We start from the raw sequence: 144179 nt of genomic DNA, 5'->3' as shown, positions 1-144179 counted from the left end.
ACCGTACTGTTAAAGGGGGTCGAAGTTACACTTTGGAATGAATTTCCTCATGATGCTCAACCCAAGCCTAATCCTACCAAAAGCCTGAAGTGAGGAATACGAGTGACATGAGAACTATCACAGTTGAGGGTTTCGACCGTTTCGATAGCCACAACAAGTCATTGGTCTTATCCACACCAGCGGTCATATTATTTAAGGGCATTAGTGTCAAATCATGTTGGGATGGTCCCAGGCTATAAATAGCCGCCCCCACAACCATTAGCTGGTTGGCTGCTTCGTTAGGAACTGACACTTGTCATAAGAGCAACCCAAATTCCTCAGAGTCTTCGATAGTAATTCATCAGTGAGGAAATACCCCATACACCGAAACCACAAACCAAACCTAGTGATTGAGCATCACTGAAGAAGTTGTTCCTGTGTGGGACTGAAGCCTTTTACCTTTGAGGACTGTGGATCCTCCAGACGGTTAGGCGTCATGGTCCTTTGTGAACTGCGTGTACCAATTCCCTCAGAGGAGGCTGTGAAGATTTATGGTGAGAGTGAGCTGCCCAATGGGATGATGGAAGTCCTCATGAAGCCTTTGGCTGAAGGAAAATCACCGAGAAAAATATTCCTCGTCCACGAGCTCAAGTATACACCAAGGTCTGTCTACAGAATCCTCTGTAGTGTGCTCGCGCCGATCAAAGGCCATGATGATGAAGAAGATGTCGTAGGCCTCATGAAGAATATCCTCTTCAACATCATTCATGGTATTCCTATCAACATCCATGATTTCTTCTTGAGGACTTTGGCCGACAATGCTATGTGTCCTTTTGATCACAAGATATATGCCCCATGGATCATGAGGTTCATCAGGACAAGGACATGCATCAACTTTCTCGCTGAGTGCCAAAACCATGTTGGTTATATGCCTCCTATCCGGGTCAACAAGAAGACTTTCGAGCCCATTGAAAGAAAAAGCAAATCAGTGATTGAAGAAGGCAGTAGGCCCCTTGATGGCCAGTTCAGAGAGACAGGAGCTTATTATTCATGGGATGATACTAAGACTCGTCCGGCAAGCCCCGTTCCTCCTCGCTTGATGAATACAAGAGAGCTCCTCCTCAGTCTTCACAAGTGATTGAAGAAGGTGGATCGAAATCACAAGTGGGTCAAACGCCAGTTTGGCGCCATTGTGAAAACCCTCACTGAAACACAGAATTCTGTGAAGCTCAACCACCACTATCTGCATGAGGCTTTTGATTGCACCTGTGCTACACTTTCACATCTGAAGACTCAGACTGAGCTTGAAGAAATGGACTTTGAGCGAGACTTTGACTGGTCGTGGCCTCCCAAGAAGAAGTTCAGGCCCATTCCAGTTCCAGACCTTGAAGACTGCTCCTTTTTTTCATTTCGCACTGCTGAAACTAATGAAGAACAACTCGACACTGCTACCGGTCCAAGGAAGAAGACTACTCCCAAGAAGCGTCGCGGCTCTTCCTCAACCGCCAAGAAGTGAAGTCTTCACGGGCGTTAGTCCTTAGTTTGTCCCTTTTTGTCACTTGATGACAAAGGTGAGAAACTTGAGAGTTAGCCTTCAAGCAGGATATTTTTGGGGCTTATGAACTATATCTAAGTTACAAACTCTTGGCTCTTCTGAAGTTTTTATGTAATGAGTTGTAACTTAAGCCTGATGGTACTCTGACGCTTTTGAACATTTTTCTTCGCATGCTTATTCCTCAAGTTTTAATACACGCATGCTGGAATTCGTGAGATACCATTTGTCATCATGCATTTTCATTTTCTTCATATGATATGTTACATGTATGCATGATTTACAAGACTCGGGGGGAGATCTCCATGATATAAATCATCAATGTGCATTTGCTGTGAAAAGCAAAATCCTCACGATATGCACACCTTCGGGGGGAGTCTCTCTGAATCTTGATTTCAAATTCCTCAAATGAGTATTTACACTTCATATTTTTTATCCCTATTGAAGACTTAACCTAATTGTCATCAACCACCAAAAAGGGGGAGATTGTAAGTGCATCTAGTGCCCCTTAGTGATTTTGGTGGTTTGAAGACTTATAGGTTAAATATCTAATGTGTTTGAGTGTACACAGGATCTATACATCATTGAGGAGTCTGAGATATTTGAAGAATATCGACCCCTAAAAATATATATCTTCGGTTGAAGAAATTGGTCTGAAGCTGAAGAAATGAATCGGGAGGAATCTGCGATGAAATTGATATTCCTCATGAAGATACTGAAATCGAGGAATTCGGTGTGTCCTGAAGAAAATCATTTTGAAGACTTTGAAGCATGAAGATTTACTCTTTCTGTTTTATATTCTTCGCATTTGAGTACTAGGAACACCGTACTGTTAAAGGGGGTCAAAGTTACACTTTGGAATGAATTTCCTCATGATGCTCAACCCAGGCCTAATCCGACCAAAAGCCTCAAGTGAGGAATACGAGTGACATGAGGACTCTCACAGTTGAGGGTTCCGACCGTTTCGATAGCCTCGCCAAGTCATTGGTCTTATCCACTCCAACGGTCATATTATTTAAGGGCATTAGTGTCAAATCATGTCGGGATGCTCCCAGGCTATAAATAGCCGCCCCCACAACCATTAGCTGGTTGGCTGCTCCGTTAGAAACTGACACTTGTCATAAGAGCAACCCAATTCCTCAGAGTTTTCGAGAGTAATTCATCAGTGAGGAAATACCCCATACACCAAAACCTCAAACCAAACCTAGTGATTGAGCATCACTGAAGAAGTTGTTCCTGTGTGGGACTGAAGCCTTTTACCTTTGGGGACTGTGCATCCTCCAGACGGTTAGGCATCATGGTCTAGAGCTTTCCAGCACTCAATTGTGGATCGCCGGGTGACCAAGTTTGTGAGGGTTTGGAAGTCTGCCCTGAAGACTTACCACGAGTGTTGGGCGAGGACTGTGTGTTCTTAGCCCAAGGAGAGCACGGTAGGGACTGTGTGTCCCGGGACTGTGTGTCCTTTGGTTTCAATACCAAGCCGCTCTAAACCAGACGTACGACTGTCACAGCAGTTGGAACTGGGTCATCAACAACTGTCTTCACTGAGAAACGGGTTCTTATTCCTCAACTCCTTACTTTCCTCGAATTATGTGTTGATGACTTTCACTGCCACTGTTTGAAGAAATTGCTGAAGACTTTCTCTGAATTTCCTCAACCCCAAATTCTTCACGTCAGTTAATCCTCATCTGTATTCTGCGTGCCTGCTCACAGTGCAATCTGTTTTCACATTCCTCACTCTGAAAAACTGCTGTTGTGAAACTTTGCACTTCTGATCCTTTACTATTTCCGCTGTAAGTTAGTTATCAGTGAGGAATTTCCTCAAAAGGAATTTCCTCAGTGATGAAATTCTAAAAATCTCCTATTCACCCCCCTCTAGTCGATATAACGCACTTTCAGGGTGCATATCACAATATACTACTGAAGAACCACAATTTTGAAGTACCTACTTTGCATGCAATGGGTGGAGAAGGTTGATCTATTGCAATAAAACCATAGGTAAATTATGATCAATGCGAACTTTCCCGGCGAGGTTGATGAAGAAAAATATCGCTCACAGAAAATAACTTCATAGAAATATTCATCACTCTTCGATGAAATCTATATAATCAAACATAGTATTCACATAAGCAATCATCCTAACAATCATTATAACAAACAACACATAAAATTGATGCAATAATCGATAATGAAAAATCAAATAAGAATTCAAAAGAAACTTCAAAGAAATACTATGCAGTCTTTTACGACAACAACACAAAATATTTTTTTGTCCTAATTAAACTTTACAAAAAATAAAACACTAAAATAGTAAAATATAGAAAACAAAAAAAATATAAAAGAAATAAACAACAGAAAGTGTTTTACCTAAAGTTTGTCTACACTAAAAGAATCAAGTAAAAAGGTTTTATAAAATAAAAGTTATGGCTTAATTAAAATAGATGTTGAATCTGTCCAGATCAAAATTTTGTAAAAACAAAAATTATTTTTATTAGTTCCCTGGAAAGGTATAATGAATAGAAATCAGCAGCAAAAAGAGTTACTCAAAACAAAATTTTAAATAAAAGTTGTACCGAAATTAGTGTTTAATACAAATCTGTTTGAACTAGAAATTTAAATGCTCAAAACTATTTTTTTGATGGCTCCACATGATAGAGGGTATTTTTATGAATCAATAACAAAAATAATAAACTGAATTGGAGTTATAAAACTAAAGATACAAAAAAACAGAGATCTAATCTAAGACGGGATTTTGCTGAAAATGTTAGGTTTCGGACACATGACAAGTGGCGCGATGTGAATGGTTGTTGAATGTTTGTTGCGGTGCTAAAAAGTGAATGACCGATACTTAACTAGTTCGGACATAGATGGCTAATAACACAAAACCGAACAATTTACTAGATCTAACTAAAAAAATGATCTAACCTAACATAACGGTTCGATAAAAAAAATCTAGCCAACACACAGAGCGCTCGTTCTTTCTTACAAAGAGGAACTCGGTCCTGGCAGAGAAGAAGTTGGCGATGGGGCGGTGGCTCCGGTGATGTTGGTCGGCGACTGTGATGTCCAACAGGTGCGGGGCGTCGGGGGCGACCAAATTTTGCTGAAGGTGGAAGTTGGTGGTGACGAGAGCGAGCAGGACGTCAAGGTGAACTCCGTGAACTACGACGGCATTGCGAGCTCGAGGTGGTCACTATAGGTTGATAAAAGATAGTAGATCTTGTCAAACAAGAACTAGGGATCGAAAGAAGTCAAACTACAGAAGATGGAGGCCCGGGATGGCTCACAGGCGTCGGAATCTGGCGATGAACTGCAGCTTCTGCGGCAAGATCCAAACGACTAGCGCGAGACGTATAGATGGTTTTGGCGTGGGATTTTTAGGGGAATCAGTCGAGGAAAACCCCGGGTATTTATAGGACATCTTCGTGCGTAAGGGGAAGGTATGGTACGCGATCCCGAGGAATCTGGGATCCGACGACGGCTCGTGCGCAAGCTGGGTTCCTTTGTTCGTGGGGAAGAAGAAGGTCTGTGGGTCCCAGGTGCCAGAGGGAGGGAGAGTCATGTGATTGGGAGAGAGATTGGAGGGCGGGTGAGCGAGGTCTGGCGGCGTTGGGACGAGCGCTCGCGCGTGAGGCTTCAGCCTCGTCCGTGCTTTAGGGCTGGCTGGCCTCTAGCGCTGGCCTGTCTCGGCCTCGAGGTGGGACTGGCCTGGCTCGGCCGCGCCTTCCTGGCCTGGCCAGCTGGGAGTGTTTTTTTAGAGAAATGAAAAGAAAAAGAAACTTTATATAGACATACTATATATCAAAATTTGCAGAAAAAGATTTCCTACAAGATGAACATATTTGCATGGCCACACAAAAATATCACAAATTCTAATAATCCAAATAGTGCTACTGTTTTGAAAATACCAAAATAGTCTCAAATTTATTTCTCTCCATTTTTATATTGAAGGAAATCATTTTATCCTATTTTCCATGTATTTTATTTTTGGGGAAAAATTAAGTTTAAAACCACTTCAAAAATTGCTTTTGAAACATAATATGAAATATTTTCAAAATAGTCTTGTGAGTTTTATAAGTTCAAATATAATTCAAATAGCTCTAGTTTGGAGTGTCATATTGCTCCTCTCAAGATTTTGAATTTGGGCAAGGGAACGTGAATTCATTTAAACTTTTAAATATGACCAATTATGAAATAGGTTCCAAAAAGGATTATTTTCAAAATCCACCCTTTTTCCAAATCCTTTATTTTGAAGAAGTCATGTCATCTCCACTCAACGGTTTGGATTGGATGAAATTGAATTCAAAATCAGAACGGAGAGTCATTTTATTCCCTCTCACTTTTAAAGTTTCAAAAACTTTCAAATTTTACTCAAATTCAATCAAACAATCAAACGTTCAATAATTAGTATAACATTCGAAAGTTTGGGATGTTACAAATTGGGTTTGGGTTCCTACCTCATGCTTCTAATGAACTGCAAGATTCAATATACTACTGGAGGAATTGTTGCAAAGTTGACACTAAATGTAATAAAAACATAGGTATGAAAAAGCATGGTCAAAGTGAACTTGTGTGGTATAGTTGACGAAGATTAAATCTCTCTCAAAAATAACTTGATAGAACTATTCATTAGTACGATGAAATCTATATTAAACAAACATGACATTCACATAAGCAAGCAGTCTAGCAAGAAATACTAACAATCAATATAACAATCATCCAATATAAATAATAAATAAATTAATAAGGAAAACAAATAAAATTCAAGGAAAACTTCAAAGAAAACAAAAATAATACTACTAAAAAACTCTAAAAGTTAACACACTAAGCAATATTTTTTGTCCTAAGTAAAACTTAACTATAAATAAAACAGTAAACTAATAGTTTAGCAGAAAAGAAAGTATAAATCAACTAAGTAAAAATAAAGAATTTGACTAGAGGTTTAAAATATAGGGTTTTCTAATCATGTGCCCTAGTTCCTTAGATGTACTCATTCACCCCCACGCTGTTAAATTTTGCTCACTTTTTCCCCACTCCCTTGTTGGAAACCCTAAGAAATGGTCACAATGGAGGATGTCGTAGGGTCAATGGTCTGACCATTAACTGCTGATGAATGGGGCCATGCTGGAGTGTGTCGCTCGTTGGACCTAATAGGTGAGTCTGGACCGCCCCATTTCCGGCCACACGAACGCTGAATGGACATGCTCGTGCTTTTTCCTCGTCCGCCTCGGGGATGCGTGGTGGCCTTCCAACTACCCCCACAACCCAAAGTAAATGCGCATGCATGGTGAGCCCTGGTCGTCAGCCACCCATGTGTGGTTCATCGTCCATATATAGGTGGAAACCTATGGACCGTCCAGTCCACAGTAGGTTCCACCCTTCCAAAGCCAAGCCTGCCCCTCCCCCTGCAGGATCTACAAACCCTAGCATGCTCATGAAAAACCGTAGCCAGTAGCCACCATGGGTATCTTCTCAGGGCCAACTCGAGCTCCACCAAGAACAAGGTCAAGGACCCCGCCGTCCCTTGGCACGCGCTACCCCTGCCATCGTCTTCCCATTCACCTCGGCAAGGGATTAGCGTCCGAGTGCACCACGCGAGGTGGCACTGGGAGGAACGCATCCCTCTCCCTACCCCGACGTGATCCTGCCACATGACTGGCACTTGGATCTAGAGAGGATCCCGGTGTCTGCGGTGCCACAGTCGTCACTGGCGCATGCAGAGAAGGTGAGGCGCCGACGACAACATCTCATGCGTGAGCAGCGGCTCTACCCGGCCTACAGTACAGACTCTCCCGATTGGGAGGTCTGATTTGCGTTTGAGCACAAGGAGCAGCGTGATACGTCTTCATTGTATCTATAATTCTTGATTAATCGATGCCAAAATTATACAACTTTCACATATTTTTGGCAACATTTTATATGATTTATTGGACTAACATATTGACCCAGTGCCAAGTGGAAGTTTGTGTTTGTTGCACATTTTTTGTTTCACAGAATATCCATATCAAACAAAGTCCAAACACGATCAAAATTTATGGAGAATTATTTTGGAATATATGTGATTTTTGGGAAGTGGAATCAACATAAACGGAGACCCACGACCTCCACGACCCACGAGGGCGCGACCCATACCCCGAGGAGCGCCATGCCCTCTAGTTGCCACATCGTGATTTTGTTGGGGCTCTTCTTTGGGGGCAAGAAACATAATCTATTGAAAAAAGTGTAAATATTTTAGCCCGATCGGAGTTATGGATCTCCGAAAATTTAAGAAACGGTGAAGGGCAATAAAACATGAACATGGAATAGAAGAGAACATAGAGGGAGAATCAATATCGAAGGGGCTCCTGCCCTTCAGCCACCATGGAAGCCATGGATCGGAGGGGGAATTCTCCTCCCATCTAGGGGCGAGGCCAAGGAAGAAGAATAAGGAGTGGGCTCTCTCCCCCTCTCTCCCGGTGGCGCCGGAGTGCTGCTGGGGCAAGGAGCGTGACGATGATCTACATCAACAATCTTGCTACCGTCATCACCAACTCTCCACCCTTTATGCAGTGGTATGACACTTCTTTTCCCGCTGTATCTCTCTACTTAAACATGGTGATCAACACTACATACTATTTCCCAATGATATGTGGTTATTTTATGTTGTTTGAGTAGATCTGTTTTGTCCTACGGCTTAATTGTGATATGATGTTATTGATATGTGTTGTGTGTTGATATGGCGATGTCCTAAGGTTCCTTCCGTGATGCGCACATGTGAAGGATACACGCTGGAGGGTTTGCAATATGTTCATGATTCTCTTATAGTGGATGGCGAGAGTGACAATAACTTACACCCGAGTAATTGAGTTATGCCCGTATGGGAGTAAAGAGGACTTGATGGAAAGTGCTATGGTTGGGTTTACCTTAATGATTTCTAGTAGTTGCGGACGCTTTCAGAGGCCCAATCATAAGTGCATATGATCCAAGTACAGAAAGTGTGTTAGCTCATGCCTCTCCCTCATTGCACATCATAATTATCTATCAAGTTATATTCAGTTACCTATGGAGAATCTTTCTCTTGCGTTACACAAAAACCTTTCTACTAAACATCCCCTAAGCTCTATTTACTTGACCTTTATTTTCTTGCAAAGTACTTCTAGTTTTATTCTTGTTTTAGGTAAGGCAAACATTAAGTGTGCGTAGAGTTGTATCAGTGGTCGATAGAACACTCCTACTTATCAAAAAAGGCTACAAATGATCCCCTACACTTGTGGGTTATCAAGACCTTTTTTGGTGCCGTTTCTAGGGAACAACAACGTGGGGTGAATATTCTCGTGTGTGCTTGTTTGCTTTATCACTAAGTAATTTTTATTTTCTATTATTAGATGTTTTATATCTTTAGTTATGGATATGGAACATGAAACACCAAAAAAATTAGTTGTACTTGCCACTCATGGAGATGGGGAACTTCCTAAAACCCTCGATGATGGTTATGTGGAAAACATTAACTACTACTTCAATAATCCTGCGAATTCCCCATTGAACTTGATGATGGGATACACGTTGGATCAATGAGCATATTTTAGGGATTATCGCTTCACTCAAAAGGGAAACACTTATGGGATCAAATTAAAATGTTGCGTTGGTATGCTTTGAATTTATGCTTGAGGTGTGATTATACTTGTTCCTCTAAGATGGAGACTTCACACCTTCCCTTTCAATGTGAATTTAATTATAATGAAACCTTGACCTCTTATGCTAAGGGTATATATGATTACTATGATGTGGAACACATAGAAGAATTTGTTGTTTTTAAGGGTGCATATGAAATTGCTTCTTTGATTGGAAAGTATGATGATATTCCTTACAAATCTGCAAATTTTGCCATACTTAAATATTGCTATGAGAATTATGAGTACAATTCTGGTATTGATGATTTTTTTGAAAGAATGGTCATTGCCTTAGAAGAGAATAATATTTCGCAGGAATTTATGGAAGAAGAAATCGCTGAAATTGTGAGCTCATTAGATGAAAAAGATGAGGAGGACAGCGAAGACCCAAAGGAGCGAAGACCAAAAAGATGAGGAAGATTAGCTATCCATGCCCACCTTCTAATGAGAGTAACTCTTCAACTCATACATTGTTTAATTTCCCTTCACACATCCGAAGGATGAATGCTATGATCCCTTGGATTCATTTGAAATATCCCTTTCTGATGAACTTGATACTTGCTATGCTTGTGGCCATGATCCCAATATGAATTATTCTTATGAAGATGAATTTGTTGTAGTTCCTTATGTTAAGTATGAAATTTTTGTTATTGCACCCACACATGATAGTCCTAATATATTTTTGAAATCTCCCAACTACACTATATTGGATAAGTTTGCACTTATTAAAGATTATATTGATGGGTTGCATTTTACCACTTCACATGATGATTTCGATGGATATAATATGCATGTGCTTGTTTCTCCTACTTGCAATTATTATGAGAGAGTAACCAAATCTTCACCTCTCTATGTTTCCAATACGATAAAATTGCAAGAAACTACTTATGTTATGTATTGGCCTTTACTTTGAGTGAATGAATTGTTCTTTTATGACATGCCAATGCATAGGAAAAGAGTTAGACTTAATTGTCACATGATATATATCACTTTGTGCTCACTACTTAATTACAATCATTGTTAATTAAAATTATCTTTGATATACCTTGGGATCTGGGTGGATCGATTGAGTCATATATTTCTATTGAGTTCTTTTAAAAAGTTCAAAAACAAAAAATATTGAGGGGAACTATTTTTTTCAAAAAGAGAAGTGTTTGGAAGGTTATGCATTGGAGTAGTGAGGGTCGACCTTGAACACTTGTGTTTATGTTCATGGAAACAATGTAGAATTTTTCATGAGTTTCTCACAAAAATAATTATCCCCTTGTACAAATCAATTGTATTACAAAAATAATGTGCCAAGATTTGCCTCTAGGATGGTTAGATTTCTTGCTGGTATGTGCGGTGCAAAAATAAAAACTTTGGTTGTAGTGCGGGAACTTACAGTTTTTACCAGAATGTCAAAAGTTTCTGAAATTTTTACACAGTAATGCCATGTAAACTGTTTATTTCTTCCTAACTTTTCAGAATTTGTAAATTTACAAAAGTATGGTCAATGTTCAGATTACTACAGATTGTCCTGTTTTTGACAGATTCTGTTTTGGATGCATTGTTTTGCTCGTTTTGATGAAACTATTAATGGTATTGATGATATAAGCCATGGATAAGTTATATTAAAATAGCTATAATGCAAAAAATATGAATGGGTTTGCAACAGTACTTAAGTTAGTAATTTGGATTATTATACTAACGGATCTCACGAGTTTTCTGTTAAGTTTTATGTGGATGAAGTGTTCGAAGTTCGAGGAGGTCTCGATATGAGGAGATGGAGGAGATGCAAGAGTTAAAGCTTGGGGATGCCCAAGGAACCCAAGTAAATATACAAGGAGTCTCAAGCATCTAAGCTTGGGGATGCCTCGGAAGGCATCCCATCTTTCTTCAACAAGTATCGGTATGTTTTCATCTTCGTTTCGTTCACGTGATATGCGTAAATCTTGGAGCGTCTTTCGTGTTTAGTTTTCACTTTTATTTTATGCACCATGCTGGTACGAGATAGTACATGGTTGATTTATAGAATGCTCATTGCACTTCACTTATTTCTTTTGAGTATGGCTTTTTAGAATGCTTCATGTGCTTCACTTATATCATTTGAAGTTTGGATTGCTTGTTTCTCTACATATAGAAAACCGTTATTTATGAATGCTCTTATGGTTCACTTAAATTTATTAGAGTGTGGTCTTTTGTAGAAAGAATTAAACTATCATGCTTCACTTATATCTTTATAGGGAGTCAAAAGGAATTGGTCATTTACATGGTTAGTCATAAAATCCTATATAAAACTTGTAGATAAGTGAGTATGATATGTTTGATTCCTTGCAATAGTTTTGTGACACTAAGATAGTAATATGTGGGTGCACTAGTTGCTGATTGGGATTAGTAACAATATTGATGTTAGGGTTTTTGATTCCCGAAGCACGCAAATATAGTCTCTGGTTATTCGATGAAGTTGGAGCATAATTTATCCTTGATTGAAATCCTTTGTGTTGTTATAATCGAAGCCGCACGATGGTTAAATCCTCCCAACCTTCTCCCTAGGGGCATGAGAGTAGTGCTTTGCTTCGAGAGAGCTAATAAAATCTTTCAATAAGTATATGAGTTCTTTATGATGAATGTGAGTCCATGGATATACGCACTCTTACCTTTCTGCAATTTTCTAGCCTCTACGGTACCATGCATTGCCCTTTCTCACCTCGATAGTTGATGCAAACTTCGCGGGTGCATCCAAACCCCGTGATATGATACACTCCATCACACATAAGCCTTATGATATCTTCCTCAAAACAACCACCATAGTTACCTATTATGGCATTTCCAGAGCCATTCTGAGATATATTGCCATGCAACTTCCACCACTTCCGTTTTGATGACTTGAGCATTCATTGTCATATTGATTTGCATGATTCTAAGATAGCTAGCATGATATTTCCATGGCTTTTCCATTTTTTGATGTTCGTGCTATGCTAGATCATTGCACATCCTAGTACACTGCCAGAGGCATACATATAGAGTCATACTTTGTTCTTGGTATCGAGTTCTAAGTAAATATAAGTGTGATGATCATCATTATTCATTATTAGAGCATTGTCCCACTGAGGAAAGGATGATGGAGACTATGATTTACCCACAAGTCGGGATGAGACTCCGGATAAAAATGAAAAATGGGGGAGGCCAAATGAGCCCATCACAAAAAAAAGAAAAAAAAGAGAAAGAAACAATAAATAAAAAAGACAAAAAAGAGAAAGAAAAAAAAGAGAAAGCAAAAAAAAAAAAAGAGAAAAGCGAGAAGGGAAATCCTAATTCCACACTTGTGCTTCACAGTAGCACCATGTTTTTCATATGTAGAGTCTCCTATGTAGTCACTTTCATATACTAGTGGGAATTTTTCATTATAGAGTTTGATGCATACCCACTTAGTTTTCATACTGAGCTTTCATACACTTATAGATCTTAGTGCATCCGTTGCATGGCAATCCCTACTCCTCGCATTGGTATCTATTGATGGGCATCTCCATAGCCCGTTGATACGCCGAGTTGATGCGAGACTTTATTCTTCACTTTTACCCCTTTGAAACCTACCACCATATTCTATTCCACCTTTTTGCTATATCCATGGTTCACACTCATGTACTACAGATTGTCGGATTTCGGGCTCCACAAAACCCTTAAGATTCGAACTCAGGGGCGTGTGCGAAGATCTCTCGTGGCCTATCCTCACCTAGCTCACTACTCGCTGGGAATGGCAAAGAACTCACCCGATGGTGAGGAAGACAACGAACACGGCTGTTTACCCAGGTTCGGGCCGCTAAGAAGTGATGATCCACAAGTATAGGGGATCAATCTTAGTCCTTTTGATAAGTAAGAGTGTCAAACCCAACGAGGAAGAGAAGGCTCTGATAAACGGTTTTCAGCAAGGTAATAACCGCAAGCAATGAAAGTAGCGGTAACAAGTGATGGTGTAATGAGGTGAAATGTAGCAAGCGAAAAGTAACAAGTAACAAGTTGTAGCAACGGTGCAGCAAGTGGCCCAATCCCTTTTGTAGCAAGGGACAAGCCTGAGCAAAGTCTTATAAGAGGAAAAACGCTCCCGAGGACACACGGGAATTTCTGTCATGCTAGTTTCATCATGTTCATATGATTTGTGTTCGTTACTTTGATAGTTTGATATGTGGGTGGACTGGCTCTTGGGTACTGCCCTCACTTGGACAAGCATCCCACTTATGATTAAGCCTTCTCGCAAGCATCCGCAACTATGAAAGAAGAATTAAGACAACGTCTAGCCATAACATTAAACTAGTGGATCCAAATCAGCTCCTTACGAAGCAACGCATAGGCTGGGGTTTAAGCTTCTGTCACTCCAGCAACACATCATCTACTTACTACTCCCCAATGCCTTCCTCTAGGCCCAAATATGGTGAAGTGTTATGAAGTCGACGTTCACATAACACCACTAGAGGAAAAACAACATACATCATATCAAAATACCGAACGAATACCAAATTCACATGACTATTATTAGCATGACTTATCCCATGTCCTCAGGAACAAAAGTAACTACTCACAAAGCATAATCATAACCATGATCAGAGGTGTAATGAATAGCATCAAGGATCTGAACATAAACTCTTCCACCAAGTAATCCAACTAGCATCAACTACAAAGAGTAATCAACACTACTAGCAACCTTACAAGTACCAATCGGAGTCGCGAGATGGAGATTGGTTACAAGAGATGAACTAGGGTTTGGAGAGGAGATGGTGCTGATGAAGATGTTGATGGAGATGCCTCCCCTTCGACGAGAGTAGTGTTGGTGATGATGATGGCGACGATTTCCCCCTCCGGGAGGGAAGTTTCCCCAGCAAGATCGTCCTGCCGGAGCTCTAGATTGGATCTGCTCAAGTTCCGCCTCGTGGTGGCGGCGAATCCACGAAAAAGCTCCACACTGATTTTTTTTCGGACGAAACCCTTCATATAGCAAAAGAGGGGGGCCAGTGGGCCACCAGGGTGCCCACAAGCCATGTTGCCGCGACCAGGGGGGTAGGCCACGGCAACCAGGCTTGTGGCCCCCTGGTTGCTCCCCTCTGACACTTCTTTCGCCCAGTATTTTTTATAAATTCCAAAAAAAATCCACGTTGATTTTCAGGGCATTTAGAGTTGCGCAGAATAGAGGACTCAGACTTGCTCCTTTTTTCAGTCCAGAATCTCAGCTGCCGGTATTCTCCCTCTTCAAATCAACCTTACAAAATAAGAGAGAAAAGGCATAAAGAAGGTTCCACAAAGTATAATAACAGTCCATAAAGCGATAAATATCAACATGAAAGCATGATGCAAAATGGACGTATCAACTCCCCCAAGCTTAGACCTCGCTTGTCCTCAAGCGAAAACCAAGACCCAAAACATGACCACATGTTTAGGGATGACGGTGTCGATAAAACATAATACAGACATGAGGGCATCATGATCACACATAGAACAACAATACATCATAGATATTCTTATGGGAAATTAAAAATTCCTTCACAAAGCAAAGTATGAGACAAAAACCTTACCGAGAAGTGGCCAACAACCGTCCAAAGTCATTGAAGCAATTGCAATTTATCATATTATCAGAAAGAGTCAAATAAGAGCTTGCAAAGCAAATCCACATACTCAATCATCTCTTTTGTTTTCCAGAATTGTTACAACTCACGTGGTACTCATGGTATCAAAGTTTCAGTAGGACACAAAGAAAGATAGGGGCTTATAGTTTGCCTCCCAACCATTTACCTCAAGGGTAAAGTCAACAATAATAAAACATAAGTACTCATCTCCAAGTTGATATATGAATATAGATCTTTCCCAAGCATATGACGTTCACCAAGAAAAAGGCTAAATAAGGAATTGGTGAAGATCACCATGACTCTTACAAGGGCAAAAAGTAAAGGTACAAGATAGGCCCTTCGCAGAGGGAAGGAGAGGTTGTCATGCGCTTTTGAGGTTTGGATGCGTGTCCTCTTAGTGCAGAGGAACGTCACTTTATATTGCCTCCTGTGATAAAGAATTTTATTATGCAGTCTGTCGCTTTTATGTCTTCCTCATCACAGGTTCGTACAAAGCTTATTTTCCACACACTAATAGATCATACATATTAGAGAGCAATTTTTATTGCTTGCACCGATGACAACTTACTTGAGGGATCGTATTCAATCCATAGGTAGGTATGGTGGACACTCATGGCAAAACTGGGTTGAAGGATTATGGATGCACAAGTAGTATCTCTACTTGGTGCGGGAGTTTTGGCTAATATGAGGAGGAAGCAATCGTCACATTCTAAGGGATCTCTAATCATATAACATTGTTTGGAACCAAGCAAACACAATTCATTATGTTGTCTTCCTTGTCCAACATCTACTTCTAAGAATGTAATAGTTTGGTGAGTGTTCACAATTATAGAAGGTGTCTAAGATGATATATTTATATGTGAACCTCTCTTTCCTTATTACTTCTTATTAATTGCAACAATGACTAAGGTCTATGTTGGTCTACTCTCAACAAGTTTCAATCATCATACTTGTTATATGTGAAGCTATCACTTTCCATAGGATCATCTCATACTTTTGATCACGGCACAAAACAAAGCCCTTGAGTAAGATACTCTTTATTATATAGCTCGCAAGCTCGAATACATCGGGGGAGACACAAGGAAAAAGACTCAAACTAAAACACTAAAGACTTACTCCACTAAGAGAAGAAATAAAACTGAAAAGGAAAGAACTAAAACAAAGGTAAAAGCAAAAGATAAAAAGGTGATACGATACCAGGGCAACTCCCCCAAGCTTGGCAAAAGCCAAGGGGATTGCCCATACCAATGCTTAGTTGTCTTCCTTTGGTGGTGATGGTGGTGGTGTTGTTGAAGTGGTCTTGAGCTTGTCTAATTTCCATTTGAGCATAAAGTTCTGCTCCCTCAGATCGTCATTTTCCTCCTCAAGCTTCAACACTCTATGGCAAAGTTCCTGCTTACTCTCCTGCAAGAAACGAGAAGGGATAAACAAGGTCTTAGGCTTCTTACTTTGGTCAGGGAGGCTTGACTTCTTGAACACCACATGAGTGCGTCCAGGTTGGGGTAGAGGAGCCTCCTCTTCATCGGAACTCGTTTGTTCCTTCCCTTGGGCTCATAGTCCTCTTCCTCGTCGGTGGTCCAGCCATAAGGTTCCAAGTCCCCATTAATCCCAGAGTTAGCACGATCATCGCCCACATAGATCTCTTCTTCTCAATCTTGAGAAGACATCTTGACCTAAATCTGCGGCAAACAACAGGCTCGAAACGAAAACAGAGAAAACTGCGTGATACGGAGATCAAAACCCTCGGGCAAATATATAATGATTTTTTTGTGGACCATAAGGAGTGATCCGCAAGAAAACGGAGTCCGGGAGGCACACGAGGTGCCCACCAGCCCTAGTGCCGCGGCCAGGGGGGTAGGCCGCGGCAACCAAGCTTGTGGCCGCCTCGTGCGCTCTCCGGACTGCTTTTTATTTTTCTAATTTTTCATAAATTGCAAAACAGAAAAAAATTCCTATTGGAAAAGTTTCGGAGTCCAATTAGTTACCGAAACAGATAGCTCTTGGTTTTCAGGGTCTGGAACAGGCTGATAAACATCCCTTATGTACTCCTCTGGAGTTATGATATTGATGATATTGGTCTCAACATTTATGGGAGTACCAGAGATGTAATGCTTGATTCTTTGCCCGTTTACCACTCTAGGAAAATTACCTTCCATGTTATTGATTTTGATGGCACCGGAACGATATACTTCCTCCACAACGTAGGGAACTTCCCATTTAGAGAGAAGCTTGCTTGCGAAGAATCTTAAACGAGAATTGTATAGCAGGACATGATCACCTACATTGAACTCTCGTTTTTGTATTCTTTTTATCGTGCCATCTCTTAACATTTTCCTTGAACAACTTGGCATTCTCATATGCCTGGGCCCTCCATTCATCTAATGAGCTGATATCAAACAACCGCTTCTCACCGGCAAGTTTGAAATCGAAGTTGAGCTCTTTGATTGCCCAATAAGCTTTGTGTTCCAGCTCAAGAGCTAAATGACATGCCTTACCGTAAACCATTTTATACGTCGACATGCCCATGGGATTCTTATAAGCCGTCCTATAAGCCCATAGTGCATCGTCAAGTTTGCTAGACCAATTCTTTCGAGATCTATTGACGGTCTTTTGTAAGATCAATTTGATCTCCCTATTACTCAACTCCACTTGACCACTAGACTGAGAATGATAAGGAGATGCAACTCTGTGGTTGACATCATACTTAGCGATCATCTTGCCGAAAACACCATGAATGAAGTGTGAACTGCCATCAGTCATCAGATATCTAGGAACTCCAAATCTTGGGAAAATGACTTCTGTAAGCATCTTAATAGAGGTGTGGTGATCAGCATTTCTAGTGGGGATAGCTTCTACCCACTTAGTGACGTAGTCCACAACAACTAAGATGTGAGTGTACCCATTGGAACTCGGGAAGGGTCCCATATAATCAAAGCCCCAAACATCAAATGGTTCAATGACAAGTGAATAGTTCATAGGCATTTCCTGACGCTTATTGATATTCCCTATTCTTTGGCATTCGTCACAAGACAAGACAAACTTACGGGAATCCTTGAAGAGAGTGGGCCAATAGAAACCTGATTGCAATACCTTATGAGCAGTTTTGTCTCCGGCATGGTGTCCTCCGTAGGCCTCGGAATGAAACTTCTGCAGGATCTGTCCCTGTTCATGTTCAGGCACACAACGTCTGATAACACCATCTACTCCTTCCTTATAAAGGTGAGGATCATCCCAAAAGTAGTGTCTCAAATCAAAGAAGAATTTCTTCTTTTGCTCGTAGGTGAAACTGGGTGGTATGTATTTGGCTACGATATAGTTTGCGAAATCAGCATACCACGGTGCACTATGTGAAATGCGGATGACATTCAATTGCTCATCAGGAAAGCTATCATCAATAGGTCGTGGGTCATCAAGGACATTCTCTAGCCTAGACAAGTTATCTGCTACAGGGTTATCAGCACCCTTTCGGTCAACAACGTGCAAATCAAATTCCTGTAGCAGGAGAATCCATCTGATTAGCCTAGGCTTAGCGTCCTTCTTCTCCATGAGGTACTTAATAGGAGCATGATCAGAGTGAATAGTGACTTTGGAGTCAACTATATAAGATCTGAACTTTTCACATGCAAACACGACTACTAAAAACTCCTTCTCCGTAGTGGCATAGTTTCTTTGGGCACTGTCTAGAGTTTTACTAGCGTAGTGAATGACATTCAACTTCTTGTCAACTCTTTGTCCTAGAACAACACGAACGGCATAATCACTAGCATCGCACATGATTTCAAAGGGCAAGTTCCAATCAGGTGGTTGAACAATATGTGCGGTTATTAAGGCCTTCTTAAGTATTGCGAAAGCTTCGTCACAATCCTCATAAAAAACAAAAGGAACATCCTTCTGCAAAAGGTTGGTAAGAGGCCTAGAAATCTTAGAGAAGTCTTTAATGAACCTTCTATAGAAACTAGCATGACCTAGGAAACTTCGAATACCTCTGATATCTGTGGGGCAAGGCATTTTCTCAATTGCATCAACCTTAGGCTTATCAACTTCAATGCCTTTCTCAGAGATTTTGTGTCCTAAGATGATGCCTTCATTAACCATGAAGTGGCACTTCTCCCAGTTCAAGACGAGGTTGGTATCTTTGCATCTCTGTAAGACTCGATCAAGGTTGCTGAGGCAATCATCAAAGGAAGAACCGTAGACGGAGAAATCATCCATGAAAACCTCAACAATCTTTTCACAAAAGTCAGGGAATATAGCCATCATACATCTTTGAAAGGTGGCAGGTGCATTGCACAAGCCAAAAGGCATACGTCTATAAGCAAACGTACCGAAGGGGCATGTGAAGGTGGTTTTCTCAGATTGTGCAACAGGTATTTGCGAGAAACCTGAATAACTGTCTAGAAAGCAGAAGTGTGTGAGTTTAGATAGCCTTTCTAGCATCTCGTCCATAAACGACAAAGGATAATGGTCTTTCCTGGTTTCCTTGTTCAGTTTCCGGAAGTCTATCACCATCCTATTGCCAGTAATAATCCTCTATGGGATTAGTTCATCCTTATCATTAGGAACGACGGTGATACCTCCCTTCTTAGGTACGCAATGTACTGGACTTACCCAATCACTATGAGCACCAGGATAAATGATTCCTGCTTCCAGAAGCTTTAATATTTCTTTTCTCACGACCTTTTTCATCCTCGGATTTAATCTCCTTTGGTGATCAGCAACTGACTTAGAATCAGGATCGGTTTTAATCTTGTGCTGACATAGAGTGGGACTAATACCCTTAAGATCATCAAGAGTATATCCAATAGCAGCACGGTGCTTCCTCAAAGTTTTATATAACTTCTTCTCTTCGTGATTCGAAAGGTGAACACTAATAATAACATGATATATTTCCTTCTCATCAAGATAGGCATACTTAAGAATATCTGGTAACTGTTTTAGCTCGAACACAGGATCACCCTTTGGTGGGGGAGGATCCCCAAGCAGTTCAACAGGCAGATTATTCTTGAGAATAGGATATTTTTCTAAGACAATTTTATCTATCTCATCTCTTTCATCCATATGCATATAATTTTCATGCTCAAGAAGATGTTGCTCTAAAGGATCTGTAGGAGGTATGGCAATAGAGGCAAGAGCAATGATTTCATCCCTACCAGACGACTCTTTTTCATGGGGTTGTCTTCCAAACTTGGAGAAGTTAAATTCATGAGACACACCCTCGAAACTAACAGTGATAGTCTGTTTAATGCAATCAATGTGAGCATTGACAGTGTTGAAAAAGGGTCTACCAAATATGATGGGACAAAAGCTATCTTGTGCAGTAGCAAGGACGAGGAAATCAGTAGGATACTTCGACTTACCACACAGGACTTCTACGTCTCTCACAATTCCCAGAGGGTAGATAGTGTATCTATTAGCTAGCGTAATAGTGACATCGATGGGTTCTAACTCAACAGGTGCAATCTCATCTTTGATTTCATCATATAGGGAACGGGGTATTGCACTAACACTAGCACCCATATCACATAAACCATGGTAAGAGTGATCTCCTATCTTGACAGAAACAACGGGCAGGCCAACTACCGGTCCGTATTTGTCTTTCTCATGAGGTTTAGCTATTCTAGCGGAGTCCTCACAGAATTTGATAACATGCCCATCTATGTCTTCGGCTAAGAGATCTTTGATAATAGCAACACTAGGTTCAACTCTAATTTCCTCATGGGGTGCAAGTGGTCTAATGTAACCCCTACGTATCACAGTTGGAGCTTTAGAATAATCCTTTTTCCTAGCAGGGTAAGGTGGTTTCTCAGCGTAGGCACAAGGAACAATAGGATCACTAAAGGCAATGAGTTTCTCTTCAACTAGATTGGGTTTAACTATGTTGATTTCTACAGGAGGATGATACTTAAACCACTTCTCTTTGGGAAGATCAACATGAGCAGCAAAAGATTCAAATAGAGAAGCTACTATCTCAGAGTCAAGTCCATACTTAGCGCTCAAATCTCAAGAAGTGTTTGTTTCAACAAAAGATTTAACGCAATCAAACTAGAAATTCATACCTGACTCCTTACCTTCTTCCAGTTCCCAATCTTTAGAGTTACATTTGATTCTTTCCAATAAATTCCACTTGTGATCAATATCCTTCTTCATAAAAGAACTGGTACAAGAAGTGTCAAGCATGGTACGATCATCATGAGAAAGCCGAGCATAAAAGTTTTGAGTGATAATTTCTCTCGAGAGCTCATGATTGGGGCATGAATATAGCATTGATTTAAGCCTCCCCCAAGCTTGAGCTATGCTTTCCCTGTCACAAGGCCAAAAGTTATAAATACAATTCCGATCACGATGTACTAAATGCGTAGGATAAAACTTTTGATGAAATTCCAATTTCAACCGATTGTAGTCCCATGATCCAGTATCATCACATAGCCTATACCATGTCAACGCCTTATCCTTCAAAGATAAAGGAAATACTTTCTTCTTTACCTCATCCTCGGGAAAACCTACAAGCTTAAATAAACCACAAACTTCATCTACATAGATCAGATGCAAGTCTGGATGTGAAGATCCATCTCCTTTAAAAGGATTAGCCAGTAGTTTCTCAAGCATACCCAAAGGAATTTCATAAAAGATATCTTCAGTAGGTACCTCAGGTTGAAAAACAACTCCTCGTGTTTCCATTCATGGTGAATATATCCCGAACAAACTCCTCAAAGGAACAGTTTCCATAGTGACAAGTGATAATAAATTTTAGCACAGTATATAAATGTTTCCTTACCAAATTCCACTTACCAAAGGCGCTTTACTCCCCGACAACGGCGCCAGAAAAGAGTCTTGATGACCCACAAGTATAGGGTATCAATCGTAGTCCTTTCGATAAGTAAGAGTGTCGAACCCAACGAGGAGGAGAAGGCTGTGATAAACGGTTTTCAACAAGGTAATAACTGCAAGCACTGAAAGTAGCGGTAACAAGTGATGGTGTAGTGAGGTGATACATAGCAAGCGAAAAGTAACAAGTAACAAGTAGTAGAAATGGTGCAGAAAGTGGCCCAATACCTTTTGTAGCAAGCGACAAGCCTGAACAAAGTCTTATAAGAGGAAAAACGGTCCCGAGGACACAAGGGAATTTCTGTCATGCTAGTTTCATCATGTTCATATGATTCGCGTTCGTTACTTTGATAGTTTGATATGTGGGTGGACCGGCGCTTGGGTACTGCCCTTACTTGGACAAGCATCCCACTTATGATTAACCCCTCTCGCAAGCATCCACAACTACGAAAGAAGAATTAAGACAACGTCTAACCATAGCATTAAACTAGTGGATCCAAATCAGCCCCTTACGAAGCAACGCATAGACTGGGGTTTAAGCTTTTGTCACTCCTGCAACCCATCATCTACTTACTACTCCCCAATGCCTTCCTCTAGGCCCAAATATGGTGAAGTGTTATGTAGTCGACGTTCAAATAACACCACTAGAGGAAAAACAACATACATCATATCAAAATAACGAACGAATACCAAATTCACATGACTATTATTAGCATGACTTATCCCATGTCCTCAGGAACAAAAGTAACTACTCACAAAGCATAATCATAATCATGATCAGAGGTGTAATGAATAGCATCAAGGATCTGAACATAAACTCTTCCACCAAGTAATCCAACTAGCATCAACTACAAAGAGTAATCAACACTACTAGCAACCTTACAAGTACCAATCGGAGTCGCGAGACGGAGATTGGTTACAAGAGATGAACTAGGGTTTGGAGAGGAGATGGTGCTGATGAAGATGTTGATGGAGATGCCTCCCGTCCGACGAGAGGAGTGTTGGTGATGACGACGACGACGATTTCCCCCTCCGGGAGGGAAGTTTTCCCGACAGGATCGTCCTGCCGGAGCTCTAGATTGGATCTGCTCAAGTTCCGCCTCGTGGCGGCGGCGAATACACGAAAAAGCTCCACCCTGATTTTTTTCGGACGAAACCCTTCATATAGAAAAAGAGGGGGGCCAGTGGGCCACTAGGGTGCCGACAAGCCCTGTTGTCGCGGCTAGGGGGTTAGGTCGCAACAACTAGGCTTGTGGGCCCCTGGTTGCTCCCCTCTGACACTTCTTTCGCCCAGTATTTTTTATAAATTCCAAAAAAATCCACGTTGATTTTCAGGGCATTTGGAGTCGCGGAGAATAGAGGACTCAGACTTGCTCCTTTTTTAGTCCAGAATTCCAGTTGCCGGTATTCTCCCTCTTCAAATAAACCTTGCAAAATAAGAGAGAAAAGGCATAAGTAAGGTTCCACAAAGTATAATAACAGTCCATAAAGCGATAAATATCAACATGAAAGCATGATGCAAAATGGACGTATCAAGGATCGTAATACCCTACTCATGCTTTGGTGGATTGCCTCTCGTGGAGGTTGGCGGATGAACTAGTACAGTGTTTTGGTGCCTCCGGAGGCCTACGGATACATTTTGGGTTCTCGGCGTCTTGGTGGTCTATGAGTGGTAAAAGTGAGCGGATGAATCGATCCCCCTCTATGAAGTAACCTCTCCTCTTTATATAGTGGCAGCTCTGGTCCTCTTCCCTTCTTGCAAGGGCGGGAAGGGATCCCACAATGGCCAATTTTTAAGGGGAACGGGAGAACATGCTCCCCCTGTCCAAAGGTGGTATTCACGTGCAAAGTGGCTATCGGCGGTGCAGGGATGGGTCTAGCAATGACGTGTGTCCTGCACGCGGGCGGTGGAGGCCTTGTTGTACTTGAACGGAAACCTTTGGAAGATGCCTTGGGAACCCGCGTACGTCCCTTCCCCCTTAGCACGAAAGGGGAATTTGTACCGTCCTACCATCCGCTGCTCGTCTGTCCTTTCCCCGCGTCATCCTTGGCTCCTGAGGCTGGGTCTTGCCTCGGAACCTCCGCTGCTCCGGAGTGGTCGTGAGGAGGCCCCCTGCGGGTCTTGGTGCTGCTCCTGCTCGCGAGGCTCGGGCCCGTGCGAGGGCCTTGCCCTGAGTGGTGTCGTGCCCGCTTGTGTTTGGTAGATGAAGCAGGCCAGCCCTGGGCCGCAGGCTGGCAGGTTTCGGTACTCCCGTTCCCAGAACGTCGACAGTAGCCCCCGGGCCTAAGGCGTGCTTGGGTTGGCTTCTGGGAAAAGCCTTGGGGGCGGTCCGAGGCATCGCGAGCCCTAATTGCCCGCGGGCCGGGCGGCACACGTGTCGAACCGCCATGCGGCAACGCCTCCATTCCCCGAGGAGTGCGAGACGCTACAAGCTACGTAGACACGATCTCCGAGTGCTGCGCCAGCCATCATTTCTTCTGATTGAATGGCGCAGATGTCCCCGTCCCACGCTCAACGACCTTCGTGGATGTGACTACTCAGCTATCACGTGAGGTGACATGGGCAGCGAAGTGTTTGCCGAGCCACCTCGCGGCGCCCGAGGGGCGCGCGACGCTTGCTCTCCCATGACGCTTGGTGGCCTTGGTTCACCTATAAATCTGCCCCGCCCCTCGCGGGGGGGAGGCATCATGATCCTGAAACTCGTCTTCGCTCCCTTTGCTCCACCGAGAGAAAACCCTCTCTCCCCATCATCCTTCGTCTTCCATGGTGTCCCCGAGAGGCGATGCCGGCAGGGGGATGAATAGTGCAAGGTACAACTCTGATTTGCAATGGTAAAGTGAGATGGGGTGAAGATGGAGATGGTGCTGGTGATGATGATCTGGATGATGCACGTGATGATGGTGATGACGATGGGTACAATCTCCCCTTCCGGGAGGGGTTCTCCTCGGCGGAATCTGCCCCAGAGCGGCGGCGGAACTTCGGAAAAACTTCTATTCCCGTAACTTTTAGGTCACGAGGGTCATATAGGCCAAAGGAGGGCACCGGAGGCGGGACCCACCACCCAGGCGGCTTCTGGGCGTGGCCTAGGGGTGACCCGCGCCACCAGGTCGCCTGGGTGATGGTGCCCCCCCTACGGCCCTTCTTCGGCATGAGTTCCTGATTCGTTCAGAAACTTCTTCCCCGTAAATTTTAGCGGAGTTGGAGATGTTCTGATATGGTAACTCTTCATGCTATTTTCTCCGCTGAATCCCACGTCTGTTGTTTCGGCACCTGAAAGTTGTAATCCGTGTAAAATAAGCCAAAACACTATAAGAACAACATCATATTGTGAAATATATCAATGAATAGAGACAAATTATGATACAAAATAGTGATGCATTTTGGACGTATCAACTCCCCAAGCTTAGACCTTGCTTGTCCCCTAGCAAATACTGAGCTCGGTAAACCTGTCCACAAGTTTAGAGAGTGAAGTGTCGGTAAATAAGAATACGAACAAGAAGCATCATAATTTCTCTACTACACTCAACCATCCTCAACATCAGTCACAACTCATAAGGCCCATATGAAAGAGTAATATCAATTACAATCAAAAGTAGGGCCACAGAAACTCATCAAACCATGGCAAACATGTCCTTGGTCAAAGAACAACTAATAAATTTTAACTTTTGCTCTTCCTCTTATATTTTGATGAGATCAATTGAAGCTTTATGAAAGAACATGTTATTAGTCAAGAAGTGGAAATGCTAACACAAAGGAAGATGTTTGCTTTAGATAGGCTTAACAAACAACTTACTCATCTTAATGACAATGTCAACAAAGTTGTGATATGGCAATTCTCAGTGAACATTATAAATGCATGCATCTTTGTCAACATAAGGTGTCTGCTCTTTTATAGGATAGAAAGAAGTAGGTTTACTGACTCAACATAAAAGTAAAAGATTAGCCCTTCGCAGAGGGAAGTAGGGAAAACTCATGTGCTAGAGCTTTTAGAGATTTTGAAATCAACAAGTTTGTAAAACAAGCTTTTGAGAAGTGCATAATTTGTCAATGAATGCTAGCAGATAACCCAATACTTCTCATGCTAGACAAGTTGTGAGGAACGACTCCCAAAGTGGGGACGATCACATCCCCTTAGTCTCCTTTGTTTATCATGGCCAAAGTTTTCTGATTTCTCATAAACAAAGCGTGAAGGAGGTTTTCTTTGTTGATATTGTCTTTTACGAGCTGGGCGCACTCATGCCTGTCCCTCCTTGTATTAGGGGTTCGCAGATTAGACATGCAAACCTAGGATAAAGCTTGTCCAGTATGAGAAGATCGTGAATTACCTACTACTTCCTCATGAGCTAAAACAGAGGCATGAAACAGGGGATAATATTTTGACGGTTTAAATATAGCAAATGAGTAATGTACTTTAGGAGTGGCAGTGAAATACCACATATAGGGAAGGTTTGGTGGACTCTTGGGAAGGTTGAGGTTTCAAGGTATGGATGCACAAGCAGTATTCCCGCATAGTACAAGGGTTGGCTAGCAAAGGATTTTGAAAGAAAACAAGTGATGTTAACTTGGATGCAAAACAATATAAAGTTTAACATAAAGAATTGGCATGAAACATCAAGTTGTCTTCCTTGTGAGCATAACACTTCAAGCATAAGAACATAAAGGTTTTGGCTATGTCGCTACTAGAAAAACTCATGCTTGTTGTTATGACCAATGCTATGTTTTCCAAGATTAAATAAAGTTTTCAAATCCATACCTGATATGTAAGATCAATACTCCCATAAGAATCAACATATAAGGTCGATTGCATGAAGAGAATAACAGGTGGAGGAAAGAAACCAATAGACTTCTCATTAATATTCCATCATAGACAACTTCACACTCACGGATACAAGACTCTCCACAAAGGAGTGATAGACCTCAATGCAAACACCTATTTCATAAGATAACTTCCCTAGACATGATACGACACTAAACTTGACCATAAAAGATAAAGGACAAAGATAAAAATAAAAATAAAGATACTGGGCATTCCCCCAAGTTTGGAACAAGCTAAGGGAATGCCATTACCCATGAAGATTTTACTCTTCATTCTACTTGTTGTTCCTCAACTCTGCTATTATGCATCAGAGGGTTTGGTTTTCAGCTTCCAATATAGCCACCTGTACTTTAAGCACACGAAAGTCTTCACAGAATTGGTTAGTGATTCTGTAAGCTTCGGATATAGCAGATGACACATGTGGAGCTTCCGGTGGAGGGACGGTTCCTGAAAGGTTCAGAGAAAGATCATGTTGAGAGGATGGGGTTGTTGGTGTTGGATCCTCGTGATGAAGGATCTCCTTTTGCTGGGTGGTGACCATCTTGACTTCCTCTCTCATGGAGCGCTCCATCTCTGCTTATCTTGCAGCAATTTCTTCATTAGTAGCCCCTCCAGTGAGCTTCCCTTGGTTGATATCTTGCTGGACACGACGGAGAAGACACCCCGTGTAGTCTTCCCCGCTTGAGTCGCAAGAAGACATCTGGAACAATAGTTTCTTAGCCTGGCAGAAAAAGATCGAAAGATAAAATGCACGGAATCGCAAGATACAAAGCCAGGACGATCTGGGAAAATATATAGCAAAAGTTTGTGCACCAAAAGGAAGGTAACAAGCCAAAGTGGGGTCGGATACAGACTCCATGTGGTCCAGGCGGCCTCCTGGCGCGGCCAGGAGGTAGCCCGCGCCACTAGGTCACCCGGAGCACCTGGAGCTCCTCTCCGGCTCTACTTCGGCTCGGAATTTTCCTAATTTTTCAAAAACACATAATACGGAACTTTTATTGATGTTCTCGAAGTTTCCTTACCGTATTTCATACCTATTCTTATTCTGCTTCTGCTGGTGTCTGACACAGTGTTGCAATATGTTCTTTATGCGTGGCTACCTGTATCACATCCACCTCTACATTGATGGGATCTCCACCCATGTAATTCCTGAGTCTTTGCCCATTCACAACATGTGGTTTTGTGCCTTCAAAATTATTAATCTTGATTGCGCCGGAGCGGTAGACTTCTTCGATATGGTACGGTCCTTCCCACTTGGAAAGTAATTTACCTGGAGAAAACCTGAAACAAGATCTATACATAAAAAACTTTATCACCAACATTAAATTCACGTTTCAAAATTCTCTTGTCATGCCACTTATTTACCTTTTCTTTGAACATTTTTGCGCTCTCGTAAGCTTCAGTTCTCCACTCGTCTAGAGAAGTCAAGTTCATGAGACGCTTTTCACCAGCAAGCTTTGGGTTAGCATTAAGCTCTCTAACAGCCCAGAAAGCTTTAAGCTCTAACTCTAAAGGTAGATGGCATGCCTTGCCATAGACCATCTTATACGGAGACATCCCCATGGGATTTTTCTAAGCAGTTCTATACGCCCACAAGTCATCTCCTAACTTTTTGGACCAGTCATTTCTAGAACTATTCACTATCTTTTGCAAGATCAACTTGATCTCTCCATTTGTGAGCTCAACTTGCCCACTTGTTTGAGGGTGGTAAGGTGAAGCAATTCTATGATTAACATCATATTTGGCTAGAGCTTTTCTAAAAGCACCATGTGTAAAATGTGATCCTCCGTCGGTCATAAGGTACTTAGGTACACCAAACCTAGGGAAGATTACATCCTTGAGCATTTTCAAAGATGTCTTGTCATCAACACTTTCAGTGGGGATTGCTTCAACCCACTTGGTCACATAATCAGTAGCCACTAAGATGTGAGTGTACTTGTGTGGAGGAGGAAAAGGACCCATAAAACAAAACCCCAGTAATCAAAAGGCTCAATGACTAGAGAATAATTCATAGGCATCTCATTTCTCCTACTAATATTACCCACTCTCTGGCACTTATCAGAAGATAAAACATAATTTCTAGCGTCTTTAAAGAGAGTAGGCCAATAAAAACCTGACTGGAGAACCTTGTGTGCAGTCATCTCGCCGGCATGATGTCCTCCATAAGGACTGTTATGACAATATCTCAAGATATCCTTCTGCTCATGATCTGGTATGCATCTCCTCGCGATCCCATCTGCACCTTCTCTAAAAAGATGTGGGTCATCCCAAAAGTAATACCTCAAGTTGTGGAAGAATTACTTCCTCTGCTGGAATGTTAAACCTGGAGGCAAAAACTTTGCAACAATAAAGTTAGCATAATCTGCATACCATGGATCAGAATTAGATTGTACTTTCAAAATAGCTAACTGTTCATTAGGAAAACTATCATTGACCGGAATAGGATCATGTGGTATGTCCTCCATCCTGGAAAGGTTGTCTGCGACAGGGTTGTCAGCTCCCTTCCTATCAACAATCTGCAAATCAAATTCTTGAAGAAGAAGGACCCATATGCTAATCCTTGGTTTGGCATCCTTATTTTCCATAAGATACTTAATAGTAGCATGATCAGTATGAATAATGACTTTGGAATCAACAATGTAAGGCCTAAAAGTATCACAAGCAAACACTACCGCTAAAAAATCTTTCTCAGTAGTAGCGTAATTCTTTTGAAGACTATCAAGGGTTTTGATAGCATAATGTATAACATTCAATTTCTTATCAACCCTTTGTCCTAACACATCTCCAACAGCAAAATCACTAGCATCACACATGATTTCAAAAGGAAAATTCCAATCAAGTGGTTGGACTATAGGGGCGGTTATCAAGGCTTTCTTAAGAACTTCGACCGTTTCCTTACAATCTTCATCAAACACAAAAGGAATCTCCTTCTGGAGAAGATTAGTGAGGGGTTTCAAAGTCTTAGAAAAGTCTTTAATAAATCTTCTATAGAAACCAGCATGACCGAGGAAACTACGAATATCTCTGATGTCCTTTGGATAAGGAATCCTCTCGATTGCTTCGACCTTTGCCCTGTCCACCTCGATTCCCTTTTCAGAAATCTTGTGGCCAGGAACAATTCCCTCATTGACCATGAAGTGGTACTTCTCCCAGTTGAGTACCAAGTTCGTCTCCTCACATCTTCGCAAAACTTTATTAAGGTTGTGGAGACAATGGTCAAAAGAGGTTCCATAGACGAAGAAATCGTCCATGAATACCTCCACAATTTCCTCACAAAAACCATGAAAGATAGCATACATACACCTTTGAAAAGTAGCAGGAGCATTGCATAAACCAAAAGGCATACGTCTATAAGCATAAGTACCAACGGGACAAGTAAAAGTGGTCTTCTCTTGATCGGCAATGTTAACATGAATTTGGGAGAAGCCAGAATACCCATCGTAAAAGTGAGTGTTTTTGGATAACCTTTCAAGCATTTGGTCGATGAACGGCAACGGGTAATGGTCCTTCCTGGTTGCCTTGTTCAGCTTCTCGTAATCAATACACATTCTATATCCAATAATAATTCTTTGAGGTATTAGTTCATTCTTATCATTAGGAACCACAATGGTACCTCCTTTCTTGGGAACACAGTGTACTGGACTTACCCACTTACTATCAGCTATAGGATAGATAATACCTGCGGCTAGCAGCTTGAGGATTTCGGTCCTGACAACATCCTTCATCTTCAGGTTCAACCATTGTTGATGATCAACAACCGGTTTAGCATCAGGCTCAAGATTGATAGCATGCTGACAAATAGATGGACTAATCCCCTTAAGATCATAAAGGGTATAGCCAATAGCGCCTCGGTTTTTATGAAGGACTTCCAATAATCGCTCCTCTTCATATCCTGAAAGGTTAGCATTGATAATAACATGATATACTTTCTTTTCATCTAAATAAGCATACTTGAGCATATTGAGAGGAGGTTTAATATCGAACACCGGGTCTTCTTTTGGTTTCGATAAAATTCCCAAAGGCTCAACCGGAAGGTTGTACTTCAGGATAGCAGGTTGTCTCAAGAATATGTCGTCTTGCTCATTCCTTTCCTGCATATGCATATCATTCTCGTGGTCCTCCAAAAATTGCTACAAAGGAACGTTAGGAGGAATAACAATAGAAGCAATCTCTTCAATAATTTTACCATTACTAGGCAAACCAGTACCACGAGTTTGCTTTGAGAATTTAGAAAAGTTAAATTCGTATGGCTCACCATTAAATTCAACAGATATTTTTCCTTTCCTGCAATCTATAAGAGCTCCACAAGTTTTGAGAAAAGGCGTACCAAAGATAATAGGGCAAAAACTATCTTGCACTCAACCAAGTACTAGAAAGTCGGTAGGATAATTTACCTTTCCACATAGGACTTCAACATCTCACACAATTCCAATAGGGGAGATAGTTTTTTTGTTTGCAAGATGAATATTAACATCAACATCTTCAATTTCACATGGTAGAATCTCATTCATGATCTCTTGATAAAGTGAAAAAGGAATAGCACTGGATCCCAAATCACATAGCCCGTAATAATCATGATCTCCTATTTTAACAGATACAACTGGAGTACCTGAAATTGGGCCTGTATTCGTGGTTGTAACAAGGTTAGTAGAAACAACACAAAAATTTATATTGGAATCCTCAATATTACTAGTAACTAGATCCTTGACTAATGCAACTTGAGGATTGACCTTAATCAGGTCCTCATGCTCATCAGTCGTTCTTTCACTTTTATTGAGTATGCCTTTGACACAAGAATGCTCCCTCATCCTTGTGGGAAAAGGGGGATTTTCATATAAAACTGCAGGCAAGATAGGGTCAACAACATTGATATCAACAGGTAATTCCTTAAAAGGTTTATGGTGTTGATCCTTCCTCTTCTTAGAAGAATCAATATGAGAGGCAAAGTCTTTTCAAAAATCAGTTAGAAGCTGGGAATCAAGACCAATCTTAGCACAAAAGGTATTGAAGTAATCAGTTTTCACATAGCTCTCAATGTAATCATGCTCAAAATTTATAACGGGTTCAATACCTTTATCAATCTCCCAATGTTCAGTGTTCTTCTGGATCCTTTCAATAAGATCCCACCTAGATTCAGTGCTTTTGTTGGAGAATGCCCCACTAGAGGAGGCATCAAGAAACTCTTTATCTTGACGAGAAAGACTTGCATAAAAATTTGTACGAATAATTTCCTTGGGGAGATCATGATTGGGACATTTGAGAATTAGGGACTTCAATCTCCCCCAAGCTTGAGCGATGCTTTCTCCGTCACGAGACCAAAAGTTATAAATATAGTTCCTGTCTCGATGTATTTCATGAAGAGGATAAAACTTTACATAAAAGAGAGGCATAAGATCTTGCCAATTTAGTAAATGAGAGTTATCCAGAAGCCTATACCAATCTAAAGCCTTATATTTTAATGATAGAGAGAATAGCTTTCTCATAAAAAAATTCATCGATATACCTGCGAGCTTAAATAAGGAGCATAGTTGTGAAAGATATAGCAAGTGTTCACCTGGTTGTCTATCTCCTGCATATCGATTAGCCAAGACACAATCAATAATACTAGTTGGTATTTTAAAGGGCACAATTTCAGTAGGTGGGGGAGGATTCTCCACCACAATAGCGTTGGGGCGGTTCCCCACAAGCAACAAACCAAGAGCAGAGTTGTCCATAGGGACAAAAGGCGGAAACAAAAAAATAAAAATAGCACGTACAACGTAAAGGTTTCCTTACCAATAGCGCTACACTCCCCAGCAACAGTGCCAGAAAATGGTCTTGATGACTGATACGTCTCAAACGTATCTATAATTTTTTATGGTTTCATGCTGTTATCTTGTCATCTTTGGATGTTTTATGTACATTTTATATCGTTTTTGGGACTAACTTATTAATTCAGTGCCAAGTGCTAGTTCCTGTTTTTCTGTGTTTTTGGCTCTTTTCAGATCTAATTTTGGAACCGAGTCCAAACGGAATAAAATACCCGAAACAAAAATTTTCCTGAACGGAAGAAGATCAGGGGGCTTGTGGGCCAAGCCAGGAGAGCTACAGGGAGCCCACAAGCCATGTAGCCACAACCAGGGGCGGCGGCTAGCAGGCTTGTGGCCTCCCTGGTGCCCCCCTGACCTAGTTCCTTCGCCTATATATTCCCTAAAATACAAAAAAATCAGGGAATCCACGAAAACACTTTTTCGCCGCTGCAAGCTTCTGTTTCCGCAAGATGTCATCTGGAGACCCTTCCCGGTGCCCTGCCGGAGGGGACTTTGGAGTTGGAGGGCTTCTACATCAACATCATCGCCCCTCCAATGACTCGTGAGTAGTTCACTCTAGACCTACGGGTCTGTAGTTAGTAGCTAGATGGCTTCTTCTCTCTCTTGGATCTTCAATACAAAGTTCTCCATGATCTTGATGGAGATCTATCCGATGTAATCCTCTTTGGCGGTGTGTTTGTCGAGATCCGATGAATTGTGGATTTGTGATCAGATTATCTATGATTTATATTTGAGTCTTTGCTGATTTCTTATATGCATGATTTGATATCCTTGTAAGTCTCTCCGAGTCTTGGGTTTTGTTTGGCCAACTAGATCTATTATTCTTGCAATGGGAGAAGTGCTTGGTTTTGGGTTCTTACCGTGTGGTGACCTTTCCCAGTGACAGTAGGGGCAGCAAGGCACACATCGTGTAGTTGCCATCAAGGGTAACAAGGTGGGCTTTGTCGTAGATATGAGATTATCCATCTACATCATGTCATCTTGCTTAAGGCGTTACTCTGTTCTTTTGGACTTAATACACTAGGTGCATGCTGGATAGCGGTCGACGTGTGGAGTAATAGTAGTAGATGCAGAAAGTATTGGTCTACTTGTTTTGGACGTTATGCCTACAGACATAATCATTGCCATAGATGACGTCACGACTTTGCACGGTTCTATTAATTGCTCGACAGTAATTTGTTCACCCACCATCCACTTGCTTTTATGAGAGAAGCCACTAGTGAACACTACAGCCCCTGGGTCCATTCACACCTATCGTTTCCACTTTCGCTTTTACTTTGCTTTGTTACTTTGTTGCTTTCAGTTCTCACTTGGCAAACAATCTATAAGGAATTGACAACCCCTTCATAGCGTTGGGAGCAAGCTTTTTGTGTTTGTGCAGGTACTTGTGATACTCCTTCACTGGTTCGATACCTTGGTTCTCAAACTGAGGGAAATACTTACCACCGCTGCGCTACATCACCCTTTCTGCTTCGAGGGAACACCAATGCAAGGCTCCAAGGCAACGGGGGAAATCCTTTGCATATTTGGCTAGGAAGTCCCTTAAGGCGTAGCCGTAGCAGAAGGATTCCTGGTGCCGTTGCTGATCATCATTGATGGAGCATTGTCCCATGTGAGGGAATAAAAGAGGCCAAAGATGCCCACCAAAATAAAAAATAAATAAAAAAAGAGGCCAAAGACCCACCAAAAAAAATGATGACAGAAAAAGAGAGAAGGGACAATGCTACCACCTTTCCACACTTGTGCATATTAAGCACCATGATCTTCATGATTGAGAGTCTCTCGTTTTGTCACCACCATATAGCTAGTGGGAAATTTTCATTATATAACTTGGCTTGTATATTCCAATGATAGGCTTCCTCAAAATTGCCTTAGGTCTTCGTGAGCAAGCAAGTTGGATGCACACCCACTAGTTTTCTTTAAGAGCTTTCGCACACTCTTAGCTCTAGTGCATCATTTGTATGGCAATCCCTACTCATTCACAATTATATCTATTGATGAGCATCTCCATAGCTCATTGATATGCCTAGTTAATGTGACCATCTTCTCCTTGTTTTTCTTGCAACCTCCACCACACTCCACACCACTTATAGTGCTAAAAGCATGGCTCACGCTCATGTATTGCGTGAGAGTTGAAAAGGTTTTAGAAAGTAAAGGTGTGAAAACAATTACTTGACCAATACCGGGGTTGTGCATGATTTAAATTCGTTGTGCAATGATGATAGAGCATAGCCAGACTATATGATTTTGTAGGGATAACTTTTTTTGGCCTTGTTATTTTGAAAGTTCATGATTACCTTGCTAGTTTGCTTGAAGTATTATTGTTTCCCCGTCAATAGCAAACTATTGTTTTGAATCTAATGGATCTGAACATTCACGTCACATAAGAGAAGTTACAAACGACATCTATGCTAGGTAGCATGAAAGCATCAAAAAATTCATTCTTTATCACTTCCCTACTCGAGGACGAGCATGAGTTAAGCTTGGGGATGCTTGATACCTCTCAAACGTATCTATAATTTTTGATGGTTTCATGTTGTTATCTTGTCATCTTTGGATGTTTTATGTACCTTTTATATCTTTTTTGGGACTAACTTATTAATTCAGTGCCAAGTGCCAGTTCCTGTTTTTTCTGTGTTTTTGGCTCTTTTCAGATTTGGTTTTGGAACGGAGTCCAAACGGAATAAAATCCCCGAAATAAAATTTTCCCGAATGGAAGAAGATCAGGGGGCTTGTGTGCCAAGCCAGGAGAGCTACAGGGAGCCCACAAGCCCTATAGCCGCCACGAGGGGCGGCGGCAGCTAGCGGGCTTGTAGCCTCCCTGGAACCCCCCTGACCTAGCTCCTTCGCCTATATATTCCCTAAAATACAGAAAAAATCAGGGAATCCACGAAAACACTTTTCCGCCGCCGCAAGCTTCCGTTTCCACGAGATCTCATCTTTAGACCCTTCCCGGTGCCCTGCCGGAGGGGACTTTGGAGTTCGAGAGCTCCTACATCAACATCATCGCCCCTCCAATGACTCGTGAGTAGTTCACTTCAGACCTACGGGTCCGTAGTTAGTAGCTAGATGGCTTCTTCTCTCTCTTGGATCTTCAATACAAAGTTCTCCGTGATCTTCATGGAGATCTATCCGATGTAATCCTCTTTGGCGGTGTGTTTGTCGAGATCCGATGAATTGTGGATTTGTGATCACATTATCTATGATTTATATTTGAGTCTTTGCGGATTTCTTATATGCATGATTTGATATCCTTGTAAGTCTCTCCGAGTCTTGGGTTTTATTTGGCCAACTAGATCTATGATTCTTGCAATGGGAGAAGTGCTTGGTTTTGGGTTCTTACCATGTGGTGACCTTTCCCAGTGACAGTAGGGGCAGCAAGGCACACATCGTGTAGTTGCCATCAAGGGTAACAAGGTGGGCTTTGTCGTAGATATGAGATTGTCCATCTACATCATGTCATCTTGCTTAAGGCGTTACTCTGTTCTTTTGGACTTAATACACTAGATGCATGCTAGATAGCGGTCGACGTGTGGAGTAATAGTAGTAGATGCAGAAAGTATCGGTCTACTTGTTTTGGACGTGATGCCTATAGATATAATCATTGCCATAGATGACGTCACGACTTTGTGCGGTTCTATCAATTGCTCGACAGTAATTTGTTCGCCCACCGTCCACTTGCTTTCATGAGAGAACCCACTAGTGAACACTACGGCCCCCGGGTCTATTCACACCTATCGTCTCCACTCTCGCTTTTACTTTGCTTTGTTACTTTGTTTCTTTCAGTTCTCACTTGGCAAACAATCTATAAGGGATTGAAAACCCCTTCATAGCGTTGGGAGCAAGCTTTTTGTGTTTGTGCATGTACTTGTGATACTCCTTCACTCGATCGATACCTTGGTTCTCAAACTGAGGGAAATACTTACCACCGCTGCACTACATCACCCTTTCCGCTTCGAGGGAACACCAACGAAAGACTCCAAGGCCACGGGGGAAATCCTTTGCATATTTGGCTAGGAAGTCCCTTAAGGCGTAGCCGTAGCAGAAGGAGTCCTGGTGCCGTTGCTGAGGAGTATCAAGACAAGAACAGTCTCCCGTCAGCACGTTTCTGGCGTCGTTGGAAGGTCTTTTGTTGCAGTAGCAATGACCCCCAAGTGTAGGGGATCTATTGTAGCCTTTTCGATAAGTAAGAGTGTCGAATCCAATGAGGAGCAGCAGGTACTGACAAGCTATCTTGAGCAAGGAATAACTGCAAGTAGTGAAAGGTAAATTTTTATGGGTTTTCTAGTATAAGCACTAAGGAAATAAATGCAAGGAAAGTAAATGGTGCCGAGGTGCATCAAGTGGCCCAACCCTTTTGAACACAAAGGATAAGACGAGGGACTTAACTTATAAAGACTAAGGCGTTCCTGAGGACACACGGGAGAGATAGTCAAGTGCTTTCGCCATATTCTGTCTAGTACTATGCTTTGTATTGATAAGTGTTATGTGGGTGGATTTTAACTAGTGCACCGTCTAGGCTAAGAAAATTACACTCTTATTATTAATCCCCCTTGCAAGCGTCCGCAAATACAAGAGAGAAATGAAGGCAAATCCTAACCATATCAATAAGCTTTAGGATCCAATACTCCCTCATGCAAAAGTATGCGAACTGGGGTTTAGGTTTTGTCACTCCGGCAACCCTGTTGGAAATATGCCCTAGAGGCTATAATAAAATAGTTATTATTATATTTCCTATTTCAAGATAATCGTTTATTATCCATGCTATAATTGTATTGAATGGAAACATAAATGCATGTGTGGATATATATACAAAACTATGTCCCTAGTAAGTCTCTAGTTGACTAGCGTGTTGATCAACGATGGTTAAGGTTTCCTAACCGTAGACAAGTATTGCCACTTGATGACGGGATCAAATCATTGGGAGAATGATGTGATGGACAAGACCCAAACTATAAACGTAGCATGTGATCGTGTCATTTTGTTGCTATTCTTTTCTGCATGTCAAGTATTCATTCCTATGACCATGAGATCATGTAACTCACTGACACCGGAGGAATGCCTTGTGTGTATCAAACGTCCCAACGTTACTGGGTGACTATAAAGGTACTCTACACGTATCTCCGAAGGTGTCTGTTGAGTTAGCATGGATCAAGACTGGGATTTGTCATTCCGTGTGACGAAGAGGTATCTCGGGGCCCACTCGGTAATACAACATCAAATACAAGCCTTGCAAGCAATGTGACTACAGAGTTAGTCACGTGATCTTGTATTATGGAATGAGTAAAGAGACTTGCCGGTAACGAGATTGAAATAGGTATGAGGATACCGACGATCAAATATCGGGCAAGTAACATACCGAAGGACAAAGGGAAAGATATACGGGATTGTTTGAATCCTTGACATCGAGGTTCAACCGATAAGATTTTCGTAGAATATGTAGGACCCAATATGGACATCCTGATCCCGCTATTGGATATTGACCGGGGAGTGTCTCAGGTCATGTTTGCATAGTTCTCGAACCCGCATGGGTCTGCACACTAAAGGTTCGGTGACATTTCGGTATAGTTGAGTTATAGGTGCTAGTGACCGAAGTTTTGTTCGGAGTCCCAGATGAGATCCCAGACATCACGAGGGTTTCCAGAATGGTCCGGAGACGTAGATTGATATATAGGATTGTTTCATTTGGCTTCCGGAAAGATTTCGGGCATTGCCGGCAGTGTACCGGGAGTGATGAATGGGTTGTGGGGTTTAACCGGGAGGGGCCACCCACCCGGGAGAGAACCTAGTAGGCCCAGGGGTGGCGCACCAGACCTTAGTGGGTTGGTGAGGCCAGCCCAATAGGGCTATTTTGGCCAAGGAGAAAAACAAAGGCAAAAGGAAAAAAAGAGGAGGTGGGGAGGAAGGAAGGGACTCCACCTTCCAAACCGAAGTGGAGGAGGATTCCTTCCTCCTTCCCTTGGCCGAAGCCCACCTACTTGGAGTAGGAGGCAAGCCCCACCCCTTGGTTCCTCCTATATATACTAGAGGTTTTAGGGTTTTTGAGACACAACTTTGCCACGTGCAACCCTAAACCTCTACTTCCTAGTTCTTCCTCTAGATCAGATTTCTGCGGTGCTTAGGCGAAGCCCTGCAGGAATAAGATCATCACCACCACTGGCGCGCCATCACGTTGCCGGAGAACTCATCTACTTCCCCATCTCTCTTGATGGATCAAGAAGGCGGAGATCGTCATCAAGTTGTACGTGTGTTGAACGCGGAGGTGTCATCCGTTCGGTACTAGATCGGGACGGATCGTGGGACAGCGGCGATTTGGATCGCAAAGACGTTCCACTACATCAACCGCGTTTCTTAACGCTTCCCGCTTGGCGATCTACAAGGGTATATAGATCCAATCTCCCTCTCATAGATGATCATCACCATGATAGATCTTCGTGTGCGTAGGAATTTTTTTGTTTCCCATGCAACGTTCCCCAACAAGCCCACCATAAGCACTCTTTATACACGATGCATTCCCCTAGGTCCTTAAAAAGGCAAAGTGTTATGTAGTCGACGTTCACATAACACCACTAGAAGAATAACACCATAACTTAAATATCAATCAACACATATTACTTCAACATCATATGACTACTAGCAACTAGACTTCTCCCATGTCCTCAAGAACTAAAGGAACTAATCATGAGACATAAAAGAGATCATGATCAGAGGTGATGAAAATATGATGAACAATGTGGTCATAACAATAATTCTCCAACAAAAATCAATAGCATTCACCACAAAAGAGTAATCAACACCGGTAGAGTAGAGGGGATGATAGTGCAAGGTACAACTCCAATTAGCAATGGTAAAGTGAGATGGGGTGAAAATGGAGATGGTGCTGGTGATGATGATGATGCTGATGATGATCTTGACGATGCCCGTGACGATGGTGATGAAGATAAGGACAATCTCCCCTTCCGAGATGAGTTCTCCCTGATGGAATCTGCCCATCGGAAAGGTATTTTCTTCTCTGTAGGTTTCCTCCCCGGAGCGGCGGCGGAACTCCAGAAAAACTTCTGTTCCCGTAAATTTTAGGTCACGAGGGTCATATAGGACAAAGGAGGGCACCGGAGGCGAGACCCACCACCCAGGCGGCCTCTGGGTGCAGCCTAGGGGTGACCCGCGCCACCAGGTTGCCTGGGTGCCTGGTGCCCCCCTTCGGCCCTTCTTCGGCCTGTCTTCGTGATTCGTTCGGAAACTTCTTCCCCATAAATTTCAGCGCAGTTGGAGATGTTCTTATATGGTAACTCTTCATGATATTTTCGCCAAATCCTGCGTTTGCTGTTTTGGCACCGGAAAGTTGTAATGTGTGTAAAATAAGCCAAAACACTATAAGAACAACATCATATTGTGAAATATATCAATGAATAGAGAGAAATTATGATACAAAATAGTGATGCATTTTGGACGTATTAGGGGGCCAGCCCTCGACCACAGGCTAGCAGGTCTGGGTACCCCCGTTCCCAGAACACCGACACAAATGATACATGCAAATTGACTCGTCATTGATTAGTGTCATCGCATGGATGGATAACATTATGTATCGCCCTCCATAAATTTTAAAAATAAAATCTTGTGATTTAGTCATGCAGCTTTGTGCATACATTAATCCATATATTAATGTTTTTTTTGAATTAGCCCTCGCGTGTGCAGATGGAATGATTTGAATGGATGGGGTATCAGGCAAGCTAAAGGTATGTGGATGGCATGCAGGAGTTCATGGCTTGGGCTGGACGGACAAAGAAGAGAATGTGCTAAGAAGATTACACCCTATGTCCATGCAGTGATTGTACCAATACGATGTCACATTCAATTAAGTTGATCGAGTTACACTTATAAAAGAGGGGATTCATGGTTGGATACACATGATGGACTAGACAAAGTGAAGTGACGGTTATTAATGAAGGTAATAACCTGCATATCGACGAGGTGCCAAACCTAGATCAGAGTCGCATGTGTGTTGAATTTAACCTCGGGTCTCATACGTCAAACTACAAACAAAAGACTAGCATGCCAACCCCCTAGAGAAAAACCAAGAGTGTGAAGCACACGACACCGACCTAGATGATATGCCAGATTTTGCTGCTATGATTGTAGATTTCGAGGGCCTAGAAAATGATATAGCCGGGTACAAGGAGTTTCCAACCATTGATGTGGCCTCCAAGGAATATTTGTATCCAGGTTACACAAATAAATATTCCAAGTTAAGTGTCACACTGGCACATCTTAAATTTAAAGCAGAAAGCAGTCTATCAAACAAGGCATTCACAAAGTTGTTGAGTCTTTTGAAAGAGATTCTTCCACAAGATAATGTGCTCACCAAAAGCACAAACGAAGCAAAGAAAGTTGTTTGTCCATTGGAACTTGAAGTCCAGAATATACGCGCTTGTGTGAATGATTGTATATTGTACCGTGGTGCCTACAAAGATTTCGTTTATGTCGCATATGCAAGCATGCACAATACAAGCGCATGAGAGAAAATGACAAGTACAAAATGGACAAAGAGATCAAGACAGGAATCCCGTTCAAGGTTGTTTGGTACTTGCCTATAATTTCAAGGTTGAAGCATTTGTTTGCAAACCCTAGAGAGACGAAGAGGTTATGGTAGCATCAAGATGAGCGAACTACAGTTAAATATATGAGACACCCGAAAGATGGGGCTCAGTGGGAACAAATCGCGGATATGTTTGAAGATTTTGCAAAGGATCCTAGAAATATATGGCTAGGGGACTATACTGACGGATTTAACCATTTGGTGATATGAGCACCCAACACAACACTTGTCCGGTGCTTCTGGGCATATATAACCTAACTCCTGGGCATGTATGAAGAAAAAAAAACATCATGATGTCGACGATTATCCAAGGACCAAAGCAACCTAGAAATGATATCAACATTTACTTTCAGCTATTGGTACAAGAACTACTAACATTGTGGAAGCCTGGTGTGAATGGTTATGATGCATACGCAAAGGAGTTTTTCAAGCTACATGTGTTGCTGCTACACACTTTTCAAGATATGCCAGCATTAGGCAACACTTTGGGGCAGAAAACAAAGGGACATGTAGGAGGTGTCACGGGCATGGATAGGACAACAAGTAGATTTCTTTCCAACTCGCGCAAAACTGTGCATTTGCGTCATCGTAGGTTCTTAAGTAGAGATCACCCTTACCGAAAAATGACAACTGAATTTTATGGTACGGTAGATAAAGGAACGAGCCCAAGACCACATGACGGGAAAGAAGTCCACAAAATGGTTAAAAAATTGCAGTTGTGTTTGGCAAGGGATCCTGTTCGACGTCAAAAACACCCAAGGACCAAGTGTTTAAGAAGAAATCAATGTTCCGGGAATTACCTAACTAGGAGTTCCTAAGTATACATCACTACATTGATGTCATGAAAGTAGAGAAAAATGTGTGTGAAAAGCATCTTGGTACTCTTGTCAAGATTAAAGGCAAAAGAAAGGATGGTGATGTTGCACGACTCGATATGCTTGGTGATCAATCAGAACACATGAATGAAGGAGAAGATGATGACAAAATGCTCCACCTACACCAGAGTTACAATTTCACTACACTAGAATTAAGAGGGTTCTTCAAATTTTTGTTGTCAATTAAGACACCGTATTCCTACTCCACAAACATCAGAAGTCGCGTGGATGACAACTTGCCTAAAAATAAGTTGTATCACATAAAGTCACATGATTGCCACGTAATATTGACACAAATCCTCCCGGCGGCCATAAGGAATGTGACGGACACATGCATAACAAACACACTGATTGATCTGTGTGATTTCTTCAACAAACTATGACAAAAGGTGGTACATATTGAAGAGTTGGATCGTATCCAAGCTGGTCTTGCAAGAATATTGTCAAACTTAGAGATGTTCTTCCCACTTTTATTGTTTGATGTCATGGTTCATATCACCGTGCACCTTGTCGATGGGATCAATTATTGTGGTCCTGTGTTTCTTTGCAACATGTATCCCTGATACGTCTCAAACGTATCTATAATTTTTGATGGTTTCACGTTGTTATCTTGTCAACTTTGGATGTTTTGTTTACCTTTTATATATTTTTTTGGGACTAACTTATTAATTTAGTGCCAAGCGCCAGTTCCTGTTTTTTCTGTGTTTTTGACTCTTTTCAGATCTGATTTTGGAACGGAGTCCAAACGTAATAAAATCCCTGAAATATTTTTTCCAGAACGGAAGAAGATCGGGAGGCTTGAGGGCCAAGGCAGTGGGCCCACAGGGGGCCCACAAGCCCTGTTGCCGCGACCAGGGGGAGGCCGCGACAACCAAGCTTGTGGCCCCCCTGGCACTCCCCTGCCCTAAGTCTTTGGCCTATAAATTCCCTAAAAATCCAGATAAAATCAGGGCATCCACGAAAACACTTTTCCGCCATCGCAAGCTTCCGTTTCCGCGAGATCTCATCTGGAGACCCTTCCCGATGCCCTGCCGGAGGGGACTTTGGAGTTGGAGGGCTTCTACATCAACATCATCGCCTCTCCAATGACTCGTGAGTAGTCCACTTCAGACCTACGGGTCCGTAGTTAGTAGCTAGATGGCTTCTTCTCTCTCTTGGATCTTCAATACAAAGTTCTCCATGATCTTCATGGAGATCTATCCGATGTAATCCTGTTTGGCGGTGTGTTTGTCGAGATCCGATGAATTGTGGATTTGTGATCAGATTATCTATGAATTATATTTGAGTCTTTGCTGATTTCTTATATGCATGATTTGATATCCTTGTAAGTCTCTCCGAGTCTTGGGTTTTGTTTGGCCAACTAGATCTATGATTCTTGCAATGGGAGAAGTGCTTGGTTTTGGGTTCATACCGTGTGGTGACCTTTCCCAGTGACAGAAGGGGCAGCAAGGCACGCATCGTGTTGTTGCCATCAAGGGTAACAAGATGGGATTTTACCGTAGATATGAGATTGTTCATCTACATCATGTCATCTTGCTTAAGGCCTTACTCTGTTCTTTTGGACTTAATACACTAGATGCATGGTAGATAGTGTTCGACATGTGGAGTAATAGTAGTAGATGCAGAAAGTATCGGCCTACTTGTTTTGGACGTGATGCCTATAGATATAATCATTGCCTTAGATAACGTCACGACTTTGCATGGTTCTATCAATTGCTCGACAATAATTCGTTCACCCACTTTCTATTTGCTTTCATGAGAGAAGCCACTAGTGAACACTACGGCCCCCGGGTCTATTCACACCTATCGTTTCCACTTTCACTTTTACTTTGCTTGTTTACTTTGTTGCTTTCAGTTCTCACTTTGCAAACAATCTATAAGGGATTGACAACCCCTTCATAGCGTTGGGTACAAGATCTTTGTTTTTGTGCAGGTACTTGTGACTTGACGCGATCTTCCATTGGTTCGATACCTTTGTTCTCAAAACTGAGGGAAATACTTACTGCCGCTGTGCTACATCACCCTTTCCTCTTAAGGGAACACCAACGCAAGGCTCCAAGGCCGCGGGGAGATCCTTTTCATATTTGCCAAGGAAGTCCCTAAAGGCGTAGCCGTCGCAGCAGGATTCCTGGCGCCGTACCAGGGAAGGTCTGTTGTCGCAGTAGCAGAAGGATTTCTGGCGCTGTTGCCGGGGTGATCAAGTCAAGAATAGTCTCTCTTCAACGTGCTGATTTTTGGCGCAAGGAGGAGAGATCAAGTCATCCATCCAAGTAGGTGTCACAAACTCATCTCTTGCATTTACCTTTTTTGCTAGGTGCCACTCGTTTTCCTCTCCCGCACTTCACATTTGCCGTTTTCATTTGCCGTTTTCTTCTTTGCCTTTTTTTCGTTTGCCTTTTTTGTTCGCCCTTTTCTTTCGCTTGCCTTTCCTTTGCTTGTGTGCTATGTGCCTTTAATATGCTTGCATCTTCGCTTGCTGAAAATCTAGTGATATGGATCCTCATCCACTTGCTAATATCTTTAAGAGATCCAATTATGTTGATCCAATTGCTAGTGAGTTGAGTGCACTTAACTATCTTTATAGAGTTTTGCTTGAGATGCGTGAATCTGAAAATCGTGATGAAGAAATTTATGAAGTGATTCACGAGGACCCCTTGAATGAAAAGCATGATTGCAATGGTTTGACTATAAATCCTATTAGTGACAATCATGCTAAAAATATGCAAAACCCTAAGCTTGGGGATGCTAGTTTTGCTTTGTCCACTGCTTGTTGCAATAATCATGATTGGGGTGATGATCTTTCTTATGATCTTGAAAATTTGTTCAAATCTCATGATGAATATGATATTTGCAATAATATTGAAAGTGGGTTTGGAGAAGTCATGACTTTAGTTGATGATAATCCCACTATTTTTGAAGAGCGTCAACTTTGCATGCATGTGGATCACGAAAAGAATATCCTATGTGATAGTTACATTGTTGAATTCGAATATGATCCCACATGTAATTGCTATGAGAGAGGAAAATATTGTGGTAGAAACTTTCATGTTACCAAATTACCTCTCGTTATGTGGAAATTGCTATTGTCTCTTTCTTCGTCCATGCATATGGTAACCATTGGTTGTCTTGACAATCTGTTTTCCTATAAAATGCCTATGCATAGGAAGTATGTTAGACTTAGATTCCATCACCTTATGCCTAGCTAAGGGCGTTAAACAATAGCGCTTGTTGGGAGGCAACCCAATGAATCTATCCTTTCTTTTTCTGCTTTGTGTTTTTCACACTTTCATAATTCTGTTATGATTGTGTTTTTTGTGATTCTTTTTGCGTTTGTGCCAAGCAAAACCGTTATGATTAGTCTTGGGGATGATCGTTTGGTCATGCTGGAAAAGACAGAAACTTTCTGCTCACGAAAAATAATTTTCATTTTTTGTTTGTAAGAGCTTTGGAGTTGATTCTTTTTTATGCTGATTGCTACGCAAATTCTTCAGACTTTAGTAATGTTTCAGAATTTTTGAAGTACCAGAAGTATACGAAGTATACATATTGCTACAGACTGGTATGCTGTTAACAGATTCTGTTTTTGTTGAGTTGGTTGCTTATTTTGATGAAACTATGGATAGTATCGGGGGGTATTAGCCATGGAAGATTGAAAATACAGTAACCCAACATCAACATAAGTAGAATTTAAGTTTGCTACAGTACCCAAGGAAGTGGTCGTTTGCTTTCTTATACTAATGTTATCACGAGTTTCTGTTTAAGTTTCGTGTTGTGAGGTTTTCAAGTTTTGGGTGAATTTCTTATGGACAAAAAGATAAAGAGTGGAAAGAGCTCAAGCTTGGGGATGCCCAAGGCACCCCAAGTTGATTCAAAGATGTTGTAAAAGCCTAAGCTTGGGGATGCCCCGGGAAGGCATCCCCTCTTTCGTCTTCAATCCATCGGTAACGTTACTTGGGGCTATATTTTTATTCACCACATGTTATGTGTTTTGCTTGGAGCATCTTGTATCGTAGGTGTCTTTTATTTTTGTTATGTCACAATCATCCTTTCTGCAAACCTAGAGAGAGAGAGACATGTACTCACCATGATTTTGTCGAGCTTCACTTATATCCTTTGGTTAGGCAATTCCGCTCACTTGTGCTTCACTTATATCTTTTGAGCTAGTTGATTTTGCTCTATGTGCTTCACTTATATCTTTTAGGGCACGGTGGTGCGTGGCTAGGTAGTTGATCTATGCTATGAAAGTAGTCTCAAAAGGGGCAGTTATCCAAAGGGATACGAAAACTTCCACCTTCATGTGCATTGAGTAGTTAGAGAAGTTTGATTCATCTCAACTAGTTTTGAGTTGTGGTTATGGTAATATTGAAGTTATAGTAGTAAGGTGTTGTGGATCTAGAAATACTTGTGTTGAAGTTAGTGATTCCCGTAGCATGCACATATGGTGAACCGCTATGTGATGAAGTCTGAGCATGATTAGTCTACTGATTGTCATCCTTTGTGCGGCCGTCGGGATCGTGCGATGGTTTATACCTACCAACCCTTCCCCTAGGAGTATGTGTTGAATGCTTTGTTTTGATTACTACTAAAATTTTTGCAACAAGTATATGAGTTCTTCATGACTAATGTTGAGTCCATGGTTTAGATCCACTTTCACCTTCCACCATCACTATCTTCTTTAGTGTCGTGCAATTTTCGCCGGTGCACAAAACCCACCGTTAGCCTCCCTCAAAACAGCCACCATACCTACCTACTATGGCTTTTTCAAAGCCATTCTGAGATATATTGCCATGCAACTACCACCATGACATGTGCCACCACTTCTAAATTGCCATTGCATGATCGTAAGATAGCTAGCATGATGTTCACGTTGATGTCTATGCCATGCTAGATCATTGTCACGGTACACTACCAAAGGCATTCCATATAGAGTCATCATTGCTCTAAGTTTTGAGTTGTAAGTGTGATGATCATCATTGATGGAGCATTGTCCCATGTGAGGAAATAAAAGAGGCCAAAGATGCCCACCAAAAAAGAAGAGGCCAAAGAGCCCACCAAAAAATGAGAGAAAAAGACAGAAGGAATAATGCTACCACCTTTCCACACGTGTGCATATTAAGCACTATGATCTTCATGATTGAGAGTCTCTCGTTTTGTCACCACCATATAGCTAGTGGGAAATTTTCATTATATAACTTGGCTTGTATATTCCAATGATAGGCTTCCTCAAATTTGCCTTAGGTCTTCGTGAGCAAGCAAGTCGGATGCACACCCACTAGTTTTCTTTAAGAGCTTTCACATACTCTTAGCTCTAGTGCATCATTTGTATGGCAATCCCTACTCATTCACGTTGATATCTATTGATGAGCATCTCCATAGCTCATTGATATCCCTAGTCAATGTGACCATCTTCTCCTTGTTTGTCTTGCAACCTCCACCACACTCCACAGCACTTATAGTGTTAAAACCATGGTTCACGCTCATGTATTGCATGAGAGTTGAAAAAGTTTGAGAAAGTAAAGGTGTGAAAACAATTACTTGGCCAATACCGGGGTTGTGCATGATTTAAATTCATTGTGCAAGGATGATAGAGCATAGCCAGACTATATGATTTTGTATGGGTAACTTTCTTTTGGCCTTGTTATTTTGAAAGTTCATGATTACCTTGCTAGTTTGCTTGAATTAATATTGTCTCCACGTCAATAGCAAACTTTTGTTTTGAATCTAATGGATCTGAACATTCACGTCACATAAGAGGAGTTACGAAGGACATCTATGCTAGGTAGCATGAAAGCATCAAAAATTCATTCTTTATCACTTCCCTACTCGAGGACGAGGGGGAGTTAAGCTTGGGGATGCTTGATACGTCTCAAACGTATCTATAATTTTTAATGGTTTCACGCTGTTATCTTGTCATCTTTGGATGTTTTGTTTACCTTTTATATCTTTTTTGGGGACTAACTTATTAATTCAGTGCCACGCGCCAGTTCCTGTTTTTTCTGTGTTTTTGACTCTTCTCAGATCTGATTTTGGAACGGAGTCCAAACGGAATAAAATCCCCGAAATAATTTTTTCCAGAACGGAAGAAGATCGGGAGGCTTGAGGGCCAAGGCAGTGGGCTCGCAGGGAGCCCACAAGCCCTGTTGCCGCGGCCAGGGGGGCGTGCGGCAACCAGGCTTCTGGCCTCCCTGGCGCTCCCCTGCCCTAGCTCTTTGGCCTATAAATTCCCTAAAAATCCAGATAAAATCAGGGCATCCACGAAAACACTTTTCCGCTGCCGCAAGCTTCCGTTTCCGCAAGATCTTATCTGGAGAGCCTTCCCGGTGCCCTGCCGGAGGGGACTTTGGAGTTGGAGCGCTTCTACATCAACATCATCGCCTCTCCAATGACTCGTGAGTAGTCCACTTCAGACCTATGGGTCTGTAGTTAGTAGCTAGATGGCTTCTTCTCTCTCTTGGATCTTCAATACAAAGTTCTCCATGATCTTCATGGAGATCTATCCGATGTAATCCTGTTTGGCGGTGTGTTTGTCGAGATCCGATGAATTGTGGATTTGTGATCAGATTATCTATGAATTATATTTGAGTCTTTGCTGATTTCTTATATGCATGATGTGATATCCTTGTAAGTCTCTCCGAGTCTTGGGTTTTGTTTGGCCAACTAGATCTATGATTCTTGCAATGGGAGAAGTGCTTGGTTTTGGGTTCATACCGTGTGGTGACCTTTCCCAGTGACAGAAGGGGCAACAAGGCACGCATCATGCTGTTGCCATCAAGGGTAACAAGATGGGCTTTTATCATAGATATGAGATTGTCCATCTACATCATGTCATCTTGCTTAAGGCGTTACTCTGTTCTTTTGTACTTAATACACTAGATGCACGCTGGATAGCGGTCGATGTGTGGAGTAATAGTAGTAGATGCAGAAACTATCGGTCTACTTGTTTTGGACGTGATGCCAATAGATATAATCACTGCCTTAGATAACGTCACTACTTTGCGCGGTTCTATCAATTGCTCGATAGTAATTCGTTCACCCACCGTCTACTTGCTTTCATGAGAGAAGCCACTAGTGAACACTACGGCCCCCGGGTCTATTCACACCTATCGTTTCCACTTTCACTTTTACTTTGCTTGTTTACTTTGTTGCTTTCAGTTCTCACTTTGCAAACAATCTATAAGGGATTGATAACCCCTTCATAGCGTTGGGTGCAAGGTCTTTGTGTTTGTGTAGGTACTTGTGACTTGACGCGATCTTCCATTGGTTCGATACCTTGGTTCTCAAAACTGAGGGAAATACTTACCGCCGCTGTGCTACATCACCCTTTCCTCTTCAAGGGAACACCAACGCAAGGCTTCAAGTCCGCGGGGAGATCATTTGCATATTTTCCAAGGAAGTCCCTAAAGGCGTAACCGTCGCAGCAGGATTCCTGGCGCCGTACCAGGGAAGGTCTGTTGTCACAGTAGCAATCCCTTCAACCGGTACATGTGAATATTGAATCACTATTGTCGGAATTGATGTCATCCAGAAGCAAGCGTCATACAAGGTTATATCGGGGATGAGGTGGTTGAGTTTTGCACCGAATACAAGAAACTTAGACCTATTGGTGTGCCCCTCTCTCGCCAGGAGGGAAGGTTGGTTGATATGCCACTCCTTGCTGGCACGCAGATTTGTCCACCTAGAGAAATGGCCGATCAATCCCATTTGACAGTACTACTTAACGGCCCTATACTCGACACTTATGCTGCAGAATACATTAAGGAGATATGACGAAGCAACTTACCCAATTTGCTTTCACCAGCTGCCGAGATAAATGCACACAATAAGGACTATGTAAGATGGCTGAAGGATCATTTGGCACACGGATTCTGTGATGACCTAGCAACGTGGTTCGCACAAAAGCCATCAACGACGATTATGAAGTACCAACCGTATGACATAAATGGAAACACGTTCTACACCGAGGAACGTTATGGTAAGACATCACACCAGAACAACTCTATTTGAATAGAATGCCTAACTGTAGACGAAGATGATAAATAGGTGTACTATGGAACCATCAAAGAGATTTGAAAGCTTAACTATGTGGAATTGAAGGTGGCATTATTCAAGTGTAGATGGGTCCCTCTTGGTAGCGTAAAGTTTGATGATTACAGGAAGACATATGTTGATCGTAGAATTATGGCCTATCACAAGGACCCATTTATTCTTGCGAGCCATGCTACCCAGATTTTCTATGTGCCACACACCTTGCATAAGCACTTCCATGTAGTGGTGTCTGGCAAGAGGAGGATCCTAGGCGTTGACAATGTTGGTGAAGAGGAGGAGCACAATCAATATGATGAGTTGCCACCTGAGGAGCCATACGACATAAAAGAGGAGAAGCGTAAAATCACCAGAAATCCTAAGTTCATTAGGGCCAACCTAATGATCATGATTGCCCCATGTACATGGGAATTAATTCAAAAAACTAACAATTATGTCTATTGTACTGAATTGCTGCCAACCGTCGCAGTGAATTTGAACTATTTATGATCATTAACCCTATACTCCCTCCTTTCCGGTTTATAGGGCTTATCTTATTTTTGTTGTTTTTCGATATAAAAGGCTCATCTTTATTTCATTTTAATATTACAAGGTGCATTAAATCTTTGTATGTACTAGAACGCTCAGTTGATCTCACTATGGTATTTTTCAACTGAACAAGTGCAGTGTGGTTTACCATTCGCACTCGATTCATTCACTAAAGTAGTGTGCCTATGAAAGGATCGATATGGTTGACTAGAGGGGGGTGAATAGGCACCTACCAATTTTTAGCTTCTCTTAACAAATTAGGGTTGGCAACAAAAGGTTCTCTAGATGAACAACTAGGTGCGCAACCTACATGATGCTAACAATAACAACAACAAGTGCAAGCAAGGAACACCACACAAAAATAGCAAGCACAAAGTAAAGGTAAGAGATAACCACAAGTGGAGCCGGTGGAGACGAGGATGTGTTACCGAAGTTCCTTCCCTTTGCCAGGAAGCACGTCTCCATTGGTGCGGTGTGGAGGCCAATGCTCCCCAAGAAGCCACTAGGCCCACCGTATTCTCCTCACGCCCTCACACAATGTGAGATGTCGTGATTCCACTAGTGGTGCCCTTGAAGGCGGCAACCGAACCTTTATAAACAAGGTTGGGGCTATCTCCACACAAAGATTGGAGGCTCCCAACAAGACCACAGAGCTTCACCACAATGTAATGTGGCTCCGGGGTGACCTCAACCATCTAGGGTGCTCAAACACCCAAGAGTACCAAGATCCGCAAGGGATTAGTGGGGGGAATCAAATATCTCTTGGTGGAAGTGTAGATCTCGGCCTTCTCAACCAATCCCTAGAAATTCAACAAGTTTCATTGGCTAGGGAGAGAGATCAGGCAAAAATGAGCTTTGGAGCAACAATGGAGCTTGGGAAGGGCAGACATGGTCTTCTTGGGGAAGAAGACCCCCTTTATATAGTGAAGGGGGAAATCCAACCGTTACACCCACTATCAGCCCGAGCACAGCGGTCCTACCGCTGCGAGGTGTTCTACTACCGCTGCCAGTTGTGCTACTACCGCTGCCTGGTGTGGTACTACCGCAACCTGGTGCGATACTACCGCACACACGGTGGTAGCAGAAGAAGCACCTACTGTGCGAGGCAATGAGCGGTAGAACCGCCGGAGCAGTACTACCTGCTACCTCTTGAACTTGCGTTGGTTTTTCCCTTCAAGAGGAAAGGGTGAGGCAACACAGTAGCAGTAAGTATTTCCCTCAGTTTGAGAACCAAGGTATCAATCCAGTAGGAGTATCAAGCCAAGTCTCCAAAGTACCTGCGCAAAAACAGCAAACTTGCACCCAACGCTACAAAGGGGTTGTCAATCCCTTCACGATTGATTGCAAGGTGAGATCTAAAGGCGGAAAGTGCAACAAAGTAAAAGTGTAGGGCTGAAAATATGATGTGAAGTAGACCCGGGGGCCATAGTGTTCACTAGAGGCTTCTCTCATGATAACAAATATTACGGTGGGTGAACGAATTACTGTCGAGCAATTGATAGAACCACGCAAAGTCATGACGATATCTAAGGCAATGATCATACATATAGGCATCATGTGCGAGACAAGTAGACCGATACTTACTACACCTACTACTATTACTCCACACATCGACCGCTATCCAGCATGCATCTAGTGTATTGAGTTCATGACAAACAGAGTAATGCCTTAAGCAAGATGACATGATGTAGAGGGATAAATTCATGCAATAGATATAAACCCCATCTTTTTACCCTTGATGGCAACAACATGATGCGTTCCTTGCTGCCCCTTCTGTCATTGGGTGAGGTCACCGCACGGTATGAACCCAAAACCAAGCACTTCTCCCATTTCAAGAATTATAGATCAAGTTGGCCAAACGAAACCCACAACTCGAAGAGAATTACAAGGATACGAAATCATGCATATAAGAGATCAGAAGAAACTCAAATAACATTCATAGATAATCTGATCATAAATCCACAATTCATCGGATCTCGACAAACACACCGCAACAGAAGATTACATCGGATAGATCTCTGATACGTCCATTTTGCATCATGTTTTCATGTTGTTATTTATCGCTTCTTTGGCTGTTATTTTACTTCACGGTACTATTCTTATGCCTTTTCTCTCTTATTTTGCAAAGTTTACATGAAGAGGGAGAATACCGACAACTGGAATTCTGGCCTGAAAGTGGAGCAAAGTTGATATACCTATTCTGCGCAACTCCAAACGCCGTGAAAATCAACGGAGTTTTTTTCCCAATATATAAAAAATACTGGGCCGAAGAAGTGTCGGAGGGGCACTAGGGGGTGCCCACAAGCCTGCACGACGCGTCCACCCCCCTAGGCCGCGCCATGGGGGCTTGTGGGCAGCCCACTGGCCCCCCTCTTTTGCTATATGGAGGGTTTCGTCCAGGAAAAAATCAGAAGGGAGCTTTTTTGTGGTTTCGCCGCCGCCACGAGGCGGAACTTGAGCAGAACCAATCTAGAGCTCCGACAAGACGATCTTGCCGGGGAAACTTCCCTCTCGGAGGGGGAATCGTCGCCATCGTCATCACCAACACTCCTCTCATCGGAGGGGACTCGTCACCATCAACATCTTCATCAGGACCATCTCATCTCCAAACCCTAGTTCATCTCTTGTAACCAATCTCCATCTCACGACTCCGACTGGTACTTATAAGGTTGCTAGTAGTGTTGATTACTCTTTATAGTTGATGCTAGTTGGATTACTTGGTGGAAGAGTTTATGTTCAGATCCTTGATGCTACTCATTACACCTCTGATCATGATTATGATTATGCTTTGTGAGTAGTTACTTTTGTTCCTGAGGACATGGGATAAGTCATGCTAATAATAGTCATGTGAATTTGGTATTCGTTTGGTATTTTGATATGTTGTATGTTGTTTTTCCTCTAGTGGTGTTATGTGAACGTCGACTACATAACACTTCACCATTATTTGGGCCTAGAGGAAGGCATTGGGAAGTAGTAAGTAGATGATGGGTTGCTAGAGTGACAGAAGCTTAAACCCTAGTTTATGCGTTGCTTCGTAAGGGGCTGATTTGGATCCACTAGTGTAATGCTATGGTTAGACTTTGTTTTAATTCTTCTTTCGTAGTTGCAGATGCTTGCGAGAGGGGTTAATCATAAGTGGGATGCTTGTCCAAGTAAGGGCAGTACCCAAGCGCCGGTCCACCCACATATCAAACTATCAAAGTAACGAACACGAATCATATGAACATGATGAAACTAGCATGACAGAACTTCCCGTGTGTCCTCGGGAGCGTTTTTCCTCCTATAAGACTTTGTCCAGGCTTGTCCCTTGCTACAAAAGGGATTGGGCCACTTTGCTACACCGTTTCTACTTTTGTTACTTGTTGCTTGCTACAAATCATCTCACCACACAATCACTTGTTACCGACAATTTCAGTGCTTGCAGATATTTCCTTGCTGAAAACCACTTGTCAGATCCTTCTGCTCCTCGTTGGGTTCGACACTCTTACTTATCGATAGGACTACGATTGATCCCCTATACTTGTGGATCATCAAGACTCTTTTCTGGCACCGTTGCCGGGGAGTGAAGCGACTTTGGTAAGTGGAACTTGGCAAGGAAACATTCATATAGTGTGCTGAAATTTATTGTCACTTGTCACTATGGATACTAATCCTTTGAGGGGCTTGTTCAGGGTATCTTCACCTCGACCGGAAGCACAAAGAGTTGCTCCTCAAGTTGCTGCACCTACTAAAAATATTTGCTTTGAATTTCCTTCAGGTATGCTTGAGAAACTGTTGGATAATCCTTTTACATGAGATGGAACATCACATCTAGACTTGCATCTAATCTATGTAGATGAGGTTTGTGGTTTATTTAAGCTTACAGGTGTGCCCGAGGATGAGGTCAATAAGAAGGTCTTTCCTTTATCTTGGAAGGATAAGGCGTTGACATGGTATAGGCTATGTGATGATACTGGATCGTGGGACTACAATCGGTTGAAATTGGAATTTCATCAAAAGTTTTATCCTATGCATTTAGTACATCGTGATCGAAATTATATTTACAATTTTTGGCCTCATGACAGAGAAAGCATCGCTCAAGCTTGGGGGAGGCTTAAATCAATGCTATATTCATGCCCCAATCATGAGCTCTCGAGAGAAATTGTCATTCAGAACTTCTATGCTCGGCTTTCTCATGATGATTGCACCATGCTTGACACTTCTTGTACCAATTCTTTTATGAAGAGATATATTGACTTCAAATGATTCTCCGTTAGAAGTCAATTTATTGGAGATAATTAAACGCAACTCTAAAGATTGGGAGCTTGAAGAAGGTAAGGAGTCAGGTATGAATTTCACGTTTGATTGCGTTAAATCCTTTGTTGAGACAAATACCTTTAGTGATTTTAGCGCTAAGTATGGACTTGACTCTGAGATAGTAGCTTCATTGTGTGAATCCTTTGTTGCTCATAGTGATCTCCCCAAAGAGAAGTGTTTTAAATATCATCCTCCGTTAGAAGTCAATGTAGTTAAACCCACTCCAGTTGAAGAGAAAGTCATTGCCTATAATGATCCTGTGGTACCCAGTGCTTACATTGAGAAACCACCTTTCCCTATTAGGATAACGGATCATTCTAAAGCTTCAACCGTGATACGTAGAGGCTATATTAGAACACCTACACCCCCTGAGCAAATTAGAGTTGAACCTAGAATTTCTATTATCAAAGATCTTCTGTCTGAAGAAGTTGAGGGACATAATATTCACTTTTGTGAAGATGCTGCTAGAATTGCTAAACCTCACGTTAGAGACAAACATAGGCATGTTGTTGGCATGCCTGTAGTTTCTGTTAAGATAGGAGATCATTGTTATCATGGTTTATGTGACTTGGTTTCTAGTGTTAGTGCAATACCTCAATCCTTATACGATGAAGTCAAAGATGAGATTGCACCTGTTGAGATAGAACCTATAGATGTCGCTATTCAGCTTGCCAATAGAGATACTATCTGCCCTGTGGGAATTGTTAGGGATGATGAAGTCTTGTGTGGTAAAACGAAGTATCCTGCTGATTTCCTCGTTCTTGCTACCGCACAAGATAGCTTTTGTCCCATCATATTTGGTAGACCCTTTCTCAATACTGGCAATGCTCATATTGATTGTGAGAAGCAAACTGTCACTGTTGGCTTTGAAGGTGTGTCACATGAGTTCAATTTCTCTAAGTTTGGTAGACAACCTCATGAAAAGGAGTTGCCTAGTAGGGATGAAACTATTGCCTTAGCCTCTATTGCCGTGCCCCCTACTGATCCCTTAGAGCAATACTTGCTTGAGCATGAAAATGATATGGATATGGATGAAAGGGACGAAATAGATAGAGTTGTCTTAGAACAATATCCTATCCTTAAGAATAACTTGCCTATTGAACTTCTTGGGGATCCACCCTCACCAAAGGGTGATCCTATGTTCGAGCTTAAATAGTTGCCTGATACTCTTAAGTATGCCTATCCTGATGAAAAGGAGATATATCCTATTATTATTAGTGCTAGCCTCTCGGAGCATGAAGAAAAGAATTTACTAAAAACTCTGAGGAAGCACCGTGCTGCTATAGGATATACTCTTGATGATCTTAAGGGCATTAGTCCTACCCTATGCCAGCACAAGATTAAAACGGATCCTGATTTCAAACCAGTTGCTGATCTTCAAAGGAGATTAAATCCTAAGATGAAAGAAGTAGTAAGAAAAAAAATACTAAAGCTCCTGGAAGTGGGTATTATCTATCCTGTTGCTCATAGCGATTGGGTGAGTCCGGTGCATTGCGTTCCTAAGAAGGGAGGCATCACCGTTGTCCCTAATGATAAGGATGAGTTGATCCCGCAGAGGATTATTACTGGCTATAGGATGGTGATTGATTTTAGGAAGTTGAATAAGGCCTCTAGGAAAGATCCTTATCCTTTGCCTTTTATCGACCAAATGCTAGAAAGGCTGTCCGAACACACACACTTCTGCTTTCTAGACGGTTATTCTGGTTTCTCTGAAATACCAGTTGCACAATCTGATCAGGAGAAAACCACTTTCACCTGCCCTTTCGGTACCTTTGCTTATAGATGTATGCCTTTTGGCTTATGTAATGTACCTGCCACTTTTCAAAGATGTATGATGGCTATATTCTCTGACTTTTGTGAAAAGATTGTTGAGGTTTTCATGGATGACTTTTCCGTATACGGGTCTTCCTTTGATGATTGCCTCAGCAACCTTGATCGAGTCTTGCAGAGATGTAAAGACACCAATCTTGTCTTGATTTGGGAGAAGTTCCACTTTATGGTTAATGAAGGCATCGTCTTAGGACACAAAAATTCTGAAAGAGGTATTGAAGTCGATAAGGCTAAGGTTGATGCAATCGAGAAAATGCCATACCCCACAGATATCAGAGGTATAAGAAGTTTCCTTGGTCATGCTGGTTTCTATAGAATGTCATTAAAGACTTCTCTAAGATTTCTAGGCCTCTTACCAATCTCTTGCAAAAGGATATTCCTTTTGTCTTTGATGATGATTGTGAGGAAGCCTTCGAAATAGTTAAGAGGGCTTTGATAACTGCACTTATTGTTCAACCACCTGATTGGAACCTACCCTTTGAAATCATGTGTGATGCTAGTGATTATGCTGTTGGTGCTGTGCTAGGGCAAAGATTTGATAAGAAGTTGAATGTTATTCACTATGCTAGCAAAACTCTAGACAGTGCCCAGAGAAACTATGCCACTACGGAGAAGGAATTTTTAGCAGTCGTGTTTGCATGTGAAAAGTTCAGGTCTTACATAGTTGATTCCAAAGTCACTATTCACACTGATCATGCTGCTATTAAGTACATCATGGAGAAGAAGGACGCTAAACCTAGACTTATCAGCTGGGTTCTCTTGCTACAAGAATTTGATTTGCACGTTGTCGACAGAAAGGGTGCTGATAACCCAGTAGCAGATAACTTGTCTAGGTTGAAGAACGTTCTTGATGACCCACAACCTATTGATGATAGCTTTCCTGATGAGCAATTGAATGTCATCAATGCTTCACGTAGTGCACCGTGGTATGCTGATTATGAAAACTATATCGTTGCCAAATACATACCACCTAGTTTCACATACCAGCAAAAGAAGAAATTCTTCTTTGACTTGAGACACTACTTTTGGGATGATCCTCACCTTTATAAGGAAGGAGTAGATAGTGTTATTAGACGTTGTGTACCTGAACATGAACAGGGACATATCCTATAGAAGTGTCACTCTAAGGCCTACGGAGGACACCATGAGGGAGATAAAATTGCACACAGGTACTGCAATCAGGTTTCTATTGGCCCATTCTCTTCAAGGATGCCCGTAAGTTTGTCTTGTCATGTGACGAATGTCAAAGAATAGGTAATATTAGCAAATGTCAGGAAATGCCTATGAACTATTCACTTGTCATTGAACCATTTGATGACTGGGGCTTTGATTATATGGGACCTTTTCCAAAATCCAACGGGTATACGCATATCTTAGTTGTTGTTGATTACATCACTAAGTGGGTAGAAGCTATCCCACTAGTAGTGCTGATCACAACACCTCTATCAAGATGTTGAAAGAAGTTATCTTCCCTAGATTTGGAGTCCCTAGATATCTGATGACCGACGGTGGTTCACACTTCATTCATGGTGCTTTCCGTAAAACGCTTGCTAAGTACGATGTCAACCATAGAATTAGGTCTCCCTACCACCCTCAGTCCAGTGGTCAAGTAGATCTAAGTAATAGAGAGATTAAACTAATTCTGCAAAAGACTGTCAACATGTCTAGAAAGAATTGGTCTAATAAGCTCGATGATGCAATGTGGGCTTATAGAACTGCCTATAAGAATCCCATGGGCATGTCTCCGTACAAAATGGTGTATGGGAAAGCATGTCATTTACCTCTTGAGCTAGAGCATAAAGCTTATTGGGCAATCAAAGAGCTCAACTTTGATTTCAAGATTGCCGGTGAGAAGAGGTTATTTGACATTAGCTCGCTTGATGAGTCGAGAACTCAGGCATATGAGAATGCCAAGATTTTCAAAGAGAAGGTTAAGAGGTGGAATGATAAGAGGATACAAAAGAGTGAGTTCAATGTAGGTGATTATGTCTTGCTATATAACTCTCGTTTAAGATTCTTTGCAGGCAAGCTTCTCTCTAAATGGGAAGGTCCCTATGTTGTTGAGGAAGTATATCGTTCCGGTGCTATCAAGGTCAACAACACGGAAGGTAATTGTCCGAGAGTGGTAAATGGGCAGAGAATCAAGCATTATATCTCAGGTACTCCCATAAATGTTGAAAGCAATATTATCAATACCATAACTCTGGAAGAATACCTAAGGGACATTTACCAGCCTGTTTCAGACTCACAAAACAAAGAGGTATGTGATTCGGTAAGAAAACATAGTCCAAAACTTTTCGAGTAGGAAATTTTCTCCGTTTTGGAATATTTGAAAAAAATACAAAAATTGGAAGTAGTCCGGAAAGTGTGCGAGGAGGCGACAAGCCTGCACAGCACGAGCCCACCCCCTGGCCACGCCGTGAGGGCTTGTGGCCACCTCGTGCGCCTCCCGGACTCCGTTTTGGTGCGGGGTACTCCTTCTGATTTGGAAAAAATCATTATATATACTTTCGTTTGGTCTGACCTCTGCATCACGCAGATTTCCTCTGTTTTTCGTTTCGAGCCTGTTTTCTGCCGCAGATCTAGGTCAAGATGTCTTCTCAAGAATCTGTGGGGGAGAACAACCTCCGTCAAATCTCTGGAGAAGTTCATGCTGATCTGAAAAGGATGGAGGTCATGGAGGCTAAGGAGAGGCTACCTAAAGAAACCAAGGGCAAGGCTAAGGAGAAGGATCATGCATGGACGAAGTGCAATCTGTGCTCAACTCGGAAGAAGTTGAAGAAGTTGATTTCCTCCAACCCTACCTCCACCTACTATCTCCATCTTTGATTGAACTCTTGAGGTTTTGTGAAACAAATCGTGCTCGCAATACTTGTCTCACTCGTGAAGTTGTTTTGCTGGAGAAACATATCATAGACTCCAAAGTATATATCGAAGACCGATGGCCCTCTTGGAATCAAAGGTTGCAACCACTTCTCCACCTTCACCACCAAAGGAAGACAACTGAGCATTGGTATGGGCAATCCCCTTGGCTTGTGCCAAGCTTGGGGGAGTTGCCCCGGTATCGTATCACCATCACATGTTTTGCCTTTACTTTTGTTTTAGTTTTCCTTTTCAGTTTTTTTTCTCTAGTAGTTTAAAAATCTTAGTGTTTTAGTCTTGAGTTTTGCCTTGTGTCACCCCCGATGTATTCTTGCTCGCAATCCTTATAATAAAGAGTGTCTTAGTTGAAGGGCTTTGCCTCTTGCCATGATCAAAAGAGTGAGAACAGAACAAAAGCATGAAAGATCATGTAGTGATCTTATGGGAAGTGATGGCTTTACATATAAAAAGAATGAGGATTGAAACTTGTTGAGGGTAGGCAAACGTAGACCTTGGTCATTGTTGCAATTAATAGGAAGTGATAAAGAAGGGGAGGTTCACATATAAATATATCATCTATGACACCATCTATGATTGTGAACACTCACCAAACTATTGCATGCCTAGAAGTAGATGTTGGACAAGGAAGACAACGTAATGAATTGTGTTTGCTTGGCTCTGAACAATGTTATATGATTAGAGATCCCTTAGCATGTGACGATTGCTTCCACCTCATATTAGTCAAAACTCCCGCACCAAGTAGATATACTACTTGTGCATCCATAAACCTTCAAACCAGTTTTGCCATGAGAGTCCACCATACCTACCTATGGATTGAATAAGATCCCTCAAGTAAGTTGTCATCGGTGCAAGCAATAAAATTGCTCTCTAATATGTATGATCTATTAGTGTGTGGAAAATAAACTTGATACGAACCTGTGATGAGGAAGACATAAAAGCGACAGACTGCATAATAAAGTTCTTTATCACAAGAGGCCATATAAAGTGACGTTCCTCCTCACTAAGAGGACACGCATCCAAACCTCACAAGCGCATGACAACCTCTGCTTCCCTCTGCGAAGGGCCTATCGTGTACCTTTACTTTTTGCCCTTGAAAGAGTCATGGTGATCTTCGCCAATTCCTTATTTTGCCTTTGTCTTGGCTACCGTCACATGCTTGGGAAAGATGTGTATTCATATGTCAACTTGGAGGTAGGCATTCATGAATTATTATTGTTGACATTACCTTTGAGGTAAGCAGTTGGGAGGAAAAACTATAAGCCCCTATCTTTCTCTCTGTCCAGCTAAAACTTTGATCTCATGAGTACCACGTGAGTTGTAGCAATTGTAGAGAACGAAAGAATGATTGAGTATGTGGATTTTCTTTACAAGCTCTTATTTGACTCTTTCTGATGTTGTGATAAATTGCAATTGCTTAAATGACTAAAGGCTACCGGTTGTTACTTCTTGGTAAGGTTCTTGATCCATGCTTTACTTTGTGAAGGAATTATCACTTTAGCATGAGAGATTATATGTTGGTATTGCTGTTCTGATCATGATCATGATGCATGCATGTTCGTATCTTGTTTTGTCGACAACTCTCTCCCTAAACATGTGGACATATTTATTGAGCTCGGCTTTCGCTTGAGGATAAGCGAGGTCTAAGCTTGGGGGAGTTGATTTGTCCATTTCGCATCATGTTTTCATGTTGATATTTATCGCTTCTTTGGCTGTTATTTCACTTCACGGTACTATTCTTATGCCTTTTCTCTCTTATTTTGCAAGGTTTACATGAAGAGGGAGAATACCGGCAACTGGAATTCTGGCCTGAAAGTGGAGCAAAGTTGAGATACCTATTCTGCGCAACTCCAAACGCCGTGAAAATCAACGGAGATTTTTTCCCAATATATAAAAAATACTGGGCCAAATAAGTGCCGGAGTGGCACCAGGGGGTGCCCACAAGCCTGCACGGTGCAGCCACCCCCCAGGCCACGCCATGGGGGCTTGTGGGCAGCCCACTGGCCCCCCTCTTTTGCTATATGGAGGGTTTCGTCCAGGAAAAAATCAGAAGGGACCTTTTTCGTGGTTTCGCCGCCACCACGAGCGGAACTTGAGCAGAACAAATCTAGAGCTCCGGCAGGACGATCCTGCCGGGGTAACTTCCCTCCCGGAGGGGGAAATCGTCGCCATCGTCATCACCAACACTCCTCTCATCGGAGGGGACTCGTCACCATCAACATCTTCATCAGCACCATCTCATGTCCAAACCCTAGTTCATCTCTTGTAACCAACCTCCATCTCGCGACTCCGATTGGTACTTGTAAGGTTGCTAGTAGTGTGATTACTCCTTGTAGTTGATGCTAGTTGGATTACTTGGTGGAAGAGTTTATGTTCAAATCCTTGATGCTACTCATTATACCTCTGATCATGATTATGATTATGCTTTGTGAGTAGTTACTTTTGTTCCTGAGGACATGGGATAAGTCGTGCTAATAATAGTCATGTGAATTTGGTATTCGTTCGGTATTTTGATATGTTGTATGTTGTTTTTCCTCTAGTGGTGTTATGTGAATGTCGACTACATAACACTTCACCATTATTTGGGCCTAGAGGAAGGCATTGGGAAGTAGTAAGTAGATGATGGGTTGCTAGAGTGACAGAAGCTTAAACCCTAGTTTATGCATTCCTTCGTAAGGGGCTGATTTGGATCCACTAGTTTAATCCTATGGTTAGACTTGGTCTTAATTCTTCTTTCGTAGTTGCGGATACTTGCGAGAGGGGTTAATCATAAGTGGGATTCTTTTCCAAGTATGGGCAGTACCCAAGCGCTGGTCCACCCACATATCAAACTATCAAAGTAACGAACGCGGATCAAATGAACATGATGAAACAAGCATGACCGAAATTCCCGTGTGTCCTCGGGAGCGTTTTTCCTCCTATAAGACTTTGTCCAGGCTTGTCCCTTGCTACAAAATGGATTGGGCCACTTTGCTACACCGTGGCTACTTTTGTTACTTGTTGCTTGCTACAAATCATCTCACCACACAATCACTTGTTACCGACAATTTCAGTGCTTGCAGATATTTCCTTGCTGAAAACCACTTGTCAGATCCTTCTGCTCCTCGTTGGGTTCGACACTCTTACTTATCGAAAGGACTACGATTGATCCCCTATACTTGTGGGTCATAAATCTCCATGAAGATCACGGAGAACTTTGTATTAAAGTTCCAAGAGAAAGAAGAAGCCATCTAGCTACTAGCTATGGGCCCGAAGGTCTATGGTGAACTACTCACGCATCATCGGAGAGGCAATGATGTTGATGAATAAGCCCTCCGTGTCCGGATCCCCCCTCCGGCAGGGCACCAGAACGTGCCACAGATGGGATCTTGCGGAGACAGAAGCTTGCGGTGGTGGAAAATTATTTTTGTGGCTCTCTCCCGTGGTTTCAGATTTTTTGGGGATTTATAGGCGGAAGAAGTAGGGCAAAGGAGCCACAGGGGACCCACAAGCCTGCTAGGTGTGCCCCTAGGCCGCGGCTAGGGGGTTTGTGGCCTCCCCTGGTGCCCTCTGCCTTGGTTCTCAAGCTCCCTGCATATCTTGTGCTCCGAAAAAATCTTTTCGGAGGTTTTATTCCATGTGGACTCCGTTTAATATTCTCCTCTGAAAAAGGTCAAAAAGACGAAAGAAACAGGAACTGGCACTTGGCATTGAGTTAATAAGTTAGTCCCAAAAAATATATAAAATGCATACAAAACATCCAAAGTTTGACAAGATAATAGCATGGAACCATCAAAAATTGTAGATATGTTGGAGACGTATCAAGCATCCCCAAGCTTAACTCATGCTCGTCCTCGAGTAGGGAAGTGATAAAGACTGAATTTTTGATGTGGAATGCTACCTAGCATATTTGTCCTTTGTAACTTCTTTCATGTGACATGAATGTTCAGATCCATAAGATTCAAAAAAATAGTTTGCCATTGACATGAAAACAATAATACTTCAAGCAAACTAGCAAGGTAATCATGAACTTTTGAAATAACAAGGCCAAAGAAATTTATCCCTACAAAATCATATAGTCTGGCTATGCTCCATCATCCCCACACAACGAATTTAAATCATGCACAACGCCGGTATTGACCAAGTAATTGTTTTCGCACTCTTACTTTCTCAAACCTTTTTCAACTCTCACGCAATACATGAGCGTGAGCCATGGATATAGCACTATAGGTGGAATAGAGTGTGGTGGAGGTTGTGAGGCAAAAAAGAGGAGATGGTCACATCGACTCGGTGTATCAAAGGGCTATGGAGATGCCCATCAATAGATATCAATGTGAAAGAGTAGGGATTACCATGCAACGGATGCACTTAGAGCTATAAGTGTGTGAAAGCTCAAAAGGAGAACTAGTGGGTGTGCATCCACCTTGCTTGCTCACGAAGGCCTAGGGCAATTTTGAGGAAGCCCATCATTGGAATATACAAGCCAAGTTACATAATGAAGATTCCCACTAGTATATGGTGGTGTCAAAACAAGAGACTCTCTCAATCATGAAGAACATGGTGCTATTATGAAGCACAAGTGTGGAAAAAGATAGTAGCATTGTCCCTTCTCTCTTTTTCTCTCCTTTTTTCTTTTGTTTGGGCTCTTTGGCCTCTTTCCATATCTCTCTATTTTTTTGTAGGCAACTTTAGCCTCTCTTTTTAATATTATTTCCTCACATGGGACAATGCTCTAATAATGATGATCATCACATTTTCATTTACTCACATCTCAATGCTCAGAACGATGATGAATCTATAGGAAATGCCTCCGGCAGTGTACCGTTATGTGCAACGATCTAGCTTCGCGTATGACGTTGAAACATCTCTCTAGCTATCTTACGATCATGCAATGGCAATATGTAAGTGACGGCACAAGTCATGAGACGGAACGGTGGGAGTTGCATGGCAATATATCTCGTAATGGCTATGAAAAGGCCATGATAGGTAGGTATGGTGGCTGTTTTGAGGAAGGTCTGTGGTGGTTTTGTGTACCGGCAAAAGTTGCGCGGCACTAGAGAGGCTAGGAATGGTGGAAGGTGAAAATGCATCTATACCATGGACTAACATTAGTCATTAAGAACTCAGATACTTATTGCGAAAGTTTTTATTAGTAATCAAAACAAAGTGCTAAACGCATATTCCGAGGGGAAGGGTTGGTAGGTGTTAACCATCGCGCGATGCCGACCGCAACACAAAGGATGACAATCAATAAATCAATTATGCTCTGACTTCCTAACATAGCGGTTCACCATACGTGCATGTTACGGGAATCACTAACTTCAACACAAGTATTTCTAGATTCACAACACCCTACTAACATGACTCTTAATATTACCAAATCCATGTCTCAAAACTATAAGAGAGGAATCAAACTTATCTTTCTAATCAATGCACAAGAATATGGAAGTTTTATTGTATCCTCTTTGGATGCCTATCAACTTTAGGACTACTTTCATAGCACAAGCCAACTACCAAGTTACTCAGAGAGAGCACTCTCAAAAATATATAAGTGAAGATCGAGAGTTCTTATTTCTCCAAAATATGACACCGCCATGCTCTAAAAGATCTAAGTGAAGCACTTAGAGCAAAGTTATCTAGCTCAAAAGATATAAGTGAAGCACATGTGAGCTAAATTGCCTAACTCAAAATATATAAGCGAAGTTCAATGAGTATTCTAGCAAATTCAAGATGAGTGCATGTCTCTCTCAAAAGGTGTGAAGCAAGGATGATTGTGACACAACAAAAAGAAAAGACTCCTATAATACACAACGCTCCAAGCAAAACACATATCATGTGGTGAATAAAATATAGCTCCAAGTAATGTTACCGATGGATTGAAGACGAAAGAGGGGATGCCTTCCCGGGGCAACCCCAAGCTTAGGCTTTTTGGTGTCCTTGAATTTGGCTTGGGATGCCTTGGGCATACCCAAGCTTGATCTCTTTCCACTCTTTATCTCATTGTCCATGAGAACATCACCCAAAACTTGAAAACTTCACAACACAAAACTTAAACACAAACTCGTGATATCATTAGCACAAGAAAACAAACTACCACCTCTTTAGGTACTGTAGAAAACTTGATTTCTATTTATATTGGTGTTAGATTACTGTATTCTCACTATTCAATGACTAGTACCCCCCGAGACTATCCATAGTTTCATCAAAATAAGCAATCAACACAACAAAAACGGAATCTGTCAAAAAATACCATTCTGTAGCAATCTGTATACTTTGTATACTTCTGGTGCCTCAAAAATTCTGAAAAATTACGAAATTTGGGCAATTGGCATATCAACCAGCAGAAAAAAGAATCAACTCAAAATGAAAAATAATTTCGTTAGTGAAAAGTTTCTGTCTTTTTCAACACGATCAAACAACCATCACCAAAACTAGTCATAAAGGTTTTACTTGGCTCAAACACAAAAAGAAACACAAAAAAACACAATCTTAACAGAATTATGATGGTGTGGGCACAACAAAACAGAAAGCAAAAAAGCAAAGATAAATTCATTGGGTTGCCTCCCAACAAGCGCTATTTTTTAACGCCCTTAGCTAGGCATAAGGTGAAAGAATCACGTATCGTCGTCTTTGTTACTCAAACCATAAGTAGCCCTCATCATAGATTCATAAGGAAATCTTAATTTCTTTCTAGGAAAATGTTCCATGCCCTTCTTTAATGGAAACTGAAATCTAATATTCCCTTCCTTCATATCGATGACAGCACCAATAATCCTTAGGAAAGGTCTACCAAGAATGATAGGACATGTAGGATTGCAATCAATATCAAGCACTATGAAATCTACAGGTACATAGTTCCTATTTTCAATAATAAGAACATCATTGATCCTTCCCATAGGTTTATTAACAGTAGAATCCACAAGATGCAAATTAAGAGAGCACTCATCAATCTCATTGAAGCCTAGAACATCACATAAAGACTTTGGAATCGCGGAAACACTAGCACCCAAATCACACAAAGCATTTCATTCATAGTTTTTGATCTTGATTTTGATAGTAGGTTCCCACTCATCATGAAGTTTTCTAGGAATAGAAACTTCCAAGTCAAGTTTCTCTTCAAGAGATTTCATCATAGCATTGACGATATGATCGGTAAAGGCCTTGTTTTGGCTATAAGCGTGTGGAGAGTTTAGCATGGATTGCATCAAGGAAATACATTCAATCAAAGAGCAACTATCATAATTGAATTCTTGAAATCCAAAGTAGTAATTTCATTACTACTCAAAGTTTTGATATCCTCTACTCCACTTTTAATGCTTTTAGCATCAAGATAGATGGACTCCGAATCATTGGGGCGTTTTTCAACCAAAGTGGATTCATATCCGGCACCATCATCATTAGGTTTGACACAAGAAAACAAGGATTCAATGGGAGTCACACCAAGCACTTTAAGATAATCGTGATTCTCATCACGAGAACACGCCTTTTTAAGCCATTCATGTCTAGCACGAATTTGGGCGGTTCATTCATGGAAACACACATAGCTTTCAAAGTTTCATCCATATTGATCTTGGGAGGAGCACATCTCACTTTCAAAGCATCAATATCAAGAGACATTCTATCAACGCTCCTAGCGAAATCCTCAATTTTGAGTAGTTTTTCTTCTATGGATGCATTGAAAATCTTTTGCGAGCTGATAAACTCTTTAATATTACTCTCTAAATCAGAGGGTAATTTATTGTAATTTCCATGAGCATTGTTGTAGGAATTGCCAAAGTTATTAGAGGGATTACTAGGAAAAGGCCTAGGAATATACTTTCCTCTAAAAGTATTGTTGTTGCCAAAATTATTCCTACCAACAAAATTAACATCCAAGCTTTCATTGCTACTCTCAATCAAGGAAGACAAGGGCATATAATTTGGATCTAAAGGAGCACCTTTACTAGCAAACAATTTCATTAACTCATCCATCTTAGCACTCAACGAGTTAATTTCTTCTATAGCGTGTATTTTTTTACTAGTAGGTGACCTTTCACTGTGCCACTGAGAAAAGTTTGTCATGATATTGTCTAGGAGTTTTGTGGCTTCTCCTAATGTGATTTCCATGAAAGTTCCACCGGAGGCGGAGTCCAAGATATTTCTAGAAGAAAAATTCAAACCAGCATAGAAGATTTGTATAACCATCCAAAGACTCAAGCCATGAGCGGGACAATTTCTAATCATCAATTTCATTCTCTCCCAAGATTGTGCAACATGTTCATGATCTAGTTGCTTAAAATTCATGATATCATTACGGAGAGACATAATCTTAGCCGGTGGAAAATACTTGGATATATAAGCATCTTGGCACTTGTTCCAAGAATCAATACTATTTTTGGGCAAAGATGAAAACCAAGTTTTTGCTCGATCTCGCAATGAGCACGGAAATAGCTTCAATTTAATCACATCATTATCCACATCTTTCTTCTTTTGCATATCGCATAACCCAATGAAGGTATTAAGATGGGATGCGACATCTTCAATAGGAAGGCCGGAGAATTGCTCCTTCATAACAAGATTCAGCAAAGCAGCATTGATTTCATATGATTCCGCACTAGTGGAGGGAGCAATCGGAGTACTAATAAAATCATTATTATTAGTATTCAAGAAGTCACAAAGTTTGGTGTTTTCAGTCATGGTGACTTCATCAAGTAGACAAGCACACAAGCGAACAGAAAGCAACTGAAAGAAAAGGGCAAACGAAAAAGGCAAATATTTTTGTAAATTTTTGTTTTTCAGAAGTGGGGGGAGGAAAACGAGAGGCAAAAAAAGTAAATGCAAGAGATGAGTTTGCGACGGTTACTTGGATAATTTTTACTTAGAATAATCCCCGGTGCCAGAGATTGACACGTTGGAGGAAGACTATTCTTGACTTGATGCTCCCCGACAATGGCGCCAGAAATTGGCACGTTGACAAGAGACTATTCTTGACTTGATACTCCCCAGTAACGGAGCCAGAAATTGGCACGTTGACGGGAGACTATTCTTGACTTGATACTCCCCGGCAACGGCGCCAGAAATTATTCTTCCTACCTCTTGAGCTTGCATTGGTTTTTCCCTTGAAGAGGAAAGGGTGATGCAGCACAGTAGCAGTACGTATTTCCCTCAGTTTGAGAACCAAGGTATCAATTCAGTAGGAGTATCAAGCCAAGTCTCCAAAGTACCTACGCAAAAACAGCAAACTTGCACCCAAAGCTACAAAGGGGTTGTCAATCCCTTCACGATTGATTGCAAGGTGAGATCTGAAGGCGGAAAGTGCAACAAAGTAAAAGTGTAGGGCTGAAAATATGATGTGAAGTAGACCCCGGGGCCATAGTGTTCACTAGAGGCTTCTCTCATGATAGCAAATATTACGGTGGGTGAAAGAATTACTGTCAAGCAATTTATAGAACCACACAAAGTCATGACGATATCTAAGGCAATGATCATACATATAGGCATCACGTCCGAGACAAGTAGACCGATACTTTCTGCATCTACTACTATTACTCCACACATTGACCGCTATCTAGCATGCATCTAGTGTATTGAGTTCATGACAAACAGAGTAACGCCTTAAGCAAGATGACATGATGTAGAGGGATTAATTCATGCAATAGATATAAACCTCATCTTTTTACCCTTGATGGCAACAACACGATGCGTGCCCCGCTGCCCGTTCTGTCAATGGGTGAGGTCACCGCACGGTATGAACCCAAAACCAAGCACTTCTCCCATTGCAAGAATTATAGATCAAGTTGGCCAAACGAAACCCACAACTCGAAGAGAATAAGAAGGATATGAAATCGTGCATATAAGAGATGAGAAGAAACTCAAATAAGATTCATAGATAATCTGATCATAAATCCACAATTCATCGGATCTCGACAAACAAACCGCAAAAGAAGATTACATCGGATAAATCTCCATGAAGATCATGGAGAACTTTGTATTGAAGATCCAAGAGAGAGAAGAATCCATCTAGATACTAGCTATGGACCCGAAGGTCTATGGTGAACTACTCACGCATCATCAGAGAGGCAATGGTGTTGATGAAGAAGCCCTCCGTGTCCGGATCCCCCCTCCGGCAGGGCATCAGAACGTGCCCCAGATGGGATCTTGCGGAGACAGGAGCTTGCAGCGGCGGAAAAGTATTTTCGTGGCTCTCTCCCGTGGTTTTAGTTTTTTCGGGGATTTATAGGCAGACGAAGTAGGGCAAAGGAGCCACAGGGGGCCCACAAGCCTACTAGGAGCCCCCCAGGCCACGGCTAGGGGGCTTTTGGCCTCCCCTGGTGCCCTCTGCCTTGGTTCTCAAGCTCCGTGCGTATCTTCTGCTCCGGAAAAAATCGTTTCGGTGGTTTTATTCCGTTTGGACTCCGTTTAATATTCTCCTCTGAAAAAGGTCAAAAACACGGAAAAACAGGAACTGGCACTTGGCACTGAGTTAATAAGTTAGTCCCAAGAAAGATATAAAATGCATACAAAACATCCAAAGTTTGACAAGATGATAGCATGGAACCATAAAAAATTATAGATATGTTAGTGACGTATCACTACCAAGCGCCCTTGCGATACTACCTCAGGGTAGCGCCCAACTGCCACGGAAGTAAAATATTACTACCATGTTTAGCTTCGCTCAAACTGCAGCTGTGCAAAAGTCCGAGGGAGTGCTGGTAAAAAAACTACTACCGCCCAGAACACGGTACTACCGCTGGCACTTGCGGTACTACTGCTAGTACCAGCGGTACTACCGCTCGTCATTTGCACAGACATGGGGAAACAAGCTGGGGCTCCATTGAAGTGAGGGAAAGGTGGTGCAATAAAACAGATGTGTACGTATTCATTCCACCCAAGCCTTTCTGAAACGGACCCCTGTACGGCTTTCCTACGACTCAAACCCACCGAAGAAAAATGCAGAAAGTGACCGTCTTTGATTGACTACGAGGGGCACCGAATCATCTTATGCCTAGTCATGAATTATCTGAAATGCTCAACGCACACGATTAGTCCGTATAGGCATTGTCATCAATCACCAAAACCACACAGGGAGAAATATGCCCTATCAATCTCCCCCTTTTGGTGAATTGATGACAATACATGATTTGCATAAAAGGATATAAAAATAACATATGCAATCCTAAAATCAATAAACTAGAGAGAGGCTCCCCCTTGATGTGTCCATACTTAGAGAAATGCCATGGACTACAAAGCACATAACCTAGGAATATCACTCCCCTAGATGTTATAGACGAGGCACTCCTTGCAACAAATTGATTAAACACTAAGCATGGAATCAAGGCATAACATGTGAGCATGAAGATAAGGGCACATAATAAATAGACTCACGGGCTACTAACATACTTGATAATAATGAGACAATAAAGATAGAGGAGTGATAGCATATGTCTCACACCATATGATCGAGTACGTCTCCTGGTCTCACACTCACAATAAAACCAACCGAAGTAACAACGAAAGTTCAATGAATAAGGAGACACGGAAAACAAAGGAACTCGCAAATCCTCACTCTCTCCCCCTTTGGCAGCGAGATGCCAAAAAGACAAAGAGGACGCCTAAAACACAGGTGGTAGCTCATGCTGCAGAAAGATCAACCATCAGACTCATCCTCAGACTCATCAGACGCATCAGAATCATCCCACTGAATTTTCTTCTTCTTCATCCAAGCAGCATCAGGAGTGATGTCCTTCTCACACCCACTAGAGATGTGCACGTCGAGCTTGCTCAAAATCATCTTGTCGCGCTGACGGCTCACCATCTTAGCAACATGAGTCGTATACTGTCCCTTGGCCTGCATGCAAAACAGGGTCTTCATCCTGTCCTTGAGCTTCTTGGCCCAAGATGGCTCAGTAGAGGAAGGCACATGTGTCTCTGGACTGCCCTCATCCTCAGCCTCAGCCTCAGTCTCATCATCATCAACCTCCATGTGGGAAGCAACAGGTGTAGTGGTAGTGTTGGCCCACTTGTTCTTCTCACGCAGCTTAATGGCCTCATGGCCGATCCAGTCGGGAGCATGAAAGACCACGTCTGGAAAGGCTTTCGACCACTTCTCCCTAATCAAGTAGAACAAATAAGTTCCATAGATGGGGACCTTGCAGTGAAACACGGTCGACTGAAGCTCACTCCACATGACATGGGACACATCAAGCGGTCGAGGAGTGCGAGCCCGCCCTTTCTCACACATGAGAAGCATGTCGACCAGATAAGAATACACCCGGTCCTTGTTGCCAACACGAGGAAAGACCGTGTTGCGAATGATTCTGTGCATGACATCAAGAAACTGTTTCAGCACATGAGTGGGCTCACTAGTGGAGGACACCTCCTCAATAAAGTATGGCAGCAACTTTTCCATAGGGGCAGCACTAGGGTTCGCGTGTGGGCGCAAATCAACTAGCTGATCAAGCCCCTCACCACGAATGTTCAGAAGGTACATGAACTCTTTCTAGGTACCATACAACCTCTCCCCATTAGTCATCCAAGTCATTGTGTGAGCCGCATCAGGGTGTAAGTGAACAGTAACAAAGAATTGAGCCACAATCTCAAGTTCAAAATCAAGCTGAAACGAGATGATCTCCTCGATCCCAAGCTCCTCCACCATGTCCAGAGATTCACCAAAGTACGTTGGGTCCTTCTTGAGATGATCCAAGTCAATCCACTGAACAGGTACATATATGTTCTTCATGGTCTTGATCACATCTTGATAGATAAACTCTTGTTGCTTGGACCAAAAAAGCTCACAGCCCGGGAGATGAACCCTCTCGATGACATAGGGGTCGCGCTTCTCGCGAATCTGAAACACAACGTGTGGTGTACCATCCCAACTGACAATCTGTTCCTTGTTCGTGTTAGAAGGCCTCTTGAAGTTGTGCTTCCGAGCCTGGGATCCCTTAGGTGCCTCCTCTTGATTGTGAAATGCTTGGATTTGGTATCTCGAGAAGGATTCGAGCTCCTAGAGCCACCACCTATGACACACAACGCAAAAAACACCAGAACGTCGAAAGAAGTCAATGCAAAGAGCAAAGCAAACCGGAAAACCCCCATAGAAATGAGAATTAGTAGGGCAAAGCATGTGAATTCACGGTCCAGCGGTAGTACCAGAGTCCAAGCGGTAGTAAAGTTTTACTACCGCGCTGACCGCGGTAGTACCGTAGTTCACTCGGTAGTAAATTTTTACTACCGCACTGACCGCGGTAGTACCACTCCAGGGTGCGGTAGTACCGCAGTTCAGGTGGTAGTAAATTTTTACTACCGCGCTCACTGCGGTAGTACCGCTCCAGGAGTAACGGTAGTACCGCAAGGGCGAAAACTGCAAGATCTGACACTCCAATCTTCAGATCTGGTACTATCGTAGACCAAAACTAACATGTTGTATCCTACTAAGTAGCATTTCTACCACACAAGCACTCCCCAACCCTCCATTCATGAAAATATTGTGCCACAAAACGACGAAATCAACTGACATGCCCTAACCCTAGATCCAACACAAACGAAACAAAGAGAAGAGAGCTAGGGGCAATAACGGGTTCCATGGCATGAGGGAGAGGAGGGAGACGATCCCACCAAACGGAATGGGAGGGGAGTTGTCACAACCCTAGATTTCGGCTTGTTTGTCATTGCATTTCATGCATGCATTTTTATTTTTCTTTGGAATTTGATTTCAGGAATGATCAAGCCTCACAAATAATTTCTGTCAAAAGAGCAACATAAAAATTGCTTCAAATTGATCCAAGAAAATGTCCCTGATTTTCTAATAAGTTATTGGACTGAGATAAAAATTTCAACCAATATTTTAGGATCACGGGAACATTTTATATTGGGAATTTGAATTAATTTAGACCCTATTTGCATTGGATATATCTCCTATATAAAGAATATCTGTCCAAAAAATTACACAGAATTATCGTGTGGCTTTGGACAAGTCCATATGACCACGTATTTATATATATATTAATTAAACCAAAACAAAATTGCAGAAATTAGAGAACGAATAAAAAGAAAGAACCTTACCTGACTTACCTGGAGTTTTGGCCCAGCCCACCAGGGGCGAGGAGGTCATCTTCCTCCTCCCGCTAGTGTGCACGTGCGGTGTCGCCCGCGCATGCGCCCGCCTCCACCTATTGCTTCCACCTCCTGCTGCCTCCCCGTCCTCATCCTCCTCACCAGGAGACGCGGAGGACCCCCTAGTTCATTTCCCTCTCCCTCTGGTTCCTCTCCTTCCATGTGCTCTCTTTCCCCTCGCCATTGTCCAAGCCTTACTCGAGCAAGTCACCGTTGTCCGCGTAGCCCCAGCCTCCCTTTGCCTCCCAAAGAAGCCCACAGGAACCGCCTCGTCGCCTTGATCCACCTCCCGGTGGATCCTCGCGCCCCAAGATTGCAAAGCCACCGGCGCCGAGAGCTCCTCGACGCCGGCCATGTCGCCATCGTCATTGTCCTCCTCTAACCACGTGCCCGAGCTCGGGAATGAGCTCCTGGAGCTCCGTAGATGTCGTAGAGCCCCTCACCCACCTCGCTTGTACCCTCAACCCCGCACCTGGCCAAGTCCGAGCCACTGTCGCCTCTGACCTCGTTGCCGGCGTGGATTCCGACGACCATTTGGTCCAGCTCCTCCACCTATTGATGCGGCCGAGGTGCAGCTACCCGTAGCACCTCCCTACGTGCCAAATAATGGCCGGAGGAAGAACTCCGGCGCAAAGACGCCATCGGACTGGTCTTCGTCGGCCAACTCCAGTGACAATGACATGGCACCATCATTAGGTGTTAATCACCTAGTTAGTTAGGCCATAGTCAATGACAGACATGACCCACACCTAACTATTTTGATTAGTGGAGTAAATAAACTTTGTTGATTAGATGTGACACTGATGTGTGGACCCCACATGTCAGGTTTGACTTTGACCAGGTTAGTTGACCTGATGACGCAAGCATGACCTCAGGTGACGCATTAATGATTTTCAGGATTAAAAACAAATCAGGAAAATCCATAAAATACCTAAAACTTAAAAAACATAGAAAATAAAATATAACTCCAATTGAAATAAATAATATATTAAAAATTATCAGAAAATGCAAGGAGTCTGTTTATGGCATTTCCATGCATGTTAGAACAACTTTTGTCCTCTGTTTTGGACAAATCAAATAAATGACATTTAAATATCCACATATGAAGTTTGAATTTGAACGTTGGTTAAAACCAACTTCATTTAGTGTTGTTGCTAGATGCATTAGCTCAATCAACAACGTATTGCCATGTCATGATCATGCATCGTAGTGTTTCATTTCCGTGAAATAAATGTTGTCCTTTTTCTGTTCGCCGGTGTTGTTCTGTCTCGGTAGACGATGGTTTCGATGATGTGACTATTGACATTAATGAAGAGAAGTATTATCTTTAGAACTGTCAGGCAAGCAAACCCCCTTGAGCATATTGATATAAACCCACTTTCTCGCTCCTGCTCTCTTTTAGTGCATTAGGACAACATCGATTCAACTATTATTTGTTCTCGGTAGTTGAATCCATTCCTTTGCATGATTTGTTTTTCCCACAGTAAATAGTTGAAACCACTTAGCATGAGTAGCAACTGCTTGAGCCTCGATGTGTCTACTCATCCATGCTTGCTTATTGTGCCTGCTATTCTTAGATTTGTGCTGGGTCTGATCCATCTGGACGATGAATCGAAATGGTTGTGTTCATGACCAACACCCAGGCCAGTGCTTCCGCTTGAAGGTTGCCGAGATGCATGACGTGCATATGGTGATAAGTGGTGAGAGCGTGTGTGAAGAAGTATACCCCTGCAGGGTGAATTAATCTGTTCGAATAGCTGCGTCCTCGGATATGGACTACTTGGAAACATTACATGGTACATAGACAACTTGGAATGGATACTCTAAAATATGCAAGATAATTGTGAGTGCTATCGATGGCCTTCTCGTAGGGAGACGAGAGTGTGTCCATAGTGGTGTATTGATTGGTGAATATGTGGAATCGTGTGCGCTATCCCACCTCAAAGAAAGTACTTGTAGTCGTAGTACAGGTTAGCCAAGATTCAAAGCTGGCTTGCTGCAATTAGACCCCACAACCCCTTCATTGATACTGATGCATATGTGTAGCGACCCGACTCAAAAAGAGTCAAGCCTCTGTGTATCTGTGCCATCCCTGGATCAGTATGCTAGCACACATAGTACATCCATGTATATATCAAAGTGCAATCACATGTAAATAACGTTAAATTGATATATACCTCAAAATCTCAGCGGAAGCAGTCAAAGGGAGTGGAGTCCCAAATAACACCAACGGCAGGTTGAGTGCGGACCGTAACCCTGAATCGTACTCTTACTCATCGAAGAAAGTATCTGCAACATAAGACGTTGCAGCCGTGTAGGTCAGCATATGGAATATGCCGGCAAGTCACAAAAGAGAGAGGTGTAAATATTATCTATACTATATGCATATATGGCAGGTGGGGCTGTAAGTTTTTAGCTGAAAGCAAAGTTTTCTCCTACAACAAGAGAGGGGCTAAAAGCAAAATATTACTATGTAGTTGGTTGTTAATGAGATTCTTGCACCAACCAGTTCTCATACCCAAGTTATCAATATTACCCACATCAAATATATATAATAGTGTTGAGAATTCCTGATAATTTCAGTTCCTTTGGCTCAAGTTGTCCATGACCGTGGACACGGCTAATCGATTAGGTTTGAGTACTCTGCAGGGTTTTGCACACGTTCCCTACAAGATTTGATCGCCTCCGAGTATGTCCTCGCACTTCAGGGTGTTTGAAGACCGGATGATCAAAACGTGGTCTTTCAACGGGTCCCTCTGATCCCCTGTCGGTGCCCATCCAATCCTACCGTTCTTCTACATCTGCTAGCACCGCCTGTCCAGAGTCGCCGCGTTGTCCAACCAAGCCAAAGCCCATAATGATTTGTGGTTGTGCAGGTAAGCCTTGGGTCTTGGAAATATGCGTCCATCTCTTTGAGCCTGGGTGAAGCTTTCCGCAAGATGTCATGGCGCTTCCCCATGCATCCCGGGTCGTCCACTGGTTTCTCCAGGGAGCCCATCTAAACCGTCCTTCACCCAGGGGTATTTTTTGTTCTGAGGTCTTGCAAGTCTTGGAGTCTTCAGGTCTTGATTATTAAGTTCTCACAACACTCATGGTAAACACTCAACCCAAACCCCGTCTACTAGGAGCATAGCATATTAACGTTCTGGCCAAAGTAACAAGGGGGTGGGTGCCTACCACATGATACTACATCAAGATCCAAAATTTCCAAGTACCTACTTTGCATGCAATTGGGTGAACAAAGGTAGAACTACAATGCATATAAAACATCGGTAATAATATGATCAACGTGACTTGCCTCGTGAGGTTCATGAAGAAGAATTATCGTTCTCGAGAAATAACTTGATAAAACTATTTGTCACTCTCCGATGAAATCTATATAAGAAAACATAGTATTCACATAAGCACTCACACTAGCAATCATTCTAGCAATCAAATAACAAACAACAATAAAAGTTGATGCAATCAAAATCAATAAGAGAGAGCGAATAAGAATCCAAAGGAAACTTCAAAGAAAACTAGGGAGTCTTCTACTACATCAAACACTAAATAGTTTTTTGTTCTAACTGAAAAAATAAAACACTAAAATAGTAAAATAGCAGAGAATAAAATATAAATTTAACTAAGATAAAATAATGTATTTTTCATAAAACTATTTGAAAGTATTTTCAAATGGGAGTTAAACTAGTAGGGAAATCAATTGCAAGTTATTAGAGAACTAGAATTGATTTCATGATAACAAATAAAATGAAATTTTTGTTTTTCTTGAAAACCTACTGTTAACAATTATAGAAAAAGAAATAGCTATAATCCTAAAAGAACTAAAACAAAATCTGTTTTGGTAAAAACCCCAAGTAAAACTATTTAACAAAATTGAAACTTAAACTACTGAAAGATATGATCAATAGGAAACAGTAGCAAAAAGAATTAATTTAAAATCTATTTTTAAACTCCCGGTATAAGCAAAACAAGATTTAAATCAAATCTCATCTAATTCACATTTTATAAATCAAACACAGTCAAATTATATGTTTCCGAAAACTACAAGAAAATTATGATCTAACGCAAAATGAATCAACTTCATTGGGCTTCTAGATTAAAAGATACAAGGGAAACAATATTGGAACTGGTTCTGTTTCGGAAACAAAAACTGAAAAAGATAAAAACGAAAAAGTGACGTGGTGGATCCTGATTGGTTGTCGGGTGTGCACGTTTTTTGGCTATCTAGAGGGCGGCCGCAAACTAACCAAACCGCGTCGGCTAACTAACTAAATAAAACTAAACCGCCGGTTCTTTTAAAAGAACCGAAGAGGTATCCCCTCTCTAATCTACACCGTCTATTAGAGATCTAAGGGTGGGAGGAAAATATGAGAGAGAGGAGGAGGAACTTACCGTGCTCCAGGAAGAAGACGACGAGCTCATGGTAGGCCGACGTGAGGTTGGCTGGGGGATGCAGCTCCGGCGAGGAAACGACGGTAGGGGAGGGGGATCCGGCGGAGAAGGGGCTCGGGCGTCGGGAGGTGGCGTGAGGGGGCGCTCCTGGGCGACGAGGGACGCCCGGAAGCGAGCTCCTGGTCAGTCCTAGCCGGTGCTCTAGCGAGCTCTGCAGGGGCGGTTGGGTGTGGGGAAGATGCGGGATTTCTAGGGGAATGGAACGAGGAGGCCAAGGGGATTCTCATAGGGGTGGTGGGAGATGCGGGGAGGCAAGGGATCTCGCGAATCTCGGAGAGGAAGGTTCCTGGAAGGTGTAGGCCATGGCCAGGGAAAGGAATGAACGTGAGGAAGAAGAAGGAGGAGTAATGGGCCAGATTGGTATCATAATAGGCCCAGATAACTTTCCTAATAAAAGATTGTTTCCTTTTTATTAAAACTAGGAAAGAAAAACGTAAAAAAGGAAATAGTATATGTACGAAATATAGGGGTATAATATATCAAAATTTTCAGAAAAATAAATCCAAAAAGATGGGCATTTTTCCACGGCCAAAATAAATACTTCAAAAAAATGTTTTTCAGAATATCCTAAAAGCTTTATTTCTTTTTACAAATATTTTCTCAATTAAATTTTTGGTTTTCTTGGCTCAAAATATTTCAATGAATGCCCCTAGTTTTGGAGGGTCATGTTCCTCCTCTCTTTCTTGCTTGGCAAGAATTTATTCCCGACGTTTCTTGAGTGAGGAAGAAACAAAATGCAAAGCAAAAATTGAAAGGAATTCCAATGCCACCTTGATTCAAATTCTTTATAGTTGAAGAATTCATGCTGTCTCCTCTCGCTGATTGAATTTGAATTCACACGAAAAGCGAAAGTCATTTTATTCCCTCTCATTCAAAAGTTTTTTTAAAAGTTTCAAACTTCACTCAACTTTCAATCACTCAAACAAACAAACAATCGGTCTAATAATTATATTAACATTCCAAAATTTGGGATGTTACAAACCTACCACACTTAAAATGAATCTCGTCCTCGAGATTCGAAGAGGCTAGAAAGAAAGGTTAGGGTTTTGGAGGTCTTCAAACAATTCCAATCTCCTGCAAAGTGGGATGCTACCACACCTAAAATGAGAGTTAATGGTCCCTCAAAATTTTAGAAATCCTCTGGGGTCTTGGCATCTGACTCCTCCCATTCTTCATACTAACTCCTTTGGTGATGCATCTTTCATTACATTCATAACGTTTCCATCAAAATCGAGGGATCTTTTGTTGATATAAGCTCCTTCCATCATCGAGTCTTCTTAACTGACAGTCTCGTGATCATTCTAAATAACCTATCGATGATTCTCATGGTGGTCTACCATTTGTGGCTATCCTGCAGAGGGAGGGGTCTTGGTTTCATCCTCACCGTAAAGTTTCCTACACGTGACAACAAGTGCCATGTACATGGGTCTTCATCATACCATTCTAAGGCTTAAACAAAAGCTTCAAAGAACGTCATCTCTCTCTATGGGTAAGTCTCTCAGATTTACCATTCCGAATAGCAAGAGAAATGATAAGAGTAAGTCATCATGGTGATCAATCCATTCCACACCCAAATCATTACTCTGTATAAGGTTTAGTGAATCTCGTATTCTAACACTTGGGCATCCTCACAAGCATTGCAGAATTTCTCTTGTCCATGAACGAAGTTCGGATAATCCATTGGTTCTGCAAGCTAAACAAAACATCTATCGTATCTTCACAACTCTCAGGTTTTCGTATGCTCCTAAGAAAACGTTTGCTGATCCATCATAGCTTCTTCCAAGTTTCTTTCTTCATAAAGGTAGTGATTGATCCTTAGTAGTTTCGGGGTTTGTGGGTTGCAGGCATACTTGGAATTGCTCTGCCTTTAAATCCTGTAGTGTTTCATTCCATCATACTCTTGGGGTAACCATCATATAATAAAATCCTCAGACTTATTTTTGGTACACACTCCACTCCGTGGGATACTTTCCATGGGTGTGTGTTTACCCTCAAAAGGTATTGGTTCATCCATAAATCATATTCATCAATCCTTTACTACATTCCTTAATTTCTTCTCAGAAACTCTAATTTAAAAGTACTTTATTACAAATGCTGCCATCCACATTGTTTGGTATGGTCAAGCATTTCTACCAACTTTATTCATTTGTCTCCCTTGGAAATACTTTAGTCCCACTGGAACTTTCCGAGGTGCTGCTTGAAATCATCCATCTTTTGCTTTATCATGGTGGCCATGAGCTTCATCTCCATCATCTCCGCATGCACTCACTCAGGTATTCCTGGGAATGACGGAGTCTTGCTTCAAGTATTTCTCCAATCTGACATACGGCTTCCCTGACAGCTTCACGAAAAGCATCAAAGAAAGTTGCTCGTGGTACACGTGAAATGAAAAAGTATTGCCCCATAGTCTTTGGACAAACTCCTTTCACATGGTGGAGGTGTACTTCCACATAACAAAGTTCCACTCCACTTTCCATGAATGGGTAGCCTTGGTAGACTGCATCTCCTTCAAGATGAATGTGCTTCATCATGTCCTTCGGGATTTTTGGGTAATCATGATCACTAGTCAGGGTCATGATTGTTTCTGGGCCCTTAAGGAATGACTCGTAGAGGGTTGTCATCTGTAGGTGTCCAAAAAAAATGGGTACTCAGAGGAATGTATGTGACTCCTTGGTATGCATGGTATATTCCCACTCATTGGATCCTGTTGGTTTACCGATTAGTAACACACTTGAAATGAAATATACTCATGCCTGCATAGACCATATTTTCTCATATCCTCATAAATGTTCAAAGATCTTTGTTCACAGAGAAACAACGCATACAGTTTCAACATAGGCAATCATGACACAATAAATTTTTATTGATTCATGAAGTTATTACAATCTCAGGGACTTCTGTTACAAAAATTCAACTCCATAATCTATTAGCACTGTCGAAACTTAACTACTCCATTTTAGCTTTCTTCCCATGTGGACAATCACTAGCATAATGTCCTGCTTCCTTGCAACGAAAGCAAATGAGTTCGGACAAGTCTCGAGGCTTCTTAGTGTTTTCTTTTGCTCCTTGGGTTTCGTGCTTCCTTCCTGGGCACATATTGATGTAGTGGCCCAACTCCTTACACTTGAAACATCTGATATGACTCAGGTCCTTATGTGTAGGGATTTGACTCTAGCTGGTGTATTTTCTCTTCTTTCTAGACTCCTTCATTTTGGCCAGTTCTTCTATTTCAAGTGGATCAAACTCTACTTCTTCCGTCGGGAAGTTTCCCAGATACTCTTGGCTTTTCTTCATGCACTCCTGTGAAAAATGTCCTTCCTCTCCACATGAGTAACAGACATTGGAGAAAAATCTGGTTAGGCTCTATCCATCAGGGTCTCCAATATTTTCCTTCGTCACATGTTCTTCTAAAATCTTCTTCGTGAGTGTTTCCTCCGTTGCTTCTTTCTGCTGCTTGACAACTTGTTCCACCTTGGGGTAAATGTAACACTGGGCTGGGTAGTGGGTGGTTCCTTCACACAAGAAACAAGTCACCTGACTAGTTGGGCATTCCTCCGCTGGGTGATTCTCTTCACAATGAGTGCATCCATCTTTGTGTTCCTCCTGGGTGTGTCCTATTTCTCCACAGATCTTGCATGCACAAGTCTTCTTCTTCGGATTATCATAGCACTTCTGAATAAGACGGGGTCTTAACAGAGTCTTCTTGAATTCGTCCCAAGTTTCTGCTCCACTAAATCCTTGTATGGCATGATGCATTTTCCACCAGATAGCAGCACTTTGTGTAAAGTACTGAAGAGCGTGTGTCACTTCAGACTTCCTTGAAATCAAATTGAGATAGCAGCACTTTGTGTAAAGTACTGAAGAGCGTGTGCCACTTCATATGTCACATCCCTGGATCCCTAACTAGGGTTTAGTATGTGTGCTCGTGTTTTCTTCCATTGCATTCAAAAAATTGAAACAAACTCCCAAGAAGTGGTGGAACTCAAACCAAAAACCCTAGCCACTTCTTATTCAAAGGAAATTCAAATCTTGTCAAAATCAATGAACCCAAAATGGCCTTCTTAAAAGTTCAATATTTCTGATAAATATTGAAAACAAATTATCAGGGGAGAAAACTATTTTCAAATCACTCCTGGAATTTTATTTTAAACTAGCAAGCCTCTGAATTCAAACTTATATTTAAATTCAAAAATATATAGTTTTCAAAAATGCTGAAAACTTTATGGGTGATTGGAAATATTCCAACTAACACCCTAGCATTTTTCAAACTATTTTTAGTTTGCTTTTTGAAGCCATAATAAATAGAAATCAATGTTAGCAAATCAAACAGAAACAGAAAAATGGAAAAATGCTATCCTATGCTTACCTGAAGCCCAGCCCACCTTACATGTCGTCTTCCTCCTAGCCAGTCGGAGCAGGAGGTGGCCACCGCTTGATCCGGCGCGCCCACGCAGCTCCGTGCCTGCCTGGCCGCCGCGTCGCGCTGGCGAGGTAGGGGATAAGCTCCCCGAGGCGTGCCCGAGCTCATCCCCTCCCCATTCCTCCCCCTGCTACCTCTCCTCTAGGCCGCCATTGGAGCCCGAGCAGAGCTCGAGCTCGCCGTCGCTCTGACCTGCCCCGTTCCCTCCCGAGCCGCGCAGAAGAACCGCAAGGGTCCCGTGAAGCTTCCAAGCCACGAGCTCAACACCGAGACGTCGTGAATCGCCGAGAAGCCGTCTTCTTCCTCCTCGGATAGCCGACGTTCATCGCCGCCGTTCTTCCTCCTCAGGCCTTCCCCGAGCCTACTTTCAACGCCAGTCGTGAGCTCATGACCCTTTTCCCCCTATTTCCCCTCTCGATCCCGAGCCCTAGCACCTGATTCCACCGGAGCCCGACGATGACCGCCGCAGTAGCTCGTCACCGGTTGCTCTCCAGTGATCAGCTCGTTGATCTGAGGCTTGCAATCGCTTCAACACGTCGTGTAGATGCCGTAGGAGCCTAGCCCCGTGCGTGAAGCCCCCTGTTTCGATGACCCCGATGACGCCCGAGCCTCGGCCACCGCCAAGCTCGTCGCCGGCGTCATCTCCGTCCACATCAGCCCCGGTTCTGTGCAGAAATGGAACGGCGGGTGGACGCTGGTCAGTCTGGTGCCCTGTGCCGTGCAAATGCTCGTCGGAATGAGATTTCCGAGCCCCTCCGCCGTTCTGGTGGTCGCCGGAGGCTCACCGCCGGCGAGGACGACCTCGCCGCTGGTGGATCTGACCGCCTGAGTCTATGACAGGTGGGGCCAGCCCCTTGTTAATTAAGATTAGGATTACTAAAAATAATTAATTAATTAAAAACAGAAACAGTCACTGACATGTGGGTCCAGCCCTGATAATTAATCTATTAAGAGAAATTTAAACTAAAAACTGGCCAGAGTCACTGACCAGTGGGTCCCACTGGTCAAGTTTGACTTTCAACGGCCAGTTGGACCTGCTGATGTCATGCTGATGCAATAAAGAGTTTTCTGATTTAAAAGAATTCCAGAAAATGCCCAAAACTTCTAAAAATCATAGAAAATAATGTGTAACTCCAATGAAAATAATTTATATATGAAAAAGTATTAGAAAAATCCAAGGAACCTGATTTTGATATTTTGAAACATTTTTGAAAATGTTAACATCACCAAACAGATTAAATGATGGTTAGGATAACCTTATTAAATAATTTGGAGTTGGAATTTGAAATCCATTTGAATTCCACTTCAAACTTTATGACCAAACCATGATCAAGCACAACCAGCAACCCAACATTCCATCATCATGCATGCTAAAACAAGATTACCTGAGCATCAGGTCGAATCAATTAAAAGGGTATTTGAAAATACCTTGTTTGAAGTGATATTTGAATCTTGATTCAAATCAACTTCAACTTAAGAAATGGTAGTCACATTAGCCTACCACCTTTCATTTCATGCCATGCTCATGCATCATCTTGTTGCATATGATTGTTATTGATTGATGTTGTTTTACCGGTAAGCCCCGCTCCTTCGGATTCCACCGAATATCCGACTAACGGATATTGTCATCTGCTGAGCAACAAGGCAAGCAACCATTTTGATCATTCCGATAAATCCCATGTTCTCGCTCCTGCTCTTATTTCTTGCGTTAGGGCAAATGCTTTCACTGCTTTTACTACATTAGTTGAACCCATTTCCTTTGCATGACATGTCTTTGTCACAGTAAATAGCTGAACCTTGCAACCTAGCATACCTGGTAGATGCTTGAGCCATGATGTGCCTTATCCTGCTATGCATGCTATGCTTAGAGTTGTGTATGGTCTGTCATCTGGGTGATGAACAGAATTTTGAGAATGTGTTCAGTAAGTAAAGGTTGTGTGTTGAACCTGATTTGGTAAAGGTACCGGTGAAAGGCTATGTAGGAGTACATTGCGGGTTGTTTCATTGGAACTGTCCTTAGGAACTGAGTTCCGTGTATGTAATCCAAGACTAGATACTACCACATGTTGGGATACTTAATTGACCCTCTCGACTTATTAATCGCTTAGTACTCGGTCCAGGAGTTGCAAGTAGTTTCTGGTGTTTATAGTCATGCTGGAGGCCGTGCGTAGCGCTGACCTGAGAGGTGGGCTATGATGCGGTAGGCAGTGGCACGGTGTACCAAGTCGCACCCGGATGGTGGGCTTGGGAACCCTGCGCACATCGTTTGGGGCCATGGCGGAAACCTCGGCCGGACTTCCGTGCGGGTTACCCTCAGATAGGCGATAGACCTGGACTAAGTATTAGCGTGGTTAACGGTCGTGGCCGACTCCCTCGCTGGGCTTCCGCTTGAAGGTTGCCGAGGTGCATGACGTGCGCATGGCGATAAGTGGTGAGAGCGTGTGTGAAGAAGTACACCCCTGTCGGGTTATGATCTATTCGAATAGCCGCGTCCGCGGATATGGACTGCTTGGAGACATATGTTGTTCATAGATAACTTTAATGGCTACTCATAAAATTGTCAAGATAAGCGTGAGTGTCATGGACGACATTTTCGTATGGAGACAGAATGATTCCACGATGGAGTATTGTTGTGGTGATAGTGGACTTGTGTGCGAGAAATCAAAGTTGTCAAAACTAATTTAAAATGCAAGTTGTCTAGCCACGAGTCAAATGTTGGCTTTCCGCATAAAACCCCACAACTCCTTATTGATACATTGCATGAGTAGATAGCTTATCCTAAAGTCTTGTTGAGTACTTTTGTACTCATGTTTTCTTAATAATTGTTGCAGAGGTTGTTAATGACCCTAATGGAGGGTTCTACCTAGACATCGACGACGACGAGTAGCTGGTATCCCAGCTACGATCTGGCCCTAGGATGGGTCTGTAGATAGTGAGGCCATGTGCCTTTGTCTTTCCTTCTGTCGTTACTCAGACAGCTTTACTCTTCCGCTGGTTTGTAAGAATTGTGTGTATGACTTGTGATGATGGGTCGTGAGACCCCTACCTTGTAATATTGTGTGTGTGGATCTTCCGAGCCTTCTACATAAAGTTTGTATGTTTATGGTTATGTTGTGATGCCATCGATGTATCTATACATATCGGTATGCCATGCGTACGTGTGTTGTACTTGATATGTATGGGGTTCAATTACCTAGCCGTAGGCTTTAGTAGCATTCCTTACAGGGAAATGCCCCTTTGTGATCCAACAAGCCATGGTAGTTCACTGCTGCTCCGGACACATTGGTTGACCGGCATGTGTCCTTCTTAGCTGTTGTGTCTGTCCCCGTTGGGGAAATGTCACGCGATGTAATGGAGTCCTCGTAGCTTGCTACGACTCGTCTACATTTGCTGGTGACCGACACCTGCTTTGCTGGGTCATGTATGCCTGTCCCTGTGCGGAACTGCCGCTTTGGTTTATGACTAGACATGTCGATCCAGGTTCTTGTCTTTGGATTGCTAGCGACACAATTGCATACGCGAGTCAAGAGGCGCAAACGGTCCCGGCTAAGGTAAGGCTGCAGCCGTAGGGATAACCGTGCGTGAGACCGCAAAGAGATGCGATGTGTTACAGCTGGATTCCTATGGCTTAGGATCGGGGTCCCGACAGCGTTGGTATCAGAGCCTGACTGACTGTAGGATTACTAAGCCAAACTGGTCGAAGTTGAGTCTAGAATTGCTTTAGTTACATATAAGGGAATTCTTTGTGGAAGGGAACGTAACACTCTTGCTTCTCTTCTCAAGTTATTCTATTCTGGTCATCCTCGTCTTTTCTGCGGGGATTAAGGACTAGGTTACTTACCTTCTCTTAGGCTCGTGTTTCTGATCGGTAGACTATAGGACAACGGGTCGAGAGTTATTTCGGGTTTCTTTTATCCCTAGGGAAAGGAATTAAGTTTTGATGATCAGAGAATTGAACTTGATAGTTGAGTGGTTACGCTATCCTATTTTTATGGGTTGTCTCAAAATTGTTTTTGAGCATTTACAACTGTTATGGTGCCCAATTTTGTCTTCAGAAATCTAATGCTTTGAATTACTCTCTATTTTCAGATTCCTGGCCGTCCTTCTCGTCAGGTGGTTCGTCTGACTAGGTGCATTGATGTGCCGGGTCATACGGCCATGTTAGTCAGGATGATGTCAGTGTCCGGTTACCGCTGGTACCCAGAGTACAAAGTGGAGGAGCAATATCGGGATTTTAATCAGAGCCAGTACCTCTACACTGTTAGGGTATTCCCAGATTACCCTGGAGCTGAGGAGCCAATCCATTGGTCTTATGGATTGGGAGTCACTGTTGACATGTCAGTACAGGATGCTGCCTATTCAATGCTGACCATCATGAGGGCTAGACAAGCACAGCTGCAAAATTCAGACTTCTGCTATGTTCCTGCCTCTCAGCCAGGTGAAGAAGGATACCTCAGTGGCGTCTACTTTGATTCCTCTATGGAGGATCCGCTACTGCAGTCCACTGCTGAGATACTAGAGAATAGAGACAGGGATGCTCGTGCCCTCCGTATGGAGCTTTATGCTACACGTGCCCGTCTATGGACGGCTTTGACGCAGCTAGCACCTGTAGTTTAGACAGGGTATGGAGATATGGAGATGCTGAGCCCTGTTAGGAACCATCTTCCGGCTCATGTTGACTGGCCTGCTATAGGAGGAGTCACCCCTCTTCGGGGACCTCTACTACCACCAGACAGGGGACAAAGGCCACACCCGCGTCCTTATGGATCACACGGGTCTCAGGCTGGAGTATTTCCTGATCCGCAGGTTGAGCTTCCAGGCCATGGAGGCAATCTTTATGAGATGTTCTACGCGGATGCCTGAACCGTGAGTGGAAGGTTAGTATGGTAGTAGTTGTACTTTCACAGTCCTATGTGACTTATGAAGTATGCTTGTGTCGTGAAATGAATTCCGGAGGCATAGATAAATAATGTATAGGAAGCTTGTAAGCCTCTGATGAGTAGTTTCATATCTTCCGTAGTTTGCTCTTCGGTTAAGATTGTACTAAACTATGTAATGGTGTGTATGAACCATGGTGTATATATAGCAGTTGCTTGTTACCATGCTGTTCGGATATTCATTTCCGCATTCCATGTGTTCAGTGCATTCTTAATCCATAGCTAGCATTGATGATGATATTGGTCTAAGATGTGAGTTTGTTTGTCAGGATGGTGTTCACCAGGTTGAACCGTGCCCCTGCTCATGAGCAAGGCGAGGGTAGTCAAGCGTCGCAGGAAGAACTGCCTCACCCGCCCTCTCTCGCGGAAGTTATGCTTGAGGCAGAGAGAAACAAAAGGGAGACCAACCGACTGTTAGAGCGTATTGAGCAAAATACGGCTCGTCAGCCTAGGAATGCTGCAGTGTCCCTCAATGACTTTGTGAAGCTGAATCCTCCAAAGTTCCATCACTCCGTCGATCCCCCGACCCTGATGATTGGCTGCGCAGTATTTCACGTAAGATTCGCTCTGCAAATGTTTTTGAGGCCGACAAGGTGACCTTTGCGGCGTACTTTCTGGAAGGACCCGCCAATCTGTGGTGGGAGAAATTTGAAGCTATGCGTCCTGCTGAACCAGCAACCACATGGGCAGACTTTAGTGCAGCCTTCCGTCTGCACCATATTCCAGAGGGCCTGATGGACAGAAAGAGAGAGGAGTTCTGTGCATTCACCCAGGGAAAGTTGACCGTGGATGCCTATAGCCGTGAGTTCGGTAACCTCGCCCGCTATGCAACAAAGGAGGTGTCTACTGATGCCAAGAAGCAAGCAAGATTCAGTAAGGGTCTGAGCCCTGAGCTTCTCGTGATTTGCGCCTCCACGGATGTACAAGCTTCCAAGCCCTGGTCAACAAGGCGATCAGTGCCAAGACTGGTCATACCGACTATGAAGCCACAAAGAAGCACTCCCGTGACTTTGGCTCATCATCTGGTTCCACGTTTCCAAAACGCAGGCTCTGGGTTCCAAATAGTTCACTGCCGCCAAGATACACTCCGAGGCCATCCCATGTGGCGCCTCAGACGAATCAGACCAACCCTCCAGCAAAAACCTATGGTGGTCCAGCTAGCAATGCTGCACCACGTGCCAATCAGGTGATCTGTTACAAGTGTGGAGAACCAGGACACTATTCCCGTGAGTGTCCCCAAAATGTGGGTGCCAAGCAACCCGGAAAGTCCGTTGGGCAAGGCAAGTCGGGCAAGGCTTATTATGTGAAGCCAACTCCTGCACGTGGCCGTGTGAACTATGTTTGAGCAGAAGAAGCTGCAGAGGATCCCGACGTCATACTCGGTACGCTCCTTGTTAATCATCACCCAGTGTCTGTTCTTTTTGATACTGGGTCATCTCATTCCTTCATTTCAGAATGTTATGCACAGTTGCATAACATGTCTTTCTGTGATATGCCAATCCCATTGATTGTCCAAACCCCTGGTAGTAAGTGGCAAACCTCCAGGATAACCTATGACAATGAAATTCTAGTAGACATGCTAGTTTTTCTAGCATCCTTGATACCCCTGAAATCTTCAGATATTAATATCATCTTGGGTATGGACTGGATGTCAGCTCACTATGCCAAGATTGATACTCATTCTAGAAATGTTCAGCTTACCCATCCCTCGGGTGAGATAGTCAATGTCTCTACTCGAGTTGCCGAATGCCAACTCGATTCCCTCAATGCCAGCCCTCTTCTGGAACTTGAAGACATTCTGGTAGTCCGTGACTTCCCGGATGTTTTTCCAGAGGAACTGCCAGGAATTCCACCTGACAGAGATGTAGAGTTTGTAATAGATCTTGTTCCGGGAACTGTTCCAATAGCCAGAAGACCATATAAGATGGCACCCCTGGAGCTCGCCGAACTTAAGAAGCAACTAGATGAGGCCTTGAATAAAGGTTTCATTCGTCCTAGCTCTTCTCCTTGGTCTTGTCCCGTCCTCTTCGTCAAGAAGAAAGACGGAACAGATCGGATGGTTGTAGATTACCGATGAGTTAATCTGGTCACCATAAAGAACAAGTATCCGCTCCCTAGGATCAACGATCTGTATGATCAGCTCGCTGGATCCTCAGTCTTCTCAAAAATGGATTTGAGGTTGGGATACCATCAAATCAAGATCAAGAACGGGGACATTCCAAAAACGGCTTTTGTCACTCGTTATGGCCAATACGAGTACATCGTCATGTCCTTCGGTTTAACCAATGCCCCAGCCACCTTCTCTCGCTTGATGAATTCAATCTTCATGGAGTATTTGGATAAATTCATCGTAGTATACCTCAATGATATTCTCATCTACTCGAAGAACGAACAAGAACATGCCGAGCATCTAAGGCTGGTATTGATGAAACTTCAAGAGCATTGCCTTTATGCCAAGTTTTCAAGATGTGAATTTTGGTTACCAGAAGTGACCTATCTAGGTCACGTAATCTCTGGTAAGGGTATTGCTGTCAATCCCGAGAGAGTTCAAGCTGTCCTTCATTGGACTCAACCTGAATCGGTTAAGCAAGTTAGGAGTTTTCTTGGTCTAGCGAGCTATTGTCGCCGCTTTGTCGAGAATTTCTCCAAGGTTGCAAAGCCTCTAACTGAACTCCTCAAGAAAGATAAAAAGTTCGAGTGGACACCACAGTGCGAGCATAGTTTTCAGGAACTAAAAAGACGCCTGACTTCCGCACCTGTGTTGCTACCACTAGATTTTTCTAAGGACTTTGTTATCTATTGGGACGCCTCGCGACAAGGATTAGGTTGCATTCTCATGCAAGATCGTCATGTGATAGCATATGCATCTCGACAGTTGCATCCACATGAGGATAATTATCCCACACATGATCTTGAGCTTGCAGCTGTAGTCCATGCACTTAAAACCTGGCGACATTACCTTCTTGGTAATCGTTGCAAAATATTCACTGATCACCAAAGTCTGAAATATATCTTCACCCAGCCGGATTTGAATCTCAGGCAAAGACGGTGGGTTGAGTTGATCACGGATTACGACTTAGGGATATCTTACACCCCGGGGAAGGCCAATGTTATGGCTGATGCACTAACTCGTAAGTCTTATTGTAACAATTTGATGCTACAACGAGGTCAACCACATCTCTATGAGGAATTTCGGAAGTTAAATCTTCATATTGTTCCTCAACGATTCCTTTCTACCCTGGTGGCGAAGCCTACTCTTGGGTATCAAATCATAGCCGTGCAGGCTTATGATAAGGCTATATCCCGGATCAAGGAGAATATTGCTAGCGGAAACGCTAGGGATTTCTCCATCAATGAGAAAGGTGTTGTGTTCTTTCAGAACCGTTTAGTGGTTCCTAAGAGCAAACGTCTGCGGGAATTGATCCTTAATAAGCACATGATTCTCCTCTCACCATTCATCCTGGTAGTACTAAGATGTATCAGGACCTACGCCAGAGGTTTTGGTGGACTAGGATGAAGAGTGAAATTGCTGAGTTCGTTGCTAACTGCGACGTTTGTTGTCGAGTTAAGGCAGAACATCAAAGGCCTGCTGGCACCCTTCAACCTTTAACAATTCCTGAATGAAAATGGGATAAATTCAGTATGGATTTCATTACCGGATTTCCCAAGACCAAGAAAGGAAATAATGCTATCTTTGTGGTCATTGACCGTCTCTCCAAAGTAGCTCATTTTCTTCCAGTTCGTGAGAGTATAAAAGCTAGCCACCTAGAAGAGTTATATATCTCTCGAATAGTGTCTCTTCATGGTGTTCCCCTAGAGATTAACTCAGACCGTGGAAGTAGCTTTACTTCTCGCTTCTGGGAAAGTTTTCAGAATGCTATGGGGACTCACTTATCTTTTAGCACTGCTTTCCATCCTCAATCAAGTGGTCAAGTAGAAAGAGTGAATCAAGTCCTAGAAGATATGCTCCGAGCTTGTGTTATATCGTTCGGTGTGAATTGGGAGAAGTGCCTTCCATTCGCCGAATTTGCTTATAACAATAGTTATCAATCAAGCCTGGGCAAAGCCCCTTTTGAAGTTCTCTATGGACGAAGATGTCGAACACCTCTTAATTGGTCAGAAACCGGAGAAAGGCAACTCTTTGGCCTGGATATGATCCAGGATGCAGAAGAGCAGGTTCGCATTATTCGTGAAAAGTTGAAAACAACCCAGTCTCGTCAAAAGAGCCATTATGATCGTCATCATAAGGCTGTGACCTTTGAAGTTGACGAGAAGGCTTACCTTCGGGTTACACCTTTGAAGGGTACCCATCGATTCGGTATCAAGGGCAAGTTGGCTCCTCGTTACATTGGTCATTTTCGCATTTTTGCCAAACGAGGAGAAGTTGCCTACCAATTGGAACTTCCTCCGCATCTTTCCAAGGTTCATGATGTTTTCCACGTTTCACAACTCAGGCGTTCCTTTTCGGATCCTATCCGCGAAGTGGACCACGAAACACTTGATCTCTAAGATAACCTTTCATACCGAGAATACCCTATGTGTATTCTTGATCAAGCTGAGCGTACCACTCGACATTGAAACCTCAAGTTTCTTGAAGTTCAATGGTCAAATCATTCTGAAAAGGAGGCAACATGGGAAAGAGAGGATCGTCTCCGACTTGAGTATCCCGCGCTATTCCCGATGATTTCCAAATCTCGGGATGAGATTCTTTTGAGTGGAGGTGAGTTGTCACATCCCTGGATCCCTAACAAGGGTTTAGTATTTGTGCTCATGTTTTCTTCCATTGAATTCAAGAAATTGAAACAAACTCCAAAGAAGTGGTGAAACTCAAACCAAAAACCCTAGCCACTTCTTATTCAAAGGAAATTCAAATCTTGTCAAAATCAATGAACCCAAAATGGCCTTCTTAAAAGTTCAATATTTCTGATAAATACTGAAAACAAATTATCAGGGGAGAAAACTATTTTCAAATCACTTCTGGAATTTTATTTTAAACTAGCAAGTCTCTGAATTCAAACTTATATTTAAATTCAAAAATATATACTTTTCAAAAATGCTGAAAACTTTATGGGTGATTGGAAATATTCCAACTAACACCCCAGCATTTTTCAAACTATTTTTAGTTTGCTTTTTGAAGCCAAAATAAATAGAAATCAATGTCAGCAAATAAAAGAGAAACAGAAAAATGGAAAAATGATATCCTACGCTTACGTGAAGCTCGGCCCACCTTACATGTTGTCTTCCTCCCTGCTAGTCGGAGCAGGAGGTTGCCGCCGCTCGATCTGGCGCGCCCACGCAGCTTTGTGCCTGCCTGGCCGCCGCGTCGCGCTGGCGAGGTAGGGGATAAGCTCCCGGAGGCGTGCCCGAGCTCATCCCCTCCCCAGTCTCCCCCCTTCTACCTCTCCTCTCGGCCGCCATTGGAGCCCGAGAAGAGCTCGAGCTCGCCGTCGCTCTGACCTGCCCCCTTCCCTCCTGAGCCACGAGCTCAACGCCGAGACGTAGTGAATCGCCGAGAAGTCGTCTTCTTCCTCCTTGGATCGCCGACGTTCTTCCACCTCAGGCCTTCCCCGAGCCTACTTTCAACGCCACTACACTCCTCTCGATCCTTTTCCCCCTATTTCCCCTCTCGATCCCGAGCCCTAGCACCTGATTCCACCGGAGCCAGATGATGACCGCCGCGGTAGCTCGTCGCTGGTGGCTCTCCGGTGATCAGCTCGTCGCCGGTGGCTCTCCGGTGATCAGCTCGTTTATCTGAGGCTTGCAATCGCTTCAGCACATCGTGTAGATGTCGTAGGAGCCTAGCCCCGTGCGTGAAGCCCCCTGTTTCGATGACCCTAATGACGCCCGACCTTCGGCCGCCGCCAAGCTCGTCGCCGGCGTCATCTCCGACCAGATCAGCCCCGGTTCTATGCAGAAATGGAACGGCGGGTGAACGCTGGTCAGTCTGGTGCCCTCTGTCGTGCAAATGGTCGTCGGAATGATATTTCTGAGCCCCTTCGCCGTTCTGGTGGTCGCCGGTGGATCTGACCCCCTGAGTCTATGACAGGTGGGGCCAGCCTCTTGTTAATTAAGATTAGGATTAGTAAAAATAAATAATTAATTAAAAACATAAACATTCACTGACATGTGGGTCCAGCCCTGATAATTAATCTATTAAGAGAAATTTAAACTAAAAATTGGACAGAGTCACTGACTAGTGGGTCCCACTAGTCAGGTTTGACTTTCAACGACCAGTTGGACCTGCTGATGTCATGCTGATGCAATAAAGAGTTTTCTGATTTAAGAGAATTCCAGAAAATGCCGAAAACTTCTAAAAATCATAGAAAATAATCTGCAACTCCAATGAAAATAATTTATATATGAAAAAGTATCAGAAAAATCCAAGGAACCTGATTTTGATATTTTGAAACATGTTTGAAAATGTTAACATCACCAAACAGATTAAATGATGATTAGGATAACCTTATTAAATAATTTGGAGTTGGAATTTGGAATCCATTTGAATTTCACTTCAAACTTTATGACCAAACCATGATCAAGCACAACCAGCAACCCAACATTCCATCATCATGCATGCTAAAACAAGATTACCTGAGCATCAGGTCGAATCAATTAAAAGGGTATTTGAAAATACCTTGTTTGAAGTGATATTTGAATCTTGATTCAAATCAACTTCAACTTAAGAAATGGTAGTCACATTAGCCTACCACCTTTCATTTCTTTCCATGCTCGTGCATCATCTTGTTGCATATGATTGTTATTGATTGATGTTGTTTTACCTGTAGGCCTCGCTCCTCCGGATTCCACCGAATATCCGACTAACGGATATTGTCCCTCTGCTGAGCAACAAGGCAAGCAACCATTTTGATCATTCCGATAAATCCCATGTTCTCACTCCTGATCTTATTTCTTGCATTAGGGCAAATGCTTTCACTGCTTTTACTACGTTAGTTGAACCCACTTCCTTTGCATGACCTGTCTTTGTCACAGTAAATAGCTGAACCTTGCAACCTAGCATACCTGGTAGATGCTTGAGCCATGATGTGCCTTATCCTGCTATGCATAATATGCTTAGAGTTGTGTATGGTATGTCATTTGGGTAATGAACAGAATTGTGAGGATGTGTTCAGTAAGTAAAGGTTGTGTGTCGAACCTGATTTGGTAAAGGTACCGGTGAAAGGCTATGTAGGAGTACATGGCGGGTTGTTTCATTGGAACTGTCCTTAGGAACTGAGATCCGTGTATGTAATCCAAGACTAGATACTACCACACGTTGGGATACTTAATTGACCCTCTCGACTTATTAATCGCTTAGTACTCAGTCTAGGAGTTGCAAGTAGTTTCTGGTGTTTATAGTCATGCTGGAGGCCGTGCGTAGCGCTGACCTGAGAGGTGGGCTATGATGTGGTAGGCAGTGGCACGGTGTACCAAGTGGCACCCGGATGGTGGGCTTGGGAACCCTGCGCACATCGTTTGGGGCCGTGGCGGAAACCTCGGCCGGACTTCCGTGCGGGTTACCCTCAAATAGGCGATAGACCTGGACTAAGTATTAGCGTGGTTAACGGTCGTGGCCGACTCCCTCGCTAGGCTTCCGCTTGAAGGTTGCCGAGGTGCATGACATGCACATGGCGATAAGTGGCGAGAGCGTGTGTGAAGAAGTACACCCCTGCAGGGTTATGATCTATTTGAATAGCCGCGTCCGCGGATATGGACTACTTGAAGACATATGTTGTTCATAGATAACTTTAATGGCTACTCATAAAATTGTCAAGATAAGCATGAGTGTCGTGGACGGCATTTCCGTATGGAGACGGAATGATTCCACGATGGAGTATTGTTGTGGTGATAGTGCACTCGTGTGCGAGAAATCAAAGTTGTCAAAACTAATTTAAAATGCAAGTTGTCTAGCCACGAGTCAAATGTTGGCTTTCCGCATAAAACCCCACAACTCCTTATTGATACATTGCATGAGTAGATAGCTTATCCTAAAGTCTTGTTGAGTACTTTTGTACTCATGTTTGCATAATAATTGTTGCAGAGGTTGTTAATGACCCTAATGGAGGGTTCTACCTAGACATCGATGACGACGAGTAGCTGGTATCCCAGCTACGATCTGGCCCTAGGATGGGTATGTAGATAGTGAGGCCATGTGCCTTTGTCTTTCCTTCTGTCTGTACTCAGACAACTTTACTCTTCCGCTGGTTTGTAAGAATTGTGTGTATGACTTGTGATGATGGGTCGTGAGACCCCTACCTTGTAATATTATGTGTGTGGCTCTTCCAAGCCGTCTAAATAAAGTTTGTATGTTTATGGTTATGTTGTGATGCCATCGTTGTATCTATACATATCCGTATGCCATGCATACGTGTGTTGTACTTGATATGTATGGGGTTTGATTACCTAGCCGTAGGCTTTAGTAGCATTCCTTACAGGGAAATGCCCCTTTGTGATCCAACGAGCCATGGTAGTTAGTTGCTGCTCTGGACACATTGGTTGACCGGCATGTGTCCTTCTTAGCTGCTGTGTCTGTCCCCGTTGGGGAAATGTCACGTGATGTAATGGAGTCCTCGTAGCTTGGTACAACTCGTCTACATTCGCTGGTGACCGACACCTGCTTTGCTGGGTCATGTATGCCTGTCCCTGTGCGGAACTGCCGCTTTGGTTTATGACTAGACATGTCGATCCGGGTTCTTGTCATTGGATTGCTGGCGACACAATTGCATACGCGAGTCAAGAGGCGGAAACGATCCCGGCTAAGGTAAGGCTGCAGCCATGGGGATAACCATGCGTGAGACTGCAAAGAGATGCGATGTGTTACAGCTGGATTCCTATGGCTTAGGATCGGGGTCCCGACATCATACTTCCTTGAAATCAAATTGCTCCCGAAGTGGTTCTCCATGTTCTGAATCCATATTTCAGCCTGCAGTTGGGTCATTGGTCCAGGGACTACAAGTCCAGCTTCATATGCCATCTATTGGATCCAAGGTTTTTGGAATGAGACGGGTAAGAGAGAGAGGGATAGAGGGAGATACACACAATACAAACAATATTTTTTTGAGAATAGGTTTCATTTGTGGCTGTCGGAAAACACACACAAAGGACGGCTCGCAAATCATCGTATCTAACGTGGGTATATAACAAGGGTTTGGACTTCTAATGGCCATATAAATATTGGAACACATCAGGGTCATCGAGTTCTTTGGGTCTCGAGAGTCTTCAATTGGTGTAGCTGCAATTCTTCAAATGCATGGTGAAATCCTCTTTACTTTTAAGTAGAACTCCGTTGATTCTTCATGTGGTCAAAGAGGAAAGGGTATTGTCTATCTATTTGAGATGAGAGAGAACATTCGATGAAATCAGAAGAGATGAGAAGTAAAAGGTGTTCTCGAAAATAATTTTTTTGAGAGATCCTTTCCTAAGAAATTTCTAGTTTCTAGGGTCACGTCCTACAGTCAACATGTGCTCTGATACCATATCTGTAGCGACCCGACTTAAAAAGAGTCAAGCCTCTGTGTATCTGTGCCATCCCTGGATCAGTATGCTGGCACACACAGTACATCAATGTATATATCAAAGTGCAATCACATGTAAATAACACTACATTGATATATACCTCAAAATCTCAGCGGAAACAGTCAAAGGGAGTGGAGTCCCAAATAACACCAACGGTAGGTTGAGTGCGGACCATAACCTTGAATCGTACTCTTACTCGTCGAAGAAAGTATCTGCAACATAAGACGTTGCAGTCGTGTAGGTCAGCATATGGAATATTCCCGCAAGTCACAAAAGAGAGAGGTGTAAATATTATCTATACTATATGCATATATGGCAGGTGGGGCTGTAAGTTTTTAGCGGAAAGCAAAGTTTTCTCCTACAACAAGAGAGGGTCTAAAAGCAAAATATTACTACGTAGTTGGTCGTTAATGAGATGGTTCCACCAACGAGTTCTCATACCCAGGTTATCAATATTACCCACATCAAGTATATATAATGGTGTTGAGAATTCCTGATAATTTCAGTTCCTTTGGCTCAAGTTGTCCATGACCGTGGACACGGCTAATCGATTAGGTTTGAGTACTCTGCAGGGTTTTGCACACGTTCCCCACAAGATTTGATCGCCTCCGAGTATGTCCTCGCACTTCAGGGTGTTTGAAGACCGGATGATCAAAAGATGGTCTTTCAACGGGCCCCTCTGATCCCCTGTCGGCGCCCATCCAATCCTATCGTTCTTCTACATCTGCTACCACCGCCTATCCAGAGTCGCCGCATTGTCCAACCAAGCCAGAGCCCATAATGAATTGTGGTTGTGCAGGTAAGCCTTGGGTCTTGAAAATATCCGTCCGTCTCTTTGAGCCTGGGTGAAGCTTTCCGCAAGATGTCATGGCGCTTCCCCATGCATCCCGGGTTGTCCACTGGTTTCTCCAGGGAGCCCATCTAAACCGTCCTTCACCCAGGGGTATTTTTCGTTCCGAGGTCTTGCAAGTCTTGGAGTCTTCAGGTCTTGATTATAACTTCTCACAACACTCATGGTAAACACTCAACCAAAACCCCGTCTACTAGGAGCATAACATATTAACGTCCCGGCCAAAGTAACAAGGGGGTGGGTGCCTACCACATGATACTACATCAAGATCCAAAATTTCCAAGCACATACTTTGCATGCAATTGGGTGACGAAAGGTAGAACTACAATGCATATAAAACATAGGTAATAATATGATCAACGTGACTTGCCTGGTGAGATTGATGAAGAAGAATTATCGTTCTTGAGAAATAACTTGATAGAACTATTCGTCACTCTCCGATGAAATCTATATAAGAAAACTTAGTATTCACATAAGCACTCACACTAGCAATCATTCTAGCAATCAAATAACAAACAACAATAAAAGTTCATGCAATCAAAATCAATAAGAGAGAGCGAATAAGAATCCAAAGGAAACTTCAAAGAAAACTAGGGAGTTTTCTACTACATCAAGCACTAAGTAGTTTTTTGTTCTAACTGAAAAATAAAACACTAAAATAGTAAAATAACAGAGAATAAAATATAAATTTAACTGAGATAAAATAAAGTATTTTTCATAAAACTATTTGAAAGTATTTTCAAATGGGAGTTAAACTAGTAGGGAAATCAATTGCAAGTTATTAGAGAACTAGAATTGATTTCATGATAACAAATAAAATGAAATTTTTGTTTTTGTTGAAAACCTACTGGTAACAAACAGAAAACAAAATATAAACTTTCTCAAATATAAAAGAAAATAATTTAAAAACAATTAAAGAAAATTAAATAGCAATAATCCTAAAAGAACTAAAACATAATCTGTTTTGGTAAAAACCCCACGTAAAAATATTAAAAAAATTGAAACTTAAACTACTGAAAGATATGATCAATAGGAAACAGTAGAAAAAAGAATTAATTTAAGAGCTATTTTAAACTCCCGGTATAAGCAAAATAAGATTTAAATCAAATCTGATCTAATTCAAATTTTATAAATCCAAACACAGTCAAATTATATGTTTCCGGAAACTACAAGAAAATTGTGATCTAACGCAAAAAGAATCAACTTCATTGGACTTCTAGATTAAAAGATATAAGGGAACAATATTGGAACTGGTTCTGTTTCGGAAACAAAAACTGAAAAAGATAAAAAGTAAAAAGTGATGTGGCGGATCCTGATTGGTTGTCGGGTGTGCACGTTTTTTGGCTATCTAGAGGGCGGCCGCAAACTAACCAAACCGCGTCGGCTAACTAATGAAATAAAACTAAACCGCTGGTTCTTCTAAAAGAACCGAAGAGGTATCCCCTCTTTAATCTACACCGTCTATTAGAGATCTAAGGGTGGGAGGAAATTAAGAGAGAGAGAGGAGGAACTTACCGTGCTCCAGGAAGAAGACGACGAGCTCCTGGTAGGCTGACGTGAGGTTGGTTGGGGCGACGCAGGTCCGACGAGGAAACGACGGCGGGGGAGGGGGATCCGGCGGAGGAGGGGCTCGGGCGTTGGGAGCTGGCCTCAGGGGGCGCTCCTGGGCGACGAGGGACGCCCGACAGGGAGCTCCTAGTCGGTCCTGGCCGGTGCTCCGACGAGCTCTGCAGGGGAGCTGGGGTGTGGGGAAGATGCGGGATTTCTAGGGGAATGGAACGAGGAGGCCGAGGGGATTCTTATAGGGGTGGTGGGAGGTGCGGGGAGGCAAGGGATCTCACGAATCCCGGAGAGGAAGGTTCCTGGAAGGTGTTTGCCATGGCCAGGGAAAGGAATGAGCGTGAGGAAGAAGAAGGAGGAGTAATGGGCCAGATTGGTTTCCTAATAGGCCCAGATAACTTTCCTAATAAAAGATTGTTTCCTTTTTATTAAAACTAGGAAAGAAAAACGTAAAAAAGGAAATAGTATATTACGGAATATAGAGGTATAATATATCAAAATTTTCACAAAAATAAATCCAAAAATATGGGCATTTTTCCACGGCCAAAATAAATACTTCAAAAAAAATATTTTTCAGAAAATCCTAAAAGCTTTATTACTTTTTACAAATATTTTCTCAATTAAATTTTTGGTTTTCTTGGCTCAAAATATTTCAATGAATGCCCCTGGTTTCGGAGGGTCATGTTCCTCCTCTCTTCTTGCTTGGCAAGAATTTATTCCCGGCATTTCTTGAGTGAGGAAGAAACAAAATGCAAAGCAAAAAACGAAAGGAATTACAATGCCACCTTGATTCAAATTCTTTATAGTTGAAGAAGTCATGCTATCTCCTCTCGCTGATTGAATTTGAATTCGCAGGAAAAGGGAAAGTCATTTTATTCCCTCTCATTCAAAAGTTTTTTTAAAGTTTCAAACTTCACTCAATGTTCAATCACTCAAACAAACAAACAATCAATCTAATAGTTATATTAACATTCCAAAATTTGGGATGTTACAATATGTAGATAGTTCTGATGTAAGTCTTGCTGAGTACCTTTGTACTCACGGTTGCTTAATTATGTTTTTTTCTAGAGGAGGCCTTAGTCTCATTAAAGGTTTCTACGTGAGGTGTTCGATGTTGACCGGAATAGCTTGGGAATCACAGACAGAGGTCTGTCTCCTTAGGTAGGGTCCTTGTAGAGTTTCAGGGTCCTCCAGCCAGTTTTTGTAAATGTCTGTACCCACACATGTTATGCTTCCGCTTGATGCTTGTATGACTTGAGTGTTGGGTCATGTAACCCCTGTTTGTAATATCATACTATGTTGACTCTTATGAGTCTTTAATAAATACTTGAGTCATAGAGTTATGCTGTAACACCAGGTTGTATCTACACATATCGTGCATATTGTGTGTATGTTTTTAAATGCATTGTATGTGTGGGATTCGACACATAGTTGTGTGCCTTTAGTAGTACTCTTTACGAGGAAATGCCTCTTTCTGCTTCCATCGAGCCATGGTAGCTTGCTACTGCTCCGGACACATCGATTGTGTGGCATGTATCCTTCTTTGCTGTCGTGTCTGTCCCCTTGTGGAAATTTCACGCGGTGTAATGGAGTCCTTGTAGCTTGCTACGACTCGTCTACACACGCTGTTGACTGACACCTGCTTTGCTGGGTTATGTGTGCATGCCCCTGTATGAATGTGACACATGGGTTTATAACTAGTCATGTCGACCCGAGTTCTTTGTCGTTCGAATGCTAGCGACACATTCATATACATGAGCCAAAAGACGCAAATGGTCCCAGCCAAGGTAAGGTGGCAGCCATGGAGTTTACCGTGCGTGAGGCCCCAAAGTGATGTGATGTGTTACATGCTGGGTTCTTATAACTTAGGATCGGGGTCCCAACACCGTTGGTATCAGAGTTGACTGCCTGTAGAATAACCAAGCCAAACTGGTCGATGTTGAGTATAGCAACTCTTTAGTTATATAAGGGAATTGCTTGTGGAAGGGAACGTAAGGCTCTTTTACTCCTTTCCTTGTGTCATTCTTATTCTAAGTCACCCTCTTCTTTATTCTACGGGGTTTAAGAATTAGGCTTTCTCATCTATCTATAAGGATGACGAGTTACTATGCTGGAGACTTGTAGGAAAGTTGTTGTCTTCCTGGATCGATGTCGCCGTAGGAATTCATTGTTATGTTGTCAGTTTTCATGCAGGTTGGCTCATATTTCATGCCAGTGCAGCCGTTATGTTGTTCAAGTTATCCAAGGATTTTAAAATCTGATACAATTGCAAATTCCTTCCTCCTGTTCCCGATGTCTTTTTGGCCAGACAAAGCACACCAACTATTGCGTTGAGGTACTTTATTACCTCGATGTACTGTTGAAGTATTAGGACACCACGTTACCTCGGAAAACCACCCAATAGTCTAGATGTGTTTTGTGTTTCTAGTGTGATAATTATGGCCATCATTTTCTAAAACATCCCATGATGTTATTTAGTTAGTAGGTATTCTATTTTTGGGTTCTCAAACGCAAGGATCATTCTGCTCACTTCTATTGATAGTAATTGCTCGTTCCTTTACGATGATTAGTAACCTTCTTCTATTCCTCGAGGTGCATGTTATATCATTCTTCCAATACAATGTAACATCTCTGGCAGAATTTCTTTGTGAACTAAAGATCACAACAAGAGTGCTCGTGATGAGTTCTCTACTCCATATTGTGACTCTGCCAACTCCGCCTTTCTGCATGGGTTATCTGGAAGAATTATGTTGAACTCATTCGAAATGCTAATCTATGCATCCACAACTCTAGAAAAATCATGTGCTCTTGAGTTGGCCCTATCCAGTTGTTTTCTGACCTTCATCTATGAGAGGATAGTCAAGAGTAGTTGTGCATTCGTGTCATTGATGCCTATTATTCTTGTGGTTTGTCGAGCCATTCTATTTCAGAATGTCTAGGAGAAGCAAACTCCAGTGCCTCATCCATTTCTTGGATTGGGTCATGGCAGTTGTATTCCGCAGATCAAAATGCCAATCCAACTTTTTTATGTTCTATCTTGGAGTATTACACTCTTTTGTCAAGAATGTCATGAGAATTGCACCCCTCTTATGAACTCTTGATACGGTGGTACTTCTCGCTATCATTGTTCACCCCTCGGTTTCCGTGTTGGTTGTAACTGGAATATCGACGAGTGAATCGTGTTCTGTGTAATAAATACTTCCAGCAATCCCATTGCTTGGGAGTTAATGGACAATAATTCCATTCTTAGTGTGTTGGTTATTGAATCACCATTCTGAAATTGATAGTGCCACCTAGTCCATCTTTCATGGTGCACTCTTCGACCAATGGGTTAGGATTGTGTCAATCCTTCGCTCTTTTGATCATATCATCTTGCCCTAAAAAGCGAGATTGTTCTTGAGCTTAATAACATATCGGTGGTTCGTGATTTTCCGAATATCTTCTCGGAAGTATTACCAGGTTGTTTCCTGACTATTATGTTGAGCTCGTGATCAAGTTGGTTTTCCTATAAGCCACCCCTTCTCCAAGAATCCGTGTTGGATACCCCTGAAACTAGTTGGTTAAGCTAAAAGAACAACTTGGAGAGTTGGAAGATAAAAGCTTTACCTAACTTAGTTCATTTCAAAGGGATATCTTTGTGTGCGTGTGTGTGAGTGTTGAAGGAAGATGATATTTCATCGCTTGATTCGTGTGATCAATCGTTACATATATTATCTTGTCCAATTTTTTATTTGAGTATGGGCTATCGTTAAAAGAAACTCAGAACCAAAGATTTTCGTAACGGTGTCTTACTCGTGGATTTCCTTGAGCTTACACCATTTTATTCTTTGATCTGACCAATGCTATCATCTTGCCCACATGAGATGTGGAATTCCATCTATATGGATAATTTTTATGAACTGTCGTTGAGCCCATTAGCAACACCTTTTGTCTTCTCCATAATGTATGTTGGACATTAAGCTAGTGTTGGAAACTTTGTAGACATTGTCTTCGTGTCTATTCATGAAGTATATGTTAGGTGTAAGAAGTGACTTCCTCTCCATTCATGTGTAATTGGTGCAAGTTGCCGGCATGAATTCGAGAAAAGTTATTTTGTTTTCTTCGGAATCATCCCAAGTTAGTCATGCACGTGTGAAGTATTCTATGGTTTGATAGACTGCTCATCTTCATTCCATATCTATACCCCTAGCACACCAAGCCACTGATTGATTTGTTCAAGGAAAAGAAGTTAAGTGTTATTCCTGAAGGTACCAGAAGGACTTGCACATGACTTCGTTATCTGCAATGATGGTTCCCACCCAGAACTTGGTGGTGTTTTGTTGCAAGACTTTTCATGTGGTCATCATTGTCTTGGACAGTGTGTTCACATGTGTCCTGCAATCCAGCTCATGTTTTGGAGCTGTCTTTCGTAGTTCATTTCCTGAGAATCTCGCAATGTTATCTCGTCGATTTGTGTTGCAAACCTTTCCTTTCAGACATGCTGAATCTGAAATATCTTGTCACCAATCAGATATGAATCTCAGGCAGTTATGATGGTTGGAACATTTTCCAAGAATTACAATATTGGTCTCTCTGTAACCCAGTAAAGTGATGTTGTGGCTAACATACCTAACCGGAAGACTTAATATTATAATATCTTGCATCAACAACCTTAGATATTTCCCCATGAGGACTTTGTATGACTTATTTTGGAAGTTGTTCCTCATGGACCCCCCCTTGAGCCCCGAAGTCCAACCTTTAATTGATTTTCTAGATACCAAGAAGTTGAATTAACCTATTACATCAAGGAGAACATTAGAAGCGGAGTGCTAAATGTCTCTCGATGGATCATCCAGATTTCGTTCCCTTGGCATAACTATGGTGAAATCTGAGAAAGTGTTGTCTTCCTTTGCATTTGCATTCTCCATTATTATTCATCATGGTAGTATGATGTGTCACCAAGATCATGGAATGGATGTTGGTAGAACCCTGATGAATATGGAAATGCTCAAGTTCTTGAGAGCATACACACACACCAGGTTATACCCTCGGTATCAATTGGAATGTGCCTTCCGTTTGCCGAGTTGCTCAATAAATCTAGTTTCCTTCCAAACTGAGTATGACATTCTTTTGAATTATGTCAAATGATCAATTGTGAATTGCCTTACCCTGGTATGAAGAGTATCAATGATCTTTGGATCAAAAGTAATTCGTTTTGCCACTTAAGGGAATAACTCTACGAGTTACCTTTCGAAGGTGCCCCCTTATGGTATGAAGGGCAACTTAACTCCTCGCTACTTTGAAACCTTGTCACCATACCTTTTAAGCGTGGAATTGTTGCCTACCAATTTAACCATCATCATATGTCTCATTTCCTCATCCCTGTTATGGGTTTTGTGTATCATCTCAAGGGACGTTCCTACGTCTCATTTTATGAGTTGGTCATGAGTTGCTCGATCTCGAGGAGATCGAATCTTGTAGATTCTTCCAGTTCTTTTTGTCATCGTGTTAGATGAAGACCTCAAAGACAAAGATGTCAAGATCAGCATGATGCAATGAACCAACATCTTCGATAAGGGCAATTGGATCGTGAAGATTTTGATAGCCAGTGTCCCCTCTTTCCTCTTACCCTACGCTTGAATCTCGGCACGAGATTCTTGTTTAGTGGGGGTGAGTTGTCACATCCCTAGATTTACACATGTTTTGTCATTCCACTTCATGCATGCATTTTTCTTTTTCTTTTGAATTTGATTTGAGGAATGATCAAACCTCACAAAGAATTTCTGTGAAAAGAGCTACATAAAAATTGCTTCAATTTGATCCAAGAAAATGTCCCTGATTTTCTAATAAATTATTGGACTAAGATAAAACTGTCAACCAATATTTTAGGATCAGAGGAACATTTTATATTGGGCATTTGAATTAATTTAAACCCTATTTGCATTGGATATATTTCCTATGTAAAGAATATATGTCCAAAAAATTACTGAGAATTATTGTGTGGCTTTGGACAAGTCCATATGTCCACACATGTATATATATATATGATTTTCAGGGTTTTATGAAATGGTTATATATTAATTAAACCAAAATAAAATTTGAAAAATTAGAAACCAAATAAAAAGAAAGAACCTTACCTGACTTACGTGGAGTTTCGGCCCAGCCCACCAGGGGCGAGGAGCTCATCTTCCTCCTCCCACCAGTGTGCAGGTGCGGTGTCGCCCGCGCGTGCGCCGGCCTCCACCTCTGGTTCCTCTCCTTCCCTCTGCTTTCTTTCCCCTCGCCATGGTCGAGCCCTGCTTGAGCAAGTGGTCATCGTTCGCAGAGCCCCGGGCTCCCTTCGCCTCCCCAAAAAGCCCACAGGAACCGCCTCGTCGCCCTGATCCACCTCGCCATCGGAAACGAACCCGGAAGCCTCGGAGCGCCTCCACCGTCGTCGTTTCCACCGCCGGCAACCGAGGGCCACCGTCGTTGATCCGCGAGCAGCAGTGAGTCCCCGAGCCTAATTTTTGCTTCTTCCGACTCGTGGTGAGCTGCTGCATCGTTTCCCCCCTCTCCCCATGGTTCCCCGCACCCCTAGAAAGCAAAGCCACCGGAGCCAAGAGCTCCTCGATGCCGGCCATGTCTCCGCGGTTGTTGTGGTCCCCTAACCACATGCCCGAGCTCGGGAATGAGCTCCTGGATCTTCGTAGATGTCGTAGAGCCCCTCACCTAGATCGCTTGTGCCCACAACCCCGCACTTGGCAAGTCCAAGTCGCTGCCGCCGCTGACCTCGTCGCCGGCGTGGATTCTAGCAACCATTGGTCCAGCTCCTCCACCTATTGATGCGGCTGAGCGGCAGCTACCCGTAGCACCTCCCTACATGCCAAATAATGGTCGGAGGAGCAACTCCAGCGCAAAGCCACCGTCAGACTGGTCTTCGTCGGCCAACTCCAGTGACAATGATGTGGCACCGTCACTAGGTGTTAATCACCTAGTTAGTTAGGTCACAGTCAATAACAGGTAGGACCCACACCTAACTATTTTGATTAGTGGAGTAAATAAACTCTGTTAATTAGATGTCACACTGACGTGTGGACCCCACACGTCAGGTTTGACTTTGACCAGCTTAGTTGACCTAATGATGCAAGCATGACCTCACGCTGACGCATTAATGATTTTCTGGATTAAACATAAATCAGGAAACTCCAGAAAATACCTAAAACTTAGAAAAATCATAGAAAATAAAATATAACTCCAAATGAAATAAATAATATATTAAAAATTAACAAAAAAATGCAAGGAATTTGTTTATGGCATTTCCATGCATGTTAGAACAACTTTTGTCTTCTGTTTTGGACAAATCAAATAAATGGTATTTAAATAACCACATATGTTGTTTGAATTTGAACATCGGTTCAAACTAAATTCATTTAATGTTGTTGCTAGATGCATTAGCTCAATCAACAACATATTGCCATGTAATGATCATGCATCATAGTGTTGCATTTCCATGAAATAAATGTTGTCCTTTTTTCTGTTTGCCGGTGCTCTTCCCTCTCGGTAGACGATGGTTTTGACGATGTGACTGTTGACATTAATGAAGAGAAGTATTATCTTCAGAACTGTCAGGCAAGCAAACCCCCTTGAGCATATTGATATAAACCCACTCTGTCACTCCTACTCTCTTTTACTGCATTAGGACAACATCGATTCAACTATTATTTGTTCTTGGTAGTTGAACCCATTCCTCTGCATGACTTGTTTTTGCCACAGTAAATAGTTGAAACCACTTAGCATGAGTAGCAACTGCTTGAGCCTTGATGTGTCTACTCATCCATGCTTGCTTACTGTGCCTGCTGTGCTTAGAGTTGTGTCGGGTCTGATCCATCTGGACGATGAATCGGAATGGTTGTGTTCATGTCCTACAATATGAGAGTAAAGGTGTGAATCCGATTTGCTAAAGGTAGCAATGAGAGGCCATGTAGGAGTACATGGTGGGTTGTCTCATTAGGACTGTCCTTAAGAACTGAGTTATGTGTATGTTATCCAAGATAAGATACTACCACGCATTGGGCCCGAAACCTATGGATCTCTGTCCAGGAGTTGCAACTAGTTTATGGTGTTTGTAGGAAAAGTGTTGGCGCCCGTGTTTAGCTTTGCCCGACAGGATACACAGTGGCACGGTGTACCAAGTGGCACCCAGATGGTGGGCTTGTGGAACACTGCGCACATCATTTGGGGCCATAGAGGAAACTTCGGCCGGAATTCATTGCGGGTTCAGTCTCAAATAGGCAATAAACCTGGACTAGGGTCTTGTGTGGTTAATGGTCGTGGCCGACACCCACGCCAGTGCTTCCGCTTGAAGGTTGCCGAGATGCATGACGTGCATATGGTGATAAGTAGTAAGAGCGTGTGTGAAGAAGTATACCCCTGCAGGGTGGATTAATCTGTTAGAATAGCCGCGTCCTCAGATATGGACTACTTGGAAACATTATGTGGTACATAGACAACTTGGAATGGATACTCTAAAATACGCTAGATAAGTGTGAGTGCTATGGATGGCCTTCTCGTAGGGAGACGACAGTGGATCTGTAGTGGTGTATTGATTGGTGAATATGTGGACTCGTGTGCGCTATCCCACCTCAAAGAAAGTACTTGTAGTCGTAGTACAGGTTAGCCAAGAGTCAAAGCTGGCTTGCTGCAATTAAACCCCACGACACCTTCATTGATATTAATGCATATGTTGATAGTTCTGATGTAAGTCTTGCTGAGTACCTTTGTACTCACGGTTGCTTAATTATGATTTTTTCCATAGGAGGCCTTAGTCTCATTAAAGGTTTCTACGCGAGGTGTTCGATGTTGACTGGAATACCTTGGGAATCCCAGACAGAGGTCTGGCTCCTTTGGTAGGGTCATTGTAGAGTTTCAGGCTCATCCAGCCACTTTTTTAGATGTCTGTACCCAGACATGTTATGCTTCCGCTTGATGCTTGTATGACTTGAGTGTTGGGTCATGTGACCCCTGTTTGTAATGTCATATTATGTTGACTCTTATGAGTCTTTAATAAATACTTGAGTCATAGAGTTATGTTGTGATGCCATGTTGTATCTACACATATCTTGCATATTGTGTGTATGTTATGAAATGCATTGTATGTGTGGGATTCGACACCTAGTTGTGTGCCTTTAGTAGTACTCTTTACGGGGAAATGTCTCTTTCTGCTTCCATCGAGCCTTGGTAGCTTGCTACTGCTCTGAACACATCGATTGACCGGCATGTATCCTTCTTCGCTGTTGTGTTTGTCCCCTCGGGGAAATGGCATGTGGTGTAATGGAGTCCTTGTCGCTTGCTACGACTCGTCTACACAAGCTGTTGACCGACACCTGCTTTGCGAGGTTATGTATGCATGTCCCTGTATGGATGTCCCACTTGGGTTTATAACTAGTCATGTCGACCCGGGTTCTTTGTCGTTCGAATGCTAGCGACACATTCATATACGTGAGCCAAAATACACAAACGGTCCTGGCCAAGGTAAGGTGGCAGCCGTGGTGTTTACCGTGCCTGAGGCCGCAAAGTGATGTGATGTGTTACATGCTGGGTTCTTATGACTTAGGATCGGGGTCCCAACAGGAGTGGCCGGAGAAGGAGATACGGCGAGTCCTTCCAGCGCCGTTTCTTGAGAAGAGAGAGAGAGCGCCATGGGAGGAAGGTAGGAATGAGTATGGGGGACGAAAGAACTATGCCGTAATATAACTCCTCATGGTCCTGCGGGAATGGTTGTACCGCTAGTCATTGCAGTAGTACTGCCTGGCCAGCGGTAGTAAAAATTTACTACCACTCGCTGGGCGGTAGTACCGCTCATCCAGCAGAAGTAAAAAATTACTGTCGTGGTGGATGCGGTAGTACCTCTCCCCCTGAATCCGACGTCGCGGTAGTACCGTGTGTCATCGCGGTAGTATCGCCAAGCGAGCGGTAGTAAAATTTTACTTCTGCTCGCTGGGCGGTAGTACCGCTCGTCCAACAGTAGTAAAAAATTACTACCGTGCTGGACGCGGTAGTACCTTTCTCAGTCAAGAAAAATGGGTTGATCTTTGCAAGAATGCGAGAAAAACACAGGACAACTCCAAGTGACAGCAAACTGAAGCAAAACAAACATGACCAACAGACACTGAAATGAATCTTCTTACGAAGAGGGGGCGGTGGCCGGAGCCACCTACATTTGAGACAAATGGTATGACACCGTGAAGAATTATCCTTGGGTTCATGACCAAAGCTCGACTTTGAAGCACAAATGCCATCATCAATGGCTAATGTGAAGACGTGATCGATTTATGCATAATGGGGGAAGGAAAGTTCATTGAGAGAACAACACTCCCCCTATGTCCATGCCTACACCTAGAGCTAGATATAATGATGAGTGTAGTGTGGTGTGCCTAGTTTCAATCCACATTGCTTGAATCAATGATATTTAGCTCATGCCTTAACTCGCGAAACCTTGCTTCATCTAGAGGCTTTGTGAAAATATGAGGAAGTTGCTCTTGAGTGTTGATGAAGAGGACCTCAATATCTCCATGCTTGATATGACCTCGAATGAAATGATGACGAATATAAATATGCTTGGTCTTGGTATGTAGCACCGGATTGAGAGAAATCTTGATAGCACTTTGATTGTCACATAGAAGAGGTACTTTGTCACAAGTGACATCGTAATCCTTTAAAGTTTGCCTCATCCATAGTAATTGAACACAAAAACTTGCTACAACAACATACTCAGCCTCGGTGGAAGACAGCGACGCACAATTTTGCTTCTTTGAAGACCAACTTACCAAAGAACGGCCAAGGAATTGACATCCTCCAGAAGTTGGCTTCCTCCCCACACAGTCTCCAGCCCAATCTGAGTCAGAGTAGCCCACTAGATTAAAGCTTGCTCCTTTGGGATACTATACGCCAAAGTTTGGGATATGAGCCAAATATCGAAAGATTTATTTGACTGCCGCATAGGGGCTTTCCTTTGGTGCAAATTGAAACCATGCACAAATTCCCACACTCAACATGATATATGGTCTAGATACACAAAACTAGAGCAAGGATCCAATCATGGCGTGATATACCTTTTGATCCACTACTTTACCATTGGGATCATTGTCAAGCTTGCATTTGCTTGGCATGGGGAACTTGACCGGCTTGACGTCCTCTAGCTTGAACCTCTTGAGCATGTCTTGGGTATACTTCGCTTGGCTGATGGACGTTCCTTCTCTTCCTTGCTTGACTTCGAACGCAAGAAACAACTTCAACTCTCCCATCATAGACATCTCAAACTTCTCGCCCATTAGTGCAGCAAACTCTTCATTGAACGATCATCAACATATAGTTGGCATATGAACAAATCCCGTTTGACACTTTTCGTAAAAAGGGTGGGATCAATTTTCCCAATTTCAAACCCAAGATCTCGCAACAACTCGGTAAGTTACTCATACCATGCACGTGGGGCTTGTTTAAGGTTTTAGAGCGCCTTCTTGAGTTTGTATACATGATTGGGGAGCATGGGATGCTCTAATCCCTGGGGTTGTTTGACATATACCAACTCATTCAAGGCAGCATTAAGAAATGCACTCTTTACATCCATTTGTTGCAATTTGAAATTATGATGAGATGCAAATGCAAGCAGCAGATTCAAGACGAGTAGCAGGGGCAAAAGTTTCACCATAGTCGATACCCTTGACTTGGGAGTAGTCTTGAGCCACCAGTATTGCCTTGTTTCGAACAACAATGCCATTCACATCTTGCTTGTTCTTGAAGATCCATTTGGTCCCAATGACATTGTGTTCCTCCGTTGGCCTTGGCACTAATTCCCAAACTTGATTGCGCTCGAAGTTATTAAGTTCTTCATGCATGGCCCCAAGCCAATCCTCATCATCGAGCGCTTCATGTACCTTTTGGGGTTCAATACACGAAACAAATGCATGATGCTCACAAAAATTTAATAATTATTGACGAGTGGATACCCCCCCCCTTTTTAAGCTTCCAAGCACATTTTCATGAGATGCTGTTTGACCCTGAGCTTGGAGGCTACCTTGGCAGTGCGACGCTCCAAGAGTGTCGTGCTAGGTAATTGAGGATCAACATCTTGATCATCTTGAGTACCGTCTAGAGCTTGCTCATAAGCTTGCACTTGATCTTGTGGTTGCACTTGATCTTGAGCAGGCTCGGAATCTTGAGCATGATCTTGGACATCATTTGGTGTATCACCATCTTCATGTGGTTGATCTTGTCCTTGATTCTGTTCAGCGGGTTGAGGTCCTTCACTTTGTTCTTCGGAAGCATGTGGGTCTAGCGAGGGTGATGGAACCACTTTAATATAGCATTGTCCTTCTCCTTCATCCTCAAGGGGTTCCTCAATGGGGAGTATTTGACCAATCCCCATTCTTCTTATGGCTTGAGGAGGAATTTCATCACCTACATCACAAAAACCACTTTGCTCCACTTGGGAGCCATTATTTTCATCAAACTCTCTGTTACACGTCTCCTCAATGAGTCCGGTGGACTTGTTGAGAACACGTTAAGCATGAGAGTTTGTATCATAACCAACAAATATGCCGTCTTGAGCTCTAGAATCAAATTTAGACTAACGAGCACCTTTCTTGAGAATGAAACACTTACAACCAAACACCCAGAAGTACTTGAGGTTGGGCTTGTTCCTGGTAAGAATCTCATATGGAGTCTTTTTCAAGCCTTTACGGAGGTAGAGACGATTGGATGCATAACATGCGGTGTTGATGGCTTTGGCCCAAAAGCTGTACAGAGATTTGAACTCCGCCATAATGGTTCTTGCCGCGTCCATCAATGTACAGTTCTTCCTTTTCGCCACACCATTTTTTAGAGGTATAGGACATCGAATATTGGTGCTTGATCCCCTCGTCACTAAGGAACTCATCCAAGGTGTAGTTCTTGAACTCGGTGCCTTTGTCACTTCTAATCATCAAAATCTTTGCTTCACGTTAACGTTGAGCTTCATTGGCAAAGTTGATGACGGTTTGTTGAGTCTCACTCTTTCTCTAGAAGAAGTACACCCAAGTGTATCTTGAGTAATCATCCACAATCACCAAGCAATACTTTCTACTCCGAAGACTTTCAAAGTATGGAGGACCAAAGAGATCCATGTGAAGGAGCTCCAAGGGCCTCTTGGAGTAGATGATAATCGTGGGACGTTGAGCCATTTCATGAAGCTTTCCTTCAATACAAGCATTGCAAGCACGGTCTCTGGCAAAACTCACATTTGTTAGTCCACGAACATGGTCCCCTTTGAGGAGACTTTGCAAAGATCTCTTATTGACATGAGCTAGCCGATGATGACAAAGCCAACCCACATCAACTTTAGCCACTAGACAAGTCGCGGTCTTAGTAGGTCGCTCCAAAAAGTTCACCACATAGAGACTATTTTTGACATATCCAACATAGGCTACTTTAAGAGTCTTGATCCACAAAAGGGCTACGTTATCAAGATTAAAGAATGTGGCAAATCCCATAATTGCAAGTTGATGAAAGGAAAGCAAATAGTATGCAAGGGACTCAACAAGCATGACCTTCTCTATAGATAAATCTTGAGAGATGACCACCTTGCCACATCCCAATACCTTAGATGTTGAGGCATCAGCCAATTGGACATGGGTGGGCATAGATGGAATTGGATGCACATCCACCACCAAGTCCTTGCTCCCGGTCATATGATTTGTGGCTCCACTTTCGAGCAACCATGACACCCCACCAGAAGCAAACTCCTACAATAGATCAATGCTTGGATTTAGGTACCCATTCTTGAATGGGTCCTTTGATGTTAGAAACAAGGGCATTAGGAACCCAAATAGCCCATTCAATGTACTCATAATAATAACCAACAAATTTATCATAAACATGCCCATCACTAGCACGACATAAAACATATGAGGTGTTAAAGTCACTGGCTGTGTTGGTAGGGACGGTTTTGCCCTTCTTGGCATTGCCACCCCCTTCCTTGTTCTTTTTCTCCTCATGAGTACTCTCACCCTATTTGACAAAAATGTCCTTGAGAGTAGGAGATCACTTTGTCTTGTTCTTCTTTTTCATTTTATACTTGGGTGCACATCCAAGTACCTCCTTTCCTACAACTTCCTTTTGATTACTCAAAAGGTCATTTAGGTTCTTCTCGCCTTGGATGCATGACACAAGGCCCTTTTCTAGTTGTTCTTTGAACTTGTCATTTTCCTCCACAAGATGCACATGCTCACAACATGGGTTAGTAGCACAAGAATTATCAATTAGAACGAAGGGAGGAGAAGTAGAGATCTCACTGGTAAGTTTTACTTGGATTTGATCGTGAGACTCCTTAAGAGAGGAATGAACACCTTTCAAGACCTTGTGGGCCTTGTCAAGTGTGTCAAATTCTTCCTTGAGTCTATCATGGCCAACCCCAAGTGCAACTTTCTCGGACTTAAGCACACGGGTAAGAACAATAGCATGATCAAGCTCTTTTTGCAATTCAGCATAGTCAATGCGGTGTGACTCCTCAAGAGACAAACGAAGACTCCTCTCTTCCTCTAGAGCAATGGATAGTTCCGCAATATACTATGTCCCTCCATCTTGGAGATAGTATCCTCATGAGACTCAATGAGACCATTGGCCTCACCAAGTTGTTCCAAAAGAGCAACAAAGTGCTTCTTGGATTCACCTTTGATCTTACACAAGAATTTGTCAAATTCATTCTCATCAAGATCCACTACTTTACTATCATCAACACAATCTAACAATAAAGGAGAATTAGTGATAGTGGTCTTGATATTGTGGGTTACCTTATTGATACCTTTGGCCATAAGGCACTTGGCGATGCATTTCTCGTTGGAGGCGCCGAAGAGAGAAACCTTGGGGGAGGAGGTGGCAATGGCCACGGTAGCTGTTGCCATCCCATTATGGCTATCATCCTCGTCATCATCGGAGGGGTACTCTTCAAGTGCCACCAAACCCTTTGGAGGAGTCTTCTTGCTGAAGTTGTTCTTGCTTGGGAAAGACATGGCTTTGTCTTTGCGAATTAGCTTGCACCCATTGTATTCCCTCTTCTCATAAGGACAATCCACCACAAAGTGACTCACATTGCCTCAATTGTAGCATGCCCTCACTCGTTGCTTGTTCTTGGACCCACTAGAGTTGTTCTTGGAGAAGTTGGGCCTTGAGTTTCTCTTGTTGCCCCAAAATTGCCTCGACGCAAGAGCCATGTGCTCGTGATAAGCATAGTTTGTGTCTTCGGGCAACCCTCTTGTTCTTCCTCCTCTTCTTCACCTGACACGGCCTTGGCTTTCAAGGCAAGGTTGGGTGAGGCTTTCTTTGACCAGACATGAGCTAGAGCATTGTTGGTGGTCTTGTTCAAGATATTCATGGCAATGAACTCATCCAACACTTCACTTGAGGTCAAGGAGTGGAAATCCGGCCTTGGACGGATGACGGAAGATATGGATTTTTTGAATGGCATGATGGCCTTGAGAAACTTACACTTGATCCAATTGCCATCTATATCCTTTCCCCCATGATCTTGGAGAGCAATAGCAAGAGCAGTCACCCTTCCGTAGAGATCGTGAGGATCCTCATCTTCTAGCATCACAAACTCATCGGCCTCATCAAGTACTACTTCAAAGTTGAGTTGTTGAATGCTTGAGCTCCCCTTGTACAACACCATGATGTGCTCCCAACAATCCTTGTCACGAGTGAAGGGGCACAAGTGAGATAGATCTTCATGAGGAACCGCGGATTGAAGGATGCACAACACGGAATGATTATATTGATTGTCCGCCTCTTCTCTTGGAGTGAAGTTTCTTGGGTCATGTCGGTAGAAGCCTTGTTCAATGATTCTCCATAGATTTGTTGAGCTGTGATTCAAATGAGACTTAATGCGAAAAACCCAATTAGCAAAATCACCTTTATCAAGCTTAGGAGGAGGACCAAGGTTATTAATATGCGGTGTAGGGACCGGTCCTCCATAGACCGAGGGAGGAGGAACCGAGGCAAAGATTCCCATCCCATTCTTGCGAGGAGGGGAAGAAGGTTGAATACCTCTAGCTGCATCCTGTTTGGAATTGTCCTCCGACTCCGATGTTGTGGGTTTAGCCACAAGCAACGGGTCGGGAGAATTCTTCAACCCCTGAAGCAATTCTTTAAGCATGAACTTGACTTCGACAGTCATGGACATCTTGAGTGAGGCCATAGCCTCATTCAAGTCATCACGTGTGATCAAACTCAACTCCACGGCCTTGGGAACTTCATCCCCATGAACACCATCGTCAACCATACTCTTGGGGTGGTGAGACCCTTAATAAAGAGACGTGGCTCTGATACCAATTGAAAGGATCAATACGGTTGACTAGAGGGGGTGAATAGGAAACTACCATTTTTTAGCATTTCATAACAAAATAGGGTTAGCAACAAAAGGTTCTCTAGATGAACAACTAGGTAAGCAACCTATATGATGCTAACAAAAATAGAAACAAGTGTAAGCAAGGAATACCACACAACAATAGCAAGCACAACGTAAAGGTAAGAGATAACCACAAATGGAGCCCGTGGAGACGAGGATGTGTTACCGAAGTTCCTTCCCTTTGACGGGAAGTACATCTCTGTTGGAGCGGTGTGGAGGCACAATGCTCCCCAAGAAGCCACTAGGGCCACCGTATTCTCCTCACGCCCTCACACAATGCGAGATGTCGTGATTCCACTAGTGGTGCCCTTGAAGGCGGCTACTGGACCTTTACAAACAAGGTTGGGGCTATCTCCCCACAAAGCTTGGAGGCTCCCAACAAGACCACAGAGCTTCACCACAATGGAATGTGGCTCCGGGGTGACCTCAACCATCTAGGGTGCTCAAACACCCAAGAGTAACAAGATCTGCAAGGGATTAGTGGGGGGAATCAAATATCTCTTGGTGGAAGTGTAGATCTCGGCCTTCTCAAACAATCCCTAGAAAATCAACAAGTTAGATTGGCTAGGGAGAGAGATCGGGAAAAAATGAGCTTTGGAGCAACAATGGAGCTTGGGAAGGGCAGAGGTGGTCTTCTTGGGGAAGAAGACCCCTTTATATAGTGAGGGGGGAATCCAACCGTTACACCCCACTCTCTGCCCGAGCATAGCGGTACTACCGCTGCCAGGTGCGGTACTACCGCTGCCTGGTGCGGTACTACCGCAACCTGGTGTGGTACTAGCGCATGCACGGTGGTAGCAGAAGGAGCACCTACTATGCGACACAACGAGCGGTAGAACCGCTGGAGCGGTACTACCGCACGCCCTTGCAGTACTACCGCAGGATAGCGCCCAAGTGCCACGAAAGTAAAATATTACTATCACGTTTACCTCTGCTCAAACTGCGGCTATGCAAAAGTCTGAGGGAGAGGTAGTAAAAAACTACTACTGCCCAAAACACAGAACTACCGCTGGCACTTGCGGTACTACCGCAAGTACTAGCGGTACTACCGCTCGGCATTTGCAGAGACAGGGGGAAACAAGTTGGGGCTCCATTGAAATGAGGGAAAGGTGGTGCAATAGAATAAATGCGTACGTGTTGATTCCACCCAAACCTTTCCAAAGCGGACCCCCTCTTAATAGTACGGCTTTCCTACGACTCAAATCCACCGAAGAGAAATGCTGAAAGTGACCGTCTTTGATAGACTCCGAGGGGCACCGAATCATCTTGTGCCTAGTCATGAATTATGTGGAATGCTTAATGCACACGATAAGTGCGAAGAGGCATTGCCATCAATCATCAAAACCACTTAGGGAGAATATGCCCTAACAGCCTCCCAAACAGTGGTTGATGACACAAATACAAACCACACGGATCGTACGTCTGCATCGTAGGATGAACCCAGATCGAATGACATTCCTTATCCCTCTCGTCAACCCACGTAGTTGCAATTGAGATTTGATTTATATGCACTAAATACCCTGTAAATGATAAAAATTACTTAAATAAATCAAATGTTACCAAAAATGCACCAGAAAATAAAACCTTTCGTATAATGATGATTGACTACCATGGCTTTTTTGGGAGGAGAGTTGATGAAGACATCCTTGATTGGAGTTCGATTTTCCACTTCTCCTTTTGAAACTATGATCCTTCTACTAAGATGGTATGGTTTCCAAGGAGCAATCATCCTAACTACTGTCAAAGTTTACCAAAAAGAATTCCATGGTGTCTCGAGATCATGCCACGATGACACACCGATTTTCGTGATTTCTTGAGTCCATCTGCATTTTCAATAATTAAATTAATTACCGACATTTATTGTGTAGGTGGACACATCTCCCATCTTAAATGTTTGAAAATTCTTCTCATTGCTTGGACAATGACAAAAATCATGCAAAATGACACACAAATGATTTGTTAGAGATTCTTTGCCAGCATCCAAACGCAATTCGTGTTGGGATTTTATTTATATGCACTAATGCATGGTAAATGCAAAAAAATGCCTTAGATATAGCAAATGAGCCATATAATCCACCAGAAGATCAATAACAGAAGTATAATGATGTTTGTGTAGCATGAAGAAAATTGAGGCAAAACGATTAGGCTGACACCGGTTGGAGTCTAAAATGCCAACTCTACGTTTGGAAACTATGGCCCTTCTTGTGAGATGTCGTTGTTTTCAAATGGGTGGTCATCACAACTTCCGCTAGACATTACCAATTTTTTCCATGGGGTATTCACATCATGCCACCGTGACACACCAATTTTCATGATTTTCAGAATACATCTGCATTTCCTCCAATTAAATTACTAGCAAGCCCTATGTTGATAAAAAAATGTATTAAAGTTAGCAAACAAGTCATGAAATGTGACAAAAAATCAATACAGGGGTCAAAAGGTGATTGTGTGTCGATGAAAAATAACTTGAGGTGAAATGATGAAGTCACAAATTCATTTGAAATGACAATATGATTGTTGTGCATAAAAAGATAGCACACGGTTCATACATTAAATCCGTGTGCTTTCCAAACCTTGGCCAATGACACCTAGTGCGTGCAAAGTGAGTCGTGTGTTCTGATTGGCAAAACACAAACCACACAGATTGTACGTATGCATCGTAGGATGCACCCAGATCAAACAATAGTCCGTATCCCTCTCGACAACTCACCTAGGTGCAGTTCGGATTTGATTTATATACACTAAATACCCCATAAATGATAAAAATGACTTAATATAGCAAATAAGGCGAGAAATGCGATAGAAAATAAAACCTAGCGTATAATGATGATTCATTACCATGGAATTTTTTTGGAGGAGAGACGATGAAGACACACCGTCGATTGGAGTTTGATTTGCCACTTCTCCCTTTGAAACTATGATCCTTCTACTCATATGTTATGGTTTCCAAGGAGCGATCATCCTAACTTCTGTCGAAGTTTACCAAAACAATTCCATGGTGTCTCGACATCACGCCACGATGACATGGCGATTTCGGTAATTTTTTGAGTCCATGTGCATTTCCTGTAATTAAATTAATTACCGACATTTATTGTGTAGGTGGACGCATCTCCAATCTAGAATGTTTGAAAACTCTTATCATTGCTTGGGCAATGACAAAAATCAGGTAAAGTGACACACAAGTGATTTGTAAGAGATTCTTTGCTCGCATCCATACACAATTCATGTTGGGATTTAATTTATATGCACTAATGCATGGCAAATGCAAAAAATGCCTTAGATATAGAAAACGAGTCGTGTAATCCACCAGAAGAGAAATAATAGGAGTACAATGACATTTGCGTACCATGGGAAAAATCGAGGCAAAACAATGAGGTTGACACCGATTAGAGTACGAAATGCCAACTCGAACGATGGTCCTTCTTGTAAAATGCATTGGTTTCCAAAGGGACAGTCATCACAACTTCTGCCACACATTACCAATTTTTCCCACGGGATATTCACATCATGCCATGATGACACACCCATTTCGTGATTTTCGGAATACATATACATTCCCTCCAATTTAATTACTAACAAGCCCTATGTTGGTAAAAATGTATTAAAATTGGCAAACAAGTCATGAAATGAGGCCAAAAATCAATACAGGGGTTAAAAGGTGATTGTTTGCCAATGAAAAATAATTCGAGGTCGAATGATAAAGTCACAAGTTCATTTGAAATGAAAATATGATTGTTGTGCATATACAAATAGAACACAGTTCATACATTAAATCTGTGTGTTTCCCAAACTGTGGCCAACGACACCTAGTGCGTGCAAAGTGAGCCATGCGTTCTGATTGGCCAAAACACAAACCCCGCCGTACGTCAACACCGTAGGATGCACCCAGACCGGATGCCAGTCCTTATCCCTCTCGTCAACACACCTGGTTGAAGTTGGGATTTGATTTATATGCACTAAATGCCCCGTAAATGATAAAAATAAATTAAATATAAGAAACGAGCACATAATGCGCCTATCAAACCTGTTGTATAATGATGATTGACTACCATGGGAAACAAATTGAGGAGAGGCGATGAAGACACGGTTGATTGGAGTTCGATTTGCCACTTATCCCTTTGAAACTATGATCCTTCTACCGAGATGCTATGTTTTCCATGTAGCCATCAATCTAACTTCCATCAAAGTTTAATAATAATTTTTCACGGTGTCTCAATATCACGCCACGATGACACACATATTTCCATGATTTTCTGAATCCATCTGCATTTCCTGCAATTAAATTACGAGCATGCTTTATGTAGGTGGGTGTATCTTGCAGCCGGAATGTTTGAGAATTCTTTTCATTCCTTGGACAATGAATGAAAACACACAAAGTGACACATAAATGATTTTTAATGCCTTCTTTGCCAGCACCCACATGTAGTTGCAGTTGGCATTTGATATGTATGCACTAGACGTCCGGTAAATAAAAACAATGGCTGAAAAATACCAAATGATACATGAAATGCGACACAAAATCAATACTAGGGTACAATGATAGCTGCGTACCATTTGAATTTTTTTGAGACAAATCGATAAGGGCACGTCCACATTTGAAAGTTTTCAGGTTTTCATTTCAAACAAATTTATGTTGCTTGTGCACACGGGTTACTATAATCATTTGCATATGCCTTTTTGTTGGGCGCGCGACGCTCTTTTTCACCCTTTTAACCAAAGCTGCCAACATGCCCCCCGTGCCCTTCCCCGTTTCTCTCAAAAACCCACATATTCTACCCAAACTCCATCTCGACACCTCTCTCCTGTCCCCCATATCCACACCAGAACACTTTCCGGCACCATCGTGCTCAACCCGGCAGTGTACCCGCTTCCCGACGTCAACCCTACCCTTCACTGTCGCTCCGAACACATGGCTGCCTGTGCAATGTCATATTTATTTGCTTGCTAGCCTCCCTTGAGCATATCGATCGTGTACCCTCACCTCTCCTGTCGGATTTGCACAAAGAAACATGTCAGTTCTTACCCTCCATCGCGGTGAGGTCTATTATCTCGGGATCCCTTCTCCCATATGGTTAGGTTTGTCCCCAAATTGGTTATAAAATAATGGAGAGCATATTTATGTACACCATCTACCTTCTAACTACATATAAGTTGTATTTGTTCCAATTAGTTATTGTCGAGTTACATATCATGTGTGCAGAGTCACACAAAATGAACATATTAGCAGTACATTTCCAAATTATCGCATGTCATAATTAGACATCTTGCTACCAAGTTGTTACCGTTAATTTATGCTTACCCCCTTTTCTGAATTTCACATGTGTGTCTTGTGTAGATGACTACTAGCAGTGACGATAGTCATACTTCTGCCAATGTAAGGTCCGAATAAGAATAGGGAAATGATAAAACGATGAGTCACCACCCTATCAAGCAATCCAACATCTCCCCCTTTATCATCAAGATGGAAAAAAGGAAAAACGAAGGATGCACTACTGCAGCCCCTAGCTGTGGGAATCAGATGAGTCGTTAGACGACTCTCCAGAAGACGCTGGGCCGTGAGGGCGATGATAAGAGGCTTCATCTCCAGCTTCGACATCAAATCGAGCAAACCTGGACTGGTATTTATCAAACTAAGACACATTAGACTCAGAACCATGAGAAAGGTCATGCTAGATGCACGTATGCCATCCTTAAGGGCCTTCATGCCCTTCTTCCTAGACTTGTGCTCCTCCCACTTCTTCTTATGCATATCTTGCTGCAGACAGAACATGTTCTTCAGAAGCCGCCAAAGTTTGTTGCTCTTCCTTGACCCGGAATCACTAGGTTCCCCCACGACGATAAGCATGAGAGTGAGGGAGAAGTTTGATAACCCACAAGTATAGGGGATCACAACACTTTTCGAGGGTAGAGTATTCAATCCAAATTTATTGATTCGACACAAGGGGAGCCAAAGAATACTTGGAAGTATTAGAAGTTGAGTTGTCAATTCAACCACACCTCGAGGCTAAATATCTGTAGTAAGTGATTAGTAGAAAGATAATATGATAGTTTGATATCAAGTAACCAAAGCAACAGTAACGACAATAGCGGTAACAGTAGCAGATTGGTAGCAAGTGTAATAGTAGCAGTAGTAATAATAGTAACTTAGCAAGTATCAATATGTGCAAACTCGTGGGCACTGGATCGGTGATGTTGGGTATGTGATGGATGATATCGATCATGTATGAGTTATAAACTAGGGCGACACGGAACTAGCTCCAGTTCCTCAATACAACGTAGGCATGTATTCCGTAAATAGTCATACGTGCTTATGGAAAAGAACTTGCATGACATCTTTTGTCCAACTCTCCCGTGGCAGCGGGGTCCATAAGGAAACTAAGGGATATTAAGGCTTCCTTTTAATAGACAAGCAGAATAAAGCATTAACACATAGTGAATACATGAACTCCTCAAACTACAGTAATCACCGGAAAGAATCCCAGTTATTGTCACCCTGGGGGATGCGGATCATAACACATAGCAATTGCATACAACATGCAAGATTGAATCTAAAACACAAATATATTGGTGAAAACATAAATGATTCAGATCTGAAATCATGGCACTCGGGCCTTAGTGACAAGCATTAAGCATAGCAAAGTCATAGCAACATCAATCTCAGAACATAGTGGATACTAGGGATCAAGCCCTAACAAAACTAACTCGATTACATGATCGATCTCATCCATCCCCTACACCAACCAGCAAGCCTACGAAGAGATTACTCACTCCTGGTGAGGAGCATCATGGAATTGGTGATGAAGAGAGGTTGGTGATGATGAAAACCGAAGATTCCCCTCTTCGGAGCCCAAACTTACTCCAAATCTGGCCTCCCGATGAAGAACAGGAGGTGGCGGCGGCTCCATCTTGTGAAACACGATAATTCTTCCTCTCTGTTTTTTCTTCGTGAATGTGATTTTATAGGCTTGGAATTAGGGTCATATGGGCCACTAGGGGCCCACACAACACCACAGCACACCCCACGGGGCGCTCCCAGGTGTTGTGTGTGCACCCTGGTGCCCCTCTTTGATTGTTCTTTGCTCCAACATTCCTTATTAATTCCATAAAAATTCCTTGGAAAGTTTCAACTCATTTGGAGAACTTCGATTTCTGCACAAAAAACAACACCATGGCAATTTTGCTGAAAAGAGCGTCAGTCTGGGTTTGTTCCGTTCAAATCATGCAAGTTAGAGTCCAAAATAAGAGCAAAAGTGTTTGGAAAAGTAGAGACGATGAGACATATCAACTTCTCCAAGCTTAACTCATTGCTTGTCCTCAAGCAATTCAGTTGGCAAACTGATAGTGATAAAGAAAAAAAATTACAAACTCTTTTTGTTCTTGTGCTTATGATTGCATTCAAATAGCATCCAAGTTTTCTGCAAAGATTATAACCAACCATATTCATGATAACTCTTAGAAATCATATATACATGTCATAATCAACTAGCGAGCAATAATAAAGTATCTCAAGTGCCAACACTTTTTCAAAATAATCATGATGCAATATGACAATGATGTATCTCGCTAGCACTTTTTGAGACTGCAAAACATAAATGCAGAGCACCTCCAAAGTTCAAGCAGTGACTAAACATTGTAATCAATGGAACAAAGATCTAGTCATGATGCACTCAACAATTAACCTCACACAATCCATGAGAATGACAATAGTGCTCCCCAGTCTCGTGCTTATTTGAGAAGGTGATGACTCAACAATAAAAGTAAACATATAGGCCCTTTGCAGAGGGAAGCATGGATTTGCGGCGGTGCCAGAGCTCAAAGTTTTAAAATAGAGATAAAATTTAATTTTGGGTGGCATGCCCTTCCTGTCAACGTTACGACCAAGATCTTTTAATATCTTCCATTTAAACGAATTAGTGGTGATTCCCAAGCGATAAAAGTAAAGTTTGTTTTCTCTTCAGCTTATTGTAGACTGAGGCAGATTTAGAAATCGTTTCCCCTTCATTCCACCTACGGTTCATAAGAGTTTGTTTAAATAATTGCAAGTTTGTTTGGGACTGGGAATCCCAATTACCGGCCTTTTCTCGTGCGATAATAAGTGAATAAACACTGATATGAGAATAACCCACTTAGCATAGAAGATATTGATTTCCCCCTGTCGCTCCATGAGCGGTCCAAGCACACAAAATAGATGCTTGTTTGAATAGTTTAGAGGTGACACATGCAAATTTACTTGGGATGACATGGTAATACCGCATATAGGTAGATATAGTGGATTCATTTGGAACAACTTAGGCTCAAGGATTTCGACGCACAAGTAGAGTTCCCGCTTAGTACAGGTGGAGGCTAGCAATAAGGTTGGGACACGACTAGCTAGAGAGCGAATATGGTCATGAACATATAGTATGCATAATCAACATTGAGTACTGGCATGATTAGGATATGAGCACATGAACATAAATATCATAGAGGATATGTTGGCATTGATTCAACTACATGCATAAACATGTGCCAAGCCAAGCCACTTGAAACATTGAGAGGAGGATACCATACCATCATACCACATCACAATCATTTTAACTGCATGTTGACAACCAAAGGTAAATCATTATCAACACTCTAGGTACTTAAGCATGGCATGAACAACTATAATCTCTAATTGTCGTCACAAACATGTTTGATCATAATATGCTGAATCATGGACACCGATCTAAACACATTCATAAAGACAAGTACAGGTTGAGTTCATACCCGCTTTTCTTCACCACGGTCACTCCACCAAATCATCGGCATTATTGTCTTTCACTTGCACAACCAAATGGTATGAAAATAATAATAGTGCAAGGGTGACATGGACTAAGCTGGAATCTGCAAGAAATTATTCAAAGGAGAAGACAAGGTAAAATAGGCTCTATGATAGACAATCAATAATACATAAGAGAGAAACTCAACATTTTCATCATGGTCTTCTCCTTATAAGAACTCAACCAAAAGAAAAGAAAATAAAAGAAAAGAAGTTCAGAGAAACACACTGAAATACTTTTGGATTTTTTGGTTTTTCTTGAAGAAGGCAAATTGAGGAAATAAAAGCAAAAACAAGAAAAACTATTTACACGGCAAAGCTCCTAACAAGGAAAAGAAGAACAAAGAAATCTTTTTGGGTTTTTGATTTTTAAAGGCTACCACTAAATAAACTAGAAATTAAAAACCAAAAAGGAGCTAACTAGTTTTTTTGGGTTTTCTGAAAGTTTTCGAACACACAAGAAGGAAGCGAAAAAATAAAACTAGCATGGATAATACAATGAAAAAGTATGAGCACCGACAATTAGAATGAAATGTGTGAGCATGAATGAAATGTCGGCGGGTAATACGTACCGATCACAACCCGAAGCTCACTTCAAGGGGGTTGTTCCCACTCAAATAATGAAAACTTTGCACAAAACAATTAGTGAGGATTTGGTATTGATCACACCCATCTGCGATGAAGGTGTTCAGCCGAGCATTGGTGATGAATTGTGTGAACTCATAGTGAAAGACAGCTTCATCCATGAAGGGTACATGTGGCTGTTCGCACGGCCGAACTTCCGCATCACGGGGTTAGTAGAGGTCACTGTCCGAAGACTCTCCCCGATTCCCCTTGGCATTCTTCTTAGAGGAGCTTCTTGTGAATATGTTCATCTTCCAAAGAACAAATTTCTGAAAAATTTTGGTCCACAAAAAGATATTAGCAAAACTTCACAATATTGGTAGAAACTACTCACACAAGTGCCTAGAGGTCATAACAAGCACTCAAACTACTTAGCACTCAAAGAATTCAATATGCAAACTCATTTCCTGTAGAACCAAGAGTAGATAAATGCACAAAATATAAACCACTAAAACAAAAAACTAATTGGAGCATTGGAGGAGTTACACACCAAGGAGCAATTCCTCAAAACAGTTTTGAAAACGGTGTTCCGAACAAAGAGATCGAAAATGGCAGCAGGATGAGCTCAAACACGGCCAACAACTGGGAGGATTTTGTTTGTGGGGTAGGAGAAGGAGTTGGCTGGAGGGAAAAGTGAGGGGGGCATGTGGGCCCACACAACACAGGGACGCGCTCTCGTGCTGTGTGGCCACCCAGGTTGCTTTCTCACACTAGTTTTTATATATTCAATAAAAATTAATGTAAAAATTTCAGGCCATTCTGAGCACTTTCATTCATGGGCACTTTTTTATTGCACGAAAAATTCACTAAACAGGAAAACATGGCATTTCATTTTATTTAACTAATAAAAATAGAGAATATAAGTTGGGTACAAAAAGTTATACTTGCTAAATTCATTAAACTCATGTCTTCAAAAAGAATCAATTAATAAGGTTGATCAAGTCTTATTGACGACCCCCTTTCAATTAACATGAAACCAAAGAATCTTCGTGAAAACACTATGTTACCTCAATGGGGACACGCATGTCCCCTACCATAATGATTTCATAATTTTTTTTGATAGTAGGAATAGGTAGTTAAAAACTTCCAATAGTGATAGTGGGAGATTTTCCGATAACATTAATACCATTCACTTGAAGTTGTTTCCTCGGAAAATGCATTGTGTGTTCATTACCATTAACAAGAGAAGTGAATTTGCTTTTGTTGCAAACAATAATAACCCCTACGATATTCAAGAACGGTCATCCAAGAGTAATACATAAGTTATCATCTTCGGGCATATCTCTTGGGGAACGTAGTAATTTTAAAAAAAATCCTACGCCACACAAGGATCTATCTAGGAGAAACCAGCAACGAGTAATGGGTAGAGCATCTTCGTACCTTTGAATATCGCTAAGTGGAAGCGTTACTATGAACGCGGTCGATGGAGTCATACTCGAAGCGATTCAGATCATGGTGGATTCCGATATATCTCCCGAACTACGGCACCTCCGCCTTCAACACATGTTTAGCCCGGTGACGTCTCCAACGCCTTGATCCAGCAAGGAGGAAGGACAGGTTGAGGGAGAGCTCTGGTAGCACGAGGGGTGGTGGCAGTGGAGCTACGTGGTACTCCAGTAGGGCTTTGCCAAGCTCTACGGAGGATGAGGAGGAGGAGGGGTAGGCTACGCCGTCGAGGGAAGAACTTCTGTGTGCAGCCCTCCCAAAACCTTGGGTATATATAGGAGGGAGGGAGAGGGGCCGGCCACCCTAGGGTTTCCCCTAGGTGGTGTTGCAGCCCCCTCAGATGGGAGAAGAGGCCGGCGGCCAAGGGAGGGGTGCGGCAGCCCTAGGGGTGGCTTGCCACCCAAGGCAAGCCCCCACGCCCTAGGGTTTGGCCCACCTTGGCATCCCTTGCGCCTTGGGCTGGTTGTCTTGGCCCACCAACCTACATAGGGGCTGGTTCCCATCATCTTTCGGCTCATGTAACCCTTCGGGGCTGGTGGCCCCTCCTGGTGGACACCCAGAACCCTTCTCGTGGTCCCGGTACATTATTGATGAGTCCCGAAACACTTCCGACGACCGAATCCTCACTTCCTATATATGAATCTTTACCTCCGGACCATTCCGGAACTCCTCGTGATGTCTGGGATCTCATCCGGGACTCCGAACAACCTTCGGTAACCACGTACACTATTCCCATTTAACCCTAGCGTCATCGAACCTTAAGTGTGTAGACCCTACGGGTTCGGGAAGCATGCAGACATGATCGAGACACCTCTCCGGTCAATAACCAACAGCTGGGTCTGAATATCCATGATGGTTCCCACACATTCCACGACGATCTCATCGGATGAAGCATGATGCCAAGGATTCACTCAATCCCGTATGCAATTCCCTTTGTCTACTAGTATGATACTTGCTCGAGATTCCGTTGTAGGTATCCCTATTCCTTGTTCAATCTCGTTACCGACAAGTCTCTTTACTCGTTCCGTAGCACATCATCCCGCGGCTAACTCCTTAGTCACATTGATCTCATTATGATGATGTTCTACCGAGTGGGCCTAGATATACCTCTCCGTCACACAGAGTGACAAATCCCGATCTCGATTCGTACCAACCCAACAGACACTTTCGGAGACACCCGTAGTGCACCTTTATAATCACCCAGTTACGTTGTGACATTTGATGCACCCAAAGCACTCCTATGATATCCGGGAGTTGCATAATATCACGGTCTAAGGAAACGATACTTGACACTAGAAAAGCTTTAGCAGACGAACTACACGATCTAGTGCTATGCTTAGGATTGGGTCTTGTCCATCACATCATTCTCCTAATGATGCGATCCCGTTATCAATGACATCCAATGTCCAAGATCAGGAAACCATGATCATCTATTGATCAACGAGCTAGGCAACTAGAGGCTCACTAGGGACATATCGTGGTATATGTATTCACACATGTATTACGGTTTCCGGTTAATACAATTATAGCATGAATACTAGACAATTATCATGAACTCAAAATATAATAATAACCACTTTATTATTGCCTCTAGGGCATATTTCCAACAGTCTCCCACTTGTACTAGAGTCAATGCTCGTGGAAGAGGTTTAGTCAACGGATCTGTGACATTCAGATCTGTACGTACTTTACAAATATCTATATCTCCTTCCTGAATGTAATCACAGATGGAGTTGAAGCGACGCTTGATGTGCTTGGTCTTCCTGTGAAACCTGGGCTCGTTGGCTATGGCAATAGCTCTAGTGTTATCACAGAAGAGGGTCATTGGGCCCGACGCATTGGAAATCACTCCTAGGTCGGTGATGAACTCCTTCATCCAGATCCCTTCCTGTGCTGCTTCCGAAGCAGCTATGTACTCCGCTTCACATGTACATGCCGCCACGATGCTTTGCTTGCAACTGTGATGACCCACAAGTATAGGGGATCAAACATAGTCCTTTCGATAAGTAAGAGTGTCAAACCCAACGAGGAGGAGAAGGCTCTGATAAACGGTTTTCAGCAAGGTAATAACTGCAAGCACTGAAAGTAGCGGTAACAAGTGATGGTGTAGTGAGGTGAAGCATAACAAGCGAAAAGTAACAAGTAACAAGTAGTAGCAACGGTGCAGCAAAGTGGCCCAATCCCTCTTGTAGCAAGGGACAAGCCTGAACAAAGTCTTATAAGAGAAAAAACACTCCCGAGGACACACAGGAATTTCTGTCATGCTAGTTTCATCATGTTCATGTGATTCGCTTTCGTTACTTTGATAGTTTGATATGTGGGTGGACCGGCGCTTGGGTACTTCCCTTACTTGGACAAGCATCCCACTAATGATTAACCCCTCTCGCAAGCATCCGCAACTACGAAAGAAGAATTAAGACAACGTCTAACCATAGGATTAAACTAGTGGATCCAAATCAGCCCCTTACGAAGCAACGCATAGACTGGGGTTTAAGCTTTTGTCACTCTAGCAACCCATCATCTACTTACTACTCCCCAATGCCTTCCTCTAGGCCCAAATATGGTGAAGTGTTATGTAGTCGACGTTCACATTACACCACTATAGGAAAAGACAACATACAGCATATCAAAATACCGAATGAATACCAAATTCACATGACTATTAGTAGCATGACTTATCCCATGTCCTTAGGAACAAAAGTAACTACTCACAAAGCATAATCATAATCATGATCAGAGGTGTAATGAATAGCATCAAGGATCTAAACATAATCTCTTCCACCAAGTAATCCAACTAGCATCAACTACAAAGAGTAATCAACACTACTAGGAACCTTACAAGTACCAATCGGAGTCGCGAGACGGAGATTGGTTACAAGAGATGGACTAGGGTTTGGAGAGGAGATGGTGCTGATGAAGATGTTGATGGAGATGACTCCCCTCCGACGAGAGGAGTGTTGGTGATGACGATGGCGACGATTTCCCCCTCCGGGAGGGAAGTTTCCCTGGCAGGATCGTCCTGCCGGAGCTCTAGATTGGATGTGCTCAAGTTCCGCCTCGTGGCGGCGGAGAATCCACGAAAAAGCTCTACCCTGATTTTTTTTCTCGGAAAAAACCCTTCATATAGCAAAAGAGGGGGGCCAGTGGCCACCAGGGTGCCCACAAGCCCTGTTGCCGCGGCCAGGGGGTAGGTCGCGGCAACCAGGCTTGTGGTCCCCTGGCTGCTCCCCTCTGACGCTTCTTTCGCCCAGTATTTTTTATATATTCCCAAAAAAATCCATGTTGATTTTCAGGGCATTTGGAGTTGCGCGGAACAGAGGACTCAGACTTGCTCCTTTTCCAGTCCAGAATTCCAGTTGCCGGTAATCTCCCTCTTCAAATAAACCTTGTAAAATAAGAGAGAAAAGGCATAAGTAAGGTTCCACAAAGTATAATAACAGTCCATAAAGCGATAAATATCAACATGAAAGCATGATGCAAAATGGACGTATCAACTCCCCCAAGCTTAGACCTCGCTTGTCCTCAAGCGAAAACCAAGACCCAAAACATGTCCACATGTTTAGGGATGAAGGTGTTGATAAAACATAATACGGACATGAGGCATCATGATCACACATAGAACAGCAATACATTATAGAGATTCTTAAGGGAAAGTAACAATTCCTTCACAAAGCAAAGTATGAAACAAAAACCTTACCGAGAAGTAGCGAACAACAGCCCATAGTCATTGAAGCAATTGAAATTTATCATAACATCAGAAAGAGTCAACTAAGAGCTTGTAAGGCAAATCCACATACTCAATCAACTCTTTTGATTTCCACAATTGTTACAACTCACGTGGTACTCATGATATCAAAGTTTCAGTTGGACAGGGGCTTATAATTTTGCCTCCCAACCATTTAGCTCAAGGGTAAAGTCAACAATAATAAAGCATAAGTACTCAGCTCCAAGTTGATATATGAATATAGATCTTTCCCAAGCATATGACGTTCACCAAGAAAAGGCTAAATAAGGAATTGGTGAAGATCACCATGACTCTTACAAAGGCAAAAAGTAAGGGTACAAGATAGGCCCTTCGCAGAGGGAAGTAGAGGTTGTCATGCGCTTTTGAGGTTTGGATGCGTGTCCTCTTAGTGCGGAGGAACGTCACTTTATATTGCCTCCTGTGATAAAGAACTTTATTATGCAGTCTGTCGCTTTTATGTCTTCCTCATCACAGGTTCGTACAAAGCTTATTTTCCACACACTAATAGATCATACATATTAGAGAGCAATTTTTATTGCTTGCACCGATGACAACTTACTTGAGGGATCTTATTCAATCCATAGGTAGGTATGGTGGACACTCATGGCAAAACTGGGTTGAAGTTTTATGGATGCACAAGTAGTATCTCTACTTGGTGCGGGAGTTTTGGCTAATATGAGGTGGAAGCAATCGTCACATCCTAAGGGATCTCTAATCATATAACATTGTTCGGAACCAAGCAAACACAATTCATTATGTTGTCTTCCTTGTCCAACATCTACTTCTAAGCATGTAATAGTTTGGTGAGCGCTCACAATTATAGAAAGTGTCTAAGATGATATATTTATATGTGAACCTCTCTCCTTATTACTTGTTATTAATTGCAACAATGACTGAGGTCTATGTTGGTCTACTCTCAACAAGTTTCAGTCATCATACTTGGTATATGTGAAGCTATCACTTTCCATAAGATCATCTCATGATCTTTCATGCTATCGTTCTTTTCATACTTTTGATCACGGCACAAAACAAAGCCCTTGACTAAGATACTCTTTATTATATAGCTCGCAAGCTCGAATACATCGGGGGAGACACAAGGAAAAAGACTCAAACTAAAACACTAAAGACTTATTCCACTAAGAGAAGAAATAAAAACTGAAAAGGAAAGAACTAAAACAAAGGTAAAAGCAAAAGATATAAAGGTGATACGATACCAGGGCAACTCCCCCGAGCTTGGCATAAGCCAAGGGAGTTGCCCATACCAATGCTTAGTTGTCTTCCTTTGGTGATGATGGTGGTGAATTTGCAACATGAGTTTGATCCTCCGTCTTCCAAGGCATAGGTGCTCCATCATGGCAGGATGAATGAGTTGCCGGAATCCTCAAATCTGCAGCCAACCGTATTGATTTAAATCTATACTCATACTCACAGTTTTGGTCTGCAGGTCATAGATCTGGCCCTGAAGTTGATCAACCCTGTCATAGAGCCTGGAGAGGTGCTTCCCAATGTCAATAGCATCCATCTTGTGATTGCTGGTGAACTCCACGATCATCATGTGGTTGGCGTTGAGTCCACGCTCCACCATCCTTTGGCACTTGAAGACTTGTTGCTCCATTGCTTCGAGCCTCGTCTCCATGCTTCCGGTCTTCTTAGGCCCCTCAACATCACGGATGTGCAACATCCCCTCGCTCATCTTGATAGATTGGGGGTGCTGCAATACTTCCGTGAGGTAGGGATTGATGACCTTCTCGAAGATCTTTTCCTTAGGAACTTTTGGGGAAGTCATGACAATCTAGATCTGCAACAGAAACAGGCTCGAAACGAAAAGAGAGGAAAACTGCGCGATACGGAGATCAAAACCCTCGGGCGTATATATAATGATTTTTTTGACCAGAAGGAGTGCTCCGCAAGAAAACGGAGTCCGGGAGGCACACGAGGTGCCCAAAATCCCTGTTGCCGCGGCCAGGGGGGAGGCCGCGGCAACCAAGCTTGTGGCCGTCACGTGCGCTCTCCGGACTGCTTTTTATTTTTCTAATTTTCCATAAATTCCAAAACGGAGAAAATTTCCTATTGGAGAAGTTTCGGAGTCCAATTACTTACCGAAACACACACCTCTTCGTTTTCAGGGTCTGAAACAGGCTGATAAACATCTCTTATGTACTCCTCTAGGGTTATGATATTGATGATATTTGTCTCAACATTTATGGGAGTACCAAAGATGTAATGCTTGATTCTTTGCCCATTTACCACTCTAGGAAAATTACCTTCCGTGTTATTGATTTTGATGGCACCGGAACGATATACTTCCTCGACAACGTAGGGACCTTCCCATTTAGAGAGAAGCTTGCGTGCGAAGAATCTTAAACGAGAATTGTATAGCAGGACATAATCACCTACATTGAACTCTCGTTTTTGTATTCTTTTATCGTGCTATCTCTTAACCTTTTCCTTGAACAACTTGGCATTCTCATATGCGTGGGCCCTCCATTCATCTAATGAGCTGATATCAAACAACCGCTTCTCATCGGCAAGTTTGAAATCAAAGTTGAGATCTTCTATTGCCTAATAAGCTTTGTGTTCCAGCTCAAGAGGTAAATGACAGGCCTTACCGTAAACCATTTTATACGGCGACATGCCCATATGATTCTCATAAGCAGTCCTATAAGCCCATAGTGCATCGTCAAGTTTGCTAGACCAATTCTTTCGAGATCTATTAACGGTCTTTTGTAAGATCAATTTGATCTCCCTATTACTCAACTCCACTTGACCACTAGACTGAGGATGATAAGGAGATGCAACTCTATGGTTGACATCATACTTAGCGAGCATCTTGCAGAAAACACCATGAATGAAGTGTGAACCGCCATCAGTCATCAGATATCTAGGGACTCCAAATCTTGGGAAAATGACTTCTTTAAGCATCTTAATAGAGGTGTGGTGATCAGCATTTTTAGTGGGGATAGCCTCTACCAACTTAGTGACATAATGTTGGAATTATGCCCTAGAGGCAATAATAAATATAGTTATTATTATAATTCCTCTATCAAGATAATCGTTTATTATCCATGCTATAATTGTATTGAATGAAGACTCATTTACATGTGTGGATACATAGACAAAACACTGTCCCTAGCAAGCCTCTAGTTGGCTAGACGGTTGATCAAAGATAGTCAGTGTCTTCTGATTATGAACAAGGTGTTGTTGCTTGATAACTGGATCACGTCATTAGGAGAATCACGTGATGGACTAGACCCAAACTAATAGACGTAGCATGTTGATCGTGTCATTTTGTTGCTACTGTTTTCTGCGTGTCAAGTATTTGTTCCTATGACCATGAGATCATATAACTCACTAACACCAGAGGAATACTTTGTGTATCAAACATCGCAACGTAACTGGGTGACTATAAAGATGCTCTACAGGTATCTCCGAAGGTGTTCGTTGAGTTAGTATGGATCAAGACTGGGATTTGTCACTCCGTGTGACGGAGAGGTATCTCGGGGCCCACTCGGTAATACAACATCACACACAAGCCTTGCAAGCAATGTGACTTAGTGTAAGTTGCGGGATCTTGTATTACGGAACGAGTAAAGAGACTTGCCGGTAAACGAGACTGAAATAGGTATGCGGATACTGACGATCGAATCTCGGGCAAGTAACATACCGAAGGACAAAGGGAATGACATACGGGATTATATGAATCCTTGGCACTGAGGTTCAAACGATAAGATCTTCCTAGAATATGTAGGATCCAATATGGGCATCCAGGTCCCGCTATTGGATATTGACCGAGGAGCCTCTCGGGTCATGTCTACATAGTTCTCGAACCCGCAGGGTCTGCACACTTAAGGTTCGACGTTGTTTTATGCGTATTTGAGTTATATGGTTGGTTACCGAATGTTGTTCGGAGTCCCGAATGAGATCACGGACGTCACGAGGGTTTCCGGAATGGTCCGCAAACGAAGATTGATATATAGGATGACCTCATTTGATTACCGGAAGGTTTTCGGAGTTACCGGGAATGTACCGGGAATGACGAATGGGTTCCGGGAGTCCACCGGGAGGGCAACCCACCCCGGGGAAGCCCATAGGCCTTGGGGGTGGCACACCAGCCCTTAGTGGGCTGGTGGGACATCCCAAGAAGTCCCTATGCGCCATAGGAAGAAAATCAAAGAGAAAAAAAAGGAGGAGGTGGGAAAGGGAAGAAGGACTCCACCCACCAAACTAAGTTGGACTCGTTTGGGGGGGGAGACCTTCCCCCCTTGGCTCGGCCGACCCCCTTGGGGCTCCTTGAGCCCTAAGGCAAGGATCCCCCTCTTCCCCCTATATATACGGAGGTTTTAGGGCTGATTTGAGACGACTTTTCCGCGACAGCCCGACCACATACCTCCACGGTTTTTCCTCTAGATCGCGTTTCTGCGGAGCTCGAGCGGAGCCTTGCTGAGACAAGATCATCACCAACCTCCAGAGCGCCGTCACGCTGCCGGAGAACTCTTCTACCTCTCCGTCTCTCTTGCTGGATCAAGAAGGCCGAGATCATCGTCGAGTTGTACGTGTGCTGAACGCGGAGGTGTTGTCCGTTCGGCACTAAATCGTGGGACTGATCGCGGGACGGTTCGCGGGGCGGATCGAGGGACGTGAGGACGTTCCACTACATCAACCGCATTCACTAACGCTTGTGCTGTATGGTCTACAAGGGTACGTAGATCACACATCCCCTCTCGTAGATGGACATCACCATGATAGGTCTTCGTGCGCGTAGGAAATTTTTTGTTTCCCATGCGACGTTCTCCAACAGTGGCATCATGAGCTAGGTTCATGCGTAGATGTCTTCTCGAGTAGAACACAAAAGTTTTTGTGGGCGGTGATGTGCGTTTTGCTGCCCTCCTTAGTCTTTTCTTGATTCCGCGGTATTGTTGGATTGAAGCGGCTTGGACCGACATTACTCGTACGCTTACGAGAGACTGGTTTCATCGCTATGAGTAACCCCGTTGCTCAAAGATGACTGGCAAGTGTGAGTTTCTCCAACTTTAGTTGAATCGGATTTGACCGAGGAGGTCCTTGGATGAGGTTAAATAGCAACTCATATATCTCCATTGTGGTGTTTGCGTAAGTAAGATGCGATCCTACTAGATACCCATGGTCACCACGTAAAACATGCAACAACAAAATTAGAGGACGTCTAACTTGTTTTTGCAGGGTATGCTTGTGATGTGATATGGCCAACGATGTGATGTGATATATTGGATGTATGAGATGATCATGTTGTAATAGATAATATCGACTTGCACGTCAATGGTACGGCAACCGGCAGGAGCCATAGGGTTGTCTTTATACTAACGTTTGTGCTTGCACATGCGTTTACTATTTTGCTAGGATGTAGCTTTAGTAGTAATAACATGAGTAGCACGACAACCCCGATGGCGACACATTGATGGAGATCATGGTGCGGCGCCGATGACAAGAAGATCGTGCCGGTGCTTTGGTGATGGAGATCAAGGAGCACGTGATGATGGCCATATCATGTCACTTATGAATTGCATGTGATGTTAATCCTTTTATGCACCTTATTTTGCTTAGAACGACGGCAGCATTATGAGGTGATCTCTCACTAAAATTTCAAGACGAAATTGTGTTCTCCCCGACTGTGCACCGTTGCTACAGTTCGTCATTTCGAGACACCACGTGATGATCGGGTGTGATAGACTCAACGTTCACATACAACGGGTGCAAAACAGTTGCGCACGCGGAACACTCGGGTTAAGCTTGACGAGCCTAGCATGTGCAGACATGGCCTCGGAACACATGAGACCGAAAGGTAAATCATGAATCATATAGATGATATGATTAGCATAGGGATGCTTACCACTGAAACTATACTCAACTCACGTGATGATCGGACTTGAGCTAGTGTAAGTGGATCATGAACCACTCAAATGACTAGAGAGATGTACTTTTTGAGTGGGAGTTTAGCGAATAATTTGATTAAGTTAAACTCTAATTATCTTGAACATAGTCTAAGTCCACTTTGAATATATTTGTGTTGTAGATCATGGCTCACGCGACTGTCACCCTGAATTTTAATACGTTCCTAGAGAAAGCTAAGTTGAAAGATGATGGAAGCAACTTTGTAGACTGGGCTCGTAATATTAAGCTAATCTTACAAGCTGGGAAGAAGGATTATGTCCTTAATGCTGCGCTAGGAGATGAACCACCCGCTACGGCTGATTAGGATGTTAAGAACGCTTGGTTAGCACGTAAGGAGGACTACTCAGTAGTTCAATGTGCAGTCTTGTATGGCTTAGAACCGGGACTTCAACGTCGCTTTGAGCGTCATGGAGCATTTGAGATGTTCCAGGAGTTGAAGTTTATCTTTCAGAAGAATGCCCGGATCGAGAGGTATGAGACCTCCGATAAATTCTATGCTTGCAAGATGGAGGAGAACTCGTGTGTCAGTGAACATGTGCTCAAAATGTCTGGGTACTCAAACCGTCTAGCTGAGCTGGGGATTGAACTCCCGCAAGAGGCTATCACTGACAGAATCCTTCGATCACTGCCGCCAAGCTATAAAGGCTTTGTGTTGAACTACAACATGCAAGGGATGAACAAGTCACCCGGCGAGTTGTTTGCGATGCTGAAAGTCGCAGAGTCTGAACTCCGTAAAGAGCATCAAGTGTTGATGGTGAATAAGACCACTAGTTTCAAGAGAAACAGCAAAGGCAAGAAGGGAAATTCAAAGAAGAGCGGCAAGCCTGTTGCCAATCCGACGAAGAAACCCAAATCTGGACCTAAGCCTGAAACAGAGTGTTACTATTGAAGGGTATGGGTCACTAGAAGTGCAATTGCCCCAAGTATCTGGCAGATAAGAAGGCGGCCAAAGAAAAATCAGGTATATTCGATATACATGTTATTGATGTGTACTTAACCGGCTCTCGTAGTAGTGCCTAGGTATTCGATACCGGTTCTGTTGCTCATATTTGCAACTCGAAACAGGAACTGCGGAATAGAAGAAGGCTGGCGAAAGATGAAGTGACGATGCGCGTAGGAAATGGTTCAAAGGTTGATGCAATCGCCGTCGGCACAGTTTCACTTCAGTTACCATCAGGATTAGTTATGAACTTGAATCATTGTTATTTAGTGCCTGCGTTGAGCATAAACATTATATCTGGATCTTGTTTATTGCGAGACGGTTACTCTTTTAAGTCAGAGAATAATGGTTGTTCTATTTCTATGAGTAACATCTTTTATGGTCATGCACCCAATGTGAGAGGATTGTTCATATTGAATCTGGATAGCGATACACACATACATAACATTGAGACCAAAAGAGTTAGAGTTAACAATGATAGCGCCATATTTTTGTGGCACTGCCGCTTAGGTCATATTGGTGTAAAGCGCATGAAGAAACTCCATGCTGATGGATTTTTGGAGTCACTTGACTTTGATTCACTTGACACGTGCGAACCATGCCTCATGGGCAATATGACTAAAACTCCATTCTCCGGAACAATGGAGCGTGCAAGTGACTTGTTGGAAATCATACATACCGATGTGTGTGGTCCGATGAGCGTAGAGGCACGCGGCGGATATCGTTATTTTCTCACCTTCACTGATGATTTGAGTAGATATGGTTATGTCTACTTAATGAAGCACAAGTCTGAAACATTTGAAAAGTTCAAGCGATTTGAGAGTGAAGTTGAAAATCATCGTAACAAGAAGATCAAGTTCCTACGGTCTGATCGTGGGGGTGAATATCTGAGTTTCGAGTTTGGTGCTCACTTAAGACAATGTGGAATTGTTTCACAGTTGACACCGCCTGGAACACCACAGCGTAATGGTGTGTCCGAACATCGTAATCGTACTTTATTAGAGATGGTGCGATCTATGATGTCTCTTACCGATTTGTCGTTATCGTTTTGGGGTTATGCATTAGAAACATCTGCATTCACTTTAAATAGGGCACCATCAAAATCCGTTGAGACGACACCATACGAATTGTGGTATGGCAAAAGACCAAAGTTGTCGTTTCTTAAAGTTTGGGGATGTGATGCTCATGTCAAAAAGCTTCAGCCTGAAAAGCTGGAACCCAAAGCGGAAAAGTGTGTCTTCATAGGTTACCCAAAAGAGACGATTGGGTACACCTTCTATCTCAAATCCGAGGGCAAAGTGTTTGTTGCTAAAAATGGAGCTTTTCTCGAGAAGGAGTTTCTCTCGAGAGAATTGAGTGGGAGGAAGATAGAACTTGACGAGGTTGTCGAACCTCTCATCCCTCTGGATGGTGGCGCAGGGCAAGGGGAAACCTCTGTCATTGCGACGCCGGTTGAGGAGGACGTTAATGATAATGATCATGAAACTCCGGTTCAAGTTTCTGTCGAACCACGCAGGTCGACGAGACCACGTGCTGCTCCAGAGTGGTACGGTAATCCCGTCTTATCAATCATGTTGTTGGACAACAATGAACCTGCAAATTATGAAGAAGCAATGGTGGGCCCAGATTCCAACAAATAGCTAGAAGCCATGAAGTCCGAGATAGGATCCATGTATGAGAACAAAGTGTGGACTTTGGAGGTACTGCGTGAGGGCCGCAAGGCTATTCAGAACAAATGGATCTTTAAGAGGAAGACGGACGCTGACGGCAATGTGACCGTTTATAAAGCTCGACTTGTGGCAAAGGTTTTTCACAAGTTCAAGGAGTTGACTACGATGAGACATTCTCACCCGTAGCGATGCTTAAGTCCGTCAGAATCATGTTAGCAATAGCTGCATTTTTCGATTATGAAATCTGGCAGATGGATGTCAAAACGGCGTTCCTTAACGGTTTCCTTAAGGAAGAATTGTATATGATGCAACCCGAAGGTTTTGTTGATCCTAAGAATGCTGACAAGGTGTGCAAGCTCCAACGATCCATTTATGGACTGGTGCAAGCATCTCGGAGTTGGAACAAACGCTTTGATGAGGTGATCAAAGCATTTGGGTTTATACAAGTGGTTGGAGAATCTTGTATTTACAAGAAAGTGAGTGGGAGCTCTGTGGCGTTTCTAATATTATATGTGGATGAAATATTGTTGATTGGAAACAACGTAGAGTTTTTGGAGAGCATAAAGGATTACTTGAATAAAAGTTTCTCTATGAAGGACCTAGGAGAAGCTGCTTACATTCTAGGCATTAAGATCTATAGGGATAGATCAAAACGCGTGATAGGACTTTCACAAAGCACATACCTTGATAAAGTTTTGAAGAGGTTCAAAATGGAACAGTCCAAGAAGGGGTTCTTGCCAGTTTCACAAGGTACGAGATTGAGTAAGACTCCGTGCCCAGCAACTGATGAGGATAGAGAGCATATGTGCTCTGTCCCCTATGCTTCAGCCATAGGCTCTATCATGTATGCAATGTTGTGCACCAGACCGGACGTTAGCCTGGCCATAAGTATGGCAGGTAGGTTCCAGAGTAATCCAGGAGTGGATCACTGGACAGCGGTCAAGAATATCCTAAAGTACCTGAAAAGGATTAAGGAGATGTTTCTCGTGTATGGAGGTGACGAAGAGCTCGCCGTAAAAGGTTACGTCGATGCAAGCTTTGACACAGATCCGGACGACTCTAAGTCGCAAACCGGATACGTATTTATTCTTAATGGGGGTGCGGTAAGCTGGTGCAGTTCCAAGCAAAGCGTCGTAGCAGATTCTACATGTGAAGCGGAGTACATGGCTGCCTCAGAGGCGGCTAAGGAGGGTGTATGGATGAAGCAGTTCATGACGGATCTTGGAGTGGTGCCAAGCGCATTGGATCCAATAACCTTGTTCTGTGACAACACGGGTGCCATTGCCTTAGCAAAGGAACCACGGTTTCACAAGAAGTCCAGACACATCAAACGACGCTTCAACCTCATCTGCGACTACGTCGAAGGGGAGGACGTAAATATATGCAAGGTGCACACGGATCTGAATGTAGAAGACCCGCTGACTAAACCTCTTCCACGGCCAAAGCATGATCAACACCAGAACTGTATGGGTGTTAGATTTATTACAATGTAATTCGCATGATGATGTGAGGGCTAGATTATTGACTCTAGTGCAAGTGGGAGACTGTTGGAATTATGCCCTAGAGGCAATAATAAATATAGTTATTATTATAATTCCTCTATCAAGATAATCGTTTATTATCCATGCTATAATTGTATTGAATGAAGACTCATTTACATGTGTGGATACATAGACAAAACACTGTCCCTAGCAAGCCTCTAGTTGGCTAGCCAGTTGATCAAAGATAGTCAGTGTCTTCTGATTATGAACAAGGTGTTCTTGCTTGATAACTGGATCACGTCATTAGGAGAATCACGTGATGGACTAGACCCAAACTAATAGACGTAGCATGTTGATCATGTCATTTTGTTGCTACTGTTTTCTGCGTGTCAAGTATTTGTTCCTATGACCATGAGATCATATAACTCACTAACACCGGAGGAATACTTTGTGTGTATCAAACGTCACAACGTAATTGGGTGACTATAAAGATGCTCTACAGGTATCTCCGAAGGTGTTCGTTGAGTTAGTATGGATCAAGACTGGAATTTGTCACTCCGTGTGACGGAGAGGTATCTCGGGGCCCACTCGGTAATACAACATCACACACAAGCCTTGCAAGCAATGTGACTTAGTGTAAGTTGCGGGATCTTGTATTACGGAACGAGTAAAGAGACTTGCCGGTAAACGAGATTGAAATAGGTATGCGGATACTGACGATCGAATCTCGGGCAAGTAACATACCGAAGGACAAAGGGAATGACATACGGGATTATATGAATCCTTGGCACTGAGGTTCAAACGATAAGATCTTCGTAGAATATGTAGGATCCAATATGGGCATCCAGGTCCCGCTATTGGATATTGACCGAGGAGCCTCTCGGGTCATGTCTACATAGTTCTCGAACCCGCAGGGTCTGCACACTTAAGGTTCGACGTTGTTTTATGCGTATTTGAGTTATATGGTTGGTTACCGAATGTTGTTCGGAGTCCCAGATGAGATCACGGACGTCACGAGGGTTTCCGGAATGGTCCGCAAACGAAGATTGATATATAGGATGACCTCATTTGATTACCGGAAGGTTTTCGGAGTTACCGGGAATGTACCGGGATTTGACGAATGGGTTTCGGGAGTTTACCGGGGGGCAACCCACCCCGGGGAAGCTCATAGGCCTTGGGGGTGGCACACCAGCCCTTAGTGGGCTTGTGGGACAGCCCAAGAAGGCCCTATGCGCCATAGGAAGAAAATCAAAGAGAAAAGAAAAAAAAGGAGGAGGTGGGAAAGGGAAGATGTGAGTATACCCATTGGAACTCGGGAAAGGTCCCATATAATCAAAGCCCCAGACATCAAATGGTTCAATGACAAGTGAATAGTTCATAGGAATTTCCAGACGCTTACTTATATTCCCTATTCTTTGGCATTCGTCACAAGACAAGAAAAACTTACGGGCATCCTTGAAGAGAGTGGGCCAATAGAAACCTGATTGCAATACCTTGTGAGCAGTTCTGTCTCCAGCATGGTGTCCTCGTAGGCTTCGGAATGACACTTCTGCAGGATCTGTCCTTGTTCATGTTCAGGCACACAACGTCTAATAACACCATCTACTCCTTCCTTATAAAGGTGAGGATCATCCCAAAAGTAGTGTCTCAAATCAAAGAAGAATTTCTTCTTTTGCTGGAAGGTGAAACTAGGTGGTATGTATTTGGCTACGATATAGTTTGGGTAATCGGCATACCACGGTGCACTATGTGAAGTACGGATGACATTTAATTGCTCATCAGGAAAGTTGTCATCAATCGGTCGTGGGTCATTAAGGACATTCTCTAGCCTAGACAAGTTATCTGCTACAGGGTTATCAGCACCCTTTCGGTCAACAACGTGCAAATCAAATTCCTGTAGTAGGAGAACCCATCTGATTAGCCTAGGCTTAGCGTCCTTCTTCTCCATAAGGTACTTAATAGCAGCATGATCAGAGTGAATAGTGACTTTGGGTCAAGTATATAAGATCTGAACTTTTCACATGCAAACACGACTGCTAAAAACTCCGTCTCCTTAGTGGCATAGTTTCTTTGGGCACTGTCTAGAGTTTTACTAGTGTAGTGAATAACATTCAACTTCTTGTCAACTCTTTGTCCTAGAACAGCACCAACTGCATAATCACTAGCATCGCACATGATTTCGAAGGGCAAGTCCCAATCAGGTGGTTGAACAATAGGTGCGGTTATCATGGCCTTCTTAATTATTTCGAAAGCTTCCTCACAATCCTCACCAAAAACAAAAGGAACATCCTTCTGCAAGAGGTTGGTAAGAGGCCTAGAAATCTTAGAGAGAAGTCATTAATGAACCTTCTATAGAAACCAGCATGACCTAGGAAACTCCGTATACCTCTGATATCTGTGGGGCAAGGCATTTTCTCAATTGAATCAACCTTAGCCTTATCAACTTCAATGCCTTTCTCAGAGATTTTGTGTCCTAAGATGATGCCTTCATTAACCATGAAGTGGCACTTCTCCCATTTCAAGACGAGGTTGGTATCTTTGCATCTCTGTAAGACTCGATCAAGGTTGCTGAGGCAATCGTCAAAGGAAGAATCGTAAACGGAGAAATCATCCATGAAAACCTCAACAATCTTTTCACAAAAGTGAGAGAATATAGCCATCATACATCTTTGAAAGGTGGCAGGTGCATTGCACAAGCCAAAAGGCATACATCTATAAGCAAAGGTACCGAAGGGGCAGGTGAAAGTGGTTTTCTCCTGATCAGATTGTGCAACAGGTATTTGCGAGAAACCTGAATAATCGTCTAGAAAGCAGAAGTGTGTGTGTTTAGATAGCCTTTCTAGCATTTGGTCGATAAACGGCAAAGGATAACGGTCTTTTCTAGTTGCCTTGTTCAGTTTCCGGAAGTCTATCACCATCCTATAGCCAGTAATAATCCTCTGTGGGATTAGTTCATTCTTATCATTAGAAACGACAGTGATACCTCCCTTCTTAGGTACGCAATGTACTGGACTTACCCAATCACTATGAGCAACAAGATAAATGATTCCTGCTTCCAGAAGCTTTAATATTTCTTTTCTCATGACCTCTTTCATCCTCGGATTTAGTCTCCATTGATGATCAGCAACTGGCTTAGAATCAGGATCGGTTTTAATCTTGTGGTGACATAGAGTGGGACTAATACCCTTTAGATCATCAAGAGTATATCCAATAGCAGCAGGGTGCTTCCACAGAGTTTTTAATATCTTCTTCTCTTCATGATTCGAGAGGTGAGCAGTAATAATAACAGGATATATCTCCTTCTCATCAAGATAGGCATACTTAAGAGTATCTGGTAACTATTTTAGCTCGAACACAGGATCACCCTTTGGTGGGGGAGGATCCCCAAGCAGTTCAACAGGCAGATTATTTTTGAGAATAGGATATTGTTCTAGAACAATTTTATCTATCTCATCTCTTTGATCCATATGCATATCATTTTCATGCTCAAGCAGATATTTCTCTAAAGGATCCGTAGGAGGTACGACAATAGAGGCAAGAGCAATGATTTCATCCCTACCAGACGACTCTTTTTCATGGGGTTTTCTTCCAAACTTGGAAAAGTTAAATTCATGAGACACACCCTCGAAACTAATAGTGACAGTCTGTTTAATGCAATCAATGTGAGCATTGGCGATGTTGAGAAAGGGTCTACCAAATATGATGGGACAAAAGCTATCTTGTGCAGTAGCAAGGACGAGGAAATCAGTAGGATACTTCGTCTTACCACACAGGACTTCTACGTCTCTCACAATTCCCAGAGGGCAGATAGTGTCTCTATTAGCTAGCGTAATAGTGACATCAATGGGTTCTAACTCAGCAGGTGCAATCTCATCTTTGATTTCATTATATAGGGACCGGAGTATTGCACTAACACTAGCACCCATATCACATAAACCATGATAAAAGTGATCTCCTATCTTGACAGAAACAACGGGCAGGCCAACTACACGTCCGTATTTGTCTTTCGCGTGAGGTATAGCTATTCTAGCGGAGTCCTCACAGAATTTGATAACATGGTCGTC

Source organism: Hordeum vulgare, chromosome 5H, assembly GCF_904849725.1.
Source record: "Hordeum vulgare subsp. vulgare chromosome 5H, MorexV3_pseudomolecules_assembly, whole genome shotgun sequence".
Lineage (NCBI taxonomy): Eukaryota > Viridiplantae > Streptophyta > Magnoliopsida > Poales > Poaceae > Hordeum > Hordeum vulgare.
This window is presented reverse-complemented; position numbering follows the sequence as displayed.